This window comes from Macaca nemestrina, chromosome 18, assembly GCF_043159975.1.
Source record: "Macaca nemestrina isolate mMacNem1 chromosome 18, mMacNem.hap1, whole genome shotgun sequence".
NCBI lineage: Eukaryota > Metazoa > Chordata > Mammalia > Primates > Cercopithecidae > Macaca > Macaca nemestrina.
This window is the reverse complement of record NC_092142.1, coordinates 29,656,145-29,764,458: the sequence shown is the minus strand read 5'-3', so window position 1 is coordinate 29,764,458 and position 108,314 is coordinate 29,656,145. Positions and strand designations below refer to the sequence as shown.

The window sequence follows — 108,314 nt, the reverse complement described above, 5'->3', positions numbered from 1 at the left end:
TGCTTTCTTCTCTACTCTGAAGTTGGTCACCAGGTGGCAGTGGAAGATCAAAGATAAATATCACTAGAACCCGAGCAGGCTGTCTTTTCTTTTTCACTGACAAATAATAATTTTATATATTTATGGGGTACAATGTGATCATTTTGATATATGTATACATTATGGAAAGATTCCATCAAGCTAATTAACATAGCCATCCACTCACCAATTTATCTTTTTTTGTAGTGAGAACATTAAAAATTTAATTTTGCAATTCTGAAATGTACATTATTCACTGTGCTCACTGTGCAGTGCAATAGATCGCTTATTCCTCCAGTCTAACTAAAGCTTCGTATCCTTCCATAAATCACTTCTTTTTCCCTATCCCACCCTTCCCCCTGACCCAGCCTCTGGTAACCACCTTTCTAGTCTCTATTCTTTGTTTCTGTGAGATCAATCTTTTTAATTCCACAACTAAGTGAGATCATACAGTATATATCTTTGTGTTCCTGGATTATTTAACTTAGTATAACATCCTCTGGTTCAATCCAAGTTATCACAAATGACATAATTTCCTCCTTTATGAAGGCTAAATCATACTCCATTGTGTAAATACACCACATTTTCTTTATTCATTCATCTGTTGATGGACACTTAGATTGCTTCTATATCTTGACTGCTGTCAATAATGCCAAAATAAACACAAGAGAGCAGATCCCTCTTCAATAGCCTAATTTGAATTCTTTTGGATATATATCCAAAAGTGGAATTGCTGGATCATAGGATACTTTTTTTTTTCTTCAATTTTACTTTAACTTCTGGGATGCAGGTGCGGCAGGTGCAGGTTTGTTACACAGGTAAACGTGTGCCATGGTAGTTTGCTGCACAAACACATCACATAGTTATTAAGCCCAGCATGCATTAGCTATTCTCGCTGATGCTCTCTCTCCCCCCACCCCCCAGTAGGCCCCAGTGTGTGTTGTTCCCCACCATGTGTCCATGTGTTTCCATTGTTCAGCTCCCACTTAGATGCAAGAATATGCAGTATTGGGTTTTCTGTTCTTGTGTTAGTTTGCTGAAAATAATGGCTTCCAACTCCTTCCATGTCCCTGCAAAGGATATGATCTCATTCCTTTTTATGGCTTCATAGTATTCCGTGGTGTATATGCACCACATTTTCTTTACATAGGATACTTATATTTCTAGGTTTTTGAAGAACTTCCATACTGTTTTCAGAATGGCTGTACAACTTCACATTCCCACCAACAGGGTACGAGGGCTTTCTTTTCTCCACATCCTTGCCAACACTTGCCTTCATTGGTTTTTTTGATAAGTGACATTCTAACAGGCCTGGGGTTACAGATATTGCTCTTTTCTATTCTCAATTAAGTGGTCGGAATGTTTTATTTAAAGTCTTTAAATGGCCTTGAATTCTCCCATTGAAAACGGTTTCTCCTGGTATTAGCATAATTTCAGACTACTCATCAGAATGATAACATGCCATGTGAGATGACATGGGGTGGGGAGGGCAATTGAGAGAGCTGCCGCCAGAACACAGACAAAGGAGGAGAGGGGCTGGGATGCCTGTGGAGCTGGTGGTGAAACTTAACAGAGAAGAACAGGGGAGAATCGGAAAATGAAGCCAGCAGAATTCTTGCACCACGGAATCAGTGTTGCAGCCTAGGAACAGGCGTCCTCTCTCCACATGTAGAAGCAATGCCACTTCTTCACCTGGATGTTGCCGTCTTTGCCTGCAGATACAATTTCACTCTAACAGGACCATTTCTTAGTCCCACCCCAACCTCTGAGGAGGCAGAGAGGCTAAAAGTTAATCACCAATAACCAATGATTTAATCAATCATGCTTATTTAGTGAAGCTTGCAGGGAAGCCCAAAATGAAGGGGTTCCTAGAGCTTCTGGATAGCTGGATACATGGCAGTTCCTGGAAGGTAGGGTGCCCACACCAAGAGAGGACCCTGAAGCTCCAGGTAGACGGTGTCAGAATCCAGTTGAATTATACAACACCCAGCCGGTGTCTCCTGCATAATTGGCTGTTGATGCAGAGAAATCTCCATATATTTTGGTGACCAGAGGTCACAGAAGTATTCTGTATTGATTGTTGAGTGAGGAAAAGGAAATACACTTTGGTTGATTTATTTTTTCTATATCTCTCTGAGTTAGAAAAGTGAAAAATAAGGTGGGGGTGTGTATATATTAATGACAAAAGTTGTTCAAGAGAAAGACGTGTAAAACTGGCATCTACAAAGGAGAAGTAAAATCGTTTTGATAAACTCATCCCAAGAAATGTGGAGAAACAGGTCTAAGAAACACGTTCTGTTGGAGCAGACCATCGTGTTTGTGAAAATCTCCCTGCATGATATTCACATGCAGCCTGGGTTGACATCCACAGCCTCAGAAGAACAGAATTCTCTTTGTCATGAGCTGCTCTAAGGGCAGGGATGACCTTTGTCTTTCCTCATCTTAATGTACCACAGGGAGGCAAGAACTTCAGTAAGTGGGATTCACAGCAAGGTGCAGATTAGAACTCCCTACAGAGGATTTCACCATCCTATGAGGTCCCATCCCAGAGATTCTGATGGGGTGATCCAGCTTAGGGTCCAGGCATCAGCAAGCCTGAAGCCCCCAGGGGGCTCTGATGCACCGCCAGTGCTGGGAAGGTGACCCCCAGAGGGTCCGATGCCCAGGGAGCTTTTTCCCCTGAGATAAGGAAGAGAGCTTCATGGACGTCTTGGGGCCTGTGGCAGAGGACTAGGGTGTGACCAAGGAACTCTTCTTAAGATAGACTGTGGAGGGGTGCGTGGGTTCTATACTAATGTGTTTTTCAAATGTGTTTCAGGCTATTGCTGTTCTTGAGGATATGTCAGGAAATGCTTGTGTTCAGCTTTAGAACTTAGGGAAACTCGTCAAAACTAAGGAAAATTGTTTCCATAATTTTTGTATAAATAAAAATGATTTCTAATTTCATGATACAAAGCTCCATGAAGTCTGTTTTCATCTGGCTGATAGAAGTAAAAAGACATTCTATTCTTGTCTTTGTGTGTGTGTGTGTGTATACAGAAGTAAAACTATTACGCAGATTTCTTTGGTGATACATAAGGAAAAAAGGAAAGAAAAGATCTGGGCTGTGATGGGAAGTGGTTTCTACCTGTTTTTCTGAAAGTGTGACTTCAAAAGAGTTAAATCACACAAACCATGACAACAATTAGTACTAGTGATCCTTTTTTAAGGTAATAAAATGGAAAATACCCAATGGACACAAACATGTTCAAAGGTTTTTTTTTCCCTCAGGTCAATTTCCACCATCATAAAAAGAGACAAAGTGATTATATGATTGGACTGCCACTTGTCCCCGAAAGAGGTGAGAGGAACAGACAGTAGGTTTTATTACTTTTATTTTATTTTAAATAAATATTACAGTAGTAAACAGATGTTTTAATGACAGCTTATTTGAGCTCCATTGATCCTTTGAATCCATATGAAAAAGCATGCCCATATCTGACCACATTCAGCTGCACTGGGAACCACAAAGAAGGAAAAAATATTTACTTCAATGTTCGTTAATTGGGATTTTAAAGTGATGCTTCTTCCATAGAGCCACAGGTTGGTGAAAATGTGACAAGGGCTGCTGTGATTTCCAGAACAAGCTCCCATCCTCTGGGGGTCCTCAGATGGATTGATCCTGATGGATCAATTCCTGGACATATACACCCTCTCAAGACAGAACCAAGAAGAAATTAATTCCCTGAACAGACCAATAATGAGCTCCAAAATTGAGTCAGTAATAAATAGCTTATCAATTAAAAAAAGGCCAGGACAAGATGGATTCACAGTCAAATTCTACCAGATGTACAAAGGAGAGCTGGTACTATTCCTACTGAAACGATTCCAAAACATTGAGGAGGGAGGCCTCCCCAACTCATTCTATGAGGCCACCATTATCCTGATACCAAAACCTGGCAGAGACACAATAAAAAAAGAAAACTTTAGGATCAATATCTTTGATAAATATTGATGCAAAAATCCTCAACAAATACTTGCAAACCAAATCCAGCAACACATCAAACAACTAATCCACCAGGATGAAGTAGGCATCATCTCTGGAATGCAAGATTGGTTCAACATACATAAATTAATAAATGTGATTCATCACATAAACATAACCAAAGACAAAACCACATTATTATCTCAATAGATGCAGAAAAGGCTTTTGATAAAACCCAACACTGCTTCATGTTAAAAACTCTCCATAAATTAGGTATCAAAGGAACATACTTCAAAACAATTAGAGATATCCATGAAAAACCCACAGCCAACATTATAGTTAATGGGCAAATGCTGGAAGCATTCCCCTGGAAAACAAGCATGAAACAAGGAGGCTCATTTTCACCACTCCTATTCAATGTAGTATTGAAACTTCCAGACAGAGCAATCAGGCAAGACAAAGAAATAAAGGGCATTCAAATAGGAAGACAGGAAGTCAAACTATCCCTGTTTGCAGATGACATAATTCCATACCTAGATAACTCCATGGTCTCAGCACAAAAGCTCCTTCAGCTGATACACAACTTCAGCAAAGTTTCAGGATACAAAATCAACATACAAAAATCACTAGCATTCCTGTACACCGACAACAGACAAGCTGAGAGCCAAATCAGGAAGGCAATCCCATTCACAATCGCCACAAAAAGAATAGAATTTCTAGGAATACAGCTCACCAGGAAGGCGAAAGACCCCTACAATGAGAATTACAAAACACTGCTCAAATAAATCAGATATGACACAAACAAATGAAAGAACATTCCATGCTCATGAATAGGAAGAATCAATATCATTAAAATGATTATACTGCCCAAAGCAATGTACGGATTCAATGCTATTCCTATCAAACTGCCAATGAAATTCTTCACAGAACTAGAAAAAACTATTTAAAAATTCATATGGAACCCAAAGAGAACCTGAATAGACAAGGTAATCCTAAGCAAAAAGAACAAAGCTGGAGGCATCATGCTACCTGACTTCAAACTATACTACAGGGCTACAGTAACCGAAACAGCATGGTACTGGTAAAAAACAGGCACATAGTCCAATGGAACATAATAGAGAGGCCAGAAGTAAGGCCACACAGCTACAACCATCTGATCTTTGACAAAGCTGACAAAAAGAAGCAATGGGGAAAAGACTCCCTATTCAATAAATTGTGCTGGGATAACTGGCTAGACATATGTAGAAGATTGAAGCTGGACCCCTTTCTTATACCATATGCAAAAATCAACTCACAATAGACTAAAGATTTAAATGTAAAACCAAAAACTATAAAGTACCCTGGAAGACATCCTAGACAATACCATCCTAGACACAAGAATGGGCAAATATTTCATGACAAAGACACCAAAAGCAATCACAACAAAAGCAAAACTTGACAAATGGTATCTAATTAAACTTAAGAGTTTATGCACAGCAAAAGAAATTATCAACAGAGTAAACAGACAACCTACAGAATGAGAGAAAGTTTTTGCAAACTATGCACCTGACAAAGGTCTCCTATCGCAAGGAACTTAAATTTACAAAAGAAAAACAAACAACCTCATTAAAAAGTGAGCAAAGGACATGAACACACACTTTTCAAAATAAGACATACATGTGACCAACAAGTATCTGAAAAAAAGCTCAATATTACCGAACACTAGAGAAATGCAAATCAAAACCACAATGAGATACCACTTCACACCGGTCAGAATGCCTATTAAAAAGTCAAAACATAACGCTGGTGAGGCTGTGAAGAAAAGAGAACACTTACACACTGTTGGTGGGAGTGTAAATTAGTTCAATGATTGTGGAAAGTAGTATGGTGATTCCTCAAAGACTGAAAAACAGAAATACCATTAGACCTAGTAATCCCATTACTGGATATATACCCAGAGGAATATAAATCATTCTACCATAAAGATACGTGCATGTGAATGTTCATTGCAGCACTATTCACAATAGCAAAGACATGGAATCAACCTAAATGCCCATCAGTGACACACTGGATAAAGAAAATGTGGTACATATACACCATGGAATGCTATGCAGCCAAAAGAAACATTATCATGTCTTTCACAGAAACATGGATGGAACTGGCAGCTATTATCCTTAGCAAACTAATACAAGAACAGGAAACTAAATACCATGTGTTCTCACTTAGAAGTGAAAGCCAAATGATGAGGACACATGGACACAAAAAAGGGGAACACAAAAAAGGGAACAAGAGACACTGGGGTCTACTTGAGGGTGGAAATTGGGAGGAGGGAGCAGAAAAAGTAACTTGGGTACTAGGCTTAATACCTGGGTAATGTCGTAATCTGTACAACAAATCCCTGTGACATATATTTACCTATGTAACAAATCTTCAACCTATGTAACGAACCTTCACATGAACCCCTGAACCTAAAATAAAAGTTAAAAAAAGGGAAAAATTAAAAAATTAAAAAGAGGGACTACACCAAATGTGATGAGAACGTAGGGGAAATGGGATCCTCGTACAGTCTTCATGGGAATGTGTAATGATATCACCCCTTTCCAAAACAGTTTGGTGGTTGTTCCCTTTTTTAGACATTAAACTCTGAAGTATTTACTTAAGGGAAATTGTAATGTATGCCTATTCAGCAACTGGTACATGAATATTCATGCCAGTTTTATTTGTAATAGACAAAAACTAGAAACAATTTACATTATCTTCAACTAGTGAATGAATAAAGCTCTAGAATGCAATTTTGCATTGAAAGGCAATGAACTGTTGATACCTGCTACAGTGGGAATGGACCTTATGCTGTGTGAGTCTATTTATACAGAATTGTGGAAAGTGAAAATCAATCCATTGTTACCGGAAGCGGGGGTTGCTTAGAGATGGGTTGGAAGGAGTGCAAAGGAAGAATCGCCATGGGGGTAAGTAATCATGATAAAATGTCTGGGGGGAATTGATATGTTCATTGTCTTGACTGTGTTGATGATTCCCCAGGTACACACACACATCAAAACAATAAACACTTTAAATATGTGCAGCTTATTGAAGGTTAATTCTACTTTAATGAAGCTGTTTTTAAAAATAAGCTCAATTGAAACCTGTAAAATGGAAGTTTAAAATTAGGCAAATAATATAATCCAGGTTGAAGAATAAATAAACATATGATCAACAAGCATTTAATACATTCTGACAGTTTTAGAACAAAGAAAATGAAACAACAGCATGGTGATTTTATTTGTTCATCCAATTGAAAAAATACCAACATCTCTCCCTAGAGAAAACTGTTAAAGGTTAGCAGATATCAGTCCTTTATTGACTCAGGCTGGGAGAGTAAAGAGCTAGTCTTTTCTGACTTATAGGGGGAGGATCTACATATATATTTGTTTTGCTATACTTTGCAATACACAAACACATATGAATGATTATACCCTAATATTTTTTATTACAAAGAAATGCGTGACTGTCATAAAACATCCAAAAACATCAAATGTCTAACATGAAATACAAAATTTATCAGTAGTTTTAGACCTAAATGAAAGTTTCTACTTTGAGGGTATTGTTCAAACTCCTTTCCCAAGAGTGCCCCCTGTTTTGTCATGTATTAACACAGTGTGTCTAAAATTGCCTAAAAAGTAGCAGGTCTTTCTTCTCACTCTCACACAGCTGTGTCCTCTATTGAATAGGGTCTGGGTGACCCCAGCTAAAGCCTCATTTGATCTACCAACAGGCTCCTTTATCTCCTGTCCAGGGAAGGGGCGGGCCCATTTTCTTCCTAGGAAGAGCTCTGAGCTTCTCCACCCTAGGGACCAGGCAGTGTGACTGTGATGAGCCAGCCCTCAGCGGGGAAGACATAGGCCACCTGGGTGGCCATGGCGCAGGTTTGTACCACAGCACAGAGGCCCCTGGAGCCAGATGAGCTCAGACAGGTGCTGCCAGGTCAGCAGAGAATATGCCTACTGTTCCCACACCTGGGCTGTGTTGTGATAACTGGCTTCAGATGGAGTGTGCAGAGAGGTCACCAGGCTTTTCTGAAGTGGCAGTGGGAGGTCTCTTGAGACTGAGATCCGGGCCACTCACTGTGCCTAGTGTGGGCCTCTCTGGATCCCCCACAGCAGGCATCATGGGTCTCCTCATTTCACTGATATGTACAGTGTCAGAGGCCTTGTGTTTCTTTTCCAAAGTCAAGCAATCCTTTTGCAGTTTTGGCTCATGTGATTGATGGTGTCTTGAAGAGGAAGCATGTGAGTGAGAGACTTACCAGAATAGCTCCCACGGATGCTCATTCTCAGAATGTCCCCATGCACCTTCAGGTGAACCCCATTTGTCTTTCCTCCTCCTTCCTGGCCCCCTCTGCCTCCCTAAGGAAAGGAGGCTAAACCCCTCCTGGGACCCCAAATGCTTTCTGGATGTCGGGATCTCTAAAATCCTCACAGCCACTGAGAAACCCCTTTCCTCCTCAAGCTCTGTATAAATAACCTGCTTATCTGCCCTTTGGAACAAAAAAGCAAGATGCCACCTGCTCTATCTTGGCAGTTGTCCATGGAATGGATTTCTCTCTTCCTAGAGTTTCCCCTTCTGAGCCGGACTCTGATTCTGTGAATAAAATGAAAGTTTGAGTGACTGCCTCCAACTGAACACCTTAGGTGCTCTAATCCATCCTGGACACACCATAGCAGAGGTTACCACAAAACTCGGTTCTTCTCTGTTCTCCAGAGTCCAAGATGTGTAAGACCCTGGATGCCGAAGAGCTCCCAGTCCCTTCCCAGAGGAGACTGTGTTTACCCATCCACTATCTCTTCTCACCTTGGAAGAATCACATCTTACATAATTTAGCAGTGCTTTTCTGACTTTGAGCTTACTTTCCTTGGAATTCTATTCCTCATTTGAATTGGGCTCTGATCTTAGTGGAAAAGAAAGTTTAGGTGACTCATCTCTTCCTAGGCACAGAGCCCCAAAGTCTACACCTGACCCATATTTGTGGGTCATTCACTCAATCAAGGCTGTTCAGTCAGTGTTGAGTGTGAATGGGAAGCATAGAATTCCAGGGGATCATCGCCATATTTCTGAAATCTCTCTGATGACCATAAGTCATTTCCCATTTCTAATCTCAAAATGAAACCCCACTAAAGACACAGATCAGTATCCCTAATTCTACCCCTCCTGCCAGCCTCCATAGGAACAGCTAAAGACTTTACCTTGCCTTGCGCGGGGCTCTTACTGAATGAGAAGAGGGTGTCTTATCTTTTCTTCTGATGGTTTTTCCTCCTTATCCAAGCCCCTTTCTGTAAAGGAGATCTGTTGGAAAGAAGGTGGGTCAATGGAGCATTGGATGGAGGGGCAGTGGGAGTCTGGTCTTCAGTTCCCCATCCCATGGTGAAGCTCCAGTGAAAGGTGCTCACTCTCTCGCACATGCCCAGAATCAGGTGCAGGTTGTTCTTGTGAACCTGCTTTTCTAAGCCCTTAAGCTGGGCATGGGTCACTCCTGACACTCGTCATGGCCTCAGTAAGAAATTTTTCCATCCTGAATGCCCTGGGGACCTAGACACAGATAAGGGGAGACTTGCAGAGCCCTGTCATCATGTTAATAAGCAGGAATTCAAAGCTAGGGGCAAAGGAACAGGAATGCCAGGAACTTTTCCTTATCTGATTTGTACCCCAATACCCACCTTGAAGTATTTAAGACCCTGCCCAGATTTCAAGATGCAGAATTAGACAGACCACATATTGACATGTGTATATATACTTTGCAGATGAAGAAAATTATATATAGTGTTAAAATTGTACACATAGATGTTATAATTTCTCAAATGCTTGGAAATGACAAATATCAAATTATAGTTCATTACATTAGATACATGCATATGTGGTAAGATAATAATGCAGAGAAAAAGTAAACACCAAATAAAATATGCTTTCCTAGCTTGAAAGTGGGGGAGATGATTGGATCAAATGCGACTGCATTGGACTGATTAAATCACATGTAAAGCTAACCCAATCAACTGAATTCTTGAGGCAGCAAAAAGTCCAGCTGAAGAGGGAAACCTTCCCTCTACCTCATTGTCCCTCAGTCACCCTGGGAGCCCCACTATGCTCTGTAGAGTCTGCTTGGCATCCATGATCTAGGCTGATCCATTCAGCTGGATTATCATCATCAACCTTGCATACTTTGGTTCTTTCTCTTTGTGTTTCTGTTTATAACAAGTTGTGGATATGACTTTGCATTATGAATTTCCAGACACCTAATGAGCCACTTGTCTGTTTCCTGTCCTGAAAAACCAATACTCAAATCCAAAAATATATCCTCACAAGAACCTCTGAAAGCCACCTGTGATTGATGCTGACTCACTGACATCGCTGCTCCAGATTTTAGGACACATGGCCAGCATCAGGAGGTGCCCAGTGAAGTGCTGTGGTGGGACCCTGTCCCCAAACCCATGGAAGAAGCAGATGCTGAAACCAAGAAAGCCTCAGCAACTTCTGACCCCAGGACCCTTTAATAAGGAACAGAAGGAACAAAGAAAATGAGATATCTGAAGGATTGAAATAATCCTTGAACATTGGAATCTTTGGACATCACAATTCCAGTGTCTCCTCCTTTACTGTTTGTCCACAGCCTTCTCCTGGCATGAGTAAAGAAACTCAATAAAAACATACAAAGGGCTCAGTATACTCTCAAGTTCCTCAACTTAGAAGCCCATTCTATTCCTGAAGGATCACTGCAGGCAGGTGTATGGGGCTATATTGAAACTGCATGTACAGGCCAAATAGCAATAGAGTGCAAATCAAAGTACATCTTGATTATACATTCAAAAAAAAAATACAGAGGCTGCCTGGAATTGGAAGTTGGATCTGAAATGAGACCAGGAGAATCCTTGGTAAAGTTTGCAAGACCTTCAATGCTTCTTTCACTCCAAAACACAGGCAAGGACTGTGCCCTTTATCCTAACCCCCAGGTGCAGATGGGAAGTTAAGACACATACAGACACTAAACACGGTTTTTTCTGCAGCAAGAAGATTTTCAGAGAAAGATACTTCTGCATAACTTACCCAGGAAACTTGAAGCATCATCAAAACTTAAGTGTAATGAGATAATCTTATAACTCTGAGGGTATTTTCCTCCCTCATTTCCTGCTCAGTTGCTCTTAATTTGATTTGATTTGCTTCTATGAACATTATCTTAGAAACCCAGCATAACCAAAAAGATTCCTCACATATATGTACTTTTGTTTTGTTTTGTTTTGCTATTATTTATATGTCCACCACTAACATGCTAGCATGGGCACTTCTACACACATTTTCAAGTAGTGTTATCAGATGCATTCTAGGAGGTAGAATCCTGCATGCAAGAACATGTTTCTTTCAACTCAATACATATTTGTTAATGGTGCCTTAAAAGGCCATTTACACTCCCTATAAACATGTAAAAAACAGTGTGTATATATGTATGTATGTATGTTCATTCACTCATTTATTTATTTAGTTAGAAACAGGGTCTCACTCTCTGTTACCCAGGCTGGAGTGCATGATCATGGCTCATTATAGCCTCAAACTCCTGAGCTTAAGGGATCCTCATGTCTCAGCTTCCCAAAGTGCTGAGATTACAGGCATGAGACCCTATGACTGGCTAGTATGTTTTTACTTACCATGAAAATATTAGTAGGAAGCATTCAATTTTCCTAACTGATGGTCACACAAAACATTTTTTTTGTAATTTATTTTCCTGTGACCACCAATGAGGTTGGATGCCTCTTTATGTGGGAAATGACCATTTGTTATTTCTTTTACCATAAAATGTTTTCATAGGTCCTGTGCCTTTTAAAATTGAGTGTGTGTTTTACTCTTCATTGTCAGAAGTTCTTAACATATTTGGATGTCACCTGTTCCATATGATGTTAGTAGGCTGATGCCTGTCCACAATCCAAGAATAGATCTGTCCTAGATCTGTTCTCAAAAGTCATCCAGTTGTCAAGAAACCTAAGATGTGATGCTTCCACATGGCAGAGCTTCCCATCAAGACATGAACTAGGCTGCTGATTACCTAATGGCCAGGAAAAGCATGGGGGATGGATTTATTGATTGGCCCCATGTTGCATCCAAGCCCTTTGGCCAGGACCCAACACTTATTGCCGAGATGATAGTCAACAGGCCCAAAGTTGACTCTCATGATGCTCTCCAGTCCGCCATCAAAATACTTTTCCTGGCCACCTCTTCAACCTCTGATGCATAATATTCCCAAGTGATTCATATGCACATTAATGTTTGTGAAGTGGGGAATTTTATTCTTTTTTTTTCCTTTTTTTGAGAGAGAGTCTTGCTCTGTCACCCAGGCTAGAGTGCAGTGGTGTGATCTCAGCTCACTGCAGCCTCTGCCTCCTGGGTTCCAGCGATTCTCCTGCCTCAGCCTCCCAGGTAGCTGAGACTACAGGCAGGCACCACCATACCAGGCTAGCTTTTGTATTTTTAGTGGCAACAGCATTTCATCATGTTGGCCAGGCTAGTCTCGAACTCCTGACCTCAGGTGATCCGCCTACCTCGGCCTTCCAAAGTGCTAGTGTTACAGGCGGCATCATTCCCGGCTAGGAATTTTATTCTTAGAAGGAGGAAGTTTATATGGGTATTGTTTTCTCAAAAGGATACAGTTAAGATTCTACTTTTTAATGTATATACATTGTCTCACCAAAAAAACCCTAAAATAATAATACAGTTGGGGGTGTGAGGAGTGGGTTGAAATATAGATGAAACAAAAATGGCACATGATTAGTAGCTGTGGAGGCTGGGTGACAGGTTTATTACATTACTTCATGTATTTCCTATATGCTTAAAACGTTATTTGTCAGCCAAAAATTTTGTATCCTGCCAGAATAAGCTTCGTAAATGAAGAGGAAAGTTCTTCCTAGACAAGCAAATCCTGAGTGAATTTGTCAATACTAAATCAGCACAATAGGAAGTGCTTAAAGTGGTCTTAAACATGGAAATGAAATCTCAATATTTATCATCACAAAAACACATGTAAATATAAAACTTGCTTTGTTTATACAAAACAATCACACAAAGCAGGAAGAGAAAGGAATCGAATGTCAATGCAACAGAATTTCATCAAACCACAATAACAGAAAAAGAACAATAAAGAAACAAAGAATTTATAAAACAGCTTTAAAACAATCAATAATATGACAGGAACAAAGACTCACATGTCAGTATTAACCTTGAATGTAAATGGATTAAATACCCCACTTAAAAAATGCAGATTGGCAGAATTGATTAAAAACGTTATCCAACTATATGCTGCCTGTAAGAAACTCACCTGTAAAGACATATACATTGATTGCAAATAGTTGGAAAAAGATATTCCATGCAAACAGAAACCAAAAACAAGCAGATGTAGATATATTTATATCAGATAAAATAGACTTTAAATCAAAAAAGGTAGTAAAAGGCAAAGAAGGTCATTATATAATGATAAAGGGACCATTTGAGAGCCAGAAGATTAACAATTGTCAGCAAGAGAATATAACAATTCTATATATATACATATGCACCCAACTTTGGAGCACCCAAAACAAATACTACTAGATCTAAAGAAAGAATTTGACAGCAATACAATAATAGTAGGGATTTTAACACCTTACTCACAGCACCAGACAGATCACCAAGACAGAAAATTAACAGAAACATTGAACTTAAACTGGACTTTAGACCAAAGGAAATTCACAGACTTATAGAACATTTTATCAAAGAACCATAAAATATACATCCTTTTCATCAGCACATGGAAAATTTTCCAAGATAGACAACATGTTAGGCTACAAAACAAGTCCTAAAAAATTTAAAACAATCAAAATTATATCATTTTGAAACAATCAAATTATCTCAGATCATAGTGGAATACAGCTAGAAATCAACATCAAGAGGAACTTTGGAAGCTACATAAATATATGAAAATTAAAGAGCATGCTCCTGACTAATCACTGGGTTGATAACAAAAATTAAGACAGAAATTATTTTTTCTGAAATGAATGAAAACAAAAACATAACACACCAAAACCTGTGAGATATAGCAAAAACAGTGCTAAGAGGGAAGTTTATAGCATTAAATATCTACATCAAAAAGGGAGAAAGATCACAAATGAACATCCCAACATTACAACTTCAGTGACTATTAATACAAAAAGAATAAACCAAACCTAAAGTTGGCAGAAGAAAATAAATAACAAAGATCAGGGCAGAACTAAAGGAAATAGAGACCAAAAAATACAAAGGACCAATGAAACAAAAAGTTGGTTCTTTTAAAAGAAAATTGATAAATCACTAGCTAACCAGAAAACTCCCAAATAAACATAATAACAAATGAAAAAAGGAGACATTACAACTGATACCACAGAAATGCAAGAGATTCTCAGAGACTATCATGAAAAACTGTACAAGCACAAACCAAGAGGAAATTGATAAATTCCTGGAAATGCTCAACCTATCAAGATTGAACTAGAAAGAAGTACAACTCCTGAACAACCAATAATGAGTAGCAAGACTGAATTACTAAAAACAAACAAACAAACAAAAAACCCCAAAACCAAAAAAACAAAACAATCCCCCAACCAAACTTCCAGTAACAACAACAAAAAGCTCAGGACTAGATGGATTCACAGCAGAATTCTACCAAACACACAAAGAAGACTTAATACCAATCCTCCTGAAACTATTCCAAAAAATTAAGGAGAAGGGAATTCTCCCCAACTCATTCTACAAGGCCAGTGTCACCCTGATATGAAAATCAGACAAGGACACAAAAACTACAGACCAGTATACTTCAACAGATGCAAAAACGCTCAACAAAATACTAGAAAATTAAATCCAATAGCACATAAAAAGGATAATGCATTATGATCAGGTGGGACTCATACCAGAGATGCAAGGATAGTTTGATATACACAAATCAATAAACGTGATATATCACATAAACAGAATTAAGGAGAAAAATGATATGATTATCTCAACAGATGCAGAAAAAGCCTTTGATAAAATTCAGCATCATTTCATTTAAAAATCCACAACAAACCATTTATAAAAGCAACATACCTCAACATAATAAAGCCCATATACAACAAACGCAAGGTCAACATCATACTTACTGGGGAAAAGTTGAAAGCATTTCCTGTAAGAATTGGAACATGAGAAAGATGTCCACTGTCACCACTGTTATTCATCATAGTACTAGAAATCCTTGCCAGTGCAATCAGGCAAGAGAAAGAAATAAAAGGCATGTAAATTGAAAAACAGGAAGGAAAATTATTCTTGTTTGCTGATGCTATGATCTTATATCTAGGAAACCCCAAAGACTCCACTACAAAACTCTCAAATTTGATCAATAAATTCAGTAAAGTTTCAGGATATAAAATTAATGTACAGAAATCAGTACTGATTCTATACACCAAAAATGATCTAGCTGAGGAACAAAACAAGAAGGCAATCCCATTTACAATTGCTTCAAAAAAATAAAATAAGCAGGAGTATATTTAATTGAGGAGGTAAGACATCTCTATAAGGAGAACTACAAAACACTAGTGAAAAACATCATAGATTCCATAAACAAATTAAAAATAGCATATGCTCATGAATTGGAAGAATCAATATTTTCACAATAGCCATACTGGCCAAAACAATCTACAGATTTAATGCAATCCCTATCCAGTTACCAATGTCCTTTTATTAAGAATTAGAAAAGAAGTCCTAAAATTCATATGGAACCAAAAAAAGATCCTGATATGGAACCAAAACAGTCAAAGAAGTTCTAAGCAAAAAGAACCATGCCAGAGGCTTCACATTATCCAACTTCAAATTATACTATGAGGCTATAGTAATCAAAACAATGTGGTACTGGTATAAAAATAGACATAGATCAATGCAACAGAAGAAAGAGCCATGAAACAAAGTCACATCCAATCAACCATCCAAACAACCAATTTTTGACAAAGTCAGCAAAAATGTATACTGGGGAAATGACACTCTCCCTATTCAATAATGGTGCTGGGAATATTGAATAGCCATATGCAGAAGAATAAAACTGGACCTAGCCCTCTGACCATGTACAAAAAATTAACTCAAGATGGATTAAAGATCTAAACATAAGACCTGAAACTATAAAAATTCTGGAAGAAAGAAAACCTAGGAAAAACTCTTCTAGACATTGGCCTAGGCAAAGAATTTATGACAAAGTCCTCAAAATCAAACACAAGAAAAACAGAAGTAGACTCAATTAAACTAAAAAGCTTCTGCATAGCAAAAGAAATAACAGAGTAAACAGACAACCTAGAGAACAGAAGAAAATATTTGCAAACTACGCATATGACAAAGGACTGGCATCCACAACTTACAAGGAACTCAAACAACTCAACAAGAGGAAAACAAGTGATCCCATTAAAAAGTGAGCAAAGAACATAACAGAGAGACATTTTCCAAAACGACATATGCCAGTGGTCAACAAACATATGAAAAGATCCTAAACATCATTAATCATCAGAGAAATACAAATACAAAACCACAATGAGATACCATCTTACATGAGTCAGATGGCTATTATCAAAATGTCTAAAAGGAACAGATGTTGGTGAGGCTGCAGGGAGAAGGGAATGCTTATACACTGTTGGTGGGAATGTAAATTAGTACCTTTATGGAAAACAGTATGGAGAGTTCTTAAAGAACTAAAAATAAAACTACCATTAGCTGCAGCAATCCCACTATTAGGTATATACCTAAAGAGAGATAAATCATTATATTAAAAAAAAAACTGCATTCTTATGTTTATTGCAGCAGTATTCACAATAGTCAAGATATGAAAGCAACTTAAGTGTTCATCAACAGATGAATGTATAAATAATGTGGTACATGTACACAATGGGCTACTATTCAGCTGCAAAAAAGAATAACATTCTGTCATTTGCAACAACATGGATGGAACCGGAAGTCATCACATTAGGCAAAATAAGCCAGGTGCTGAAAGACAAACTTGGCAGGTTCTCACTTATTTGTGGCAGCTAAAAATTAAAACAATTGAACTCATGGAGATAGAGAATAAAATAGCGTTTACCAGAGGCTGAGAATGATATGCACCCCCAGCCCATAATCCACTGATGGTTACCAGTGGGTGGGAGAGTGGGAATAATTGATGCATACAAAAAAATAGAAAGAGTTAAGATATAGTATTTTCTAGCACGAGGGTGACTGTAGTCAAAATTAATGTAATTGTACATTTAAAAATAACTACAAGAGTATAATTGAATTGTTTATAACATAAGGAAGAAATGCTTGAGGTGATGAATCCCCATTTACCCAGATGTGATTATTACACATTGTGTGTCTGTATCAAAATATTTCGTATACCTCACAGACATATAATACCTACTATGTTACCAAAAAAATTAAAAATTAAAATGTGGTACACATGCGCCACAAAATACTCAGCAATAAAAAACAGAAATCATGTATTTTGCAGCAACATGGATGAAATTGGAAGCCATTTTCCTTAGTGAAATAACTCAGGAAGAGAACATTCAATACTGTTTGATCTCATAAGTAGGAGCCAAACAATGGATACTTATTGACTTATAGAGTGAAATAACAGTCACTGGAGTCCACGAAAGGTTGGAGGGTGGAAGGAGGGTGAGGGGTGAAAAACGATTGAGCAGAAGTTTCACTATTCGGGTGATAAGTATGCTAAAAGCCCAGACATCGCCACTATGCAATGTATTCATGTAAGAAACTGGCACTTGTGGCTGAGCCCAGTGGCTCATGCCTGTAATCCCAGCACTTTGGGAGGCCGTGGTGGGTGAATCACCTGAGGTCAGGAGTTTGAGACCAGCCTGACCAATATGATGAAACCCTATCTCTACTAAAAATACAAAAATTAGCCAGGCATGGTGGCTTGTGCCTGTAGTCCCAGGCTGAGACAGGAGAATTACTTGAACCTGGGAGGCAGAGGTTGCAGTGAGCCGAGATCGCACCACTGTACTCCAGCCTTGGTGACAAAGTGAGACTCCATCTCAAAAAAAAAAACAAAAAAACAACAAAAAAAACCAAAAACTAAACCTCTGCTAGGGCAATATGGGAGGAAAACATGGGGTCAGAGCCTTCACACAGAGTGCCCCACTAGGGGCATTGCCTAGTGGAGCTGTGAGAACAGTGCCACCATCCTCAAGACCCCAGAAATTGTAGATCCATGGACAGCTTGCACTCTACACCTGGAAAAGCTGCAGGCACTCAATGACAGCTTGTGAAAGCAGCCAGGAGGGGGGGCTATACCCTGCAAAGCCAAAGGGGTGGAGCTGCCCAAGGCCATGGGAACTCACCTCTTGCATTAGTGTGACCTGGATGAGAGACACGGAGGAAAAGGAGATCATTTTGGAGCTTTAAGATTTCACTGCCCTGCTGGATTTCAGACTTGCATGGGACCTGTGGTCCCTTCACTTTGACCAATTTCAATCACTTGAAATGGGTGTATTTACCCAATGCCTGTACCCCCACTATATCTAGGAAGTAACTAACTTGTTTTTGAATTTATAGGCTTACAGGTGAAAGGGACTTGCCTTGTCCCAGATGAGACTTTGGACTTGGACTTTTGAGTTAATGCTGGAATAAGGTAAGACTTTGGGGGACTGTTGGGAAGGCATGATTGTGTTTTGAAATGTGAGGACATGAGATTTGGGAGGGGCCAGGGGCATAATGATATGGTTTGGCTGTGTCCCCACCCAAATCTCATCTTGAATTGTAGTTCCCTTAATCCCCATGTGTCAGTGGATCAACCGAGTGGGAGGTAATTGAACCATGAGATCGGTTACCTCCATGCTTTTCTCATGATAGAGAGTGAGTTCTCACAAGATCTGGTGGTTCTGTAAGGAGCTTTCCCGGCTTCATTCTGCATTTCTCTATCCCACCAAGGACGTGTTTTCTTTCTCTTCCACTATGATTTTAAGTATCATGAAGCCTCCCCAGCCCTGTGGAACTGAGTCAATTAAACCTCTTTCCTTTATAAATTACCCAGTCTTGGGTATTTCTTCATAGGAGCATGAGAATTGACTAATACATTTTAATAGATATTTTCTATTGTAACTTAGAGTGTTCAGAAAATATGACATCACATTCCTATCATTCATTCAATAACAATTTTCTGGCCTAAAGCATACCTTTGTCAGATTTTTAAAAATGCACATCCTCTGTTTACTGGTTGAAATGCTGTTTATTTCTATGACAATTTAGTCAAATTTCTAACAAAATTATGTAACATTTTTTATATTCATTTATTAATTGTATACCAAAAGTCAATTTTTACAATTGTCTTACTGTCACCTGATATGACTAAAAATGCGCCAATTTGTCATTTCCAATGAATCTTATTTATTTTTAAACTCTAGGTGTTATGCCTATAAATGTGCCATAGCTTAGTACAGTGTCTAAAACACTGTTTGTGGTAAGTGCTAACCACTTTGAGTCATCAAGTAATCTTTTTTCATGCCATTCTTCAATTACAATAATATTTTGTTTGTTCTTACTAAAAATTATGTTTCTGTTCTATCTAAATATAGGTGAAAAAATATGAGGTAGTCTCTATGAGAACCCTCTTCATCAAATCCAAAGTCAAATTTCACAAACAGCTTTTATATTCAGTCACTTATTTGTCACAAACAGTAAATATGACTATTTAGGTATGATAATTGTAGTAATAATCTCCATCCTACAACAGAGAAAACTTTGGGTCATTCATTGATGGGCATAAAGCTTCATTCTCTATTATTATTCTCAGAAAATCCATTGGCATGGAATAAAACAAATTAGAAATAAAAATTATAATAGGCACACATTTTGAAAGTAAAGTCAAAAAGTAGATGATATAAAGTCATATAAATGAAAACTAGAATACAGTCATGTGCTGTATAACAATGTTTTAGTAAACTATGTACCACATATATGACAATGGTCCCATAAAAATATAATAGAGCTGAAAAATGCCTATCATCTAGTAATATAGCCATCTTAACCTTGTAGCACAATGCATTAGTCACACATTTCTGTTAATGTTGGTGTATTAGTCCATTTTCATGCACTGATAAAGACATACCAGAGACTGGGAAATTTACAAAAGAAAGACATTTAATAGACTTACAGTTCCACAAGCCTGGGGAGGCCTCACAATCATGGTGGAAGGCAAGAAGGAGCAAGTCACATCTTACGTGGATGACAGCAGGCAAACAGAAAAATTGTGCAGGAAAACTCCCATTTTTCAAATCATCAGATCTTATGAGACTCATTCACTATCAAAAAAACAGCAGGAGAAAGATCCACTCCCATGATTCAATAATCTCCCATTGAATCCCTCCCACAACTCCCGGGATTTAAGGGAGCTACAAGATGAGATTTGGGTAGGAACACAGTGCCAAACACCATATCATTCTACCCCAGCCCTTCACAAATCTCATGTCTTCACATTTCAAATCCAATCATGCCTTCCCAACAGTCCCCCAAAGTCTTAACTCATTTCAGCATTAACTAAAAAGTCCAAAGTCTCATCCAAGACAAGGCAAGTGCCTTCTGCCCATGAGCCTGTAAAATCAAAAGCAAGTTAGTTATTTCCTAGATACAATGGGGGTACAGGCATTGGATAAATACAGTCACTCAAAATGGGAGAAATTGACAAAAACAAAAGGGCTGACAGCCCCATGCAAGTTCAAAATCTAGCAGGGCAGTCAAATCTTAAAGCTTGAAAATGATCTCCATGTCTCACATTCAGATCATACTGATGCAAGAGGTGAGTTTCCATGGTTTTGGGCAGCTCTGCCCCTGTGGCTTTGCAGGGTACAGCCTTCCTCCCAGCTGCTTTCACAGGCTGGTATTGAGTGTCTGCAGCTTTTCTAGGTGAAGAGTGCAACTTGTTGGTGGTTCTACCATTCTGGGGTCTGGAGGGCAGTGGCCCTCTTCTCACAACTCAACTAGGTGGACCCCAGTAGGGACTCAGTGTGGGGGCTCTGACCCCTTCTGCACTGCCATAGCAGAGGTTCTCCATGAGAGCCACACTCCTGCAGCAAACTTCTGCCTGGACATCTAGGCATTTCTGTACATTCTCTGAAGTCTAGGTAGAGGTTCTCAAACCTCAATTCTTGACTTTTGTGCACCTGCAGCTCAACACCAAGTGGAAGCTGCCACGGATTGGGCTTGCAACCTCTGAAGCCATGGTCTGAGTTATACCTTGGCCCCTTTTAGTCAGTCAAGTGGCTGGAGTGGCTGGGACTCAGGGCACCATGTCCCTAGATTCCCCACAGTAGGGGGGCCCTGGGCCCAGCTTTAAAAACCATTTTTTCCTCCTAGGTCTCCAGGCCTGTGATTGGAGCAGCTGCCGTGAATACCTCTGAAATGCTTTGGAGACACTTTCCTCATTGTCTTGGGGATAAACATTCACCTCCTTGTAACTTATGAAAATTTCTGCAGCTGGCTTGAATTTCTCCTCAGAAAATGGGATTTTCTTTTCTATTGCATTGTCAGGCTGCACTTTTCCAAGCTTTTTATGGTCTCCTTTCCTTATAAAACTGAATGCCTTTAACAGCACCCAAGTAACATCTTGAATGCTTTGCTGCTTAGGAATTTCTTCCACCAGATACCCTAACTCATCTCTCTTAAGTTTGAAGTTCCAGATATCTCTATAGCAGGAGCAAAATGTCACCAGTCTCTTTGGTAAAACATAACAGGAGTCACCTTTGCTCCAGTTCCCAAAAAGTTCCTTATTTCCATATGAGACCACCTCAGCCTGGACTTTATTGTTCATATTGCTATCAGCATTTTAGGCAAAGCCATTCAATAAGTCCTTAGGAGGTTCCAAACTTTCCCACATTTTCCTGTCTTCTTCTGAGCCCTCCAAATTGTTCCAACCTCTGCCTGTTACCCAGTTTCAAATTCACTTTTATATTTTGGGGTATCTTTTCAGCAGTGACCCACTCCTGGTACCAATTTACTGTATTAGTCCGTTTTCACACTGCTGATAAAGACATACTCGAGACTTGGCAATTTACAAGAGAAAGAGGTTTAATGGACTTACAGTTCCACATGGCTGAGGAGGCCTCACAATCATGGCAGAAGGAAAGGGGGAGCAAGTCACATCTTACGTGGATGGCAGCTGGCAAAGAGAGAGAGCATGTGCAGGGAAACTCCCATTTTTAAAATCATCAGATCTCATGAGACTTATTCACTATTACAAAAACAGTATGGGAAAGACCTGTTCCCATGATTCAGTTATCTCCCACTGGGTCCCTCCCACAACATGTAGGAATTATGGGAGCTACAGTATGAGATTGGGTGGAGACATAGAGCCAAACCATATCAGTTGGGGTATACAACCCTGTGCTGTCAGTCATATAAATATATATCAAATACAATTATGTACAGTATATAATACTTGATGATGATAATAAATGACTATATTATTAATTTATGTATTTACTATACAACTTCCAGCCCTATAAGCTCCATTCATGGTAAGTGCCCTATATATGTGTACCAATTTTCATCTTTTATATTGTATTTTTTTGCTGTACCTTCTATATGTTTAGGTATCTTCAGATACATAAATATTTACCATTGTGTTTCAACTGCCTACCACATTCAGTAGAGTAACATGCTGCACAGACTTGTAGCATAGGAGCAACAAGCTATACCATGTACCCTAGGTATGCAATAAGGTTTACCATCTAGGTTTGTGTGAGTACACTCTATGCTATTTGCAAAATGATGAAATGCCTACAACACATATCTCAGAACATATCCCCATTGATAAATAACATATGACTGTATATAAAGTCATACAAGAAGACAAAATATTAAATCTTTCCACATTGAAAATCTCTCAATCAAAAGCTTTAAATGATAAATCTTATCAACATCTAATAAAATATTCACGCTAATTCTTCAAAGTAACTTCTGAAAATAGAAGCAACACTTCCCAATTTACTCTATGAGGCCAGAAGTGCCATGACACCAAAGCTGGAAAAAACCAATGCAAGAAGAATATAGAGAAAAATCCCTAATTACTACAGACACAGAAATCCTTATTAAATACTAGGAAACTTATTCCAGGAACATAATAAACATGATTATATACCATAGCCAAATGAGATTTTATTTTCATAAATGCAATATTAGCTTAACATCTAAAAGTCAATTAAGATAATACACAATATTACTTGAATACATGACAAAAAGAACATTTCAATAGACACAGAAAAACATTTGACAAAAATCCAACATACATTGTGATAACAACAACAACAACAAAAACAGAATGCTACTAATAGAAAAAAAAGTGAGTTCTGCTAAAAGCCATCTATAAAAACCTACAACTAGCATTACACTTGATGGTGAAAGACTGAGTACTTTACTGATAACTTTGGGAACACGACTGTAATTTCCACTTTTAACACTCTTTCCAACATTGTACTCCAGCTCGGGAAATTATACTGGAAAGTAAAATAAAATTGTCCAGATTGAATAAAAAAAGTAGAACTGGGTTTCATTGCACACAACATAATCTTCTACATAAAAATGTCAGAAATTTACTAAAAACTCACTAGAACTAAGAAATTTCATCCATGTCACAAGATACAAGATCAACATGTAAATTGAATTGGATTTTTAAATACTAGCAAATAACAATCTGAAAATTGAATTAAGGAAACAATTCCATTTATAATAGATCAAAAAGAAAGAAATATTTATGGATAATTTTTAAAAATTTAAGTTCCAGGACACATGTGCAGGATGTGCAGGTTTGTTGCATAGGTAAATGTGTGCCATGGTGGTTTGCTACACCTCTCAACCCATCACCTAGATATTAAGCCCCATATGCTATTTATCCTGACGCTCTCTCTCTCTCCACACCCCCCAACAGGCCCCAGTGTGTGATGTTAACCTCCCTGTGTGCATGTGTTCTCAGTGGTCAGCTCTGCTTATAAGTGACAACAAGTGGTGTCTGGTTTTCTGTTCCTGTTTTAGTTTGCTAGACATGGAAAATGGCTTCCAGCTCCATCCACGTCCCTGCCAATGATATAATCTCATTCCTTTTTATGGCTACATAGTATTACATGGTGTATATGTACCACCTTTTCTTTATACAGTCTATCATTGATGGCCATTTGGTTGACTCTATGTTTTTGCTATTGGGAATAGTGCTGCAAAGAACATATACATGGATGTATCTTTATAATAGAATGATTTATATTTCTTTGGGTATATACCGAGTAATGGGATTGCTAGGTGAAATGGTATCTCTGGTTCTAGGTCTTTGAGAAATTGCCACACTCTCTTCCATAACGGTTGAACTAATTTATATTCCCACCAACAGTGTAAAACGGTTCCTATTTTTCCACAGCCTTGTCAGCATCTGTTGTTTCTTGACTTTTTTAATAATTGCCATTCTGACTGGCATGACATGGTATCTCACTGTGGTTTTAATTTGCAGTTCTCTAATGATGAGTGATGTTGGAGCTTTTTAAAATGTTTGTTGGCTGAAAAAGTCATCTTTTGAGAAGTATCTTTTCTTGGTTTTGCCCACTTTTTAATGGGATTGCTTTCTTGTAAATTTGTTTAACTTCCTTGTAGATCCTGGCTACTAGACCTTGTCAGATGGATAGATTGCAAAAATTTTCTCCCATTCTGTAGGTTGTCTGTTCACTCTGATGATAGTTTCTTTTGTTGTGCATAAACTCTTTAATGAGATCCCATTTGTCAAGTTTTGCTTTTGTTGCAATTGCTTTTGATATTTTCATCATAAAATCTTTGCCTCTGCCTATGTCCTGAATGGTATTGCCTAGATTTTCTTCTAGGGTTTTTATAATTTGGGGTTCATATTTAAGTCTTTAATCCACCTTGAGTTAATTTTGTAAAGGTGTAAGGGGTCCAGTTTCAATTTTCTGCATATGGCTAGCCAGTTTTCCCAGCACTATTTATTAAATAGGGAATCCTATACCCATTGCTTGTTTTTGTCAGGTTTGTCAAAGATCAGATGGTCGTAGATGTGGGATCAATTTCTGAGGTCTCTATTCTGTTCCACTGGTCTATATGTCTGTTTTTGTATCAGTACCATGCTGTTTTGGTTTCTGTAACCTTGTTGAATAGTTTTAAATCTGGTAACACGATGACTACAGCTTTGTTTTTTTGCTTAGGATTGTCTTGGCTATACAGGCTCTTTTTTGGTTCCATGTGAATTTTAAAGCAGTTTTTTTTTCTAATTCTGTGAAGAATGTCAATGGTAGTGTAATGGAAATAGCTTTGAATCTATAAATTACTTTGGGTAGAATGGCTTTTTCCACTATATTGATTCTTTCTATCCATGCGCATGGAATGTTTTTCCATTTCCTTGTGTCCTCTCTGATTTCTTTGAGTAGTGGTTTGTAGTTCTCCTTGAAGAGGTCCTTCATTTCCTTTGTTAGCTGTATTCCTAAGTATTTTATTCTCTTTGTAGCAATTGTGAACAGGAGTTAATTAATGATTTGGCTCTCTGCTTGTCTATTGTTGGTGTATAGGAATGCTTGTGATTTTTGCACATTGATTTTGTATCCTGAGACTTTGCTGAAGTTGCTTATCAGCTTAAGAAGTTTTTGGGCTGAGATGATGGGGTTTTCTAGATATAGGATCATGCCATCAGCAAACAGAGATGGATTGACTTCCTCTCTTTTTATTCAAATATGCTTTATTTCCTTATCTTGCCTGATTGCCCTGGCCAGAACTTCCAATACTATGTTGAATAGGCGTGGTCAGAGAGGGCATCCTTGTCTTGTGCGGGTTTTCAAGGGGAATGCTTCCAGCTTTTGCCCATTCAATATTATCTTAGCTGTGGTTTTGTCATAAATGGCTCTTATTATTTTGAGGTATGCTTCATCAATACCTACTTTACTGAGAGTTTTTGACATGAAAAGATGTTGAATGTTATCGAAGGCCTTTTCTGCATCTATTGAGATAATCATGTGGTTCTTGTCTTTAGTTCTGTTTATGTGATGAATTACATTTATTGATTTGCATATGTTGAACCAGCCTTGCATCCTAGGGATGAAGCCGACTTGATCATGGTGAATACGCTTTTTAATTTGTGGGGCTGAATTTGGTTTGCCATATTTTATTAAGGATTTTTACATCAATATTCATCAGGGATATTGGCTTGAAGTTTCTTTTTCTTTCGTTGTATCTCTGCCAGGTTTTGGTCACCAGATGATGCTGGCCTCATAAAATGAGTTAGGAAAATATCTATCCTTTTCAAGTTTTTGGAATAGTTTCAGAAAAAATTGTATGAGCTCCTTTTTTTTTTTTTTTAACTCTGACAGAATTCAGCTGTAAATCCATCTGGTTCTGGGCTTTTTTTGATTGGTAGGTTATTTATTACTGCCTCGATTTCAGAACTTATTATTCATCTATTCAGGAATTCAACTTCTACTAGGTTCAGTCTTGGGAAGCTGTATTTGTTCAGGAATTTATTTATCTATTTCTTCTAAATTTTCTAGTTTATTTGCATAGAAGTGTTTATAGCATTCTCTGATGGTTGTATTTCTGTGGGGTCAGTGGTAATATCCTCTTTATCATTTTTTATTGTGTCTATTTGATGTTTCTCTCTTCTTTATTTGTCTAGTTAGTAATTTGTCTATTTTATTTATTTTTTTTTTTAAAAAAGAAAAACAGCTCCTGGATTCATTGCTTTTTTAGAGTTTTTCATGTCTCTATTTCCTTCAGATCCACTCTGATCTTGGTTATTTCTTGTCTTCTGCTAGCTTTGGGTTTGTTTGCTCTTGTATCTCTAGATCTTTTTGTCGCGATGTTGAGGTGTTGATTTGAGATCTTTCTAGCTTTTTGATGTGGGCATTTAGTGCTATAAAATTTTCTTTTAACACTGTTTTAGCTGCATCCCAGAGATTCTGGTACCTTGTCTCTTTTTTCCCATTAGTTTCAAAGAATTTGTTGATTTCTGCTTTAACTTCATTATTTACCCAGGAATCATTCAGGAGCAGGTTGTTCAATTTCCATGTAATTGTGTGATTTTGAGTGAGGTTCTTAATCTTGAGTTCTAATTTGGTTTTGCTGTGGTCTGAGAGACTCTTTGTTGTGATTTCAGTTATTTTGCATTTGATGAGGAGTGTTTTACTTCCAATTATGTAACTGATTTTAGAGTAGGTACCATGTGGCACTGAGAAGAATGTACATTCTATTGTTTTTGGGTGGAAAGTTCTGTAGATATCTATCAGGTCCACTTGATCCAAAGCTGAGTTCAAGTCCTGAATATTCTCATCAATTTTCTGTCTTGATCTGTCTAATATTGACAGAGGGGTGTTAAGGTCTCCAACTATTATAGTGTGGGAGTTTATATCCCTTTTTAGGTCTCTAAGAGCTTATTTTATAACTCTGGGTGCTCCTGTATTGGGTGCATATATATTTTGGATTGTTAGCTCTTCTTACTCAATTGATTCCTTTACTATTATGTGATGTCCTTCTTTGTCTTCTTTGCTCTTTGTTGGTTTAAGGTCTGTTTTGTCAGAAACTAGGATTGCAACCCCTGCTTTTTTCTGCTTTCCATTTGCTTGGTAAATTTTCCTCCATCCCTTTGAGTCTATATGTGTCTTCACAGATGAGATGGGTCGCTTGAATACAGCACACCAATGGATCTTGATTGACTGTATCCAGCTTGCCATTCAGCCCATTTACACTTAAGGTTAATACTGTTATGTGTGAATTTGATCCTGTCAAATGATGTTAGCTGGGTACTTTGCAGACTTGTTGATATAGTTGCTTCTTAGTGCCATTGGTCTTTGTATTTTCATGTGTTTTTGTAGTGGCTAGTAACAGTTTTTCCTTTCCTTATTTAGTGCTTCCTTCAGGAGCTCTTGCAAGGCAGGCCTACTGGTGACAAATTCCCTCAGCATTTGCTTGTCTAAATAAGATTTTATTTCTCCTTTGAATATGAAGCTTAGTTTGGCTGGATATGAAATTCTCAGTTGAAAATTCTTTTCGTTAAGAATGTTGAATATTGGCCCCCAATCTCTTATGGCTTGTGGTGTTTCTGCTGAGATGTTTGCATTAGTTCAATGGCCTTCCCTTTGTAGGTGACCTGGCCTTTTTCTCTGGCTGCCCTTAACATTTTTTCCTACATTTTGATCTTGGAAAATCTGATGAGTACGTATCTTGGGATTGATCTCATAAACGATCTTACTGAGGTTCTCTGGATTTCCTGAATTTAAATGTTGGCCTGTCATGTTGAGTTGGGGAAGTTCTCCTGGATGATATCCTGACTTATGTTTTGCAACTTGGTTCCATTCTCCCCGTCTCTTTCAGGCGCCCCAATTAGTCATAGGTTTGTTCTTTTTACATAATCCATAGTTCTTGGAGGTTTTGTTCATTCCTTCTCATTCTTTTTTCTCTAACCTTATTTTCAGCAAGACAGTTTTCAAGTTCTGAAATTCTTCCCTCTGCCTGGTCTATGTGGTTAGTGATCCTTGTGGTTGCATTTTGACATTCTCGTGTTGTCCATCAGGTCTTTTATGTTCCTCTCTAAACTGGTTGCTCTGGTTAACAGTTCCTTATGTTTTATCATGGTTCTTAGCTTGTTCGCATTGGGCTAGAACATGCTCCTTTATCTCAGCAAAGTTCACTATCACCCGCCTTCTGAAGCCTACTTCTGTCAATTCATCCATCTCAGCGTTCTCCCTCTTGCTGGAGAGGTGTCATGATCATTTGGAGGAGAAGAGGTCCTCTGGTTTTTTGAGTTTTTAGAGCTTTTTCATTGATTCCTTCTCATCTTCATGAATTTATCTGCCTTCAATCTTTGAAGGTGCTGACCTTTGGATGGGGTTTTTGTGGTGCCTTTTTTGTTGATGCTATTGTTGTGGTTGCTTTCTGTTTGTTTTTAACAGTCAGGGCCCTCTTCTATAGGGCTGCTGTGGTTTGCTGGGGGTCCACTCCAGACACTATTTGCCTGGATTCCTCCCACACCTGGAGGTGTCACCAGTGGAGGCTGCAGAACAGCAAAGACAGCTGCCTGCTCCTTCCTCTGGGATCTCTGTCCCAGAGGGACACTGACCTGATGCCAGAAGGAACTCTCCTGTATAAGTTGTCTGGCAATTTCTGTTTGGGGGTGTCTCACCCAGTCAGGAGGCATGGGATCTGAGACACACTTAATGAACCATTCTGACTGCCCCTTGGCAGAGTCAGTGTGATGCACTGAGAGGAATCTCACTCATCTGGACTGCCCGAATTCCTCAGAGCAAGCCTTCTCAAAATCCACATACATATGCAAAGTAAACCAAAAACATAAACACAATCCTTAAAAGGAATAACAAAATTTACCTGGGTGTAGTGGATCACACCTGTAATCCCAGCACTTTGGGAGGCCAAGGCGGGCAGATCACCTGAGCTCAGGAGTTCAAGACCAGCCTGACCAACGTGAAGAAACCCCATCTCTATTATAAACATAAAATTAGCCAGATGTGGTCACGCATGCCTGTAATCCCAGCTACTTGGGAGGCTGAGGCAAGAGATTGCTTAAACCTGGGAGGTGGAGGTTGCAGTGAGCCGAGATCATGCCATTGCACTCCAGCCTGGGCAAGAAGAGCAAAACTCCATCTCAAAAAAAATAAAATAAAATAACAAAATTCTATAACTTAAACTCGATAAAACAAATTTTTATTCACTACAAAGTAACAATAATTAAGCCCGTGGTGGTAGCACAGGGATAGATCCATATAGAACGATGAAATAGATAGGAAGTTTCATTAATAAACATGCATTTATGGTAAAGTGATTTTAACAAAGGGGCCAAGAAATTTCTGAGGAGAAAAAAGTCTTTTCAACAAAATATACTGGAAAATTGGATATTGGCCTGCAAAATAATGACACTGAACTCCTAACTCAAATCACACATCAAAAAACAAAAAAACAAGCCAACCAACCAACAAACAAAAGTTAAAAAGATCATACATTTAAATATAAGTGCTGAAACTAAAAAATTCTTAGGAGGAATATTAAAGTTTTGCAACCTTGCATTAGGCAATGATATTTTAGGTTTCACACCAAAGGACAATCAAAAAGGGAAAACTATACTTCACCAAATTTAAAATGTTTTATTCTTCAAACATCATGAAAATATAAAAATAGAAGTCACTAAATGAGAGAAATCACCCTAGCTGACACTTCAATATGGGATTTTTAGTCTCCAAAATTGAGTACATTTTTGTTTCTAAGGCCACCCAGCACATGGTAATCTGGTAATACCGTATGGGAGCACCAGCAAACTGATAGTCTATTCGAACAAACACAGGATGTCCCCTACAGTATGGCTGAGATAACCACAGAATTGAATCACATCAATCTTCACCAGCACGGAAAGGTTGCACTACTGTGGGAAACAGCCTCCCTTATGGAATATTATGAAGACAGGTGAGGGCACAGGTTCTGACCTGGCAGGGTTATGATGATATGTTTTATAGGATTAAAAGCAATAGACAAATGTTAGAATAGCCTAAACCCCTCCCTTTCCTATATAAACCACCCAATTTAGAGTGATGGTTAAGAATGGAGGTCTGGAAGAGTAGTGGAGCTGACTGCTACATGGAATACTTGGGGCAAGTTGTTAAAACAATAAAAACAGCAACAACATGCAAAGATACTCCTGGCCTATGGTAAAGTAAAAACAATGCAAAAGTGTTTTCTCTGATATTCCTAGAAGTATGTGAACAGAGACTTTGCACCTAGCCAAGTTGCCACTGAGGACTAATGGAGGCCAGGTTCCTTTGAGAATGCGAATATCAGCCACTAAATTGGCAAAAATATAGGACACAGCCCAGGGGAGTTTCTATACTCAGGTTTAGGCCCTGGGCCCACCCTGGCCATCTCAGGTCCTTGTCTGTGATGGCCCTTCCATGCTCACTCTCATGCTTGCCCAGCAGTGACCATGGTTGGTGATGTGGTGCAACTGTCTTTTGTCCAAGGAGATACAGTTGGACCTGTCAAACAGCTTTTCACTGATCTCCTGCATGGAATTCTGCAAACAGAGTACCCAGCAAATTAATTGAGAGGTGTTAGTGGCCTGCTTGGCTGTTCCCACAAGGAGATACTCTGATTAAAGTTCTGCATCCTAGATCAGGCACAGAGGAGCATCTCCGTGAACTGCCAACCAGGGCAAAAGCCACATGACAGCTTGAGGTCTCAAAATTAAATCTGAGTAAACAAACTTAATCCCCAACACTCACCTTCCCATCCTGCCAGCCATGACCTGGGGTATGAACGCAGTAGAGTTCCAGCATCTAAAAACCTGCTCCTTCCCAGGAAGAGCTTCACCTCACCTTCTGCTCCCCACCCTACACACATATATGGTGATGAGGAGAGGGTATGAGGTTGTCCAGATGGCATCTCAAGTGAGGACTGGCCTGGAAAGGGCTACCCTGTGGTTACTTTGGGGTACCTCTTGCCAAATGGCCTGAAGCATGGAGGTTGGGGATTGAGAGCTGAGCCAAATTCTGCATCTTTAGAAAAGGCTCTCACTGAAGCAAGAGGTTTGAATATAGCAGAACATCTTGCTCTCTTGACAGTCTCTGGCTAACTAAACTTGATAGGAGACTGTCTTCAGAAATGTGATTGCCTGGTTACCAAAGTTCTAAGTTCTGTTGGGGTCTTTCACCAAGGAAGGGAAGTCACTTCTTCAAGGTTTCATCATTCTTTTACTAAGACCTACCCATAGGCTTCTCTAGGATGCTGATTGCTCATCTTCTTTCCCCATGTTGTTTTATTACCTGCACACAATTATGCAAACACAGACCCCTTTCCCCCAGACTCTGAGAAGACTCAGTGAAGCCAGGACCACAGGTTGAGGAGAGCTAGGTCAGAACCTCCTTTTAATAAATTTATGAGTTATGTCATCCTAGATACGTCATTGTGCTTCTCAGGGGCTCCAGTCTCCCAACCTGCACAACAGAGATCATGCTAGTTACCCAGTTCTACAAGAACTCATCAGGAGTTACCTAATTCTAAGGGACTCATCAGGAGCATGTGAAATAATACAATGGTCATGAGTCAGTATCACATGTAGCCAATACAAAAAGACAGAGATGGAAGAATTACATGGGGTAGGACAACTCAAACATGCCTGGGTTTTATCAGCTGCATGCTGGGAAAGTCACTTCCCCTCCTGGTCTCATTTACCAGATCCACCATAAGGGAATTGAAGTTAAATAAAATTTCGATAATGTCATCCTGAGGCAATAGACCTTCCAATGTCTTCTCATGCTATTTAGAATCAGGTCCATTTGTCTCACCTTGGCCTCTGTGGTGAGCAGCATCCATGATGGTTCATGAAGATCCCCACTTCCCAGTATACACATCCTTGTGTAACCAGTAAGTGGTTAGCGACTCACCTCTTGGCAAAAGAATACAACTGAAGCTATGGAATGTCACTTCCTTACTAAAGTATTGTCATTTACCTTTTACTTTCTCTCTCTGGTGCCCTTAATTCCTTCCTTCCTTCCCCAATCCCCTGTGGTGTAGAAGATTGGTCAGGGTGGCAGGAAAAATTATAAGGAAAGATACAAATCTTCTTGGAAGGCTGGGAGGTTTTGCAAAAGCTTCTAAATAAAATTTGGCTGAAGGCAGCCAAGTTCCTTTCTCTGGAGCCTAAGAGCAAAGGGTAGATAAAAAGGGAATGTAAAGAACTTATCTAGATAAATGTGTTTACTCCTGTCTCCAGAAACCAACCTTTGATAATTCATGCACAGGATTGCTCTCTACTCGGGGGTTTGACAATTTTTATTACCCACAAATTGTGTTTGCTCCAAGCCTTTGTCATTAAATCTGTGCTAAATAAATGTGAGCATCGACGGCTCATAGGTTGATAAGCAGTCTTGGCTGAGCTGCACTCTCGTCAGTGGTTCTAAGGGGTATACTCCCCTTAGCCGTGCTGTCAGGCAAAATAGCTGTGGCAGCATACTTCTTTCATCCTCGCTCAGTCAGAGTCTGCAGGACAAACTCAGCAGGTGGTGCCCTGTGTGAGGAATGCTGCAATGGATCATGATGGAACCCTCAAAAATGAAGGTGAAGAGATTGCACAGTCAGTAAGTCATTGGTGCCCCCTTGGGATCTCCAAGTTCGAGGGAATTGTTTAGGCTAGGGTTTCATCATGGGACAACAGTTATCAGCTCAACAGCAACAGTATATAAAAGTATTGAAACAGCTGCTTAAAGCTAAGAGAACCTCAGTTTCACAGGTTCAATTAAGGGACCTAATGCAAATTTGTTTCCCATAACCCATGGTTCCTGGAAGAAGGTATGCTAGACATAGAGCTCTGGGAACAAGTGGGGAAAAGTTTTAAACAACATCATGAATAAGGGCAAAGGGTCCCAGTAACATCTCTAACATTGTGTGCTTTAATTAGGGCTGCTTTGGTCCTGCTCTACACAGAAGAGCCTAAAAGGTAAGGGAGGGGGAACCATCACCTACCTTACTGCCTCCTTCTCCTCCCTCAGCCCCGCCATTAACAGGCAAAAATACCAAAGAGGAAACAGAGGTTTTGCCTGAGCCCCCTCCTCAAATAAATTGGAAAAAGACAATGGATATGCTACAGCTATGGGACCCTGTCTTGGGCAAGCAGCATTAGAAGGGGAGCTCTTAGCCTGCCCAGTAATGCAATATCGACAGGCAATCAAGTATCTGAACCCATTTCTTTTGACGCTAATAAAGAGATAAGAAACAGCACTAAAGAAAATAAAGCTGCTAGCCCATTTACAAAAGGAATAATTGAAGCCATAGCAGACAACTTCTGTATGAGTCCATGGGACTGGTCAGTGCTAGCTAAAAAAAGTTAGAGCCCAGCCAATATCTCCTCTGGAAGGCAGAATATGATGAGTTATGTGAACAACAAGCCAACCAGAATCAATTGGCCAGGCAAGATAAAACAACTGCTATGATCCAGGGTAGGGGTCCCCATGCCAATGTACAACTACATTTTGATCCCCAAGCCTATGCACAAATGTCTTTGTGTGCTCTCAGGGCTTGGGACCAAATTCCCGAAAGCAGTGTTCAACAGGGATCTTTCATAATTGTTCCACAAGGGCCTCGGGGGCCATTTGTTGAATTTATCAATCAGTTAACCCAGGCAATTAAGAGATAAATTAGTCATGCCTAGGCTGCTGATATCTTATTGTTGCAATTGGCTTATGAAAATGGTAACATTGACTGCCAGCAAGCAGTGCAGGCAATTAGAGGAAAGGCAGCCACAGGCATTAAGGCCTCCTAAAGTGAAAAGGGAGAAAAACCCAAATTGTTTTCTACACAGAGAGCCAAGTCATATTAAAAGAGAATGCCCCAATAGTAGAGACCAAGGTAACTCAGGAAAAGAATCCCCTTTTATATGTCCCTGATGTAAAAAGGGGAAACATTGGGTAAATCAATGCAGATCCAAATTTGAATGCCAGCAGCTTTCCTTGGTCGATGGAAAGTCCACAGTCCTCTTTCTCAGAGCAGCCACCACTGGGAGCACAGGACTGGACTTACTCTGCCCCAACGAATTAGTGCTAAAAGGAGAAGACCCTAAAAGGGTTGCAACCAAGATCTTGGGTCCACTGCCTCTGGGAACAGTGGGAGTAGTCCTAGGGCGATCAAGCCTATCCAGTAAAGGAATTAATGTGCTCACCAGGGTAACTGATAGTGATTATCAAGGTGAGGTATTAGTTATGATGGAATGTAAAGGTCTGCATATTCTTCCCCCTGGATCAAAGACAGCTCAGTTACTACTCTTACCATACTGGGTCCCCAACGCCCAGGGAAAGGAAAGGAGAAAGGGAAGTTTTGGAATCATGGGAGCCACAGGAGTATATCAGAACCAATTAATCGCTGATCAGAGACCATGATTACTTTAAAAATTAGAAATAAAAAGTTTACTGGCTTATTGAACACAGGGGTGGATATTTCAATCATTAGTGATCAAAACTGGCCAGAAACTTGATCGTGGGTCACTCAGAAATAAAAAATTGTCAGCACAGGGAAGTGGACACAGCCAAGCAGAGCACATGGCCCCTAACATGTTGCGATTCAGAGGGAAGAAAGGCAGTTATACAGCCTCTAATCACACCCATCCCTGTTAATCTTTGGAGATGGAACCTATTAGCCCAATGGGGGGTGGGTCACTCTGCAGACCCCTTTCTAATAATGGCCACTGTTATTATCCCTCCCCTACCCCTGATGTGGCTCTCTCAAGATCCAATGAGATAGAACAGTGGCATCTAAAGGGAGAGAAATTATGAACCCATGAATTAGTTGAGGAGCAATTAAAAGCCGGCCATATAGAACCATCAAAGAGCTCTTGGAATTCACCCATTTTTGTCATTCCCAAAAGTTCTGGCAAATGAAGACTTTTACATGGCTTACGGGCTATCAGTGCTAATTTGTAACCTATGGGGCCCCTTCAACAAGGCCTCCCTTTCCCCATGGCAATTCCTCAATATTGACCTATACTCATTATTGACTTAAAATAACTGCTTTTGTAGTATTCCCCTGGTAGAACAGGAAAGGGAAAAATGTGTGTTTACAATAGCAGCTATCAATAATGAAAGGCCAGCTTACCAATTTCATTGGAAACTACTTCCTCAAGGAATGCTGAACAGTCCTACCCTGTGTCAATATCATGTAAATCGGGTTTTATTCTCCAGTAGAAATAAATTTCCTGATTGCAAGGGTTATTCATTTTATGGATGATATTTTACTAGCAGCCCCAACGGAGCCAGTTCTTTTAAGTTTATATGCCTCTGTCGTAAAGAATACATAGTTAAGAGGTTTAATCCCTGAAAAGGCACAATTGTCTTCTCCTTGGAAACATCTTGGATACATACTAACTTCAGACCTCAAAAGATTAAATTAAATACTAGCAACTTAGCAACTTACACAGCTTAAATGATTATCAAAAATTACTGGGTGATGTTAATTGGCTTCATCCCACCTTGGGCATAACTACTGATAAGTTACAAAGCCTGTTTTCTATCCTAAAGGATAATACAGCCCTAGACTCTCCCAGGTATTTAACTCCTGCAGCAAAAAGGGAAATTGAGGAAATAGAGCAAGCTATTTCTCAGAGGCAACTAAATTGCATAGACCCACAACATTCAGTTAAATTGTTTTTCCTACTAAACATTCCCCAACAGGATGGCCCCAGGGCTATGCTTCCTAGAATGAAATTTTTGCTCACATAGTGGGACTAAAACACTATCTCCCTATATCCAGCTAGTTAGTAAAGTCATCTATACATGCCACAGATGATGCAATCAGTTGCTAGGTTATTACCCTGATATCATAAGAATTCCTTTGAGTAACAAACAATTTGAAGCAGTATTGCCCCTATCTCTAGATCTTCAGATAGCACTCTCTGATTATGCAGGTCATATACAGCATGCCCTTCCTGCTGACAAACTACTTCAGTTCTTATCTCATACTCCAGTAGTTGTGCCTACAAAAGTAGTTAACTCCCCCATAACTAACACTTTAATGCTTTTTACTGACGGCTCTGCTAAAAATGGAAAAACAGCTATTTGGTGGAGACCGCATAATTTCCTCACTCATTCTGGATTTACTAGCACTCAGAGAGCTGAGGTTGGAGCCATAAAACTGGCCCTGGAGACCTTTTCTGCTCAGCCCATGAATATTGTTACTACTCTGCTTACTCTATTTATTGCAGAACCTTGAAACAGCCCTCATTAAGTCTAGTCTCGAGCCCATCCTGTGTGCACCTTTTCTTCAACTTCAGCAATTGCTGGATAAATGTACACATCCTATTTTTATCACACATATTCGAGCCCATGGCTCACTGCCTGGCCCACTGGCTTATGGCAATAATCAAGCAGACCTGCAAGTCACGACATCACTGCTTGACCAAGCCACTAAATCGCATCAATTTTTCCAACAAAGTTGGAGGAAGTTAACTAAACAATTTCAACGTACTCAAAGACTAGCTAAACATTTTACCCTGATCACAGGATAATTGCCAGCTCACAGACATGTCCTCTCCTTCAACAGGTGTTAACCCTAGAAAACTAGAACCTAATCAGTTATGGCAAACAGATGTTACACACATCCCTGAATTTGGAAAACTAAGATATGTACATGTATCCATTGATACCAATTCTCAGCTAATTGGTGCACATGCTCTTCCTGGAGACTCCACCCGATATGTTATTAAACATCTTCTCTTAGCTTTTGCATTTATGGGGCGGCTCACAAAAATTAAAACTGATAATGGTCTGGCTTATGCCAGCTTACAATTTCAACAATTTTCTCACACACGGAACATCCAACATTCCACAGGCATCTCATATAACCCCCAAGGGCAGTCCATAGTAGAATATGTCCATTCCACTCTTAAAAATACGCTCAGCAAACAAAAAAAGGGGGAATATGAGTAAAGACCCTGCAACACTACTAGCATAAGCCTTCTTTACCCATATTTTTAAAAATTTAAATGATAAATTTCAATCAGCTATAGAAAAGCTTCCTGTGTTTTAGGATTGAGAATATGACTAAAACTTCATTGAGTCAAAAAAGCTATTATATCTAAAGGAAAACAGTGAAGCATACCATTTGACTTTGGATTTTATCAACATGACACATTAGCCTACCTCCTCTTTTTAATAAATATTTAGAGAGGACAGAAAAATAAATATGAATAACATACACAAAATAATTTAGTAAATGAAGAATGGTATGAACAAATAGAAATGTGAGGAAGCAGAGCAGTTAGTACATAGTAACCCCTACAGTGTGTTAGGGATTATTCTAAGCCAATTACACACGGACTTAATACCTGAAATGTGGAACACAGAAATTCATGAAAACTGACAAACTAAGCCATTTACAATCCTGTTAGGTAAAATTAAGACCATCACAGAAATAAAATGTTTTGGTATACAGTAACTAAATGAACATAAACATGCTAAATATAGTTTCACTAATTAGGTAGAGACAAATGCATAGCATTTTTCACCGGTAAAAAGAAGATACACACTATATTCTAGTACCAGAGGTGAAAAAAACTGAATGGCAAAGTGCAGGCCTAACAATGACACGAATTTTATGATAGCAGAAATTCAAGAGGTTACTATTTTCAAAGCAACTAAAAGGACACTAGAAATTATAAATTGTAACCAATAACTACTATCTAGCCACACACAAATTTCCCTTGTCTCTTTTAATTTGTTTATAGAATAAGTAGAAATCCAAACAGATTCTTTTGTAAATTCAGGAACATGCTAAAAAGGAAGCAGAGTGATTAAAGCCAAAAGACCTGAATTCAGATAAATAATTTTATCAATATTATTTTAATATTATAGAGAAACAGTAATTCTGGCTGTATCTAGATCAGTTCTGTTCATTGGCATGAAGTATATATTTTCAGAAATGTTCAAAAAACAAAATTTTAAGTATCAAAAAACTACTGTTTACAAATTACTATTATCTCATGGTATATCTGAGAGGAATGTTCTGAATGAAGAAACGGGATATCTCATAAGATTCTGCTATATGCTGCACAATGTCTATTGAAATACTTTATTCATGTACACTGTGGATATTTGTGCTTTTAGCAAAAATGCTGTATATTATTAAATATTTTAATACAGACAACTAAAAAAATCCTTAAGTTACAGTAACCTTTAAGTTGCTGAATGGAGTTAAAGGAAAGTATAAGAACTTCAAAGGAGCAAAATTAAATCAAGATAATGATCCAGAGTAGTCAACCTAAGAAAAAAATGCTCCCTTCAGATACTGACTCATCATAAGGATGTCAAATCTATGTGTGTTTTTCATCTTGTTCCCAGGGAAAATGAAAGAAACACTGGAAATAATATGACTATAGACACCCCAAATATAGTATCTCCCAAAAGTGAGAACCAAAGGAAAAACTGAGTGACATAATAAGAAATATCGGAAGAAAAAATATGCAATGGCTTTGCACATTGGAATTATATTTAAAATGTTTAAATGAATACAAGAAAAGTAGAAATTCAATGTTCATTTTTGTGGAAAGAACAAGTAACTCAAGTTTAAAAGCCACATTTGAACAACAGCCCAATAGAATATGAATAATACAAAATTAAGTTACGAGACAATGTATAGGTTCACCACTAAACTAAACAGAGATAAGAGGACCAGTGAATTAGAATATTGAGAAGAAAGAATATAGCCCAATACAGTAGAAATACAATTTCATAAAATATCATTTTAAAGACTAGAATGAGGAGCAAAACATGCCTAATTGTTTCACTAGAACAATCAGTATGAATTGGCCACAGCAAATAAGGCCAGTCAGACCCAAGGATTGGGTAAACAGAATCTTTCCTTGCATGACAGTAGCTAAAAACACATTGCAAAGGGCATGGACACAGAGAAGAATGAATTGTTCCCATTACTGCAATCAGTATCATTATGCCTTGTCTTGCATAACTGTTCCAAGTAACTAGTCTATTAAGAGACTGGGATGGGACTCAGGGTCAACTCTGCCTGACTCCAAAGCCCATGAACTCCATGGGCCCTTGAGGTTCTGCAGAGTGCCACTTCTGTGACAGAAATAGGATTCCTTACACATTCTCATCCATCTATTACTCTTCATTATTGGGAATAATCTCCTTTGGACAATGCTTCTGAAGCAACTTGGAAGGTCTTCAAATAATTTGAGAAAGTGTCTGAGCTAAGGAAATCAAAAGGCCAAACATTATTCATTTCTTATCATCAGAGAAATTGGAAAGCACGTAAGAACACACTCCACATGTTTGCAAATTCTCACGTTTGCGAATTCTTTTCATTTTAGTATTTTCAGGTTATTTATGCTTTGAAAACAGATTAAATCAAATTACTGTGCCTGAAATAACCTCTTATTCTAAAAGCAAGTGACATAAAAAAATGATCTGTAGAGAGACATTTCCTCCTGCCACAATTTCCAAGACTCCAAATGCAGGAATGGTCATAGGACAAATACCTGCAGCACACATGGAAATCACACACAACTAATGCATCCCTCACCCTGAAACAGGGGGTCTCACCCCTGGCTCCACATCAGTCACATGCAAAGACCCTACAATTCCCAAAACCCAAATTGCAACAGACCAATAAAATCAAAATCCCTGGAGCATGGCCCAGACATCAGTATTATTTAAAGTTCTCCAGGTGATTACAGAGCCAAAGCCCCCAAAGTACTCCTTTAAGTCAAAATTTTTTGGTGTACTAGTTGCAAATTGTCTCTTGAATGAATGTAAAATGTTTACTCCTGAGTTGCAGCCTTTCAGTCATGCCTGTATTATCTACTCAACTTTTGCAGGAACTGACCTTTGCTACTCCTTTTGTTCCTGATTAACATGCTCCACATGTACTGAGTGCATACTATGCCCAGGGTCCTGTGCTAGGTGTCCTGGCTTTCAGAGCATCACTATGGGAAAAAGACTTTGCTGGGAAAAAGTTTCATCTCAAAACATCAAAACCATGCCACTTACCAATTGAAGGCAAAAATGGAAAGACCCAAGAGGTGTCCATAAGATTAGGACATTGATACTTCAGAATATTCAAACCCATCTGCTAATGCCATGAAATTGTGTTCCACCTTACGACAAAAGGAAACACTGCCAATATTCTGAGACAGTGAGTTAGGATTTTGGTGCAAATACATAATATATAATTTTTTATTGATATACAACATTATATACAGAAATATTCATATAAAGCTTTTTGGATCATGACAGATAATTCACATAACTGAGGAATAGAACCAGCTTTACTCCTACCCAGAAAATAAATTTATCCCTCCCTCCCTGTCCAAAGGTAAACAAGATCCTGAGCTAACACTGTAAATGAATATTGTACATTTATACAAATACTATTAAAGACATAAAAATAAAATATATAGACCTGTCACCAAGCTTCAACCACTAATCATGTACCACTTCAGCTTCATCTATACTTCAACCCTTTTCCTACCTCCACCCACTTAATTTTTTTAAGATTTTTTTTTTGTGAAGATGTACATACACTGCAAGGCATAAACCTTAACTGTACATGTTAGACAAATAAATAGACCCAGATAAACTTCACCCCTTTTCAAAGCAATATTTTCATCACCCTCAGAAAATTCCCTTGTCTTTGGTCCTTTTTCTCAAGCAGAGATTATCTCTGTGTTGATTTTTTTCACCATAGGATTATTTTGCCTGAAATTAAATACACAAATACATAAAGTACAATTCTGTGTCTGGAACTTTTCTCTCATTGAGCAGGTTTATGAATTTTATCCAGGATGTGTGCTTGCTTTTTTGTATTCTTGAGCTGTATTTTGTTCTAAAAGCTATACAATTAGTTCATTTTCTTATTGATGGACATTTGGTTGTTTCCTGTTTGGGGCTATTATGACTAAAAGATACATAAATATTGTGCAAACAAATATTTTATATTTAACTCCTTTTTTAGCATTTACATTACACTTCTTTGCATTTTTTAGTGGTTGCTGCAGGGAATACAATAAGAATCTTTAACATATCAACCAAATCTACTTCTAGAGTTAATACTATACTGTCTTAAATTAAAAAAAAAAAAAAAAAGTGAAAAGTTTGCTACAGAACCGTTCCATTTATCTTCTTATTCCATGTGTTATAAATTTTAACAACTATAAATTATAAATCCTACAATACAGTGTTGCAATTTGTTTCAAATAGTCACAAGTCTAAGAAATTAAGAAAAAAACTGTATTAATATTAGATGGTAGATACTTAAAATATGCAAATACGCTTTTCTTTTCTGAGATGGAGTTCCACTCTTGTCACCCAGGCTGGAGTGCAACGGCATGATCTCGGCTCACGGCAACTTCTGCCTCCCAGGTTCAAGTGACTCTCCTGATTCAGCCTCTCAAGTAGCTGGGATTATAGGCGCCCACCACCATGCTTGGCTAATTTTTGTATTTTTAGTAGAGACGGGGTTTCACCATGTTGGCTAGGCTGGTCTCGAACTCCTGACCTCAGGTGATCCACCCGCCTAGGCCTCCCAAAGTGCTAGGATTACAGGCATGCGCCACCGAGACTGACCCAAATACACTCTTTAGTGTTTAAGTTTTTCCTGAAATTTTTGAATTCCTCAGGGAATCTTCCCTACAGTAATTATTACTGTGATGTTCTAGTGTTGATTTATTTTGCATTATCCAACTACATTGATTTGTATTTTGAATATTGTAAGATTTCCTTCCTTCTTTCCATATTTATTTAATCTCTTTTATTCACACAGTAGAGATAAGTGAATATTATTTTATTCTCTGGGCCGTAATCCAAAGCTATCATAACTTATTGCTCATATTGTTGGAGCTTGGACCATTGGGAGGTCTTTCAGGTTGGCTCCCTTTGAAAAGTCCCTATCATTTTTATTAAGCATTTTTTCCTTTGTGGCTTTACAAGATCCTGTAGCTCAACTTATATTTTCTAACTTCAACCTTTGGGTCCTTTTAATGAATGTTGTTTAGAAACTAAGACTGTAGACCTTGGTGTGTTCATTGATACTAGATGTCTCTGCTTCTTGGCCCTCAAGAGTTTGGAACATTATCGATCTCTGAATCATCTATCTATCTATCTATCTATCTATCTATCTATCTATCTATCTATCCATCCATCCATCTATCCATCCTTCCATTCATCCATCCTTCCAGATATCTTAGACATGCTTCATCTATCTATCTATCTCTCTCTCTCTCTCTCTCTCTCTCTCTCTCTCTCTCTCTATCTCTCTATCTATCTATCTGTCTTTATATTAATCCATCCATCCACCCATCCATCCATCCATCCAGATATATTAGTGATGGGTTCATCCTGACATTTCCAACTTTGGGCTAGGACCACAAGATTCATGCTAGCATTCACCATTTAACTTTTGTGAACAACACTGATAAACAGCCTCCATATATTATATAATAACACGTAAAAGTGTTTCAGAATTGCTAACTCATATTCTTGTAGGAAAATAAAATATTACTCAGTAGAATACAGCGCTTGTGTAGTCTTAGAGCATTCAACCAAAATACTGTTTTTCAAAGTGACTTAGATGCATACATTTTATCCACATCCTCTTCAGTAGGGTTATGTTTATAGGTAGATGACAGATAATTCGTTTGTTTATAGACAAGAGTCTCACTCTGTTACCCAGGCTGGAGTGCAGTGGCACAAACTTGACTCACCGTAACCTTCATCTCCTCAGTTCAAGTGATTCTCCTGCCTTTGCCTCCTGAGTAGCTGGGATTACAGGTGTGTGCCACCACACCCAGCTAATTTTTGTATTTTCAGTAGAGACAAGGTATCACCATGTTGGCCAGGCTGGTCTCAAACTTCTGACCTTAAATGATCCTCCCACCTTAGCCCCCCAAAATGCTTGGATTACAGGTGTAAGCCACTGCACCCAGCCAGATGACAAATAATTTGTAATACAATGAGATTCATTTGTCACTGTCTGCATTATATCTGAATTTCCCCAACATCCTGGTTAATTTTTAAAATTTGCATTGAGTAAAATTACTGTTTGTGGTGTACAGTTCATTGGGTTTTGACAACTGTGTAGTCATATACCTATTTCCATGGTACCACACTAAACTGTTTAGTCATCCTGCAAATTTTTTCTTGTTGCCCCTTTGTAATCAATGCCTGTCCTCCTCCCATTCTTTGGCAACCACTAATCATTTTCCATCCCTCTAATCATTCATGCAATGTGATAAAATAGAATCACGTAATACACAGCCTTGTTGATCTGACAGCCTTAATTTAGAGAAAAATATTTAAGATTCATACATGTAGTAGTGGAGATCAATAGTTTTTTCCTTTTTGTTAACAACACATTTCTTTTGTATAGACATATCACAGTTTATTATCCACTCACCTACTGAGGGACATAAGATTTATTTCTAGCTTTTTGCAAATATGAATATAGTGGCAACAAATATCCACAAACAGGTTTTAATCACTAGTTTTCAGTTTTGTATAATAAATGGTTGGTTAGGGGTGGGACATCTAGTTCAAATAATAAGTATATGACTAACTTTATTTAAAATGGTCAAACTATTTTCCAAAGTTACTATGTCATTTTGCATTCCTAACTTGAGTAGCTCCAAATCCTAACCAGCACTTGGTACTCACATTAAAATTTTTTTTTACCATTCTCATGGGTGTGTGATATCTCACTGTGGCTTGGTTTCATTTTTTAAAGAAATCTGCTGAATACAGAATCTCGTGTTGATAATAGATTTTCCTATCTGAAATTTAAAAATGTAATTCCATTATCATTTGCAATGATTACTTTTCATGACATATTATACTGCACTTATATTATTTATTCCATTTACATAATTTGTTACTTTGTCTTGGCTGTTTTCAAGATTTTTTATTTATCTTTGGTACTTCTTCAACTAACTGGTCAGAATTTTGTATTGTAACTAAATAGATCACTGTAGAGTTACACATGTATTCAGATTAATTTCTAAGCACCATTAAATCTTTTTTATTTATTTATTTATTTTTTTGAGATGGAGTCTCACTCTGTCACTCAGGCTGGAAGTGCAGTGGTGTGATCTTGGCTTACTGCAACTTCTGCCTCCCACATTCAAGTGATTCTCCTGCCTCAGTCACCCAAGTAGCTGGGATTACAGACATGGGACACGACACCCAGCTAATATTTGTATTTTTAGTGTAGACAGGGTTTCACCATGTTGGCTAGGCTTGTCTCAAACTCCTAACCTCAGGTGATCCACCTGCCTCAGCCTCCCAAAATGCTGGGATTACCAGCGTGAGTCACCACACCCAGACAGTACCATTAAATTTTATAAAAACATTCTTAAAATCCATGGGAACTTATAAGCAATATTTTATAAGCTTTGAAATAAGAAAATCATATAATTCTTCTTACATGAATCATAGGCAAGAAAAAAGGATTTGTATGGGATACAGTCTGAACCCAGAAGACATTAGATTTATGAGAGAAAAATTCAGTGTGCAATGAGAAACTAATTTAGCTTTGAGAATTTGTGAGGTTTCTAGTTTGGTAATAAATAAATAGTTCTCAAATTTCCTGTTGTGATCCATCATTTTCTTTTCCATTTGAAGACAGGTACACATACATGCATTTCTGCCTGTATAGTTCTCTTACACCTTTTTCTTTCTATCTTAATACATCTATATATTCCATTCAATGCAAGTGAAAGCAAAGAAGAATCTCTAAGTATTCAACTGGACTGAAAAAGGGCATGTGCAAAGAAAAATACTGAATAACATTTTATAAACAATGATTCAGGATTTTAAAAGTATGACTTTTAAGTATACCCCCATATAATCTTTATTACAATTGTCATAGTACACCAGTAGCTACAAAAAGCAGGAAATAATACAAAATAGTAACCATGAGAATATTATCAATATTATTAGAAGTTTAAGTCCTCTGGAAAATTGATATAAAGCACATTTACAATCTTTCAGATACGAGTTTTCACTTTCCTCTGATATCTGTGAAGATGTTTTTATTTTTAACACATCAAATAATATTCAAGATTACTACTTCATTGTACTATAAAGGTTTGCCAGTATTTTAAATAACTGACCAGTGTTTTTCTACTTAAGGAACAATTGATGTAATAAATAAATTCAGAATACTCCTCTTTTACTTTAGTATAGAATAATAATGCCCTAAATATGTACTATATGCTTACACACATTACTGTTTTATGATTCAAACACAAAGAGCCTCTTTATATTTTCTTCATGTATTTTACATTTGCCATTAAACTTCCATGAAAATAAATTGATATTAATGACATTCATCTACTATAGAACAACCTCTCATAGCTCTGATGTAGAAAAAATAGAGTATATGTTTTTATGTAAAGACTAAGCATTAAGGTATAAAAACTAACTTGAGAATTGAATTATAATTTGCTTTATACAAATTTCAAATGTTTTCAATACAAATAATGTGCTCACTGAATAATTACTTGTCCAAACATCAATGCTTTTGCTCATTTGAAACACATAACAAAATAACTGCTTTGGCTTTCGAGTAATCCTCCATAACAAATACTCTTATTTAATTTTAAAGTCTGGGGATGTGTGCTTTAGTCCTTTTTTGTGTAAGTCCTGACACATTCAGATTTGAGTTCTGATTAAATACTTCCTCCCATTTATTCAATCTGTAAGTTGTTTCCCTATAAACTCTACGGTGATTTTTAAGTTCTAAATTTTGGATAAAACTCTTTTCACATTTACTACAACTATAGAAATTCTCTAGTATGAATTCTCTTATGTCGAGTAAGGGTTGAGCATCGATTAAATAATTTGCCACATTCTTTACATTTGTAGGGTTTCTCTCCAGTATGAATCATCTGATGTCGTCTAAGGTTTGAAGACCGGTTAAAGGAGATGCCACAATCCTTACATATATATGGTTTCATTCCAGTATGAGTTATCTGATGCACAGAAAGACATGAGGAATGAGAGAAAGATTTGCTACATGCTTTACATTTGTAAAGTTTTACTCCAGTGTGAATTCTCTGATGTTTAGTAAGGGATGAACTACAGTTAAAGGCTTTGCCACATTCTTTACATATGTAGGGTTTCTCTCCAGTATGAATTCTTTGATGTTGAGTTAGGCGTGAACTACAATTAAAGGCTTTGCCACATTCTTTGCATTTATAGGGTTTTTCTCCAGTATGAATTCTCTGGTGGACAATAAGACTTGAGGAACGAGAGAAAGATTTACTACATGATTTACATTTGTAAAGTTTTTCTCCGGTATGAATTCTCTGATGTTTAGTTAGGTACGACCTACAGTTAAAGGCTTTGCTGCATTCCTTACATTTGTAGGGTTTCTCTCCAGTATGGATTCTCTCGTGCTGAGTAAGGGCTGAAGACACTTTAAATGATTTACCACATTCTTTACATTTGTAAGGTTTCTCTCCAGTATGAATTCTCCGATGCACAAGAAGATTTGAAGAATGAGTAAAACATTTGCTACATGCTTTACATTTGTAAAGTTTTTCTCCAGTGTGAATTCTCTGATGTCGAGTAAAATATGAACTAGAATTGAAGGCTTTGCCACATTCTTTACATTTGTATGGTTTCTCTCCAGTATGAATTATTTGATGTTGAGTAAGGTGTGAACGATGGTTAAAGGCTTTGTCACATTCTTTACATTTGTACGGTTTCTCTTCATTATGGATTATCTCATGTATTCTTAGACTTGACAATTTACTAAGGATTTTCTCACCATTATTACATCTGTGTGACTTTTCTCCAATATGGATTCTCTGAGGCTGAGTATGTTTTGATGACTGCATAAAAGTTTCCACACATTTATTACATTTGGCAGACTTTTCTTGAATAAAGATACTCTGACGGACATGGTTGGTGCATTCATGAAAGGCTTTCTCACATTTTTTACATTTGTAATGGTTCTGTAGCAAATGAGTTTTCTGATGTCTTCTGGGGCTTATTCCTTGGCTTAATGTTGTATCAGATTTATTGTACTGATTTTTCTCTGTAATACAAATATACTGGTAATTATTTAGGGTAGAGTCCTGCTTAAAGGCTGTCAAAGTTTTATTACATGTGTGATGTTTTCCCAAATTATCTATTCCCTGACATTGATTAAGCAACGATGAATGAATGAAGACCTTTCTATATTGATCACAGGCAGAACAAGGTGTTATTTGTTGGTGAAACAACAAAGGACCCATCAAATTGATCATATTTAGAAATCACCTCCTCATTTTTAAATCTCTCCTTTTCAGAAATATTTGCCCCAACATTTACTCCAGTTCTACATTTTAATTGGTTTAAATGATTATTTGAAACATGGACTAAGTCACTATTTGGATTATCCAAATTTTCTTTTAAAGAAAGGTATGTTTCAAAAATTGATGTCGGCATTTACTTACAGAAACACATGGTTTAGAAAAACCAACTGACACAGATTGAGTTTTTTCATGTTTTTGACCTCCTGTAACAGTGATGTTTTTGTTACAGGTAGTTGTCTTACATTTTGTATGTCCATCATAATATCTGTTGTGACCTTCACACTTACCCTCACTTTCCCACTCTTTCCTTAAGTTTAGATTCTGAGGGCCACAGCTCCCATATCCATCCAATATCACTTTTTGGAATGATGCTTCTATGAGCTTCTTTCTTAAGAGGGCTTGAGTATCATGAGAAAACATATCTGAAAGATACCAAAAGTTTTAAAAATTCCAATTACTAAATTCAGGTGAAAATACTTTATAAATCTAACACACAAATTATACCGCATAGAGAACACCATGATAGTTGAATCAAAAACTTGAGGCCCCTTTGTTTTCTCAATTGATATATGAACTTAAATATAACAGGGTGACTAAAGTCAGTTGAGTTTGCAGCACCTAGGTGAACACAAAGCCAAGAATGGTCGCATTTAGAAGGAAGAAACTTCGTTGTATTTGTGCACCACAGCACAGTGCAGTTACACAAAAACTTTTCGCATTCTGTTTCACTCTCAGGAAAGAAAAACAAAAGGAGTAAAACATATGTCCAAAGTTCTGGATTATTCTGGGGTGATCTAAAGTCTGGCCATTGCTTCCTTTAACATGTGGTGCAGGAGAAAATGGTGACATAGTTGAAATGACAGGTCAACTGAGAACAAAGATGAATGCTTGTTACAACAACAGAGAGATAGTAGTGCCTATGACACTTACCAAAGGGGGAGATTAAAGGCTCCTAAGAGAAAAAGAAAAAAACAAACCTTTTTAATAGGAAAATACACACAGTAGTCTAGAGAAGAAACATCCTGACAACAGTATGAAGAATCTCCCAGAATGACTAGAGTGCCTGATGGGTATCAGTTTTCACCTACACAAATTCATTCCATAATAGACAGAATAGGAAGCTGTTTCTTACTTGATCAAAATATCAACAAAATCACAAAACATCAAAGTAACCAAAACACATGGCTCAATAAAAGGACCAAAATGAAAGTGAATCTAAAGAAGTAGAAATCTATTAACATATTAACATGCAAGTGAAGCTAGAGAAGTAGAAATCTATTAACTAATTTTAAAATAATTTAAAATATCTATCTTTGTCTTATAGACAAGGTCTTGCACTGTCACCAGGCCACAGTGCAATCATAGCTCACTGAAACCTCGAATTCCTGGCCTAAAGCAGTCACCCTACCTCACTTTCCCAAGTGGCTATGACTACAGGAACGCACCATCACATCTGAATAACTTTTTTAATTCTTTGTACAAACAGGGTCTTGCTAGGTCATTCAGGCTAGTCAAAAATTCCTGGCCTCAAGAAATCCTATAGCCTCACACTCTCAAAGTGCTGGGATGAATCCAGCAACTGAACCTGGCATTCTATGTTTTCTTTAAGAAATGAGAATATTAATCCAACAACCATACAAAAGGACAAGGATGTATTACATAATGATAAAGGGTTCAATTCAACAAGAATACTTACATATGCTAAACACCTAAGCACCAAACTTTGGAGCACTGAGATAAAACAAGTGATTCTAGTCCTGAGAAAAGAATTAGCCACATAATAACAGTGAGGTATTTCGACATCCCATGGACATCATTAGATCACTGAGGCAGAAAATTAACAAAGAAATTTTGGACATCAATTCCAAACGATCAACTGGACCTAACAGGCATCTACAGAATAGACCAACTGGACCTAATAGACAATATTCCACCCAACAACCACAGAACACACACATCCTTCATATGCACACAGGACATACTTGAAGACTGACCCTATATGCTCAGCCAGAAAGCAAGTCTCAATAAATTAAAAAGAAAAAAATCATACCAACCATACTCTTGGACTAAAATAGAATAAAAACAGAAAACAACAAGAAGATCTCTCAAAACCACAGAAACGCATAAAAATTAAATGATTGGCTCCTCAAGACCTTTTGAGTAAACAATGAAATCAAGGCAGAAATTAAAAAGTTATCTGAAGTTAGTGAAAACAGAGAAAACACATACCAAAATCTTTGGGACACAACTAAAGCCGCAATAAAAGAAGCTTATAACACGAAATGCCTACTTCAAGAAGTCAGATCTCAAATTAATGATATAACATCACTTGTAAAGAAACTAGAAAAAGAAAAATAAGCTGAGCACAAATGTAGAAGAATAGAAATAACTAAAACCAGATAACTGAATTAATTGAGACCACAAATTCCATACAAAGCATCAGCAAAACCAAAAGTTGGTTCTTTGAAAGGGTAAACAAGATTGATAGACCACTAGCTAGGTCAACAAAGAAAAACATTAGATCCAGATAAGCACAATCAGAAACAACAAAGGGGACATTACAATCAACCCCACAGGTATACAAAAGATTTTCAGAGACTTATGAAGACTTCTATGCACATAAAGTGGAACATCTAGAGGAAATGGATAAATTCCTAGAAACATACAATCTCCAAAGATCGAATATGGAAGAAACTGAAACCCTGAACAAACTAGTATCAAGTTCTGATACTGAATCAGTAATAAAAAATTTACCAACCAAAAAACCCCTGGACAAGATGGATTCACAGCTAAATTATACCAGAAGTACAAGGAAGAGCTAGTATCAATTCTACTGAAACTATTCCAAAAAATAAGGAGGGACTCCTCCCCTCTCATTCTATGGGGCCAACATCACTCTGTTACCAAAATCTGGTAAAGACACAATGAACAAAGAAAACTACAGTACAATATCTCTAATGAACACAGACAGAAAAATCTTCAACAAAATAGTAGCAAGCCAAATCCAGCAGCTCAAAGTTAATTTATCTCAGTTAACTAGGCTTTATTCCTAGAATGCAAGGTTAGTCTAACATATGGAAATTTAAAAATGTGATTCACCACATAGAATTAAAATTCAAAAGCTAGGCGCAGCACCTGTAATCCCAGCACTCTGGAAGGCCAAGGCCAGTGGATCACCTGAGGCCAGGGGTTCGAGACCAGCCTGGCCAACATGGTGAAACCCTGTCTCTACTAGAAATATAAAAATTAGCTGGGTGTGGTGGCACATTCCTGCAGTCACAGGTACTCTGGTGACAGAGGCATGAGAATCATTTGAACCCAGGAGGCGGAGGTTGCAGTGAGCTCTCCAGCCTGGGGGATAGAGTGGGACTCTGTCCCCAAAAAAAAAAAAAAAAAAATCACCATTTCAATATATATGAGGTAAGCTTTTGATAAAATTTAACATCCCTTAATGATTTTAAAAAAAAAAAAAACCCTCAACAAACTAAGCATTAAAGAAACATACCTCAAAACAATGAGAACCATCTATGAGAAACCCACAGCCAACATACTAACCAGACAAAAGCTGGAGGCATTCCCCTTAAAAACAAGAATGAGAGAAGAACGCCCACTCTCACCACTTCTATTCAATGTGGTAATGGAAGTACTAGCCTGAAAAATCAGTCAAGAGAATGAAATAAAAGGCATCCAAAGAGGAAATGAAGAAAGTAACATCATCTCTGCTGATAAGATTCTACACCTGGAAAGACTGTGCCAAAAACTGATAAGGAACAGTAAAGTTTCAAGATACAAAATCAAAGTACAAAATCAGTAGCATTTCTATACACCAATAACATGCAAGCTGACAGCCAAATCAAGAACATAATTCCATTTACAATCACCACACACACAAAGAAAAAACCAAATACCTGGGAATAGATCTAACCAACAAGGTTAAAGATCTCTACAAGGGGAACTATAAAACACTGTTGAAAAAATTATAGACAACACAAACAATTGGAAAACATTCCATGCTCAAAGAAGAATCAACATCTTTAAAATGGCCATACTGCCCAAAGCAATCTAGAGATTCCATACTATTCCTATCAAACTACCAATGTCACTTTTCACAGAATTAGAAAAAAACTATTCTAAAATTCATATGGAACTAAGTAAGAGTCCAAATAGCCAAAGCAATCCTAAACAAAAGAAAAAACCAAAGGCTTCATATTATCCAACTTCAAACTATACTATAAGCCTACAGTCACCAAAACAGCATGGTACTGGCACAAAAATACACACACGGGGTAGGGCCAATATGGCTGACTAGAAGCAGTAGCATTCAGAGGCTCCCATTGAAAAGAACCATAGTAAGTGTGTGAATCCTTCACCAGCAACCAAGGTATCCAGGTTCTCCCATCAGAACTGACTAGGAGGCTGGCATGATCCACAGAGAAAATAACAACAGTGTGGTGCAGCAGCCCACCTGAGAGCCACACAGGGGAGGAGAGCCCTGTCCTGCCAGCCAAAGGAGTCAGTGAGTGAGTGTGCTACCCAACCAGAAAAATCATGCTTTTTCCAGGGAACTGTACAACCCACAGATCGGAAGATCCCACTCATGAACTCATGCCACTGGGGCTTAGCATCCCAACCCTGCAGCTGCACAGATTCTCAACAGTCTCTCAGCTGGAACCTGCTTAAGCCTACAGAGCACCTGCAGGGAGGGGCGACAAGCACCACAGCTGCATCTGCCTGCTGTCTAAGCCATTTGAGCTCCTTGGCAGAGGGGCAGCAGCCAGCACTGGGACTCACAACTGCATAACACGCTAAGCTCCCAGGGTGAGGGAAAGGCAACATTCACCTCTATAGCTCCAGGCTGTGCTTTTCCCCTCCTGGAGTCAGGGAGGCTGCATGGCTTGGTCCCAAGATGTGTCTCCGACAGCCCAACACACTGGCTGGGGCAGACCGCAGCCAGAGTGCCTCTTCAGGCCTGACCCTGTCCCATCCTTCCTCACTGGGCAGGGCTTCCCTGCAGGAACTCCAATAACTCCAGCCAGAGGCTCAGGGAAAAAACCCAGATCTCACTGGGCGTGAGCCCCTAGTGGGAGGGGTGACGGCAGTCTCTGCAGATCAACAGACTTAGTCTTTCCTCCTGGTAGTTCTGAGGAATCCAGGCAGCCCAGACAAGTGGGTTTTTCCCCAGCAAAGCACACCCCCTCCACCAAGGGACAAAGTGCTTCGTTAAACAGGTCCTATTCCATGTGCCACCCAACTAGGTGAGACCCTCCAACAGGGGTTGTCAGACACCCTATACAACAGCAATCTTACTGGCATCAGGTTGGTGCCCCCCAAGTTCAGAGATCCCAGAAGGAGCAAGCACCCATCTTTGCTGTTCTCCAGCCTCCCTGAGTGACATCTCCAGGCACAGGAGTGAACCAGATGAACAGGGCCAAAGTGAACCCCCAGAAAATGGCAGTAGCCCTATAGAAGTGGGACCTGACCATTGAAAGAAAAACCAACAGAAAGCAACACAACAGCATCAACAACAACAAAAAGCCCCCACAAAAACCCCATCCAAGGGTCAGCAGCCTTAAAGATCAAAACTAGACAAACAGAGAGGAGAAAGAATCAACAAAAAAATGCTGAAAACCCAAAAAGTCAGAGTGTCTCTTCTCCAAATGATTGCAACATCTCTCCATCAAGGGCATAGAACTGGACAGAGGATGAGACAGAAGACTTGACAGAAGTAGACCTCACAAGATGGGTAATAAAAAACTACACTGTGCTAAAGGAGCATGTTCTAACCCAATGCAAAGAAGCTAAAAACCTTGATAAAAGGTTAGAGGAGCTGCTAACTAAACAGTTTAGAGAGGAACATAAATGACCTGATGGAGCTGAGAAACACAGCATGAGAACTTCATGAAGCACACGCAAGTATCAAAAGCCAAACCAACCAGGCAGAAGAAAGGACATCATTTGAAGACTACCTTGCTGAAATAAGGCATGTAGACAAGACTAGAGAAAAAAATAATAAAAAGGAATGAACAAAGCCTCCAAGAAATACGTGACTTCACAAAAAGACTGAACCTATGATTGATTGGAGTACCTGAAAAAGATGAGGAGAATGGAAACAAGCTGGAAAACATACTTCAGGATATTATCCAGGTAAACTTCCCTAACCTAGAAGGCATGCCAACATGCAAATTCAGGAAATACAGAGACCACTACTAAGATACACCATGAGAACATCGACCCCAAGACACATACTCATCAGATTCTCCAAGGTCGAAATGAAGGAAACAATGTTAAGGGCAGCCAGAAAGAAAGGCCAGGTCACCTAAAAAGGGAAGTCTATCAGACTAACAGTAGGCTTCTCAGCAGAAACTCTATAAGCCAGAAGAGATTGGGGGCCAATATTCAACATCCTTAAAGAAAAGAATTTTCAACCCAGATTTCATATCCGGCCAAACTAAGCTTCATAAACGAAAGAGAAATAAAATCCTTTCCAGACAAGCAAATGCTGAGGCATTCCATTACCACCATGCCTGCCTTGCAAGAGCTACTGAAAGAAGTACTAAATATGGAAAGGAAAAACTGGTAAAAGCCACTGGAAAAACACAAAAGCATAAAGACTAATGACACTATGAAGAAACTGCATCAACTAGTGTGCAAAACAGCCAAATAGCATCATGATGATGGGATCAAATTCACACATAACGATACTAATCTTAAATATACATGGGCTAAACATCTCATTAAAAGACACAGACTTACAAATTGGATAAAGAGTCAAGACCAATTGGTATGCTGTCAGGACACACATCTCATGTGCAAAGACACATATAGGCTCAAAATAAAAGGATAAAGGAAAATTTACCAAGCAAATGGAAAGAAAAAAAAAAAAAGCAGGGGTTACAATTCTAGTCTCTGATAAAATAGACTTTAAACCAACAAATGTCAAAAAAGGCAAAGAAGAACATTACATAATGGTAAAGGGAACAACTCAAAAAGAAGAGCTAACTATTCTAAATATATATGCACCCAGTACAGGAGCACCCATATTCATAAAACAAGTTCTTAGAGACTTACAAAGAGATGCAGACTCCCACACAATAACAGTGGGAGACTTTAACACTCCACTGTCAATATTAGACAGATCAACGAGACAGAAAATTAGCAAGGATATTCAAGACTTAAACTCAGCCCTGGATCAAGTGGACCTAATAGACATCTACAGAACTCTCCACTCCAGATCAACAGAATATACATTATTCTCGGTGCCAGATGACACTTATTCTAAAATCGACCACATAATTGGAAGTATAACACTCTTCAGCAAATACAAAATAACTTGAATCGTAACAGTCTCGCAGACCACATTGCAACCAAATTAGAACTCACGATTAAGAAACTCACTCAAAACCACAAAATTACACGAAAATTGAAGAACCTGCTCCTGCATGACTCCTGGGAAAATAATGAAATTAAGGCAGAAATCAAGAAGTTATCTGATACCAATGAGAACAAAGAGACAACGTACCAGAATCTCTAGGATGCAGGTAAAGCAGTGTTAAGAGGGAAATTTATAGCACTAAATGCTCACAACAGAAAGCTAGAAAAATCTCAAATCAACACCCTAACATTACAATTAAAAGAGCTAGAGAGGCAAGAGCAAACTAATCCAAAAGTTAGCAGAAGACAAGAAATAATCAAGATCGGAGCAGACTTGAAGGAGATAGAGACATGAAAAACCCTCCAAAAAATAAATGAACCCAGGAGCTAGTTTTTTGAAAAAGTTAACAAAATAGATTGACTGCTAGCTAGATTAACAAATTAGAAAAGAGAAAAGAATCAAATAGACACAATAAAAAATGATAAAGGGGATATCACCACTGACCTCACGGAAATAAAAACTACCACCAGAGAACACCATAAATACCTCTACACGAATAAACTAGAAAACCCAGAAGAAATGGATAAATTCCTGGACACATACACCCTCTAAGACTAAACCAGGAAGAAGTCAAATCCCTGAATAGACCAATAACAAGTTCTGAAATTGAGGTAATAATAGCCTACCAACCAAAAATTGCCCAGGACCAGATGGATTCACAGCCTAATTCTACCAGAAGTACAATGAGGAGCTGGTACCATTCCTTCTGAAACTATTTCAAACAATTGAAAAGGAGGGACTCCTCAATAACTCAGTTTATGAAGCCAGCATCATCCTGGTACCAAAACTGGGAAGAGAGACAACAAAAAAAGAAAACTTCAGGCTAATATCCCTGATGAACACTCATGTGAAAACCCTCAATAAAATACTAGCCAACTGAATCCAGCAGCACATCAAAAAACTTATCCACCATGATCAAGTTGGCTTCTTCCCTGGGATGGAAGGTTGGTTCAACATAAGCAAATCAATAAACGTAATCCATCATATAAACAGAACCAAAGACAAAAACCACATGATTATCTCAATAGATACAGAAAAGGCCTTTGATAAAATTTAACATTCCTTCATGTTAAAAACTCTCAATAAACTAGGTATTGATGGAACATATCTGAAAATAGTAAGAGCTATTTATGACAAACCCATAGCCAATATCATATTGAATGAGCAAAAGCTGGAAGTATTCCCTTTGAAAATCAGTACCAGACAGGGATGCCGTTTCTCACCACTACTATTCAACATAGTATTGAAAGTTCTCGCCAGCGCAATCAGGAAAGAGAAAGAAATAAAGCATATTCAAATAGGAAGAGAGGAAGTCAATTTGTCTCTGTTTGCAGATGACATAATTTTATATTTAGAAAACCCAGTCATCTCAGCCAAAAAATTCCTTAAACTGATAAGAAACTTCAGAAAAGTCTCAGGATACAAAATCAATTTGCAAAAATCCAAGCATTCCTTTACAACAACAATAGACAAGCAGACAGTCAAATCATGAATAAACTCCCATTCACAACTGCTACAAAGAGAATAAAATATCTAGGAATACAGCTAACAAGGGATGTGAAGGAACTCTTCAAGAAGAACTACAAACCACTGCTCAAGAAAATAAGAGAGGACACAAGCAAATGGAAAAATATTCCATCCTCATGGATAGGAAGAATCAACATTGTGAAAATGGTCATACTGCCCAAAGTAATTTACAGATTAAATACTATTCCCATCAAACTACCATTGACATTCTTCACAGAATTAGAAAAAAAAACTACTTTAAATTTCATATGGAATCAAAGAAGACCCCATATAGCCAAGACAATCCTAAGCAAAAAGAACAAAGCTGGAGGCATCACACTACCTGACTTCAAATTATACTAAAAGGCCACAGTAACCAAAACAGCATGGTACTGGTACCAAAACAGACATATAGACCAATGAAACAGAATAGAGACCTCAGAAATAACACCACACATCTACAACCATCTGATTTTCAACAAACCTGACAAAAACAAGCAATGGGGAAAGGATTCCCTATTTAATAAATTGTGCTGGGAAAACTGACTAGCCATATGCAGAAAACAGAAACTGAACCCTTTTCTTACACCTTATACAAAAACTAACTCAAGATGGACTAAAGACTTAAATGTAAAACCCAAAACCATAAAAACCCTAGATCTTGTCAATACTATTGAGGACAGACATGGGCAAAGACTTCATGACTAAAACACCAAAAGCAATGGCAACAAAAACAAAATTGACAAATGGGATCTAATTAAACTAAAAGGCTGGTTACCTACAGAATGGGAGAAAATGTTTGCAATCCATCTACCTGACAAAGGTCTAATATCCAGAATTTACAAGAGACTTAAACAAATTTACAAGAAAAAAACAAACGACCCCATTAAAAAGTGGGCAAAGAATATGAGCAGACACTTCTTAAAAAAAGACATTTACGCAGCCAACAAACATGTGAAAAACATCTCAACATCACTGATCATCAGATAAATGCAAATCAAAACCATGAGACACCACCTCATGCCAATCAGAATGACAATCGTTAAAAAGTCAAAAACAACAGATGCTGGCCAGGCTGTGGAGAAATGGAAATGCTTTTACACTGTTAGTTGGAATGTAAATTAGTTCAACCACTGTGGAAGACAGTGTGGTGATTCTTCAAGGATCAAGAATCAGAAATACTATTTGAACCAGCAATCCCATTACTGGGTATATACCCAAAGGAATATAAATCATTCTACTATAAAGACACATGCACATGTATGTTTGTTGCAGCACTATTTATAATAGCAAAGACATGGAACCAACCCAAATACCCATGAATGATAGACTGGATAAAGAAAATGTGGTACATAAACACCATGGAATACTATGCAGCCATAAAAAGGAATGAGATCATGTCCTTTGCAGGGACATGGATGAAGCTGGAAGCCATCATCCTTAGCAAACTAACACAGGGACAGAAAACCAAAACACAGCATGCTCTTGCTTATAAGTGGGAGCTGAACAATGAGAACACATGGACACAGGGAGGAGAGCAACACACACCAGGGTCTGGTGGGGGTTGGGGTTTGAGGGGAGGGAACATAGAGGATGGGTCAATAGGTGCAGCAAACCACCATGGCACACATATACCTATGTAACAAACCTGCATGTTCTGCAAATGTATCCCCCATTTTTTTTTTTTTGAGGAAATAAAGAAAAACAAATTTTTTTTAAAAAAGGACACATAGACCAATGGAACAGAATAGAGTACCCAGAAATAAATAGAGGCACACACTTACAATCATCTGATGTTCCACAAAGTCAACAAAAACAAGCAATAGTGAAAGGACTCCCTATTTAATAAATGGTTCTGGGATGACTGACTAACCACATGCAGACAAATGAACATAGACTCCTACATTTTACCATATATAAAAATTAACTCGAGATGATTAAAGATTTAAATTCAGAACCTAAAAAATCTAAAAATACTAGAAGAAAATCTGGCAAACACCATTCTAGACATTGACTTTGGCAAAGAATTTACGGCTAAGTCTTCAAAAGCAATTGTAACAAAAACAAAAATTGACAAATGGGACCTAATTAAAGAGTTTCTGCACAGCAAAAGAAACTGTGAACAGAATCGACAACCTACAGAATGGGAGAAGACATTCACAAACTATGTACCTGACAAAGGCCTAATTCCAGAATCCATGTGAAATTTAAATTAACAAGAAAAAAAACCATTAAAAAGTGGGTAAAGGGCAAGAGCAGACACTTCTCAAAAGAAGACATACAAGCAGCCAATAAGCATATGAAAAAATGTTACACATCACTACCCATAAGAAAAATGCAAATCAAAACCACACTGAGATACCATCTACACCACTCAGAATAGTGATTATTGAAAAGTCAAAAAACAGATGCCGGCAAGTGCCAGCAGTAAAGATAATACTTATACACTGCTGATGGGAATGTAAGTAAATTAGCTCAGTCACTGTGAAAAACAGTTTGGAGATTTCTGAAAGAACTCAGAATTACCATTTGACCCAACAATTCTATTACTCAGTATCCACCCAATGGAAAATGAATTGTTCTACCAAAAAGTCAATGCACTCCTATGGTCATCGCAGCACTATTCACAATAGTAAAAACGTGAAATCAGCCTAGGTGTCCATCAATGATGGACTGGTTAAAGAAAATGTGGTATGTATACACCATGGAATACTATGCAGTCATAAAAAAACAAAAAATCATGTCCTTTGCAGCAACATGGGTGCAGCTATTATCCTAACTAAATTAACACAAGAATAGGAAACCAAAGACCATGTTCTTATAAGTGGGAACTAAACATTGGGTACGTATGGACATAAAGATGGGGAAAAGACACAATGGGGACTCATAGGGGGCAGTAAACGGAGGAAGCAAGGGCTGGAAAACTATCTATTGGGCACTATGCTCATGATCTGGGTGATGGGATCATTCAGACATCAACCAGCGTCTTGCAATATATCCACGTAATGAACAAACACATGTATACCTTGAATCTAAAATAAAAGTCAAAAATATATTTAAAAAAAAAAAGAAACAGAAAAAAATGGGGTCTTACTCTGTCACTCAGACTGGAGTACACTGGTACAATCATAGCTCAATGTAGCCTAGCCTCAAATTCCTGGGGTAAAGCAATCCTCCTGACACAGCCTCCTGAGTCACTGAGACTACAGACACATGCCACAACAACTAATTAAAAAAAAAAAAAAATCTTAGACACAGGGTCTTGCAATACTGCCCAGGCTGGCTTCAAGCAATCCACCTGCCTTAGCCTCCAAAGTAGCTGGGATTAAATGCACATGCCACTGTGCCTAGCAAAATATCTATTTTAAAGATGCTCAACGAGGTAAGAAGAACACAAACAAAAGAAGACAAAAATGCATGAAGAAAATGAGCTTATGAACAAAGATTAAAACTATAAAAAGACAAAGTATGGAACTGAAAAATAACTAAATTTAAGGATTCACTAGAGGGTTTAACCACAGACTTGATCTAACAGAAAAATAACCCAACAAGCTTGATAATAGGTCATTTGAAAGTATACGGTCAGGACAGCAAAAAGAAAAAAACAGAGTGTCTAAGAGACTAATGAGATACTATTAAGTAGACCAATGCTGAGACCAGCTCGGTCGTGGCGACTCTAACCCAGCAGTGCTAGAGGAATTAAAGATACACACACAAAAATATAGCATGTGGAGGGGGAAATCAAGGGTCTCACAGCCTTCAGAGCTGAGAGCCCCGAACAGAGATTTACCCACATATTTACTGACAGCAAGCCAGTGATAAGCATTGTTTCTATAGATTATAGACTAACTAAAAGTATTCCTTACAGGAAACAAACGGATGGGCTGAAATAAAGGGATGGGCTATGGCTAGTTATCTGCAGCAGGAGCGTGTCCTTAAGGCACAGATCGCTCATGCTATTGTTTGTGGTTTAAGAACGTCTTTAAAGCAGTTTTCTGCCCTGGGTGGGCCAGGTGTTCCTTGCCCCGATTCCGGTAAACCCACAACCTTCAGCGTGGACATCATGGCCATCACAAACATGTCACAGTGCTGCAGAGATTTTGTTTATGGTCAGTTTTGGAGCCAGTTTATAGCCAGATTTGGAGGCCTGTTCCCAAAAGGCCAATTTACTCATAATGGGAATTCTAAAACACAAAGAGAGAGAAAAGAGTAGAAACTTTATTTGAAGAAACGATGGCTGAGAATTTTCCAAATTTGAGGGAGAAAACGGCCTAAAATTTAATGAAACTCTACCAACTCTAACTAGTAGCAACACAAAGAGACCCACAACAAGACACATTATAATCAGAGATTCAAAAGTTACAAACAAAGAGAATTTAGAAGCCAGAAAAAAAAAAAAACAAACTGTGACTTGGCATATGCAAGGCCCATTCCTAGGATGATCAGCAAATGTCTCAGCAAACAATCTCACAGGTCAGAAAGTTGAAGAATGATATAGTCAAAGTGCTGAAAAATGACAACTACCAATCAAGAAAATGTTTTCTGCCAAAACTATCCTTTAAAAATTTTGAAATAAGGAATATTCAAAATCAACAAAAGCTGAATGAATTCATATCTACTAGATCTTTTCTAAAAGAACTGCTAAGTAGAGGCAGTTTTTCACACTGAAAAATAAAACGACAGTGAGTAGTAACACAAAATTATATAAAAATATAAAGTATTCTGATAACAGTAATTATATACACAAATAAAATATTCTGTATTATAATGATGGTGCATAGAATACTTTTAATTCTGCTATCGATTTGAAAAGTCAAACACTTTAAAATAACCATAAATCTGTTCTAATGGATTCACAATATAAAGTGATATAATTTGTGATATCAATAAAATACAATGGAGAGTTCATAAAGAGGCAGGATTTTTATACACAATTAAGGTTAGCAGCTTGAGGTAAACTGTTAAAACTTATAGATGTTTCACATAGTATCTATGGTAACCATAAAGCAAATACCTATAATAGATACACAGAGAGAAGTGGGAAAGGAATTAAAACATGTCACTACAAAAATTAACAAAACACTAAGGAAGATAGCAAGAGAGGAAAACAGGACTAAAATAGATACAAGACCTAAAACAAAAAAGGGAACAAAATGCAATAGTGAGTCATTCCCTTTCAGTAATTACTTTCCATATAAATGAATAAATTCAAAAGACATAATTTGGCTGAATAAATTCAAGAAAAAAGATCCAACTCAATGCTTTCTACTGAAGGCCAACTTTAGATCTAAGAATGTACATAAGCTGAACATGAAAGAATGGAAAAAAAAAAATGCCAAAAGTAAAATACTGTCATATTAGTTAAAATACATGTTACATCAAAACATGTTACAAGAGACAAGAAAGAGCATTATGTAATTATAAAAGGGTTCATTGTCCAGGAAGCTATAATAAATATTAACATATACGCACCTAACATTACACCGCTCAAATATATACAGCAACTAGCAAACTTTTACAGAATTGAAGCAATAAATAGCCAGCAGTACAATAGCAGTAGGAGACTTTCATACTCCACTTTCAGTAACGCAAAGAATAAAAGAGACGAAAGATCAGTAAGGAAATAGAGGACTTGAACAACACTATAGACCATTAGACCTAACAGTCATATACAGAACTAACCATTCAACAGCAGAATACACAATATCCATAATCATACATGGCACATTATCACTGAGAGACAACCTGTTAAGCTGCAAAAAAAGTCTTACCAAATTTAAGCAGATGACAATAACACAAAGCATCACTTCTTACTACAACAGAATAAAACTAGAAGAACAGAAAGAAAAATGGCATGTCCAAGAATATGTGGAAACTAAACTCTCAAACATACTCTTGTTCAAAATTTTGAAGACAACACTGTTAAGATGTCAATACTACCTAAAGTGATCTACAGATTCAACGTACTCTCCACCAAATATTAATGGAACTTTTTGCACAGTATTAAAATAATCTGAAATGTCTATGGAATCTCAAGAGACCACAGATGGATAAACAATCTTCCACAGATGGATAAACAATCTTGGGAAAGAAAAACAAAGAGGCATCATACTTTCGGATTTCAAAATATACTACAAAGCTATTGTACTCAAAACAGTGTGCTACTGACACAAAGGTAAATAAAAGATGAAACAGATTGAAGAATCCAGAAATAAATGCTCGTGTATATAGTAAACTTATATTCAACAAAGCTTCCAAGAATTCACAATGAGAAAAGGGACAGTCTCTTCAGCAAATAGGATTGGGAATACTGGAAATCCACAGGGGAAAAAATAAAGTTGGACCTTACCTTGCACATTTACAAACATGAACTCAAAACGGACGGACTTATTTTTCATAGCTACTGTAACTCGCATTTTCTATTTTCTTTTTCAGATGGTTTTCCATCAGCACACAGAGATGCCACTGATATTTCTATGTTAATTTTGTATCCTGCGATTTTACAGAACTTGTTTATTAGTTCTAACAGCTGTTTGGTGTCATGTTTATGTTTTTATTATATACAAGGTCATACTGTCTGTAAACAAGGACGATTTCATTTTTCCATTCCAATTTGGATGCCTTTTATTTCTTTCTCTTGACTAATTACTCTGGCTAGGACTTCTAGTACTATCTTGAATAGGAGTGGTGAAAATGGGTATCCTTATCATGTTACAGATCTCAGAGAAAAAGCTTTCATCTTTTCCCTGTTTGGTATATTAACACTGGTTTGTCATATTTATTGTGTTGAGATACATACCTTCTATACATAATTTGCATAGCGTTTTCACTATAAAGAAAGTTAAAGTTTGTTAAATACTTTTTTGTGCATACAAATAACTACAAAAAATTAAATACCCAGCAATAAACTTAAATTAAAAAGTGAAAAATCTCTATACTGAAAATCATAAAACATGGATGAAAAAATGCAATACACGTGAATAGATGAAAATATACTGTGTTTATATATTGGAAGAATATTATTAAAATGGGCCGGGCACAGTGGCTCACGCCTGTAATCCCAGCACTTTGGGAAGCTGAGACGGGTGGATCACCTGAGGTCAGAAGTTCAAGACCAGACTGGCCAATATGGTGAAACCCCGTCTCTACCAAAAAACTATAAAAATTAGCTGGATGTGGTGGTGGGTGCCTGTAATCCCAGCTACTTGGGAGGCTGAGGCAGGAGAATCATTTGAATCCAGGAGGTGGAGGTTGCAGTGAGCCAAAATCGTGCCATTGCACTCCAACCTGGATGACAAGAGCAAGACTTGGTCTTAGAAAAAAAAAAGAATATTATTAAAAGGGGCATGCTACCCAAAGTGACCTATAGATTTAATGCAATTTCTATCAGAATACCAATGACATTCTTCAAAAAAATAGGGAAAAAAAAAAAACTAAATGTACATGGAACCACAAAATACCCTGAATAGCCAAAGCAATGCTGAGCAAAAGGAACAAGGCTCAAGGCATCACACTACCTGACTTCAAAATGTACTACAAAGCTACAGTACCCCAAACAGCATTATACTGGCATGAAAACAAACACATAGACCAATATGCCCAATGAGTCCGTAAATAAATTCATGCACCTAAAGCTGACTGATTTTCAACAAAGATGTCAAGAACACACTTTGAGGAAAAGATAATCTCTTTAATAAATGGTATAGGAAATATTGAGTATCCATATGCAGAAGAGTAAGACTAGACCCCTAACTCTCATCACATACAAAAACCAACTCAAAATGGATTATAGACTTAAACGTAATGCCCTAAACTATGAAACTATTAGATGAAAGCAGGGCAAATACTCTACAACATTGGACTCAGAAAGACTTCAAAGCCAAGGCAACCTAAGCAAAAATAGGCAAATGAGATTACATCAACCTAAAAGACTTTTGCATATGAAATGACATAACATAATGAAGAGACAATGTACACAATAGGAGAAAATATTCGCAAACGATACATAATGACAAGAGGTTAATATCAAGTATATAAGAAATTTGAACTCTGAAAATGAAACAAACATACAATTCAATTTAAAACCGTGCCACAGACCTTCATAGACATTAGTGAAAAGAAGACATACAAATGCCCAAAAGGTACATAAAAAGATGCTCAACATCACTAATTATCAAGGGAATGCAAATATAAACCACAATGAGATACCACCACACTCTAGCTAAAATGACTATAATCAAAAAGACAAAAAATATAACTTAAACAAGTATTGGAGAGGATGTGAAGAAAAAGGAACACATATATACTGTTGATGGGACTGTAAAGTAGTATGGCCACTATAGAAGAGTATGGAGGTTCCTGAAAAATTAAAAACAGAGCTGTCACATGATTTAGCAATTCTACTATTGGGTAATATACCCAAAAAAAAGGAAATCAATGTGTCAAAAACACAGCTGCTTTCCCATGTTTACTGCAGCACTCTTTCTAATAGCCAAGATATGAAATCAATCCAAATGTACAGGAAGAGATAAATGGATAAAGAAAATGTGGTGTAAATGCACAATGAAATATTATTCAGCCATTAAAAAAAGAATAAAATCTTGTCCTTTGCAATAACATGGATGAACCATGAGATATTATGTTAAGTGAACAGGCTATATACAGAAAGATAAACCCTTCATGGTCTTACTCAAATGAGTAACAAGAAAAAGAAAGAAAGAAAGAGAGAAAGAAAGAGAGAAAGAGACAAAGAAAGAGAAGAGAAGAGAAAGGGTGGGTGGGCAGGGCACAGTGGCTCACACCTCTAATCCCAGCACTTCGGGAGGCCAAGTCGGGGATCATTTTAGTTCAAGAGTTCAAGACCAGCCTGGCCAATATGGTGAAACCCCATCTCTACTAAAAATACAAAAACTTAGCTGGGCATGGTGGCACGTGCCTGTAATCCCAGCTGCTCGGGAGGCTGAGGCAGGAGAATAGCTTGAACCCAGGAGGCAGAGGTTGCAGTCAGCTGAGATCACGCCACTGCACTCCATCCTGGGTGACAGAGCTAGACTCTGTCTAAATGGAAAAAAAGTTGATATAAGCAGAGAGTATAACAGTGGTTACCAGAGACCGAAGGGGGAGGAATAGAAAGAGGTTAACAGGTATAAAGTTACAACTACATAGGAGAAATAAGTTCTGGTGTTCTATTACACAGTATGATAACAATGGTTAATAGAAGGGTATTGCATATTACAAAATAGCTAGAAAAGGCCAGTCACAGTGTTGCATTTCTACAATCTCTGCACTTTGGAAGGCTGAAGCAGGAGGACCACTTAAGGTCAGGAGTTCAAGGCCAGCCTAGACAATGTAGTGAGACCCTATCTCTGCAAAAATTTTTAAAAATTAGCCAGCCATGTTGGCACATGCCTGTAGTCCTAGCTACTTGGGGAGCTGAGGCAGGAGGATCACTTGAACCCAAGAGTTTGAAGTTATGGTGAACTACAATTGTGCCACTGTACTTCAGTCTGGGTGACAGAGTGAGATCCTGTCTCTACAAACATTAAAATTTAAACAAAAAAAAAAAAAACAGCTAGAAGAGAAACTTGAATGTTCTCACCACAAAGAATTATCAAATACATGAGGTTATGCACTAAACACTCTGATATGATCATTATATAACACACACATATATATAAAATTGTACCCCATAAATATGTACAATTAACATTGTATCAATTGAAAAAGTGAACTAAAACTTAAACATAAAACCTATAAATATAAAACTCCTAGAAGAATACAAAAAGGGAAAGCTTGGGCATGAAAATTGGTCTTGGCAATGATTTTTTGGATATAATATCAAAGGGTGAGGCAACAAAACGCAAGAACATACACATGGTACTATATCCGTTTATCCAAAATATTCCAAACATATTCAAAACAGAACATGGAATAGATGCTTGCACACCCATGTACCCTGCAGCATTACTCCCAAAAGACAATACCTGGAAGCAATCAAAATGTCCCTTATTGGATGAGCCGATTAAACAAATGTGGCACACGTACACAACAGAACATTATTGAGCCTTAAAAATCAGAGACATTTCGACAAGTATTATAATACGGACAAACTTTGAGGACATTACGTCAGGTGAAATAAGATAGTTCAAAAGAAAGAGATGCTATTTGATTACACCTATATAAAGTATCTACAGTAGCCAAACTCATAGAAACATTAAGCAGAATGGTGCTCTTCAGGAGCTGGAGAGAAGTGTGGAAAGGACAATTTGTAGTTTAATGGGTATTCACTTTGACTTCTGTAAGATAAAAATGATCTACAAACCTCTTGTAAAACAATATGACTATACTTAACACTAATAAACTGTACACTTAAAAATGTTTGAGATGACAATTGTTATGTTTTCACCATAAAAAATTTGACTACCTAAAAGAGATAGTCATCAAATGTTTCGAAAATCAGCTTCAAAGAACAAAAGTGTTCCTCTCACATAATTATATAGATCCAAACAACGGATTGTGAATTTAAGATTATTTCCAGCCGGGCGCGGTGGCTCACGCCTGTAATCCCAGTACTTTGGGAGGCCATGGTGTGAGGATCATGAGGTCGGGAGGATCACGAGGTCAGGAGATGGAGACCATTCTGGCTAACACAGGGAAACCTTGTCTCTACTAAAACTACAAAAAATTAGCCCGGCGTGGTGGCGGGTGCCTGTAGTCCCAGCTACTCGGGAGGCCGTGGCAAGAGAATGGCGTGAATCTGCGAGGCGGAGCTTGCAGTGAGCTGAGATTGTGCCACTGCACTCCAGCCTGGGCGACAGAGCTAGACTCCGTCTCAAAAAAAAAAAAAAAAAAAGGTTATTTCCTTAACTACTCATCTAGACAGAATAAAGCAATCATTAACAGCTGAGAAAAAAAATATATACAAGATAAGTCATGAACAAAGTAGAGGCAATATTTATACAGGTGAAAAACACATAGATTTTTAAATAAGCAACAGACATACAGCTAATTCATATATAAATTAAACATCATATTGTCTTAAAGTCTTACAGAGTTGAAAATTATCATCCAACTCATAATATCAAAGTTACAAACAAAAATACAATTAACTGATCTAAGGAAACATATATGAAAAAAACACAATCATATGGAATAACAAGAACAAGAGAAATTTTAGTGCATAAAATAATGAATACAACATAGTCTATTAATAATAATCCTTTAGATATTTGCAATTATCAACTGTGTGCACCCATGAAGAAAAGGCATTTTGAATCATTGCCATTCAATGAATGGCAGTAAAATGTCACAGAAAATGCATTATAATCACCAATAATTAGCTCTAATGAGAAAATTTTAATGAGTAAATATTTAAAAGACACTAGGAAAATTTCTTTATCATGTTATCAATATATTGGTGCTATTCTTACACAAAATATAATGGCTATAATAAAGTCTTTAGAAGCTAAGAAAAGCTTTATATTTCCAAATCAAGGAACAACATAAATGTTGCAAAATACGGTGAGAATTGCTAAAATATAATGTCAGTATTTGGAATTAAATTATACATCAGTTAAATATAAAATGGATATCAATCTTAATAATTCTTTTTTGCTTGCAGTAAACTTAAACTTACAATCAAACATATTAAAAAATATGTGGTGCCCACTAGTAATCTAATTTACATCTTACACAATGTGTACATTCGAGTATTTTGTTTCAGAATTTTTGAATCCAAAAATCACAAATTTGATACATTTTCAAGAGTGAAACATATAGGATTAGAAACATAAGCAAGATGACAGACTAGGAGGCCCCCATGCATATTTCTCACAACATAATGTGGCAGCCGTGCCAAACACAACTGCCTTTATGGGAGCTTTGTGATCCAGGTGAGAATTTCTCATGCCCAGCTGGAGCCCAAGATCAAGGAGGACAATTTGAGGACAAGTCCTTCACTGAAGGGTAGGCTTTTTGATTATGGTTCTGGACACACAACAAAAAAATTGCCATATCCCACTGTAGATTTAGCTATAGCTCATTTGGCCTTGGTCCTGCCACTCAAAAAATCTTCCAAGAATCCAGGAGGATTCATTCCCACCTGAGATTCAGGTGACAGGCCTGAAGATCCCGGTCCTGTCTGTGGCCCCTGAATAAGGCAAAATCCATCTCCATCACCTCTCAGTCATGGTCTGGAAAAAGTTCTGTCCACACAGGGACCCTCAGGAAAAAACATCCATCTGTGCCTCTGGATGTAGAACTGCCAACACTGACTGGAATGGGAATCCTGAAGTGGCACTGAAACTTTGCTCCAGTTTCATGCAGCCACAGGTCAGGAAATTTGCTCAACCTGGGACCTGCCTGAAAGCACACATCTGTGCCCCTGGAGCTAGACTTGCTGACATTAGTCTCACTGTGAATCTTAAAGCAGCCCTGTAAGTTTGGCTCTACTTTCTGTCAGCCAGGGTCTGGGAGCAGTTCTGCTCAATGAGAAACCTAGAAGGAGACAAGCCGTGGGCCCAGGGCCCATATCCTGTAGCAGCCCTGTGAATCAGTTCCAGACCCATTCAGCTGTGATCAGGGGTCAGTCATGTCTATCAGTGACTTGTTCAATGACTGGACGAAAGCACTCCCAGAGACTCAGCAGGAGCCACACCTGTCCACATCTATTCTATCAGCACCCTGACTCTGTAGAAACAACCGCAACTCCTTATCTAAGAACCAGCCACAATGCTCAAGATCCTGAAGAAAGTTGTCTTCTTAGAGAACAGACAGGATCCATGACTATCTATGTCCTGCCAATAGGTCTGTCAACCATATATTCCACTGCAGACCCAGCAGCAGTCATGTGACATGACTCCAACACACTCAACTGCAATCTTAGTCAAAATCTCATCAGCTCAGGGTCCGAAAGAAGAAAACATTTATTTCCCAAAACTAGTCTATAATGACTGGAAGAGATGTTTGCTCCTTCACATTCAGGGAAATAAACATAAGGCTACACAGATTATGAAGAATCAGGCAAACCACCACCACCACCACCAAAGGAAACTAAAAAGCCGTAGTAATCATCTCCAAAGAAATGGAGATCTGAAAGTTGGGTAACGAAGAATTCAAAATAATCATCTTAAAGAATTTCAGTGAGATGCAAAAGAACACAGATAGATAACTAAAAAGTTTTATAATACAATATTTGAACAAAATGAGACTTTTAATAGAGAAATAGAAACCATTAAAAAGAACCAAACAGAAATCTTGGCACTAAAGTGAACAATGGAAGAACTGAAAAAATGTAACAGTTTTAACAAGAGACTCAATCATGAAAAAAAAAAAATCAGCAAACTCAAAGACAGGTCATTTGAAAGTAATCAATTAGAAAAAAAATGAAAGTGAGAAGGAACATATAGGCTGTATACCATAAAGTGAACAAATATACACATTTTAGGATTTTCAGAAGAAAGAAAGAGGAAAAAAAGATTATTTAAATATATAATGTCTTAAAATTCCCCAAATCTGGAAAAGGATATGAACAACCAGTTTCATAAAGCTCAAAATAACTGCGGGAAGAAGAACCTAATGAAGATTCCTTTGGGACATATTATAATTAAATTCAAAGACAAAGGCAAAATTCAAAGACAAAGCAAGAATCATGAAAGCAGCATGAGATAAGAGATTATTCACATACAAGGGAAACTTTATGATGTTATCAGTAGATTTTTCAGCAGAAACCTTACAGGCCAAATAGGAGTTATACCATATATTCAAAGTGCTGAAAGAAGGAAAATTTTAAAAAAAGACAACTAAGAAGGCTATATACAACAAAGCATCTTTTAGAAATGAGAGAGATGAAGACATTTCAAGACCCCTCCCCCAAAAAAAATGTTAAGGGAATTTATCACCACTAGACCTGTCTAGAAATGCTAAAGGACTAAAGGGAATTACTCAAGTTGAAATGATGAAATGCTAACTAAATATGAAAGCATTAAAACTACTAATATCACTGGAAATGGTAAATAATGAAATTCAGAATATTCAAATATTGTAATGGTGGGTACATTTATCACTTTTAATTCTAGTATAAGAACTATAAAACAAAAGTATTTTTAAGAAGTATAGCTTTGATAATTTAATGAATACACAATATAAGAAGTTTTAAAATGTGTGAAGGAGAGGAAAACTGTAGAGTTTTCTATGTATAAAAGTTGAATTATTATCATCTTAAATTAGACTGTTATATGATGTTTATGTAAGTCTTATAACCACTGGGGAAAAAAACTGTAGTAGATACATACAATAAAAAGAGAAAGTAATCAAAGTATATAAAAACAACAAAAATAAGACAAAAAATTAACAAAACCAAAGGGAAGACAGCATAAGAGGAGAAAAGAAACAAATGAAGTATAAAATAGAAAACAAAATTACAATAGTTACCTATCAATAATTACATATAAAGAGATTAAATTATCCAATAAACAGACACTGATATAGACTGAATGTCACTTGCAAAATTTAGTTTAAAATTTAATAGCCACTGTGACAGAATTAAGAAGTGGGACTTTTAAGAAGTGATTAGGCCATGAGAGCTCTGCCTGTAATGAATGTATTAATGTCCTTATCACAGCAGTGGGTTAGTCATCACAAGTGTGCATTTGTTATATGCTCTCTCCCCGTCATGCCTTTGGCTATGTTATTATGCAGCATAAAGGTCTTCACCAGATGCCAGTGTCATGTTCTCTGCCTTCCCTGCCTTCAGAATCATAAGCTAAATTAACTTGTATTCTTTATAAATCACCCATTTCCTTATAAAATACCCTGTGATATTCTGATATAGCAGTCACAAAACAAATTTAAAACAGACAAGAGAGTGGCTGAATGGATTTTTAAAAATCCAGTGACAAGATGCTTACAAGAGACTCACTTTTGATTTAAGGACAAACATAGGCTAAAAGTGAAAGAACTGGAAAGGATATTCCATACAAATGATAAACAAAAGAGTGCAGGCAGGGGTAGTTATATTTACATTAGATAAAACAGACTGACAAAATCTGTCACAAGAGACAAAGGAGTTAACTATATAATAATAGAGAGGTTAATTTGTCCAGAGGATAGAACAATTAAATAGATCTATGCACAGAAAACCAAACACCGCATGTTCTCACTCATAGGTGGGAACTGAACAATGAGATCACTTGGACTCGGGAAGGGGAATATCACACACCAGGGCCTATCATGGGGAGGGGGAGGGGGGAGGGATTGCATTGAGAGTTATACCTGATGTAAATGATGAGTTGATGGGTGCTGACGAGTTGATGGGTGCAGCACACCAACATGGCACAAGTATACATATGTAACAAACCTGCACGTTATGCACATGTACCCTAGAACTTAAAGTATAATAATAAATAAATAAATAGATAGATAGATAGATAGATATATGCACCCAACACTGGAATACCTAAATATATAAAGCAAACATTAAGAGAACTGGAAAGAGAAATATACAGAAATACAATAAAAGAAAATGTTAGTATCCTACTTAAAATGGATAGATCACTCAAGCACAAAATTAAGAAAACAGTGCACTATAACACTATAGACTAAATATACATATATATCCCACCCAACAATATGAGAATACACATTCTTCTAAGAATACATGAAATATTCTCCAGGATAGATCACATGTTAAACCAAAAGTAAAAAACAGTAAGTCTTTTCAAATTTATAAAGATTAAAATTATATCAAGATTTTTTTCTGATTGTACTGATATAAAACTAAAAATCAATAGCAGAAAGAAAATTGGAAACTCACAGATATGTAAATATTAAACAACACACTCCGGAAAAATCAACGGGTTAAAGAAGAAATCAAAAGAAAAATCTAAACATATCCTGAGACAAATGAAATTGGAAACACAAGAAACCAAAACTTGTGTGATGCAATCAAAACAGTTCTAATACAGAAGTTTATAAAAATAAAGTTCTACATTAAGAAAAAAAAAAAAAGGCCGGGCACCGTGGCTCACGCCTGTAATCCCAACATTTTGGGAGGCCGAGGCGGGTGGATCACAAGGTCAGGAGATCGAGACCATCCTGGCTAACACAGTGAAACCCCATCTCTACTAAAAATACAAAAAAATTAGCCGGGCGTGGTGGTGAGCACCTGTAGTCCCAGCTACTCGGGAGGCTAAGGCAGGAGAATGGCGTGAACCTGGGAGGCAGAGCTTGCAGTGAGCCAAGATCGCACCACTACACTCCAGCCTAGGTGACAGAGTGAGACTCCGTCTTAAAAAAGAAAAAAAAGAAAAAAAGAACAAAAAAGATGTTAAATAAGCAATCTAACTCAATTCCTCAAGAAACTTGAACAAGAACAAAATAATCCCAATCCCAATGTTAGCAAAATTATGGAAATAATAAGAATTAGAACAAAAAGAGACTAAATAAAGACTAGAAAAACAATAGAAAACATCAAAGAAACTGAGTTGAGTTTTTCAAAGAAAACAAAATTGAGAAACTTTTGGCCAGATTAAACAAAGGAACAAAAAGAGAGAGGACTCAAAAAATTACAAATGGGCTGTGTGCACTTGCTCATGCTTGTAATCCCAGCGCTTTGGGAGCCCAGGAGTTGCAGACCAGCCTTGGCAACATGGCGAAACCCCTCTCTCCAAAAAGTACAAAAATTAGCTGAGCATGGTGGTATGCACCGATAGTCCCAGCTACTTGGGAGATGGGAGAATCACCTGAGCCTGGGAGGATGAGGCTGCAGTGAGTCATGATCATGCCACTGCACTTTGGCCTGGGCATCCAAGTGTGACCCTGTCTCAAATAAATAAATAAATACATAATGAGTCATGACAATTGACAACACACAAATACAAAGAATAATAAGAGACTACTATGAACAATCATATGACAACAAATTGGGTAACTCAGAAGAAATAGATTCTTAGTAATGAATGACTCACCAAGATTAAATCACAAAGAAACAGAAATACTGAACAGACCAATAATAAGAAAGGAGATTGAAGCAGTTACAAAAAATCCAGTGAGAAAAAGCCTATGACCAAATGACTTCATGGGTGCATGGCATCACACATTTAAAGATGAATTAATGTCCATCCTTCTCAAATTCTTCCAAAAAATTGAAGGGAAAAAACACTGCCCCTTAGTTTGCATGTAATGAAAAGTGGGTATATAAGTACATGACTGCAGAACTGCTCCTCTCAGCACACTGCCTACAGGGGAGCCTCACTCCACAGGAGCAGTCATAGAGCTGCAACACTGCCAGCTCAATAAAGCTGTTTTCTTCTACCACTACCTTGCATTTGAATTCTTCCTAAGTGAAGCTATGAACCTTCCCAGGATAAGCCCCAATCTGGGGGCTCACCTGCCCTGCAACAAGAGCAATTAGGTAAGAAAAAGAAATAAAAGGCACTCACATCAGCAACAAAGAATTATAATTCTCTCTGCTTGCAGATTAGGTGATTTTATATACAGAAAATCCTGAAGAGTATACAAAAAGAGTTAGAGCTAATAAACTCATTCAGTAAAGCTGAGGTCACAAAATTAACATACAAAAATCAGTTGCATTTCTATATACTAACAATAAACGATCTGAGAAAAAAAGTTAAGCAAACAATCCAATTTATAATAGCATCAAAAAGTATAAAATTATTATGACTCCATTTAATAAAGGAGGTAAAAGATCTGCTTATTAAAATCCATAAGACACTGATGAATGTAATTGAAAAAGACACAAATAAATGGAAAGATAGCCCTTGTTCATGGACTGAAAAAATTAATACTGATAAAATGTCCACACTACACAAAGTGATATACAGATACAAAGTAATCCCTATTAAAATTCCAATGTCAGTTTTCACAGAAATAAAAATAAATTCTAAAATTTATTTTATTTTATATATATTTTTTGAGACAGAGTCTCGCTGTTGCTCAGGCTGGAGTGCAGTGGCGTGCTCTTGACTCACTGCAACCTCCACCTCCCGGGTTCAAGCAATTCTCTTGCCTCAGCCTCCTCAACAGCTGAGACTACAGGTATGCGCCACCACACCTGGCTAATTTTTGTAATTTTAGTAGAGACAGGGTTTCACCATGTTGGCCAGGCTGGTCTTAAACTCCTGGCCTCAAGTGATCCACCTGCTTCGGTCTCCCGAAGTGCTGGGATTACAGGTGTGAGCCACCACATCTGGCCTTCAAATTTCTACAAAACCACAAATGACCCCAAATAGCCAACACAATCATAAGAAATAAGAATGAAGGTAAAGGCATCACACGTCTTCATTCCAAGCTATTACAAAGCTATACCAATAGTGAGTATTATATTGACCTAAAAAGACACATAGACCAATGGAACAGAACAAGGAAACTAAAAATAACCCCATGTGTATACAGTTAGCAATCTTTGACAAGGGCACCAAGATACACAAAGGGAAAAGTATGGTCTCTTCAATAAATTATACTGGAAAAGGTGGATATTTATGAGCAAAAGGACGAAATTGAACATTTATACCATATACAAAAATGAACTCAAAAAGAATTAACACTTAAATGTAAAACCAGAAATTGTGTAACTTTTAGAAGAAACACAGGGAACAAACTTTTCGACATCAGCCTTGGTACTGAATTTTTAGATTTCACACCAAAAAAGCACAACCAACAAAATCAAAAAACAAAAACAAGTGGGACTACATCAAACTAAAAAGTGTCTGCACAGCAAAGGAAACAAAGAACAACATGAAAAGGCAACCTAAGGACTGACCTAAGGACTAGGAGAAAATATATCTGATAAGAGTTTCATATCCAAAATATGTAAGAATCTCACACAACTCAATTGCCAGTAAAAGTAAATCTGACTTAAAAGGACCTGACTAGAAATTTTTCCAGGGATGACATAAAAGTAGTAAACAGGTTTAAGAAAAGGTGCTCAACATAATTAATCATCAGGGAAATGCACATCAAACCTCAATGAGCCATCACCTCACATTTACAGAGAGATACCACAATGAGATATCAAATCATGAAATATCACCTCATACTGTTAGAATACCTATTATCAAAGAGAAAAGAGACCACAAATGGTGACAGTGTAGAGAAAAGAAAACGTTGTACACCGTTGGTGGAAATGTAAATTGATCCAGCCATTATGGGAAAAAGCATGGAGGCTCCTCAAAAAATTAAAAATAGAAGTACCATATGAACCTCTAATCCTACTTCTAAGTATATACCTAAAAGAAATACAATCTGGCAGGAGCAGTGGCTCACACCTGTAATCACAGCACTTTGGGAGGCCGAGGCAGGCAGATCACTTGAGGCCAGGAATTCAAGACCAAACTGGCCAACATGGCGAAACCTCGTCTCTACTAAAAATACAAAAAAATTAGCCAGGCGGGGTGGCACAAGCAGGTAATCCCAGCTACTCGGGCGGCTGAGGCAGCAAAATCGCTTCAACCTGGGAAGTGGAGGTTGTAGTGAGCCAAGATGGCACCACTGCACTCCAGCCTGGGCAACAAAGTGAGACTCCATCTCAAAAATAAATAAATAAATAAATAAATAAATAAATAAAATAAAATAAAATCAGTTAAAGAGATATGTGCACCCCTATGTTCATAGCTGATTATTCACAATATATAGTGGAATATTATTCAGCATAATGAAGAAGGTAATCCTGCCATTTCTGACAACATGGATGAATGAACCAGGTAGACACTATGGTAACTGAGTAAGAGAAATACAAATACTGTATAATATCAGTTATTTGTGGAATCTAAAAAAAGTTGAGCTCATAGAAGTAAAGTATAGAATGGGTCCCAACAGCTGACAGGTGGTAAAACTGGGGAGATACTGGTCAAAGAGTACAAACTTTCATTTAAAAGATAAATTCTGGGGATCTAATGTACAGCATTGTGAATATAGTTTACAATACTCATATATATTTAAGATTTGCTAACACAGTAGATCTTTAATGTTCTCTCCACAAAAAACCTGGCAACTGTGAGATGATTAATATGTTAATTAATTTCATTGTATTAATCAATACACACTGTATACATAGATAAAATCAAATGATCAGGATGCACCTCTCAAATATATATAATTTACAAGTGTGGGGAAAAAATCCACATGAAAGAAGGAAGGAAAAGAAAAAAGAAAAGGAAAAGAAAGAAAACAAACATAAAGAACACATTCTCATTAAGCTTCCCACTTAACCAGACAAAATTATAAAATGTTATGAATATATAAGGTAAGAGTTGAAAGTTTACTATATACTGAACAATGTTCTCAGCTCCCCATAGACATTTATTTACTTAAGAATTCTACATAGTATTATATTAAATGATTTTAAATCTGTGGAATTTGTGCATACAGATATTATATTTCTAATCTTAGTTTAGACTAGGAAAGATGAAAAGTTGAAGTGAAATACAGGATCAGATTTTTTTTTATATTTAGGAAGATGTTTTGCACTGTGATGAATTACTGAGTCTCAATTTTTGTAGGATCATCTTGGAAACCACCATAGGATTAGAAATTAATATACCAGAAAATATGTGGCATCTATCCACAGAATTCCTGGGACTTTTGAAAAAAATCCTACTGTCCATCACTCATCTCACACATTTCTGACATGACGCAAAACCAGAACTTTAAAAGGGGTTCCACATAGAGGTAGAAACATGCCCAGACTTTCCCAGAGCCCCCAAATCAATGCAAGGGCAGTCAGATCACACAGGCCCTCATAGGCCAAGGGGAGCACTTTGGCTGTCACTGTGAATATGATGGTGGATCACAGAAGGGGAAGGAGAATCATCAGATAATTTAAGAACATGAGACAGAAGATGTCCCTCTGTGACAGCAAGAGAAAGAAATAAACCCAGGTGTCTCAAAAATCATTTCCATTGGAGAACTTCCCAATCCACACTCCAAGGTCTGGTTCTTTCTTGACCGCTGGACCTCTCACTCACGTCATCTACTTCATCTGCTCCCACCTACCTGGCTGGATGGCTACTGTCTCCTCACTCTTCACATTCCAGGGCTCTTTCCTTTGCTCCAAAAAGGTGATCAGGTCCGGCTTAGAGACAGCGAGACCTGTTTTATTAGAAAAAGTCACATGACTCTTGCTGGGAGTTCTTTAATTGCCAGCTCAGTAGGATACTCAGTAAAGAGGGAACATTATAGAGGATCCTAGAAAATTACTTCCCCAAACACTGTTTCCTGTCAGCTTCTTTACAATATTTAGGAAGCATTTTAAACAAAGGAATCCTGAGCTTCACTTCCAAGTATGACTAAATCAAAAATAAGGAGAAGGAATTGGATTTTAAAGTGTGGGCAATCATAGTTTATGTCACTCCATTTCTAGAATCACCACTAAACTACAGTGAAGCTTCGACATCATCTTAAGAAAGAAGGCAAATGTCAAGATCAAACATTAGGAAGTCTTTTCTATAACAAACCCACAATTTTTTTTTTTCCTGGAAGCAGGAACCTGAATTCATTCATATAAAGCATAAGCTCCCAAGTGACATTCTACAAAGGACAGAAATAAAATCCTTAGTTATTAGATGTTAGATATTCCAAAGGCAAGTTATCCTCACCCAGAGAGACCAGGTTTCTGTAGTTCTCTAACATCACATCCCCATATAAAAGCTTCTGATCTGAGTCCAGGTGTTCCCACTCCTCCTGAGAGAATTCTATGGCAACATCCCTGAATGTCAACAGTCCCTGAAATAAAAATAAATAGCACATTGACCATGTGGCCATGGGCAGAGTTCATCATTTGACAAACCAAGATGAAATAAGAGAGCTAAGAAAACTGACTCTGATTTATATGAGTGACCTGAAATATTCAATAAGACACTTTCAAACATAATAATATTTTCTAATGTATTCTCTAACTCTGTGGAAAGAGAATGATATAAGATCCACAAAACCAGTGTAGACATTATGCCTATATAGAATATAGAGTATAAAACTAAGGCATCAAGGCCAGGTGCGGTGGCTCATACCTGTAATCTCAGCACTTTGGGATGCTGAGGTGGGTGGATCACCTGAAGTTCGAGACTAGCCTGGTCAACATGATGAAACCCTATCTCTACTAAAAATACAAAACATTAGCTGGGCGTGGTGGCACAAGCCTATAATCCCAGCTACTCAGGAACCCGAGGCAGGAGAATCGCTTGAACCAGGAGGCGGAGGTTGCAGTGAGCCAAGATTGCGCCACTGAACTCCAGCCTGAGCAACAAGAGCAAAATTCCGTCTCAAAAAACAAAAACAAACAAAAAACTAAGGCATCAACATAGGAATATACACTTTTGAGTCTATATTTACATCATCCACAATCAGTTGTGTATAATTCTCAGGTGGAAAAGTCATGGTGACTTAGAGGCATACTTCTCAAATTGTATTGTATTCAACAATAAACTGCAGAACTGGTTCAAATGCAGATTCTGATTCAGGAGATTTGGGGCTGGGGCTGGGGCTGCGTTTCTGCATTTTTAACAAGCTCATCAGTGATGCCAATGCCTCAGGTCCAGAGGCCACACTTCTGAACAGCAGAGAGGTAGAACACTGAGGGAAGAATGCAGGGATGATGTGGAATTGAGAGTTTTATGAAATTTACAGGTTATAACATAATAGCAAGAATAGTAGAATCCTTTTTGAACATTTACTATTTCCTAGATGTCATCCTAGCAGTTTTTCATGTATTGATAAAACCATAAAAATAATCTACGTGAGAAATAATACTATTCTTCCTCTTTAATAAAAATGTTTTGCTAATGCTTCCCCTGTCTCAAGCCTGAAAAAAAAATTTTTGCCAAATATCTAGTATATAATAGAGCTTACTTTATTTTTTATTTATATTTATTTATATTTATTTATTATTTTACCCCAGTATCTAACTTAGAATTCATTTCAAAGGGACATAACAGGCCAATATGCAGAGATAAGTATAAAAGAATGTTCAGAGCAGGTGTCACAACTGAGAAGATGATGAAAACAGGAAGGCAGCAACACAAAACTAATCAAATGATGTTTATGTCATACACACACACACACATAGAAATGGTAACTATACATACATGAAAAGTGACAGAACATTTTTTAATTAAGAAATATTTTAAGTTGTGTTAAAACTATAAAACTCTTTATGGATGATGCCTTTTTCTGTTTTTTAACAAACTATGAAGACTAATATATACAATGATATAAACTAAAATAAAGAGCTTCTGTTTCTGAGTCTAGTTTTTTTCCCCCAAGTTTTTGTTTTATTTATTCTAAGTGCTGTGTTATATTTTAGAGTATTAAGACAGTAGATATATTAATTATATGTTAATTGTTGTTATCTTTCTCTGAAAATACAGAGAATAAAGGAGTGTATGCTTGCGAAATTAGTAAATTAAAAAGGAAACCTACAGAAGTGAGGCTTGTTTCAGAACTTCCAGTTGCAAAAACCAGTATTTACAGTCAACAAACGTGAGAGCCTTCACTCTCCAAAGCAACCCACAAGCAAAGGGAAACTAAAAAGCAATGGGAGTCTCTGGATTAAACGAGATGGTTTATACGCATCACTCAGTAAATCCTCCCTCCTAGATACTCATTAACAACAAAGAGAAAAATAACTAGTGAAGGAATCCGGCAGAGAGCACCCGAACCAGAGGAATGAAGTTAGCATCAGCTGTAATGAGATGAACCGGTATCAGTGCTGACGCACAGATGGACCCATAATCATTATTGTGATATCAGTGGGGGAAAAAAGTAAATCATGATCCGAGTATAATAATAAAATCTGTGGAGGAACATACAGGTGGCCATATTTCTTCAAACTGGCCATGTGACCCTACTTAGAAGCCTGGACTGAGAACCACTCAGCTAAGCATTCCTCTCAAGCTTCAATATGCATACACATCATTTGGTATTCTGGGGCCTGTGCTAAGTACTGCGATTCTGCAGGTTTGGAAAAGTTCCATGAATCGGCTTAAGACCCATTATCATTAGCACACAGCTAGAGGAAGCGGGCACAGCACAGAGTCCTTTACACCCAATACTCGAATCACAACGCAAATACTTTTCATTCACAGCGAGGACCACCAACCACTGTCCTGAAAAATCACATCCTTTGCCAGCCATTTAAAGTCTACAGAGGCTGGAGAGTACGGTAACATCTAAGTCAGCATTTGGAAAACAGCATGGATACATGCATGAAAGCAGTGTTTACTGAGCTTGTACTATGTGCTCACAGTATGCACTGTGCTAGCAACATCACATGGTGTGAGTTAAGCCACATAAACCCCTGGGATGTGAGTCCTGAGTATCCCATAATTCCCTGCAAGATTTAGATGATGGCCCAGCCTTTCTCTCTCTTCTTCTGTTTCCCTGTCACTACAAAAGCTAACTATAGACAGATGGGATGGATACGGAAAAGAAGGCTGAAGTTTAGTTCATAAGGATTTCTCACTGTAGTCTTTACATTGACTTTGTTACTACTTGCGGAGCAACTACTGGACCTGCAGGAATGGAAAAAAGGTTGCCAGGTGGGATGTCTCTAGAAGCACTGTTTCAATGAAGAAAAAAATTCAGGCCCCCATATTGTCCTTTGCTCCCATTTAACTGCTTTTGGGTTTGGGGAAATTGTGAGCACTGGCTCTGGAGAACCAGCAAGAGCAACCACTCAGGAGTCTGATCTCCAACAAACAGTTCTGTGAAGGTAGGCTCCCAGGTGGAGCCAGACCTGAACCAAGCTCAGAAGAGGGTGGATTTGGGCAGGGTTAGGGCAGACCAAGGCAAGGGGCACGGGGCAGGCCCTAGGCTTCCCATCTCTATCTTGCTGATGTAAGTCCTGTCTTTCCTAAGCCTGACTCCCAGAGTTTTTCTGATTTTAACTGTTTGTTTCATCCTTAACTGTTTTGTAAATCCATTAACAAGCAATTTAGTCAAAACATGTAGGGCCTTCTGGGAAATTATGTTAAAAACCAAATCAAGAGAAAATCGATAGAAATAATAACAACTCTTCTGTCCATGGATGGCACTTTGGGTGGTGACATCAGAACTCACAATGTCAACATAAGGGCAGTGTCCCAAATCAAGCCCAAGTTCCCCATATACCTCCGTGCTTGCACAGGACCACATGATGCTGAATTTGGCCATTATCCACCTGCTCTAGACTGAAAGTTCCTGGATGGTAGGGACTATGGCTGCTACAAGTGTTGATCTAATGGCCATATGAAATGGAAGCAATTGGTTTACCTATCAGTATGAGTCTCCAGAACTCCTACTTGTTCTTCGTCCACATAGTAGAACACTGGAGCAACTCCCATTTGGATACCAAATAAACAGATTCCTTCTGAGAGTGGAGGAACAAATCCTGGATAATACATTCCTTTCCCTCTGAGATGGAAAGAAATTAGACCCTGTTGTCAGCCTGACCTCAGTCTGCACAGGACATCACCAAATGTCTCAAGGTGCTGGTGAAGGAGTCCCTGGTGATCTTGTGCTCAGGCCCCAATAGTGATTTGGGCAGGACAGACTCAGGCCGACTCTGTGGGGCCAGGATACAAAGTGGAACTGCCCCAGTGGAGCCACAGATTCTGGAGCCAGGCATAATATTACCTATACCTGATCAGCTAACTCTTGGGTACAAGAAAGGGCAAGATTACCCTATTCCAGTAACGCAGCTCACAGGTAGCTGTAGTTTTATTCATGGCTCTGGACAGTGGTGGCCCTGCCCTCCCTTCGCTAAGATGCTGCTTTACACTAACAGATTCTGCCACCATATTCTGCTTAGACCAGAAGGCCCTCACAGAACTGCAGCAGCTCACTGGACAAGATCTGGAAAACTTGAAGGACCCCACACAAAAAGTAGGGCTTTACAAGGTCTACGTCAATCTCTCGTAATGCAGAAACTGTCCCCTGGATTTTCTATACATCCTCAGTGCAAAGTCTGGCCCTGTCTTGTGGATCCCAGGTGGAGACCAGCCTTTATGTGCAGACCCCAGACGGAATCAACCTGGCTCTGCATTCTTGGGTGTTGCTGTGAAGAGAGGAAAACTAGAGGAGACAGCCCCTCAGGAAGGCTGCTGTCACACATCCTAGAGAACCCCAGGACCTGGGTTCAACTTTTGGGGCTGCAGATTTAGGTGTTGGAGGGGCAGGGAAGTGGCATGCACCCTCCGCACATTCATGGGCATTTGGGCAAGAGGATGAAGGGAATGTTGAGATTCTCAGGCCTACTCCATGTATGTGCATGTGCCTGGTTGGTTTCCAGTCCCCATGGTCTCTAAATCAGTTTCAGGTCTGAAGATGCCAGGGGCATGACAGAGCCGGAATGGCTAACTGATGCCCTGTGAACTTACTTCTGTAGAAATCTGGCCAACTGTTCTAGAAGGGATTAAAGATTCCAAATAAGCAGAGAGACCATTCTGCCTGCAGATTTTTGGGGCAATGGGCACTTTGCTGCACAACTGTGGGTTGTGACGGGAAGTCTTCGAGGGAACGTCGCCTCTAGAGTGAGGCCTGCGGCACCTTACATGTCTCAGTGTTTGGGAAATACAATTAAAAACAGAATCATCAGAAAAACAATGCACAGTGGTAGAAAAGAAAGAAAACTGTTTTATGACACAATCAGACCAAATGTGAAGGACATTACATGCAATCTGCTAAGAGACTGGAAAAACAGTCACTCATGACTCACCATTAGTCCTCAATAGAAGACCTGACAGCACCATTTGTCAGATAGAGTGCATCCTAAATTCACCTGGGAACTGGGAGGCCATCTGTGTTTTTTAATTGGCCTTATTTTTCCTTAAATAAGGACAAATAAACTTCATGTCTTCGTGACAGGTAGATTTGCAACTTGGAGCCAGGGGCCTGAAGGCAGATGCCTGCTCTCCTAGAGAAACTGTGAGATATGGCTCGATCTTCTTTGCTACCTATATTTCAAATCAATGATTCCCAGTTCCTAGAGAAAGAATGTCCCGAATCAAAAAGACTGATGGCCAGGCACAGTGGCTCACGCCTGTAATCCCAGCACTTTGGGAGGCTGAGGCAGGCAGATCACTTGAAGTCAGGAGTTTGGGACCAGCCTGGACAACATGGTGAAACGCCATCTCTACTAAAAACACAAAAACTAGCCCTGCGTGGTGGCAGGCACCTATAATCCCAGCTACTTGGGAGGCTAGGCAGGAGAATCACTTGACTCCAAGAGGCACCACTGCACTCCAGCCTGGTCGACACAGCAAGACTCCAAAAACAACAACAACAACAAAGATTGACAAGAGACAAAAGATCTGTTTAGCTGTTACAATGATTTAGATATACTTCCAAAAGGCAGAAAAAAATTTACATATAAAACTCTCTAAAGTAAATGATTCAAGAAAAGGAAGGAGAGAAACATGTCTTCCCTTATTTTCAAGAAGGGTTAAGTCATATATTTTTAATTTGTACTTGTTCTCACAACTGCAAGATCTAGGGCCACAATCTTGAATTCATGGACATCTGAATTCCAGCAGGCGCTGGATTCAGGCACCTGAGGATTGGGCTTGGACACGCCGCGTGCACGTAAAAAAGGGTTTGTGGATCAGGCATGGTGGCTCACACCTGTAATCCCAGCACTTTGGGAGGCGGGTGGATCACTTGAGCCCAGGAGTTTGTGACGAGCCTGGGCAACATAGTGAGACTCTCCCTGTCTCTACAAAAATTACAAAAATTAGCCAGGTGTCAGGGGGCACACGCCTCTAGTCCCAGCGATTTGGGAGTCTGAGGTGGGAGGATCACCTGAACCCAGGGAAGTCAAGGTTGCATGATCATGCCACTGCACTCCAGCCTGGGCGACAGAGTGAGACCCTGTCAGGGTCTGTGGGGAAGTTAAAAGGCAGAAAGGAAGGTGCTACTAAGAACTCTCGAGTAGGGGGCAGTGCAGAATTGGTGGAAGGACTGGTTTGTGCTACAGATACTGGCCTAGACGGGGCTCTGACTTATTCCTGTGTGCATGCAGGCAGATGAGACTATGATTGGGTGGTCCACAAGCCTAGGTTGATGGAGGGACTAGGTTGCTGCTGCAGTTTCAGGGTCTGGGGACAAGGATGAGCCAGGAGTCCTTAAGGCACTTGTATGGGAATTTTGGCAGGAAACTCTGGGAGCAAAGATGCTACGGGCACAATTCCTGAGGGTCAAGTCTTGTCCTGAAAGGGGCGTGGCCACGTCAGTGCCTAGTGGGTGTGTTCAGAGTGGGTGGGAATTATATGGTAGCAGCACAGTGGGGGCGGGGTCTGTTCTCAGAACTTCTACCCTTTCTATCCTCAGTCGCCTCTCTCCCTGAGAGGAGATGTGCAATAACAGGACAATGTGTAGGGTGACACCCTGTGTGCAGGAGAATAGAGCCTCCCTTCCGGGAGACACCCAGAGTCTCTCTCCAGCCCAGGTCCCTGTGCTATCTTTTTTCCGACAATAAATGTGTGGAGTTTGCTGAACACCAGCCAATTCTCCAACACCAACTGGTTGTCCAACAACTCAGTTCTGACACCACCCAGAGGCAGCACAGACCCCACAAGTTCAGACTTCAGTGCCACAACACTGCCCCCTCTACAGATGTCAGTCACAATTCCCCAGGGTCCATCTATACTTCTGAGCTACTGCCTGAAAGTTAGGGCCTCCCATAATACGCTACTCAAGTTCATTAATTTTATACAAGGACTCACAGAACTCAGCAAAGACTGTAATTGCACTGGCCAGTTTATTATAAAACATACAACTCAGCCTAATGGAAGAGATGTGTAGGGCAAGAGAAAGGAGTGGGGAAAAGATGGGGTTGGTAGTTAACCCTGGGAAGCAGCTGTGATGAAAGAAATCCCCCTTTCTTTGTGTTCTGCAAGAGCAGCTTACTGCAAAGAATCCTCTTCCCGTTATGACTTAGTAGATGTTCCCTGTTTTAGGTATCACGCCACAGACTCTCCTGTTTCATTTTTTCCCCCCTCATAAGCAATTAAATAAAGAGTTTTGTCTTCCGTGATCAAAGCAAAATATGTGTTAACCAAGCTTGCTGAAGTTTCTCCCCTTCTCCAGGTCCCTGAGCTTTGTCCCACCCACAGCCTGAGCCAACATTCAACCCCTCTTTATGCCCCTCCCAAGAACAGGCCGACTTCAGGGTGAAACATTCTCTGATCAGGGATCTGATTTTGCCCCAGAGTCGTGCCCTTCCCCTCCCACCTTTAATCATGTTTGCTCCTCCCTATGAAAGAAAGGCCTTTTCTGCTTCAACTGTGAGATCCACAAATATCTTACAGTTGGTGCTTTCCTCCTCTTGCCATACTCCTTTAGAATTAAGGAACTTCTTACCTATATCCAGATGTTTTATGTGACAAAGTCAAGAAACAGCTCCAGGACACTAACAATTCCACCCTCAGAAAGAGCTTCCCAGTCTCCCTTCCAGCCCAACCTCCACCACATCAGCCTGTGAATCCCCTGCTTTCCAGAACTCTGCAGCTTCTCCCAGTACAAAGGGCTCCCTCCACGGCTGCTGTAAACCTCAGGGACACCTGAAGGGGGCGCTCCCCAAGAAGAACTAACTGGGCCTTCAATGACCTCCTTTTGCAGGCTCAAGTAAGACTGAGATCTTCTATGCCTTGTCAGGGTTATTCCACAGGCCCGCTTCTCACTTCGCAGGCTCTGTCTCTCAGGTCCATCAAGGTGGGGTGCCTTCTTCCCATCTCATCAGCTCTCCACAAGCATCCAGCGAGCTCTAAAACCTACCCCAGGATAGCAAACGTCAGGCCTTCTTCCACTCTCCTGGCACTGCACGCCTTCTGGGGAGTGCTGCCAATCCTACTTCAAGTGAAGGGACAGGGGCAGGTGCCCAGCCAGTTAGATGTTCAGTGACCTAACAGGTTTCAGGAAAACAGCATAAATCACTCAAACACCGTTTTTATAGAAAGGAAGGAAACGGTAAGGCACTTACACTTTATACTTCAACAGGTAAGGCCACAATACCTCTTTCGGGCACGAAACATGTCATTTAATTATTTCCATAACAGCAGATAATTTAGTATCTGTGAACACTTCTAGGAGGTGCCAAGTTCTGTCTCATAAAATCTGGCATTAAACTCGGCCATCCAGTTAGCAGTAGAATATGGAGCAGAGATATCCACTGTCACAAATCCTCCACTGCAAAAGAGAGGCCCTGACGTTTTAATGAATGTTTGTAATTGACCAATTAATCCAGCACACTTTCTGTGGAAATGTATTGGTTTTCTACAGCCATAGTGGAAGAGAGATTGACCGTTTCTTTTCCCCAGCAGCATTTCCAAGCTAAGCCCTGGGATTTTGAAATCGCCGCTTCAGAGGACCCTAAACCACAAACCACGGCGGCAGGCTTCCCATTTCACCAATCGCTGTTTGCCCAAATAAACCCTTCCACGCTTTAAGGGTAAGTCCCTTTAATTTGTAAGAGGAAAAAGGAGACTGGGACACCATGGGGCACAGTATCTTCCCACACACGAATCACACACCGACCCGGGGTTTCCCCTGAGACCCTCACGTTTTCACCGCACAATCTGAGGAGACGCGGGGCTGCAGCACAGAGCTGCCCAAAGACGGCTCCTGCCACGGCCAGGTCGCTCTGCGGCGTCGGGACCGGACAGGACGCACGGGGTCCCGGCTGCCGACCCGGCCGCCATCTTGCGGCGGAGGAAACCAAGGGCCGAGTTGCGCCCGCGGGGACCCGGGGCCCACACCACGGAGCTGACCTTGGGGAGGCCCGGGTGCCCCCAAAGCGGGTTCCCGCCGCTTCCGACCGCCCCTCTCACTCCTCTGGGGACCCCCGACCTGGCACATTCACCATTTCCCAGCTTCCGGGATGTCCTGGCGTCTTAGCTACGGAGCTCCCAGTGCCTGCAGGTCACAGAGCAACAGAGGTTCCGTCTATTCTCAGAACGCGAAGCTGCCTGGGCCTCCCAGGTGGAAGGACTCGGAACCCTGGTGAAGAGACCCAGCTCTCACTGCAGTCAACAAAGGCCCCCGCCAAATCCCAGAAGCAGCACCTGGTCTCCGGCTGCTCCCGATTGGACGATTTCCACTCCAACGCCACTGATTGGGTAAAGCTCCAGGCCTCGCCCCCTCATTAGTTCTGTTTTTGAATGGGAGACAGGAATTGAGGTGGGGCCGCCTGCTGAGAGTATTACAGCTAATTTAAGGGGTGAGCTGGGACTTGAAATGCACTTGCTTTCCCGTACCTGGTTTTGCTTGTATAAGGCATCTTATTATCTAATTAGGTTTAAGAAGGAGGGCATTTGGACACCTTTAAAACAACTTTTTAACCGTTCTAATAACACAAGAAAGACCTTCATCCCATCCCTTAGCCCCTCTCATCGCACGGTACCCCACTGCTCAGGACATAACTGTGGGACTGCAGAGGGAACTGCTGGGGTTTTGGGGAGCACGCAGGAGGCTTCAATGGCCAAGGTAATGGAGGCTTCCCTTGGCTGTCACTTAAAATCTCGGGGTCAGGGAAACTAATGGGCATGAGGATTGTAATTTTTTTTTTCTTCCCTGAATTTGCAAGAAATAAAGGACGATCCAAGTGTCCCAAAAGGCATTCAATTATACATGAGGCCGAGGGCCTCCCTGCTCTGGAGAGGGATGGCCTGGCATCAGCCACCAGCTGTAGTGAGCTGAGATGGTGCCACTGCAATGAGCCTTAAACTTCCCTCTTGTAGACAGGCCGCCTCCACACACCCGTTTCTCACATCGCAGGCTCTATCCCTACGGTCCATCAAGGCGGGCTGCCTTCTTCCCATGTCATTAGCTCTCCACAAGCCTCTAGTGAGCTCTAAAACCTACCACAGGATGGCAAACGTCAGACCCTCCTCCACTCTCCCAGCACTGCACGCCTTCTGGGGAGTGCTGCCAACCTCACTTCAACTGAAGGGACAGGAGCAGGTGCCCAGATGCTCAGTGACCTAACAGGTCCACCGTGCCCAGGGCCTGACCCCACAGCCTAGCACCCATCCCCCACCCGCCCTGCACTCCAGACTTTTTCCTCCAATGACAGGGGATGTTCACCTGTGCCACAATCCCATGAGTCTAGTGAGTGGGCCAGGCAAATCCCAGCTGAGTGCCTGTGACTCCACCCTCTTACCTCCCACTCAGATGACATTATAAGCATAACCTTGAATTTGAGCTAATTTATACATATGCCTCTCCTGGTAACCTGCGGGACAACAGCCCTCACAATCCAGAGGCTGGGGAAGCAGGTTTCAAAACCTCACTTCATTCCGATGTGAAATGAAGACATGATGGTTTAAAAATGAGAAAAAGTTCCTGAGAAGCTGTGAGAGTGCTTCACTTGCCAGCTCATGCCCACTCCCTCTGAAACAAGGTGTCTGGTGACACCATATCCATAAGCAGCTCTCTGCAAAGCCCTACACAGCGGTCACAGCCAGACAGACTCCCTCAGGCTCACAGGGCAGCAATGTCCTCCCCCAGTCCAGGCTCCCACAGCAGGCACAGACAGGGGCAGAGAGGCAGCAGCCATGGCCCGTGGGGTCCCCTGCCACCCTCAGAGCTAGTCTCTGCAGCAGGTGCTATGTGGTAAGCAGTGGGGCTCCACAGAGAGGTGACAAGCCCTCCTGTGTCTGTAACCTTTCCCCAGGATCCATGTCAACCCTGGTTCCCCACGCTCCTTACCAACCCCACCCTCCCTGTGTCAGGCAGCTCGGGTTAAAATGGGGAGAATGATACATTCCAACTGTAGATCCCAAGGTTCTGTCCATCTGGGGTACAGGGAGTAGGGAGGCCAGTCAGAGCCTGTGGCAGCACCGCCTGCTGGGCCTGACGGCAGACAGGCCAGGGCTGGGCACAGGGACATCTGGGGGACCACCACTGACAAACCTGTCCCTCTCAGCCTGGAGCTATGGCCAGGCCAATCATGACTAATAAAACCACTGCAGCCTTCATCCTGCCACAAAACTAAAGTGCACCCCAACCCCCAGCCCTGCCACAAAGCTCTGGCTCCCCATCCTTTTTGGCTTAAAACTTAGACATTAAGCCAGGTTGGGCCTGGGAGTTGTGGCAGTAAAAGCAGCAGCCATAACATCAACGATGCAAATGAGCTGAGCAATCTCATCTGCATGTCATCCACTCAGAACTGCCTCAGGGCGATGTACAGGCTGGGAGGGAGAGATCAATACTCGTGGCCATGGACACACTCCACACCCCTGATGTAAGATGGGGAGGCTGAGGGGAATATGGGGAGCCTGAGGGGCCCCACAGCTGGGAACTGAGGACCGTACATGCCATTCACAGGTCTTCAATTAGGCCTTTGCATCGTATATTCACTGAATCAGTGCAAAAGAATCTTTTAGGGGGGCATGCAGGCTGGGGTCCCAGGAGGATGGTGGGGGTGGAACACGGAAGAGGGGCTCACTTCCTCTAATCTGCGAGCATGCCCCCTTCTCCTGGAGTCTGCATCTGTAACATCAGGGTCCCTGACTATCTCTCTCTCTCTCGATCCCTGCAAGCTCGAGGAAAAAGGATCCTTGGCAGCCACAGGGCTGGGAGCTCAGTTCCTCTGGCCCCGCTGGCTCAGACTCAGTGGCCATAGGGTCCCCAGCCCTAGCTCTGTTTTTTTGTGTGTTTTTTTTGAGGCAGGATCTCATTCTATCACCCAGGCTGGAGTGCAGTGGCACAATCATGGCTCACTGCAGCCTGGACCTCTCAGGCCCAAGCAATCCCCCCACCTCAGCCTACTGAGTAGCTGGGACTACAGGTCGCACCACCACAGCAGGCCAATTTTTGCTTTTTGTAAATGGGGTTTCGTCATGTTTCCTAGGCTGGTCTCCAACTCTTGAGCTCAAGTGATCCACCTACCTCGACCTCCCAGAATGCCCTTTCCCTGTTTTTCTGGACTCCTGGAACTAGTGGTGCTGCACCACCTCTGCGTTCAGATTCTCCTAGTCTTCTGGGGCAGTACAAGGTGGGAGAGGAGGTAGGTGTCAGACTGGGCCAGGGCCCTGGGCTCCCCTCTAGGCTGGTTAAACTCCCACTTGGGACAGATCAAGCTCCGTGCCATATTCAGTGAGATGCATGGAACAAGTACTTCCCTCCCAAAAGCAGAAAGATCCCTGATTGCTGACAGTCAGGATTCCATGCACTTGACTTGGCCTGGGGCCCGGCTGCCTCTCACCCTCACACCCAGTTCCAGTCGCTGTACTCTGTGGCCTCCCTGCCACCAGATTAGGTGTAGACAGTGGGCATGGGACAGGGTTGCTGACACCCCTGGCTGACCAAACCCCTTTCCCACACTGAGGGGAGAAAAGGCAAGAGGTTAGGGGCTCCCAAAGGCAGCACTGCTTGTGACAGCACCGCGGGAGTCCTTAGGGCCTGCTCCTAAGGCACACTTTGCACTGGAACCAGAGGCAGCCGGGGAAGGAATAAAGCCACTCCTTAGGAACTGAAATGCAAGATCACCAAGATACATTGTTAAATGAAGTAAACAATAATAACCTTCATCCATGGCATGCCACAATTCCAAAGAAAAAAAAAGAGGGGGAAAAAGATCACATGGAGTATTTCTGGAAGGATTCACAAAGAACTTCTCATCACTGGCTACACTTTTCAATTTTGAGCCATGTCAGCCTATTACATATCTTAAAAAACTACAGGCCAACTTATAAGTAGGGAGCCATGGAGGGGCCTCAGCTGAGAAGAATGAAGAGGATGTCACTGATGACCTGGAGCTGCTCCAAGACGCTGGCCATGCTGGGGGCTGTGAACTGACGGGCCGTGGGGGGATGAGGTGTGAGTGAGGCTCATCTTACCCAGGCTGGGTGGGGGCCCAGCTCCACCCAGGAATATACCTGGAGGGGCAGGATGCTGGCACTGCAGCCCAACGGTATCTCCCATTCACGGTGCGCTGCTGGGCCACAGCCTGCTGGGCCGGGCACTTGGGGTCCTCAGAGCTTTGCTTCTCGTGGCTCTTACTCAAAAACAGGAGAGAGAGCAGAGGCAAGAAAGGACTAGCTGCCCACAACCTACAGGCGCATCTCAACCCGCCGGCCCGGCCACAGCCCACCTGGGCCTTATAGATGGCATCAGATTCCTTCTCCTGCTGCAAGCCCGACCAGAACTCAGCTTTGCTCTCACAGACCCAAGCAACAAGGTGGTGGCTGCCAGATCTCCCCAGACAGGAAGAAGACAGCCAGAGTATGGAGGTGGAGGAGAAGGGGTCCACATTCAGACCAGGACTCTCAACAGAGACAGGAATGCCACTGGCTTCTGGAAAAGAGTTACTTGTGGTGTGGGAAATTTAACATGGTCAACTCCTAAGCACTAAAAACCAGCAGCACTAACACTCAGGGACTGTGACCTTCACAACCCACCCAGCAACTTCCAAACCCTCCTTAGGAGAACAGCACAGCTCAGCTGGGTCGCTGGTTTCACGGCTCACTAACTTACAACCAACACAAAGCTCCAGATTCTGCATCTGGGAGCCTGATAGCAGGTGGGTGGGGGATGGGAAAGGGGCTCTAGTGAGTGTGGCCAGAACAAGCTCTTCTTCACTGTCCAGAGCTTCTCTCTTCAACGACCCAACCCTAGAACAACCCGGGCTGCCGATTGCCTGTAGCAGGGTGCAGCTGGCTGTAGCCCCAGCCTCAAAGGGCTGCTCCTCAACTATGCTCCACGAAGGCGTCCACCAGCTCCTGGCACAGGCGACAGAACCTATGCCTATGAGTGCAGGGGAAGCTGGCATGGGAGCACTCCTCTGGCAGCTCCTTGTGGGGCACAGGCAGGGAGCTGAGGTCGGGGCAGTGGGCTCAGCAGGTAGAGACTATAGTGGCACCTGTCGTTGCCGGTGATGCCCTTGCCCTCAACCGAGAAGAGCTCCGCCTCCGCGTCGCAGTGGTTGAGCGTGCAGTGGCGCAGGGTCTTGAGCAGTCAACTCATGCTCCAGCAGATCCAGGCAACACGGGGGCCACACCATTGTCTTGCAAAGTCAGTGGAGCCACAGATGACACTCTGCTCCTGGTCCCACTCCAGGATGCCAGGGATGAGGACTGGAACCTGACCCAGTAGCCGCGGTCATCCACCTCTGCCGTGTCCAGCGTGTACAGACCCTCCATGTCCACTGCATTGTGCCAGTGCTAACCGTTCAGGTCATTGGTGAACGCTATGGAGGCTGCCACGTCCCCAGCAAAGTCCTTGTAGTGGCCACTAACAACAAAGCCCAGGCTGAAGATGACGCGGCTCCACGTGAACATCTGCAGCTTGGTCTCCTCACTGGGGCTGATGGCCATGACGATGCCTCCCTGACCGACGCCCCATGTGGCTGCCACTCCGAAGTTGCTGTGTACCTGGGAGGGACCGAGGCTGGGAGGGCGAGAGGCCACGCCCACAAAAGCCTCAGGCTACATCCACCTGGCCCAGCTCACCAAGATGGGGGAGGCCAGTTTCCCTCACGTCCCTGCTGTATACAAGAAACATTCCAGCAGGAGACAGGTGGGCCTGAGGCTGTGAGGCTGTCACTCACTCACCAGGGGCTTCGGAACCTTAAACATGGCTTTTTCTTGAAGCAGCTGCTCAGGTTGGTTCCTGTAGGGCAGGTCCCTCATCATCTGCAGCTCCACGTTCCAGTACTGGGGCTGCAGAGGGACCAGGGAGGGAGACATGGGCTCAGCCTGTGCACTGCAACCTGCCCTGGGAAGTCCCTTCTCCTCTCTCCCCAGAGACAGCCCCAGACTTCCCAATGAACAGACCCGCGGAGAGCCTCAAGGAAGTGCAGAGAACCCCACCTGGCACCCAGGAAGGAAGGGGGTTCCCAGTGAGGACCGGGCCGGGTCACAGGCCCCTGTGTAGGAATGTGCCCCTCACAGCCCAGCCTCGAGATGCAGGCGCCTCTCCACACGTGCAGTCCACAGTGTGCTCCGTCACAGGGGCCATCCAGCTGCACACCTGGAATGAGGTGGCCCCTCTCGAATGGGCATACTGGACCCCATGGCAGGCAGGGGAAAGGCAGATGGGGCCACCCACCAGTCTCAGGACCCTGCCACAGGCTCCTCCTTCATCAAGGTCCTCACCTGCTCCGAGTTTTCCTGGCCTTGAGATGCTGCCCCGAAAGGCGAGTCACAAGCACATGGGCGCCGCTCCCAGGGCTGCTCTCGCCAGAGCTGGCTCACGGCTCCCTAGAGGGAGACCTGGAGTCTCTTGCAGTTCCCAGGGGACAGGGGCCAGCCGCTCAAGGCGAGCACTTTCAGGGGCTGCAGGAATGGCCAAGCATGAATGGGCCAGGCCTCCTGGTGTGTGGCCCTCCACCCACTCAGGGACCCTCTTCCTTGCTCCTCCCTGGAGTCCCACCTTTTAGTCACTGTTCTGGGGCTACAGGGCACACAGTGGCTGTTCCAGGTTTCCGAGCAGGATGCGCTTGTGTGGTGTGCAGTCGGTGGGGTCCATCTCCAAGCCTTTCTGCTCCTGCTGTCTGTGGGACCCGAGGCTGGTGGTCGGCACACGAGCACCCAGGGCCAGCTGCCTCTAACCGTGGCCCTGGTTTGGGTTCCTCAGGCCCAGGCTCCTCCAGGTGGAAAGGCCTGGCCTTGAGCCCCCTTCGTCAGCCTCTGACCTCCTTGCTCCCTGCCCCTCTGCCCCCTGCCCAATCTCTGGCCCCAATGCCTCCGCATCTCCCAGGCCACTGTCAGTGAAGACGCTCAGGAAGGACAAGGAGCTGCATCAGCTGGATCCAGGCTCCTGAGCAGTCTCAGATGTGGCACTCGTCACCTCGGGCCTCGTGCACTGTGCAGGGCTCTGTCAGGAACAGGAGAGGGGCAGGTGCTCCCAGGGCCCTGCATCCTAGAACAACCCACCCAGCTCAGAAAATAGTTGGCAAGGAAGCTTCATGGATGATTTTAATTTTCAACTTTAGGCTTCCATTTTCAAATTCCGCTATGGACACATAAGCTATATTTTGGTTTCAATACACACATGTGTTCGCACGCGTACCTACACACACACACAAAGACACACACACACCCTGGCTGGCTGAGGGCAAGAACCCTTGCTTGCAAAGCACCTCCTGCCAGTGCTTCTGAAGCACACACAGGCCTTGGAGAGCCCACAAAGCCTCCTGCTTTTTGTGTGCTGGTGTGTCGGGTGGGCAGGGCTTTTGGCACTGCGGGGCCTCTGCAGCCTCGCCCAGCTCTCCTGGGGCAGCCTTCACGAAGGGGTGGCCTGAGAACTTTCTAGGGCTGCCAAATTCAACGCCCCCACTGAGTTTCATGGGAGTTTAATGGTCATTGTTTTGGGGGAGGGGAGAGGTTGTAATGAACTGTGGGCCCCCTTGAGGTACAGACCTTTTCCACAGTTGCTCTTAATAATCAGGCCCTGGGAACCTGAGTGCTTCCCCAGGGAACTTGAGTCTATGGAAGCTTTTATTTGGCAACCAAGCCAGGCTCACCACACCAGCCGATGGTGCTGCTTGGAGCCGACTTCCCCACTCAAGGACTGTAAAACTTTTTAGTTTCTTTAGGAGACTAAGTGCTCATCTTTTCAGAATTTAATCGGGCTGATTCCAAGCCCTAGCTTCATACTGCTTGGCTTTCTTTTCAGAATTTCAACTGTTTTTTCACCCCAGGCCATGAAGTTAGAGATGCAGGTATCATGCCCTGAAAAGCAGACCTGTGCTCCAGTCCCACCTCCACATGCTCGTCTGTGACACACAGGCCCCAGCTGGGGCAGTGAAGTGTTGCCTGGCCCTGCTCACAGGGGCCCTCCCTGGGCAGGCAGCCCAGCTTCTAGGCCAACCTTCCACCACATGGAACACCAAGCCCGCCTGCAGCCCCGCCATGCTGCGTAGCTCTGAGAGGTGGTCCAGCGTGCTGCCACCCGGGTGCAGTGAGAAGTGAGGCGGGGACATGGGTATTCATGGTCCATGAACACCCGGTGGATCTCCAGCACCATCTCCTGCAGGGACACCGCCAGGGAGAAGGCCTGGACCACCCTGGTGAGAGGCCACATGGTAGGGAGCAGGGACATACCCCTTTCCCCAGCCCCAAACACCTGGGTCCTGAGAATATATGTCTGAAATACTCAGTTTCCCACTTTTGGGCTTTTACATTCCAGGCCTGCCCATTGGCACCTGTGTGCCCAAGTGCAGGACAGAGCCTGGCCCCACTGACTCTTCCTGCAGCCTAAGAGCAACCCCTGAGCAGAGGCGTGGGAGTTGGAAGAAAGGGAAGAATGACAGGCTTGCTCTTGCCCTTGCCTAGTGCCAAGGGCTGAGTGCCCCAGGGCAAATGGCCTTTTCCTTTCTGAAGGGGTGCTCCAGGGCCCAAGCCTGTGAGCAGAGAGGACATGAGAGGGCCTTGCCCGGCTCCCCACCAAGTTACCAGCCTGCAAGTCCTCCAGGTTTGCTCTGTCCTTGGAGAACACCCAATACCACCCCCCAGGCCCCGGTGACAGATGGTAAAGTCATGGCCCAGAGAGAGGTGACTTGCCTGAGGGCACAGAGCAAGAGGCTGGGGCACCCTGGACCTGACACTACCCACCCGCTCCCACTCCTCTCCCTAAACAGGGCTGGTAGGCCCAGCTGGTAGCTGTCCTCTAGCAATAAGGCAATAACTGAACCCGTACTCCATTCCCAAGTCCACTATGTTAGCAGAGTGACCCCAGGCAGGGCCCAGGGCCCTCCATTTCCTGCCTACAGCACAGGGCCAGGAAGAGCCAGGGCAAGGTTGGGTTTTCCAGCCTCATCCTCCCCCAGCAGGCTCAAGCCCTGGCCCCCAGCTCTCCTCCTCCATGGTACCTGCAGGGAGAAGGGTCCGATCTCGGGGCCAGGATCTCCACAGAAAAGCCCAAATCCTGAATAGTGACTTCTATTCAGTGGTGTTATCTCCTGGCTTGGCCTCATCCAGCCCATGTTCCCAGGATGGCTCAGCCTCCTCCTTCCTCCTTCAGGCTCCTCCTTCTTCAGGCTTTCCAGGCAGTTCCCATTCAAGAACATGAGTGATGGTGGCTCTGGGGGTGACAAGAAACGCACCGAGTCGGATGGGCATTGCTGGTGAGGGAGGACTGTCTGCCTCACCCCACCTGGGTGGGCACAAGTCGTATGGAACTGTGTCCACGTGCCCTCCCGAGCCTTGGCTCCACAGTCCCAGCTCACCCTCAGCGCACCTGCAGGCTGCTGCCTTCTCCCTTTCACATCCTGTGCCTCCCTCCTCGACTGCTCCTCCGCCCACCACAGTGTGGCTTCCACCTGAGCTCACTGTCCAAACCACTTGCCCCACATCACCAAGGCCACCCTCAGGGCCAAGCCCCAGGGGCTTCTCCAGCCCAGGTGCATCGATCCACTCAGCAGCACCCAGACCACTTCTCATTTCCTCTCCTCCTCCCTGACCAATGCCATACCCTCGTCCCTCCCTCTCCAGCTCCATCCTCTTCCTCCAGTCCTGAGCTGGGAGTGTTGGACCCCCGAGCCTCTCCTCATTCTCACTTCACCCTCTCCCATGACTTCAAAGGAGCTCCCATTTCCCAGCTCTCATAGCCAATCCTGGCCTCGATCAGGCCTTTCAGACCAAGGAGACAGCTGTCTCCCGGGCATTAACATGTGGCTCTCCCTTCAGTATCATGGAAGGCCCATCCTGCAGGGATGAAATTCATCTTCCTCCACAAACTGATCTCTGCTCTGCGAAGGACCCCCACCCTTTACCTCACCCACCTTCAATCTCCCACCTCCTGTTTCAAGAGTGCCACTTGCAACCCTTCTAAGAAGAGCACTGCTCACAAAACCAAGCTGCTTTTTTTTGTCTGTTTGTTTTGTTTTTAAACGGAGTCTTGCTCTGTCGCCTAGGCTGGAGTGTAGTGGTGCAATCTCGGCTCACTGAAAGCTCCGCCTCCTGGGTTCAAGAGATTCTCCTGTCTCAGCCTCCCAAGTAGCTGGGATAGGTGCGTGCCACCACGCCTAGCTAATTTTTGTATTTTTAGTAGAGACAGGGTCATGTTGGCCAGGCTGGTCCTGAGCTCAGGTGATCCGCCTGCCTAGGCCTACCAAAGTGCTGGGAACACAGGTGTGAGGCACCACGCCCAGCTAAAATCAAGCTTCTTAAGCCAGTTCTCTCAGACACCAGCCTAATGGCAACCGCAGCTCCTGCCAGCTCCTCCACTGAGGTCTACATTCCCCAAACTACAGAAGCCTGAGAATACCTGAAGCCTGCCCTACCCACCTCTGTGCTTTTCCGTGCTGCCCCTGACATCTCAGTCTGTCCGGCAAATGCTGACTCATCCTTCAAGGCCTAAGTGAAAGTGTCTACAGGTAGACTATTGCTGCCCACCTGCTGACCATCCTCCTTCCCAGAGATCAGTGAATGAAGGATATGGAGCCCCAGGAGGAGGGAACTACATCTTCTGATCTGTCCATAGCCTTGACCTCCAAAGTTTAGATGTGGATGGAGTAGAATAAAGGCAAACTTCTTTTTTTGCAATTTGGCCTTGACCCTAATAGTCAGGCTGCATCTGCTTGAAATCTACAATAAAGAGCAAATGGTTGATAACGTTGTGAATTGCAGAGGGGAAGCTGGCAGCTGAGAATCAGGGGAAGGAAGTGAAAATTTAGAATTTTACTGCAACCCTTAGAAGAATTAGGTTGGGGGAACAGGGTGGTGGATTTGAGACCCTGCTTGCCATACATGTGGAAAATGCAGGGAAAATCAGTCCCCCTGTGGAGTGTTAAAATAATTAAATGGGAGGCAATTGACTGAAGTGGCTGTAGGGCCCTGGGTTTCTACCTAAGAAAACCAAAACGTAACTCATGCATTTCTTAGAAATAATTTAAAGGAAAACAAAACAATCTTAACCAACCACAAACCACCGATTAACCTTTGATTACATAATCAGGGAATTTCCGCCTGGACAGTTCAAATAAGGGGACTACATAACTGTAGCCAATCAATTACTGAATTGGCTTTGCCTCCTCATGCACCTTATAAAACCCTTTCGTTCAAGCCCCTCCGGTGGACCCCAAACCACAATCCATGGTTGTGGCTTCCTGATTCACGAGTCGTTATTTGCTCAAATAAAATATTTAACGTTTTAACCAAACCTCAGTTTAATTTTTAACAAAAGAAAGGACTACGGACCCCACGGACCACAGCTCCTCCCACGCCCGAACCCTGAGCCGGGGTTCTCCCGTAAGGCCCCTCCCGTCATCACCGCACAACGCCGGGAGACACGCGGCTGCCGGCGCGAAACTGCCTAGAGAGGGCTCAGGGCAAGGCCAAGGTCGCCGCGCAGGGACGGGACGAGACGAGACGCTCGGGGTTCCAGCTGCCGGCCGAGCTGCACCGTGCGACCGAGGAGACTCCGGGCCCCCCGACTCCGGAGCCGCCAAGGGGAGGCCCGGGTTCCAGCCGACCCCTGCCGCGTCTCGGGAAGCTAGGCAGACTCACCATCTCGCGGCTTCAGGAGCGTCCCGGTATCCTCTCTAGTGACCTTCCAGTACCTGGCAGGTCACAGGGCAAAGGAGGCTGCGGAATGAAGGAGAAAGAGCAGAAACACAGATCAAGCAGGGAAGCGCACCTGGGAGAGGAAAAAGCCAGCGCAGAACTCAAGAAGTGCGCCCCCTTTTTCGGCTGCGCCCCTGATTGGACAGGCTCGACAACGGCGCCGCTGATTGGATAGGGCTCCAGGTCCCGCCCCCTTGCCCCCTGAGTGACAGGAGATGCGACCATAGGTGAGGCTGAATGAAGCCTGAATGAATGATTGTCTGCAGCCCTTTTCAGGCAGGGCTGACTCCCTGTGCTGGGACCTGGGGCTGCCCTGGACGTTGGCATTTAACTTTGCTCATAAGGTTATATCAGTTTATGAGTAATATATGTAATACGTAAAATTGAAGATTATATAATAACGATTCTTTTAAAATTTCAGATTTCATAACCTTTATGGCCTCTGGTCCCTTGAGGAGGCAGCATGAGATTTGAAAATGGAGGGAGTCCTCTAAGTCGGAAATGTCCAATAGGAATAAAATTGAGCCGCATGTGTCATTTACAGTAGTCTAGTGGCATCATGAAAGGAAAACAGGTGAAATTGATGGTAATACCTTAACCTGAGGTATCCAAAATATTATCACTTATATATGTGAGCAATATGAAATTATTAATGAAGACCATCAGAAAATGCTTCTTAAATTTGGGGTACTAAATCTTGTAAAGTCACTCTGTATTTAAACTTCTAGTACATCTCAGTTCCAACCAGCCCCATGCAAAGAGCTCAGCAGACCCACGTAGGCAGTGGCTTCAGCACTGAAGAGCAGCTCTGAGGGCACTTGCGCGTCTAACCTCTGGGAAGTCGAGGTTCTGGACCCCCTTTCCTGCCAGATGAGAGCAAACACCCTCATCCTGCCCATCTCTTTCCTCACGCCCAAGGGTGGGAGAGGCAGTACCCAGTGACAGAGCCAGGGCTGCAGGCAAGAGGTGTCCACAGGTGGACCACTGCTGCCCACCTGCTTCTGGGCAGGGCTCCCTCACCCTTCCAAAGGTCAGACAGTGAACCAAGAGCGTCAGGCTTCAGGAGGAAACCCCGGACTTCAGATCTGTCAACAGCCTCTTGACCTCCAAAGGCTGGAGGTCTGGATGTGGAGGGAATAAAGGCAAACTTTTTATTTTGCAATTTGCCCTTGGCCCTGATGATTAGGCTATGGCCGGCTATGAGCGTGGGGACTGTGTGAGTTTAAGCACCAAGCATGTCAACATGCATTTCTATGTAATTTATCCCTATCCAACAAGAGGCCCCCCTTTAAATAAAGGGAAAAGCAAATCAATACCTTATACAGTGCCTTCTGTTTGCCAGGTAACAACAAGTAGTAACCAACCTGTCGTTTGAATCCTGGCATCCTGACTGCATGGGTGTATGTATCAGTTAGCTAATGCTGCATAATAAACCACCCTAAACCTTATTAGCTCATAATTGGGATGGTCAATCATTTAGGCTGGACTCAACTGGGCCATTTTTCTGGTCTCAGCTGGGCTCCTTCAGGCATGTGTGGTCAGCTGCTGGTTGACTAAGTGGCTCTGCTTCTGGGTGTGGGCTGGCTGTCAGCTGGGGCACCTTGGTTTTCCTCCCCAATGGGATCTCATCCTCTGGCAGGCTAACGTGTGCTTGTTGTCATGGAGATGGCAGGGTTATAAAAGAAAAAGTAGAAGCATTCAAGGGCTTTTGTCCCTAGACCCCAAACTTTCACACTGCCATATTCATAGCTTTCTATTGCCCAGAGTAAATAAGGCCAGCCCAGATCCAAGCATCAGGAAACAGATTCTGCCTGTCTGTTGGAGCAGCTGTAAAAAGCATATTCCAAAGGGCATGGAAACGAGAGGGGATGCAGAATTGCTGCAATTTTGGCAATCAGTATCATTCTGCCTCTTCTTACAACAAGGTTTACATAACTGTTCCAAGTCAAGGAATTATCTAAAGCGCTACAGCTATTAAGTGGCTGGACTGGGACTCAGGATCAACTTTGCCTGACTCCAAAGCCCATGTACTTCCATAGACCTCACAACTCAAGCAGCTTCCCTAGGCCTTTGAGATCCTGAAGACTGACTCTTCTGCAATAGAATAAAGGTTCTTTTGAGATGCTCATCCTTCTAGTAGGATTCTTCACAATTAGGAGTAATCCCCACCAGAGAATGCTTCTGAAATGTCTTGGAAACATTTAGATTAACTTGGGAAAATGGCTGATGGCTGAGTTTAAAAAATCAAGGCATAACTTTTTCATTTAAATTAATTTAGGAAAATGGCTGATTGCTGAGTTTAAAAAATCAAGGCATAACTTTTTAATTTCTTATCATAGGAGAGATCTGAAAACACATATAATGCAGGAACATGTGTGCAAATTATTTTTATCCCATTCAGTATTTGTAGGCTGTTTATGATTTTTAGCACAGACTAAATCAAACTACTGTTCCTGAAACAACCTTTTACTCTGAAAGCAAGAGACACAAAGGTAGATCTGCCAAGAAGACATTTTCTCCTGCCTCAATTTAGCCAAACAGCTGAATACGTATTAAAGTCAGCCTTCGATTTCTAACAAGTCAAGCTGTTTGCCAAGACTTCAATCAGATCATATGAGTGCTTCAGCTACTTCATCATCCTAGGACCAGACAGATCGAAGCTCTAGGGGTGGAGTGGTGAGGGGACCTGCACTAGCAGGTAGGCAGCCATAGGTCCATAGGTGAGAGTCATCCATTAAGTGGGGTGTTTTGGGGTCCTGACATTTATGACACAATTAACTTCTATATTACTAAATGTAAAGCATAGAACATTACAAATAAAAAATCTACATATAAACTGAACATGTCAGCAATTACTATTATTGTTATTCATCATTATTCTAAGTGTGATCATTATTATCACAAGTAGAAATAGTGGTTGTGATTGTTGTTGCTGCTGCTGCTGTTGCTGTAGGGATTGTGATAAAAACACCAAGTAAGGCTCTGCTGCCTCCTCCACCTGTGGCATCGGGCTCTGCTGGGTCACTAGTTTGGTGCACACTCTGGACCTCTTTCATGAAGCTACAGCTGAAGAGCCTTCAGGCTCTGCTATGGCAGAGAAAGAGCCCCAGTTAAGGCTGAGAGCAGAATCCTATGAATTTGAAGGTGGCAGGTAGGATGGTCCCAGAGTGCAGTTGATGGTGAAGAGGTTAGTGAATGAGTGGAAGCCTTTGGTGAAAGGCAGAGTTTGTCCATGACACAGATCAGATTGTACTTTGGGGCCAATCAGTGAAACAGACACATCTGCAGAACTGGAAATGGAGGACAAAGATTCAGTCGATGTGTTCCAGAAGCAGACGGGAGTGTCTACTGAGAACACACTCACTGTTTTACCCCAGAACTCTGTTCCTACACACCAAGCAGACATTCTCATGTGGAAAACTGCAATATGGTTCCACCACGTCTGACTGGTCCAGTATCCGTTTCTCTATTCTTCACTTTCTCCTTCCTCATTCCTTTACTGTACGTAAATTACCAAGTGCAGCTGCACAAGCATATGGATGATTTTGTTCGCTTGCTTGTTTGATTGTACTGAATCACCAGCAGTTTGTGTTGAGTGATTTCCAATGGAAACAAGGGGAGGGAAAACACTGATTCTGGAAAAAGACTCCCTTTCTCCACCAGGGGATGCTCACTTACCTCTTATCTCTATGTTCCAGGACTTTAACAACAACAGAACAAACATGATGATCCTTCACGCTTATTGCAGGGATAAGAAAAAAACATGATAATCTTTGCATACATTGTTCGATTGGATAATTTTGTTTTTGAAATATTCCGTTGTGAAACTAAGGACAATTTCATAACTTTTAAATGTAGCTGTTACACATAGGGCAAATCTGTCCTTACACCGGACTAAGTGACACTTACAAGAACAGAATGAATCCCAGATATGTTCCTCTTGAAATCTGGCATCTGGTTGTTTAAACATACATCTTGTGTAAAATATGTATATTTAAAAATGTATATAAATAGAAACACGAAGTTTCTCTAGCCACCAAGTAGGTTGGTTGGACTCAAAATGAGGTAGAAGGAGTTTCCATCTGCAATACATTTGAAGTCCTCCCAGGAACCAGGGAACTGTCCACACCCTCTGAGGCTACCCCCTCCTCTTCTGCCTGGGGCTGGGTGCCTGTGAGATTCCCATGTCCTGGCCCAGGAGGTATATGGAGGGTGGGAGGTTGTCTGTCTCACACCCAGGCAGACATCCCCAGCGCAGGACTCTCTGGAAGGTATTCCCAGAGTCCCCATAAGCTGCCAGGCTGACACCCTTCCAGAAAAGTTATACAGGTGAATTGCTCTTGGGACTCATTCCATGGGTGATACCAAGCCACACTGCACACTGGGTAGAGGGCAACACATCTAATGCAACTGCAAACTACAGTAAAGCTGTGTGTGTGTGTGTGTGTGTGTGTGTGTGTGTGTGTGTGTGTGTGTGTCAGAGTCTCCCTCTGCTGCCCAGACTGGAGTGCAGTGGTGTGATCTCAGCTCACTCCAACCTCCACCTCCCAGGTTTAAGCGATTTTCCTGCCTCAACCTCCCAAATAGCTGGGATTACAGGTGCCCACCATGATGTCCAGCTAATTTTTGTGTTTTTAGTAGAGACAGGATTTCACCATGTTGGCCAGGCTGGTCTTGAACTCCTGACCTCAGGTGATCCACCAACCTTGGCCTCCCAAAGTGCTGGGATTACAGGCATGAGCTACTGTGCCCGGCCCAAACTACAGTAAAGCTCTATCCGCTGACAAAATCTGAGAGCCAGGAAATGGAACGTCCTCTTTATTCTTCGAAGGAAACAAGAACAGGCTAGAAGTGGTTGGCACATATGTTCATGACTGCCATTGTCTGGGAGAACTGAGAAGTGCATGAGCTCAGAAAAGGACTGTGCCACATGACAAGCTGGAGAGGTGGGACAGGGGAAGACTATAAACAAAATGTGTAAAGTAAAATGGAAGTTCCACTCGTGGAAACATGGAACATTCTTTCCTCACGGTGAAGAAAACAGAAAGAAAAAAGAAACCTGAAAACTGGTTTTAAGAAGAAAAAAATCTCCAACCAAACCCTAATTATGCTGTGGATGGTATATCTCTGCTTTCATGCAATGACTGGATGAAACCTGCTATAAGTACATCGTCCCAATTGGCTACAGCAAGCTTGTCCAACCCACAGCCCATGGACCACATGGGACCCAGGATGGCTTTCAATGTAGCCCAATACAAATTCGTAAACTTCCTTAAAACATTATGAGATTTTTTTTTTGCAATTTTTATTTTTAGCTCATTAGCTATTATCGGTGTTAGTATATTTTATGTGTGGCTCAAGACAATTCTTCTTCTTCCAATGTGACCCAGGGAAACCAAAGATTAGATACCTCTGCACTACAGGGTTCTAGAAAAACAAGTGATATGGTTCGGCTCTGTGTCCCTACCCAAATCTCATCTTGAATTATAATCCCCAATTGTCAAGGGAAGGACCTGGTGGGAGGTGATTAGATCATGGCGGCATTTTCCCGCATATGCGGGAGTTCTCACCAGAACTCTCACCAGTGAGTGAGTTCTCACCAGAGTTGGTAGTTTTAAAGTGTATTGCTTCCTGTCTCTCTCTCTCCTGCTGCCTTGTGAAAAAGGTGCTTGCTTCTCCTTCACCTTCCGCCATGATAGTAAGTTTCCTGAGGACTTCCCAGGAAACAGTTAATTGAACTGTGAGTCAATTAAACCTCTTTTATTTATAAATTTCCCAGTCTCAGGTAGTATCTTTGTAGCAGTGCGGAAATGGATGAATAAAATTTAAAAAATACATAGTGTGTACTCTTGCCAGACATATGAAACTCAGTTTCCAAGAATTACCATGAGAAAAAAACAAATTAACTAGATTGAATCAGGGAATGGGACTGATCACTCCTGGGATGAAATACACTCAAATAGATTAAAATGTTGCTTGCAGTGTGTGTGTGTGTGTGTGTGTGCATGTGTGCATGTCTGTGTGTGTGGTGTGCATGTGTGCTGTGTGCGTGTGTGTGTGCATGCATGTGTGTGTAGTGTGTATGTAGTGTGTGTGTTGTTTGTGTGGTGCATGTGATGTGTGTACTCTGGTGTGTGTGATGTTTGTGGTGTGTCTGCATGTGTGGTGTGTGTGTAGTGTAGGGTTGTGTGCTGTGTGTGCACGCGTGGTGTGTGTGTGGTGTGCATGCATGCACGTGTGGTGTGTGTAGTGTGTTTGTTGTGTATGTGTGTAATGTGTGTGGTGTGCATGTGTACTGTGGTGTATGTGGTTTGTGTTTTGTGCATGCGTGTGTGTGGTGTGTGTGCATGTGTGCGTAGTGTAAGTGTGTAGTATATGTGTAACATGTGTATGTAGTGTGTGGTATACGTGTGTGTGGTGTGTATGTATGTGGGGGGTGTGTGTGTGCGTGTGTGTGTTTTAAGTCAGAGTCTTGCCCTGTCGCCCAGGTTGGAGTGCAATGGCACAATCTTGGCTCACTGCAACCTCTGGCTCCCGGGTTCAAATGATTCTCCTGCCTCAGCCTCCCGAGTCGCTGGGATTACAGGCATCCACCACCATGCCCAGCTAATTTTTGTATTTTTAATAGAGACGAGGTTTCACCATGTTGGCCAGGCTGGTCTTGAACTCCTGACCTCATGATCCACCGTCCTTGGCCTCCCAAAGTGCTGGGATTACAGGCGTGAGGTACGTGGTGTTTTTGAGTGTGTGATGTGTGTGTAGTGTGTGTGTGTGGTGTGTGTGGTGTGCGTGTGTTTGTGCATGCATGTGTGGTGTGTGTGTGTGGTGTGTATGTGGTGTGTGTGTATGTGGGCATGTATGTGTGGTGTGTTTGTGTGCATATGTGTGTAGTGTGTGTGGTGTGTGGTTTGTGTGGAGGGTGTGTGGGGGTGTGCATGCGTGTGTGTGGGGTGTGTGTATGGTGTTTGTATATGTGTAATGTGTGTGTATGGTGTTTGTGTATGTGTAACGTGTGTGTATGGTGTTCGTGTATGCATAATGTGTGTGTGTGTGTGTGTGTCCTGTGGTATGTTTGCCACTGAGTACCAGAAACGCTGCCTGCTTGAACTAAAGAAAACGCTCTGAGTTTCTTAAAAAAGTACCACCCTATGGAACCCAGAATCCTCCCACCTAGTAGGTGGCTCTTCAACCTCAGGTTTTCAGTCTCAGTTCCCTCGAGAGCAGCCATGCAGCAGACCAAGTGCAGTTGGTGGGGAACTTGGTGGGGGATGCCAAGGTTTTCCTAGAGGGCCAGGCCCTAATTTAGGGAAAATTCTGTGAAAGAACGCATTCCCACCCACAGCCAGGAGCTGAGTCCTCATTTGGGCTCCAAAGGCAAAGTGATAGCTTCTCACCCCTCTGCTTTCTTCCTCACTCTGAAGGTGATCACCAGGTGGCGGCTGAAGATCAAAGATAAATATCTCTAGACAGAACAGGCTGTCTTTTCTTTTCAATTGAAAAAAATTATTATATATTTATGAGATACAATGTGATGTTTGATGTATGTATACATTACGGAAAGATTCAATCAAGTCAATTAACATAACCATCCAGTCACCAATTTGGCATTTTTTTTGTTGTTGTGATAATATTAAAATTTAATATTGCGATTTTGAAATGTACAATTCATTATTAACTGTGTTCACCATGCAATGCAATAGAACACACTTATTCCTCCAGTCTAAATAAAAGTTTGTACCCTTCCATAAACATCTTCTTTTTGCATATTCCTCCCGTCCCCCTGACCCAGCCTCTGATCGCCACCTCTCTTGTCTCTGTTCTCTGTTTCTGTGAGATCAACATTTTTGATTCCACATATAGGTGAGATTATACAGTATTTGTCTTTCTATGCCTGGTTTACTTCACATAGCAGAATATCCTCTGGTTAAATCCAAGATGTCACAAATGACATAATTTCCCTCTTTTTTATGGAAAAATAGTTCTCCATTATGTATATACACCACATTTTCTTTTCTATTCTTTCTTTCTTTTTTTTTTTTTTTTTTTTTTTTTGAGACAGAGTCTTGCTCTGTTACCCAGGCTGGAGTGCAATGGCATGATCTCAGCTCACTGCAACCTCCTCCTCCTGAGTTCAAGCAATTCTTCTGCCTCAGCCTCCTGGGTAGCTGGGATTACAGGTCCGCATCACCATGCCCAGCCAATTTTTGTATTTTTAGTAGAGACAGGTATGTTGGCCAAGCTGGTCCTGAACTCGGGACTTCAAGCCATCCGCTTGCCTTGGCCTCCCAAAGTGTGGGATTACAGGTGTGAGCCACGTTGCTCAGCCCATATTTTCTTTATCCTTTCATCCATAAATGGACGCTTGGATTCCTTCCATATCTTGATTATTGTCAGTAATGCGAAAATAACCATGAGGGTAAATATCTCTTCAATATACTCATTTAAATTCTTTTTGATATATACCCGAAAGTGGAATTGCTAAATCATAGGATACTTTTATTTCTAGTTTTTTGAAGAACGTCCATAACGTTTTCAGAATGGCTGTACTACTTCACATTCCCACCAACAGGGTACATCCTTGCCAACACTTGAAATCATTAGTCTTTTTTATAAGAGCCATTCTAACAGGCCTGAGGTGATATAATTAAAATTGCTTTCCTTTTTGCTCAACTAAGTGGTCAGAATTTTGTATTTAATGTCTTTAAATGGTCTCACGCCTATAATCCCAGCACTTTGGGAGACTGAGGCAGGCAGATCACCTGAGGTCAAGAGTTCGAGACCAGCCTCACCAACATGGTGAAACCCAGTCTCTACTAAAAATACAAAATTAGTTGGGCGTGGTGACACTCACCTGTAATCCTAGCTACTCGGGAGACTGAGGCAGGAGAATCACTTGAACCTGGGAGATGGAGGTTGCAGTAAGCCAAGATCACACCATTGCACTTCCAACCTGGGCGACAGGGCAAGACTCTGTCTCAAAAAAAAAAAAAAAAAAAAAAAAAGGCCTCAAACTCCCACTGAAAATGATTTCTCATGGCATTAGCATAATTT

General features: G+C 40.8%; 2 protein-coding genes across 12 annotated transcripts; both read right to left on the bottom strand.

The window, feature by feature from the left end:
* Window positions 1-44,897: 44,897 nt before the first annotated feature.
* Window positions 44,898-87,883, bottom strand: LOC105482978 (zinc finger protein 267-like). Of its 11 annotated transcripts, none has more exons than XM_071084465.1 (6): window positions 87,604-87,877; window positions 83,477-86,528; window positions 78,384-78,510; window positions 77,782-77,877; window positions 48,122-48,256; window positions 44,898-47,575 (listed from the first exon to the last, which is right to left on the bottom strand). In XM_071084465.1, the coding sequence occupies exons 2-6, from the start codon at window positions 83,477-83,479 to the stop codon at window positions 46,311-46,313; spliced, it is 1,626 nt and encodes a 541-aa protein (XP_070940566.1). In that variant the 5' UTR covers window positions 83,480-86,528; window positions 87,604-87,877; the 3' UTR covers window positions 44,898-46,310. The 11 variants fall into 11 exon arrangements, with proteins under 11 accessions (XP_070940566.1, XP_070940565.1, XP_070940567.1 ...); XM_071084464.1 differs by having other exon boundaries at window positions 83,477-86,659; window positions 87,617-87,877; XM_071084466.1 differs by having other exon boundaries at window positions 87,617-87,877.
* A 6,531-nt stretch (window positions 87,884-94,414) lies between these two features.
* Window positions 94,415-99,359, bottom strand: LOC105482979 (putative protein CLUHP3). The gene is made up of 4 exons (XM_011743518.3): window positions 99,207-99,359; window positions 96,569-96,780; window positions 95,569-95,754; window positions 94,415-94,572 (listed from the first exon to the last, which is right to left on the bottom strand). The coding sequence occupies exons 2-4, from the start codon at window positions 96,764-96,766 to the stop codon at window positions 94,498-94,500; spliced, it is 459 nt and encodes a 152-aa protein (XP_011741820.2). The 5' UTR covers window positions 96,767-96,780; window positions 99,207-99,359; the 3' UTR covers window positions 94,415-94,497.
* Between the last annotated feature and the right edge of the window lie 8,955 nt (window positions 99,360-108,314).

Coding starts and splice junctions, on each gene's coding strand:
- LOC105482978 (XM_011743517.3), bottom strand. Junction 77,878..78,383: donor CAGAAACCTGGTCTCTCTGG/GTGAGGATAACT, acceptor CTAATAAAACAG/GTCTCGCTGTCTCTAAGCCG. Junction 48,257..77,781: donor GACAGTAGCCATCCAGCCAG/GTAGGTGGGAGC, acceptor GGTATCTTTCAG/ATATGTTTTCTCATGATACT.
- LOC105482979 (XM_011743518.3), bottom strand. CDS start 96,766: ATGTTCTTGAATGGGAACTGCCTGGAAAGCCTGAAGAAGGAGGAGCCT. Junction 95,755..96,568: donor TCGGACCCTTCTCCCTGCAG/GTACCATGGAGG, acceptor AGGGTGGTCCAG/GCCTTCTCCCTGGCGGTGTC. Junction 94,573..95,568: donor GGTGTTCCATGTGGTGGAAG/GTTGGCCTAGAA, acceptor TGTTCCTGACAG/AGCCCTGCACAGTGCACGAG.